At 45.3% G+C, this 143,033-nt stretch overlaps 4 protein-coding genes across 10 annotated transcripts; 3 read left to right on the forward strand and 1 right to left on the reverse strand.

The window, feature by feature from the left end:
- Positions 1 to 2,941: 2,941 nt before the first annotated feature.
- On the forward strand, positions 2,942 to 25,003 carry UROS (uroporphyrinogen III synthase). 5 transcript variants are annotated; one of them, XM_081823309.1, is made up of 9 exons: positions 2,984 to 3,211; positions 3,399 to 3,482; positions 5,308 to 5,404; positions 7,846 to 7,920; positions 15,525 to 15,599; positions 20,451 to 20,531; positions 20,878 to 20,963; positions 21,893 to 21,991; positions 24,702 to 25,003. In XM_081823309.1, exons 1-9 carry the CDS (start codon positions 3,149 to 3,151, stop codon positions 24,834 to 24,836), a joined length of 795 nt encoding a protein of 264 aa, XP_081679435.1. In that variant the 5' UTR covers positions 2,984 to 3,148; the 3' UTR covers positions 24,837 to 25,003. The 5 variants fall into 5 exon arrangements, with proteins under 5 accessions (XP_081679439.1, XP_081679438.1, XP_081679436.1 ...); XM_081823310.1 differs by lacking the exon at positions 7,846 to 7,920 and having other exon boundaries at positions 2,960 to 3,211; XM_081823311.1 differs by lacking the exon at positions 3,399 to 3,482 and having other exon boundaries at positions 2,979 to 3,211.
- A 7,522-nt stretch (positions 25,004 to 32,525) lies between these two features.
- MMP21 (matrix metallopeptidase 21) lies at positions 32,526 to 40,495 on the forward strand. Its single transcript, XM_081823036.1, has 7 exons — positions 32,526 to 32,687; positions 33,064 to 33,604; positions 34,464 to 34,603; positions 34,865 to 35,006; positions 35,893 to 36,150; positions 38,664 to 38,836; positions 39,090 to 40,495. The coding sequence occupies exons 1-7, from the start codon at positions 32,526 to 32,528 to the stop codon at positions 39,387 to 39,389; spliced, it is 1,716 nt and encodes a 571-aa protein (XP_081679162.1). The 3' UTR covers positions 39,390 to 40,495.
- A 662-nt stretch (positions 40,496 to 41,157) lies between these two features.
- Positions 41,158 to 82,016, reverse strand: EDRF1 (erythroid differentiation regulatory factor 1). Of its 3 annotated transcripts, XM_031030601.2 has the most exons (26): positions 81,785 to 82,016; positions 80,522 to 80,730; positions 78,838 to 78,904; positions 78,050 to 78,175; positions 76,989 to 77,113; positions 76,593 to 76,749; positions 75,832 to 75,876; positions 73,154 to 73,255; positions 72,764 to 72,885; positions 71,950 to 72,061; positions 69,047 to 69,194; positions 68,862 to 68,970; positions 68,458 to 68,569; positions 66,548 to 66,808; positions 64,098 to 64,169; positions 63,671 to 63,821; positions 61,454 to 61,642; positions 60,912 to 61,112; positions 59,339 to 59,557; positions 57,139 to 57,362; positions 54,877 to 55,035; positions 54,570 to 54,719; positions 53,210 to 53,363; positions 51,455 to 51,570; positions 50,411 to 50,562; positions 41,158 to 41,998 (listed from the first exon to the last, which is right to left on the reverse strand). In XM_031030601.2, the coding sequence occupies exons 1-26, from the start codon at positions 81,890 to 81,892 to the stop codon at positions 41,842 to 41,844; spliced, it is 3,747 nt and encodes a 1,248-aa protein (XP_030886461.1). In that variant the 5' UTR covers positions 81,893 to 82,016; the 3' UTR covers positions 41,158 to 41,841. The 3 variants fall into 3 exon arrangements, with proteins under 3 accessions (XP_030886461.1, XP_006735780.1, XP_006735781.1); XM_006735717.3 differs by lacking the exon at positions 75,832 to 75,876; XM_006735718.3 differs by lacking the exons at positions 73,154 to 73,255; positions 75,832 to 75,876.
- Positions 82,017 to 114,161: 32,145 nt separating this feature from the next.
- TEX36 (testis expressed 36) lies at positions 114,162 to 124,893 on the forward strand. Its single transcript, XM_006735722.1, has 4 exons — positions 114,162 to 114,212; positions 119,252 to 119,383; positions 120,142 to 120,222; positions 124,597 to 124,893. Exons 1-4 carry the CDS (start codon positions 114,162 to 114,164, stop codon positions 124,891 to 124,893), a joined length of 561 nt encoding a protein of 186 aa, XP_006735785.1.
- Positions 124,894 to 143,033: the final 18,140 nt, after the last annotated feature.

Genomic DNA, 143,033 nt, shown 5'->3' on the forward strand with positions numbered 1-143,033 from the left:
GGGATAGGGTCAGAGGGAGAAGCAGACTCCCTGCCGAGCAGGGAGCCCGATGCGGGACTCGATCCCGGGACTCCAGGATCATGACCTGAGCCGAAGGCAGTCGCTTAACCAACTGAGCCACCCAGGCGCCCTAGAAATACTTGTTAACTCACTGATAGGATTACACCGAATAAACCCCAAGTTTAGGTGGGATTCGAAGAAGAAAGACATTTTCACCTAGTCCCAAGCGTCAGGCCATGGACACAGATGGTTTCATCCTGAATTACACCGTGTCCTGTTAACCTTGTCGGTGTGACTCCCTGATCCAGCCCCTTCCTAACGGCTCCCCTGCCTGTTCATCCTCACCACAGCAGCCAGAGACCGTTCTCAAGCATGTACACCTTCGCTGCCAGTCCTGCTTACACCTGTCCGTGGATTCCCATTTCTCATGGTGTCCAAGTCCACCTGCCCTTCCCACTGGAGCCATGCGTACCCCTCTCTCCTGGGAACGTGCTCAGCCCTTTCCTGACATTTGAACATTTCTCCTCGCTGCTGTTGTCATTCAGATCTCAACTAAGATGCCACCTTCTCAGAGAGGTGGCCCTGGACTGGCAACCAGCTATCAGCACCCAGTTATCTCTCCCACATCACCTCCTAGCACTTGGTAGGACTTGAACTTGTGCCCCGCCCCCAGTACATAATGCAGACCTAATCTCCCCCAGGCAGATTCCAGGTGTCACTGCCTGAGAACAGCATAGAAACACTTGGGAGACACTGGCTTCTGGGATTTGAAAGCAGTACTAACCTATCCTTTGAAATCTTGGGGATACGCATCCCAGAGCCTTGAACCATGGCTGGGCCAAGGTGGGGCTGAGGTCTGAGGCCCGGGACCAACTGCTTCCAACATGCTCCCACCTTTTAATCCCCACAATCCTGGCTTGTTTTGTAGGCCTGGAAACATTTATGTGTTAACAGAAAATGCTAAGTTTTACCTGCCACTCATCTCAGCCCCTTCTGGGGCTCTCGGGATCAGTCAGGGTTCAACCAAAGAAACAGAGCTGGTGGGGGATATGGATTAGGACCTGCTGCAAGGCACTGCCTGGTGCAACTATGGGGGCTCCTGGGCAAGTCTGAGACCCCGAGTGCAAGCTGAGTGCAAGCCGCTGAGAAGGCGGGGCGGCCCGGGCAGCAGAGGAGGCTGTGGCCACAGCTGGAATTTCTTCCTCGGGGAAGCCTGGGTCCTGCTCTTAAAGCCACTCACTGGAGGAGGCCCACCCAGATTATCTAGGATAATCTCCCTGGCAAAAACCACCCAATGATAGACTTTATCCTCTCTCCAAAATACCTTCACAGCACCATTTGTGAAGAAATGGGGACTGGAGCCTTGCCGGGTTGACTGACAGCTGTGCGTGCCCAGCTCAGAAAGGCTTGTTCCTAATTTCCGTGTGAGACACATTCCAAGTAATTTCAGGAAATGATAGGAACAATACTGCCCATTTCCCCAAAGCCCCAGTCTCTCTGGCTCACAGCTCGACAGCAGCAGTAATTAGAACTTGATTTCATGATTATTATTTGTTCACCCAGGGCTGGTTGCTTAGATACAAAGCAGTTCATTTTGAGCCAAATTTTCCTAAGACGTCCCGTAGATATTATAATGTTCCAGAAACCTATTCAGTAATAACTCACAAGTAATGGCTCCCAGAGTTAACACATTTCTGCTCCAAACAATACACGCTGTTTGACTATTACCAACCACTGTATAATATTTAGTAAGTAACTAGGTGGTGGGCCTAATGCTATTTACAGGATAGTAATACACATTTCAGGCAGAGTTTATTCTGCAGGTCTCTAGCAACATTTATTTTGAGGCCTTTGGGGTGGTCATATTAAATTCCTCCCCCCCAGTACAAAATAATTTAATGTTTATTGTAAAAAAAATGTGGATAATACACAAAGAGGTAAACAAGAAAATAATCACCCTAACCTGCCACCCAGAAATAATTATTAGTAGTATTCTGGTGCATATTCTTTCATACATATGCATATATAAAATTTATAAAACCATACCATACATGCATCTTACTTTTTTAACTTAACATTTTGTGATTAAATAATCCATGTAATTAAGTTATTAATGAATATTTTAATGATTTCATATAACTGTACCATTCTCTCACTGTTGGACATTTACTTTGTTTCCCACTATAAATACCAGGATACAATCTTGCAACTAGAAGAGGAGTAAGTCTTGGAAATCTAATACACAACATAGTGATTATAGTCAACAATACTCTTTTACAAACTTCCAAGTTCCTAGGAAAGTTGATCTTAATTGTTCTCACCACAAAAAAGAAATAATTATGAGGCGGTGTGGTAGAGGTGTTAACTGAGCTACTACTGTAGTAATCATACTGCAGTATATAAATGTATGAGATGAACAGCTTAATAGCTGAAACCTACACAGTGCTGTATGTCAAATATACCTCGGTTAAGAAAAAAGAATACCAGGATCCAGGATGAACATCTTTATGTTAGTCTTTGCACACTTTTATGAGTATTGCCTTAGTATTTATTCTTAGAAGTGAAATTATAGGATGAAAGAGTATGAAGTAGGCAAGGCTTTGGAAACATCAACAAATTCTTTTCCAGGTTGTTAGACTAAGTTTTGAAAGAGATCTCATGTTTGACACCATTTATAAAACATCATTTGAGAGGTAGAAGGGTCAATATGATTATTTCCTAAAGAGCTTATGAACTACTTAGTACATTTATCTTGAGACAGAAGTAATTCTTTATTTCCTTAAAATAATTTTGTCTATTTGTTAATGATACAACCCCAAATTTGTATCACTCCTCTTTAGGAGCCTTAAATGTGTGCCCAGGACACGGGCTTTCCCTAATGGCTTTCATCTGCCTTTCCAAGTGATATCAAGTGCCCGCATGCTGTCCCTTGGCCTTATCAGTGACAGGGGCTTCAGAAGGAACAAGCCCATTAACGCTAAGTCATTGTGGGCGAGGGATAGGTCGGTCACCTCAGCGAGCAGTTGATAACTTTCTTCCCGTGCTTCCGTCCCATCCGACATTGCTTAGGAAGAGTCTTTGAGATCTAATTAAGATCCATCCGTCTCCCTGCTCTGTCCCAGCGCCCTGTAAGGACTGCCAGGTGATAATGAAGGTTCTCTTACTGAAAGACGCTAAGGAGGACGACTGTGGCCAAGATCCATACATCAGGGTAAGTTGCCCGAGGCTCCAGGTCCCGCACAGCATGACACTGTCTTACTAGGGAAGCTAAGGGGGTGAGGCGTAGGGGGGTCTGTGAACCCTCCGAGCCACTGACACAGAGTAAGTTGGTACTGTGACGCTTTCCTTATTTTCCAAACAACCCTGGCCAATCCAGAACTATATTCTTGTATTTGCAGGAATTAGGATTATATGGACTTGAAGCCACTCTGATCCCTGTTTTATCATTTGAGTTTTTGTCTCTTCCCAGTTTTTCTGAGAAGGTAAGGTCTGTCAGTGTCTGAGTACCGTAATTGCTGAGTCTCTGTAGAACCCTTGCCAACCCAAGCCGGAAGGATTTCTTCGCTGCTTCCTCATTTTACTACCAATCTTGAAGACAAGGGCAGAGCCGCCTCACCTGGCTCCAGTGGGCGTGGCTATTAGACTGTCCCTGAGCCTCCAGCAGGTCCTCCAGAAAGCCACCCTGAACTGAAGGCGGGGGTGGGGGGGGGTGTCGGGAGAGCGGGTTGCAGGGAGGGCTCTCAGCCGTGCAGGCCCTTCCAGTTCGTCCTCCCATCTACCCACCTGCCCTGACCACGCACTGCACAGGTGTTACTTTGCCATTTTAGGGAGAGGCCCCAGGTTGGGCCACTTGCTCGGCTGAGATCTCCAGCAAGAGGGTTGCTCCCCCACAGCGTCAGGTCTGCCGCCAGGTGTAACTGGGATCAATCTTGCCAGACACGATCTCAGTAAAGCCTTCCAGATGCTTCAGATCAAAGCTTCAGTGCTCAAGCAGCTCTCACCAGCGTGCACCCAGTCCCAGGAGGGGAGCGCCTTCAGGGCATCTCCCCGGAGCTCCTTTCTAGACACATTAGGGAAGAGCCAGGCTGGTTTCATGAACTAGGGTGCCCAGCCCTGCTCCCAGGCTCCAAGCCTCTGTTAGCGCCAGGTTCACCCCTCCTGCTCTTTATGGAAAGCCGGTGTTTTCCTTTTGATTTGGGCCGAATGTTGAATGAGTCATTCAGTAATGTACTTGACAGACACTGATCTGGCATCTGTTACGCCCCTATGCACTGGGCTGTGTGCTGAGGGAATGAGGTAAGAAGGACCCAGACCAGCATGCCCTCCCATAAGCAGCCTGGAAAGGCACTTGAGATCACTTCTTGGACCTCGTGGCCACACAGACTAGAGTTTCCACAGGAGCCTCTCCTGTCACCGCCAGCCAGCGTGTCCCCTGAAGGCATTTCTGGACTCTGTCTAGCTCACTGTGCTGCAGTGAGTTGGGGCACAAGGCACGTGCTGGAGTCCTGGCCCTGCCACTCGCCGTGGGCAGTTCCTCAGCCTCTCCACGCCTGAGTCTTCATCTTTGAGATAAGAGGAACCCCACCCATCTCCCAGGGAACTTTCAGAGAGTGAGGGACACAATATGTAAAAACAGTAATGTTTGGTAGATGTTATCACTATTATTGTCTTTGAAAATCAAGGCTTCAACATGGATATCGTCCCTTGAAGATTCCAGTGTTTTTTTAAAAGATGTATTTATTTACCATAGAGAGAGAGAGAGAGAGAGAGAAAACTCGAAGGGCGGGGGCAGAGGGAGAGAGGGAATGTCCAAGCAGACTCCCTTCTGAGCATGGAGCCCGATGCCAGGCTCCATCCCAGGACCCTGGGATCATGACCTGAGCCAAAATCAAGAGAAGGCCGACTGAACCACCAGGCGTCCCTTGGAGATTCCAGTTTTATTACAGATGCAGGTCCAGTCTGCCCTCCCACCTGCACCCCACCCAAGCCCAGGCTGGGTCAGATGGCCCCTCTCTACTCCTGTTACAACTCCCACCCTACAGTGCTCTTTCCTGGCTCTCCCCTTGACTGGGAGCTGCTTGAGGGGAATACCATGAATAGTGACTTCACCTGCATATCCTAAAAGGCCTAGAATAGTTCTAGGCATATAGTAAGCTCCCAGTAGGTGTCGAGTGGAAGAGTGGATGGATGGATGGATAAGTAGATGCATGGATGGATGGAAGGAATTAGTTTTGTGAAGCATTTGGAAATCTGGGAAATGCTGAACTTGGCCATCATGTAAAATGTCTGTTGCTGTTTGGTGCACAGCTGTGTCATCCTGAAGGCTATGGCGGACTCATCTTTACCAGCCCCAGAGCAGTGGAAGCAGTGGACCTGTGTCTGGAGAAAGACAATAAAACGGAAGGTGAGGGGGACTCTGTTGTGAATTCTACTGGACTTTCTTTCCTCTGTTCTGACCAGGGATACCGGATTCCAGAAATGGATTTTTCAGGTTTGAAACATCTCAATGGCTTTTAGCTCAAGAAGGTATTTACGTACCCAGTTACTTCATGTTTGTGTAACCTTTGGAGGAAGCAGAAAATGACCTTTCTCCTTATAAGCTGACTCTTAATGTCCCACACAGAATGACAGGTTAGCCTCATAGCTCTCTGACGGGAGCAGACGCCTAGAGGCGTCATTTCACAGATACTGTCTTGGGAAACAGGAGACAGGGCGGCCCCCAAAGTCCTCAGACCCTGAGGCGTTCATCTGCCAGGTGGTCATCTCTCTCCTCAGTATATATTGGTGGCAGTCTCTTTCCTCAAAGGGATGATGAGAAAATCCAACCACATTGAAAAAATGGCCCATGGCGTGCCAGGCACTTAATGACATGATCATCTCTTAGTCCCTTCTTCCTACCTCCTTCCCTCTCCTTCAAAAACACAGGAACAGAGCCCAGGCTTCAGACTGAACAACCACCTTAGTCTTTCAATCAAATAGCTTTGTAGCTAACATTTATGGAGAGCCTAGTGCATACCAGGCTCTGTTAAATACTTCACATTTGTCATCTCATTTATTCCTGGACACTGACCAGAGGCACATGTACTGTGGTCCTCATTATGTTGGGTGTAGAGATTACTTAAAAAAAATTAAATCTTGAAAAATAAATAAATTAATTAAATAAATAAAAGGAAATCTCCCATGGGAGTGTAAAGGGTAGCATAACACTTAAATGTAAGGGAAAGTTATGCTCCTAATCAGATTTTAGGAAGGGAGAACTCATGTTTCCTTGTCTTCTCAAAAAGTATTGAACACCCAGTGGCCTTAGCATATATCTATGCAACCCATTTTCTCTTTGTATTTCTTTCATCCATAGTTAAAGGTGTCTGTTTTTGCCCTAAGATGGTAATGTTCTCTATTAAATTGTGTTTGCTCATGAACCTGAAAGTTACGATCTTTACTTTGACTTAATGTATACATCCGAGATTATAGTTTCTTGACTGCTTTCAGATTTATGTCCCAAATAAAACCAGGTGTATTGCTTTTTTAGACACTAAGTTGCCCTTTTTAATGACCAGTGACTTTTTCTTTAAAAGTCTAGATTTTTAGGGTCACCTGGCAGGCCCAGTTGGAAGAGCATGTGGCTTTTTTTTTTTTTAAGATCTTATCTATTTATTTTAGAGGGGGGCAGAGGAAGGGGCAGAGGGAGAGGGAGAGAATTTCAAGCAGACAACCCCATGACCCCCAGATCATGACCCGAGCCAAAACCAAGAGTCGGACGCTTAACCAACTGAGCTACTCAGGTGGCCCAAGTGTGCAACTCTTTTTTTTTACTTTTTTAAGATTTTATTTATTTATTTGACAGAGAGAGACATAGCGAGAGAGGGAACACAAGCAGGGGGAGTGAGAGAGGGAGAAGCAGGCTTCCCGTGGAGCAGGGAGCCCAATGTGGGGCTTGATCCCAGGACCCTGGGATCATGACCTGAGCCACCCAGGTGCCCCCCCCACCCCCCCGAGTGTGCAACTCTCGATCTTGGGGTTGTGAATTTGAGCCCCATGTTGGGTGTAGAGATTACTAAAAAAAAATTTTTTTAAATAAATAAAAGTCTAGATTTTTTTTTTTTAAAGATTTTTATTTATTTATTTGAGAGAGAGAATGAGACAGAGAGAGAGAGAGCATGAGAGGGGGGAGGATCAGAGGGAGAAGCAGACTCCCTGCTGAGCAGGGAGTCCGATGTGGGACTCGATCCCGGGACTCCAGGATCATGACCTGAGCCGAAGGCAGTCGCTTAACCAACTCAGCCACCCAGGCGCCCAAAAGTCTAGATTTTTAAACTCTAATGTCACCCTGCAAATTCATTCTTCAAGTTATGTTTGTTTTCTGGTACACACTAAAAATGCTTCTAGTACCAACCATGGAAAAGAGTTAATATTCTAAGCAAGGCATACTGAAACATTTATGAAGTGACTTTTAAAAATTTGCCTGCCGGGGGTGCCTGGGTGGCTCAGTCGTTAAGCGTCTGCCTTCGGCTCAGGTCATGATCCCGGGGTCCTGGGATCGAGCTCCGCATCGGGCTCCCTGTTCCGCGGGAAGCCTGTTTCTCCCTCTCCCCCTGCTTGTGATCCTGCTCTCACTGTGTCTCTCTCTGTCAAATAAATAAATAAAATCTTAAAAAAAAAAAAAATTTGCCTGCCGAATATGAACAGATTAAAAATGGAATTTTAGTTTGAGATGCTGTTCTTTATACATGGTTATTAATAGTTTGCCTTGTTCACAAGTGTCTTAGGATGAGCAAGGAGCTTTGGGCAACAGTCCAGATGGCCACTGTGGTGTTTGCAGCTCACATTTCATTCCATGTTTTACAGTCTGGAAACATTCTCTGAGGGAAAAATGGAATGCTAAGTCAGTGTATGTGGTCGGAAATGCTACTGCTTCTCTAGGTAAGCAATCAAGGTAAAGATAAAACACCAAAAAAGGACAGTGATGTTGTGATTTGTAGTAAGAAATATGTATTTGTCTTTGTCCCTGTTTCCTGGGACAGAGCTCTTAAAATCCTTGGTATTTGCTAAGTGATAAGAAAGATAAAGTTGCCTATTTTTTTTAAAGATTTATTTATTTATTTTAGAGAGAGAGAGAGCTTTCACTATACCTTAACAGCAGCATTATACATTTAACTATTTGTAAATTTCATAAGCAAAAAAATCATTTTTTAAACTAGTGTTTTTTTAAAAAAACAAACATGGTGAAGTCATTGGGGAATGAAAACCTGGTTTTCTTCTCTCCTGTAGTCTCTGCTACTACTCAGTATATATTCAAAAGTTCTGTTACATTGGTGCCTGGCTGGCTCAGTCAGTAGAGCATGCAACTCTTGGTCTCAGGGTTGTGAGTTCAAAGCCCACGTTGGGCATAGAGATTACTTAAAAATAAAGAAATCTTTAAAAAATAAAAAATAAAATCTTTAAAAAATAAAAAATAAAACTCTATTGCAAGCTTTGTACCCTTTGGCCCACTAATCCCTTTCCTGATAATCTAGCCAAAGGTAATAATCCAATAGAGGAGAAAAGAAGTGGTTTTTGTTTGTTTTTTTTTAAGATTTTACTTATTTATTTGACAGAGACACAGCGAGAGCAGGAACACAAGCAGGGGGAGTGGGAGAGGGAGAAGCAGGCTCCCCGTGGAGCAGAGAGCCCGATGCGGGGCTCGATCCCAGGACCCTGGGATCATGACCTGAGCCGAAGGCAGACGCTTAATGACTGAGCCACCCAGGTGCCCTGAGAAGTGGTTTTTATATGAGAATGTATATCATAGCATCATTTATAATCATGGAAAAAGGAAAGCCCCCAATAGGGGAATAGTTAAATAAATTAGGATACATCTATGTGATAATTATGTAGCTTCTTCTTTTACATACTTTTTATTTTGAAGGAAATTTACAGAAAACCTATAGTTGTAACACAGAACTCAATCTTTCCTGGACCCTGGAGAGTAAGTTGCCAACGTGATGTCCCATCAACTCCAAATAGATGAGTGTAGGTTCCCTACAAACAAGCACATTTTTCTGTTTAGCTGCAACTATCACACTCAAGAAATTAACATGCATGTATTAGTACCTCTCGTTCTCAATAATGTCCGTTGTAGCAGAAGGGTTGAGCTCAGAATCCTGCCTTGCGTCTAGTTGTCATGTCTCGTTAGTTTCCTGCTGGAAAGGGGCCTCCATGTGTCTCTTTGGCTTTGTGACCTCAACACTTTCGGGGTACAGGCCGGTTGTTTTGTAGATGGTCCCCCAATTTAGGTGTGTCTGATTTTTTCCCTGATTACATTGATTCAGGTTATATATGTCTGGCAGGAATACCACAAGCTTTTCCCCTTGCCTCTTACCCAGCAGTGCATCATTTTGATTTGCCCCATTACTGATAATGTTCCTTGTAATCCCTTGATTAAGGTGATATGAGGCTTCTCCCTGTGAAGCTACCGTTTTTCCCCTTGAAATTAATAATTACTTTGTGCGGAGGTACTTTAAAATTATATGATAACATATTTTTTTTTTTAGATTTTATTTTTTTAAGTAATCTCTACACCCAACGTGGGGCTTGAACTTACAACCCCAAGATCAAGAATCACATGTTCTACCTGCTGAGCCAGCCAGGCGCCCCTGATAATGTATTCTTCATCAGTAGCTGCTGATTTACATCAGTATGGACTCATGGTTTCCTCTTTAATAGGGTACAATCCATTACTAAGTCTATTTATTTTATTGCCCAAATTATCCCTGCTGTGGCCAGGGGCAACCCCTTGAAGGCGACTTCTGTGTCCTTTTGACATGTCTCCATCATTCTTTGAGTACTTCCTTCTTTTCTAATGCAAAAAGATGTTCCAGGTTTGTCCTATACTTTCCCTGTCCCAGCCCTAAAATCAACCATTTTCCTTAAGAAGCCCTGGTTCCTTTTAGTGGAAAGGGCTATTTAGAAGCCATGATGAGGATGCTTAGCGTATTCATTGCCCTTGCACTTCACTGCTCACTGCTCATGGCCCTTTTCAGTACACAGACACAGGGAATACACACACACACACACACACACACATCTTTATTTATATCTACTTGTTTATGTTGAAAACCATGAGTTCATTCCACCACCTCCAGTTATAGTCCAACACAACAGAGTTTCTCTAGGTCTTTCATTTCTGTATTTGTGACTCCCATCTCTGGCAAGGAGAAACCTGGCTCCCAGGTCATACATTTACTCATTTGATCAGTGCTCCTATAAGGAACCAGTCTCCCCTGGCTCTGCCCCCACAGGGATGCCCTCTTCAGCCCATGTGGATTCTGACACCCAACACTGGCCACTCCCCCATGACATTCATGTTACTCTGCCCCACCTAAGGGCCTTTGTGCTGAAATGTTCAAAAGGAGAAGGGGGACAGGAGAGGCTAGGTGGTCTGTTTAAATGATTTTGAAGCATCTTTATAGCGTCGGAAAGATACAATGTAACATTAAGAAAAAAAGCAGGATGAGGCGCCTGGGTCGCTTAGTCGGTTGGGTGTCCAACTCTTGATTTCGGCTCGGGTCGTGATCTCAGGGTTGTGGTATTGAGCCCCTCGTAGAACTCCACAGTCAGCAGGGAGTCTGCTTCTCTCCTTCTCCCTCTCCCCCTCCCCACCCCACTGCTCCCATGTGTGCATGCTTGCTTTCTCTCAAATAAATAAATCTTAAAAAAAAAAAAAGCAGGATGCAATATAGATATATGATACAATTTCAGTTTATTTTAAAAATATAGACACTGTACTAGAGAGCCCTCCCTACCCCCAAAGGAGTCTGAGAGGAGCAGGGACTCACAGAGATACTTGTTGGAGTATGTAATGTTCATAACAGCATCAGTCACAATAGGCAAAAGGTGGAAACAAGCAAAATATCCATGGACAGATAAATGGATAAAATGTGGTATATACGTGAAATAGAGAATCATGCAGACGTAAGAGGGAGGGAAATTCTGACAGAGGCTACAATGTGGAAGAACCTGGAAAACATTATGCTAAGTGAAATGAGCCAGATGCAAAAAAGGTGAACACTGTATAATTCCACTTACCTGCGGCTCCCAGACCAGCCACTCAGAGACTGAAGGTATGGGAGAGGTTTGCAGGGTCTGGGGTCGGGGGGGAAATGGGAAGTTCTTGTTTAGTCTGGTGTAGAGTTTCCATTTGGGATGATGAAAAAGTCTTGGAAGTGGATACTGGTGATGGTCATGATGGTACCAAATGTCACTGAGTTATACACTTAAAAATAGTTAAAATGGTAAATTTTTATGGTATGTGTTTTTACTACAAGAACAAAACCTGAAAGGAAATAACCCTATGAAAGGTACTCCAGATGGTGGTATTATAGTTGTTTTTACAATTTTCTTAGTATTTTCTACATTTTCCAAACAGTCTTGAATTTGTATGTTATTTTTAAAGCACAAAGGTAAACAGTGAATCATTAAAAATCAACCTTACAAACGAACATAAAAATTAAGCATGAAACAATACTTAACAATTGTGAGTCAATTGTGAGGCCATCAATGGGCAGTTTGTTTCAAAATGATTGTCCAAATGAATTTTAAGATATCAGGGGAAGATGCAGTATGAATGAAAGTGTTCTTTTTTTTAAAGATTGTATTTATTTATTTGAGAGAGAGCGAGCACAAGCAGAGGAGGGGCAGAGGAAGAGGAAGCAGGCTCTGCACTGAGCGGGGGGCTCTATGTGGGGTTCAGTCTCAGGACTGGGTTCATGACCTGAGCCGAAGGCAGACGCTTAACGACTGAGCCACCAGGCACCCCAGGATGAGTGAGAGTAGTTTAAGAATGAAAAGCGCTCTTTCCAGAGAACAAAATGACGTCAAGGAGTTCCCCAGCTGCGGGTTGCTGACTAATTAAGAGCTGGTGCATCGTTTTCCAGCGCAGAGCAACTTGCACCTGGGAGCTCTGCAGATGAGCAAAGAGGGAATCAGGCCTTGGTTGCCAAGGAAACTGCCCCCACTCCCCCCTCCCCCCCAAATCAGTTAAGAATTTGCTCGCACCTTCTTGCACCATTTCTTTTTTTCTGAAGTAGAAGAGGAAAGAAAAGTCTAGAGAGCAACACTTCAGCTATCAAACATGGCATGTTTGTAAATTATCCCATTTTGATTCTCATGCTACCTTCGGTCTGATCTCAGCGGCACCACTACGCATTTTGCATCTCATTGTTCCGTCAAGTGAGAAGAAAACCCGAGAGCAAAAGTGGTGATACGGGATGAGAAACCCGAGACAGAGCGGGCTAGCGTGGGCCAGCATTCCCTGTGGCACAGAGCCTGGTCCCACGGGACCTGTTTGTACCGCTGTGAAGGAAAAGGACATGTTCTAAATGCTGGGAGCACATGATCAAAGGAGAGATGAAATTAGGGATTTTGCTCCTTTAAAAAGTCTCTTGGGAGAGGAGCACCTGGCTGGCTCAGCTGGGCCCCACACTGGGTGTAGAGATTACTTAAAAAAAAAGAGAAGAAAAGAAATCTCTTAGGAGAAACCACATTCTATCTTAACATGAAAGTCAGTCACCCAACTTTGGAACCTTCTATCTTAGTTCACCTTCCCAGACATGATGTCCCAGAGGAGCTCTCTCTAGTGAACTGCTGGACGCTTCTGTTCATCCCGAGGCTCAGCAAGAGCCTGGAGAGTTAGAGGAAGTTGAACACGGACAGCCGGGGGAGACCAGGCCCGTGTGTTAGTCATCTTTTGCTGTGTAACGAATTGCCCCAAAACTTAGTGGCTGGAAACAATAAGCGTTTAATTTCTCACGGTTTCTGTGAGTCCGACATCTGGGAATGGCTGAGTTGGGTCCGTCTGGCTCGGGGTCTCTCACCAGGCTGCAGGTATCTCAAGGCCTGACTTGGGGGTCCTGCTTCCAGATCACGCACATGCCTCCACTTCCCAGCCCTCACGTGGCCCTCTCTAAGGGCTATGTTATGACACGACAGCAGGATTTCCCTCTTGCGTGCGAGACAATCCAAGAGCCAGCGAAAGAGAGCATCCAGGCCAGAAGCCAGTCTTTTCATAATCTAATCTTGGGAGTGACATCCCATCACTTCTGCCATCTTCTTTTTGTTTGAATGGAGTCAGTCCAGGCCACACTCAAGAGGAGGGATGTCAAGGTGGTGTGAGCACCGAGATCACTGGGAGCCATTTTACAGGAGCCCTCTGGTCAAATTGAGCACGAGAACTGCCTCTGCTTCCCCCAGAAGCTGCAGGTCAGGTCAGGAGAATGGAACATTTTAAGCAAAGAGAAGATAGAAATGTTTCGCATAGTGGAAATGGAAACCGGGCCCAAGCAAGTGGTCTTGATGTCAAAGTCCATCAGGACTTATTTATCTTAGAGAGACAGAGAGAGCGAGTGCACAAGAGAGAGCGAGTGGACGGTGGGGCAGAGGAAGAGAATCCTGAAGCAGACTCCTCGCTGAGCGTGGAGTCCGACCCAGGGTTTGATCCCAGGACCCATGAGCCAAAGACAAGAGTTGGATGCTCGACTGACTGAGCCACCCAGGCACCCCATAAACCATATCTGGCTTTTTAGTGTTTTTCATTGCTTCGTTTTCCCATTAATTTTGGGACAATACTGAAATCATCTATATCTATAACCTTAATATGTCTTCACATCCCATTTGTTGATTCTTACTGATTTGCTTATGCACTAAGCATTTTTTTTAAGATTTTTATTTATTTGTCAGAGAGAGAGAGAGAGCACAAGCAGGGAGAGCAGGAGAGGGAGAAGCAGACTCCCCACTGAGCAGGGAGCCCGATGTGGGACTCAATCCCAGGACCCTGGGATCATGACCTGAGCTGAAGGCAGACGCTTCACTGACTGAGCCACCCAGGCATCCTGCACTAAGAATTTTATCTCACCTTCAGATAACCACAGGGTACCTTTGCACATAGGCATCCACCAGCAGGGGAGCTCACCCCCAGGTTTACACAAGCCCTCCGACTGGATCCACCATGGCAGTCCTAGCCTTAACTTCTTAAATGTAAAGAACACGATGGCAGGTTTGTCTGGGGTCAGGCTGGTTCGTTTCACACAGCTGTGAGTCACTTGAAGGTCCCCTGTCATCATGGCCTGGGGAGGCCCCAAAGGCGGGCTTGCCTGGGCCCGAGGGCTGGCTGAAATGCTTGCACCCACTTAGAGCAGAGCCAGCCTTGCCGCCACAGGGGTTGAGACCTTCCGGCAAACATCCATTGCCCTGATCTCTACAGAGAGCCTCTGCGGGCTGCCGGCGGGCCCCACAGCCCAGTCCCTGCCCTCTCAGGCAGAGCTGACAGGCACTGGACGGCTCAGGGCCTCCGATTCCTGCTCTCAGGAGCCCTCGTCCCAGGGTCGTGCGAGGACGAAGTAATGCGCCAGTGCTCACTCGGAACAGCGAGGCCGCACGTGAGAGTCTGCATGGGCTTCCTCCCGTCTAGTTAACACAGGAGCAATGCGGATGAGCGCCAACGTTAGATACCAACATCACTGCGGTACTCACGTCCCAGTTCCGTTACTGGGAAGTCATCAGGGTCTTGGTGCACCGAGACCTTCCCAGTTCAGTCAGAGGATGGGCGGCCCGGCCTGGGCTGGCCATGCAGCGGAACAAGGGCTTTGTTCTGGAACAAAGTTGACAGCTGCATGTGACTTTTGTCTCTTGGGCTCAGGACCCTTGAAATGACCTGTCAGTGAAGAGCTGATGGTGTGGATGTGAAAGCTGCAGTTTGTTCTTAGCCAGCGCTCTCACGTGAATCCGAAATGGAAGGGCCACAGCTCCTCCTCCGTCAGGGAGGTGCCACACCCCGGGCGCAGGTGCTGAGCGCTGATGGCGCGGGGCCCGTGGCCCTTCCTCCCCAGCGTCCTCTGCACAGTGGCCAGTGTTTCCCGTGTGGAAGAGTGCAGGGGGGCCCGGGGAGGGGGCGCCTGCTCCTGCCTCACTTCTTGAGGAGTCTCTCAAAGCTGCTGGTCTGCCCCTCGCCCCAGATGACCTGTAGTTGCAGTACTGGGGGTCGCTGTTGGCAGGTTGCCGGGGAACCACTCCTGCCCTCCCTGCCATTTCAGTCTGGCCACGTCAGCCCACAACCCCCTTCTGGATGGGCGCTGGCCTTGGCCTCCCGGCAGGACGAGGACTCTCTCATGCCCTGTGAGAAGTAGTAAATCCTAAATGCTCACCACCTCCGTACTGGCTGGTAAGAAACCGCCTTTCTTCAGCTCCCCTAGGGGGCCCGCGGTTTGCTCTCATCATCTCGTATAATCCTTAAAGCAGTCCCCGGTGGTGGCGTCTTCCCCTAGTGCAGCCGAGCTCAGTGGGGCTCAGAGAAACTGGCACGTGACCCAAAGCCACACGTCTAGGAAGGGTGGGCCCGGGGCCCAGCACCCTCACGTCCGACACAGTGCCGGCCGCCCCCTGCACCTGCCTTCAGGAGGAGACGTTCCTTTGTATTTGCACATTAGCAAACAACCCAAGAACAGAGGTCTTTAATAGCCACGTGAAAACATATTTCTTTTGTTGTTTTCCAGTGAATAAAATTGGCCTGGATACAGAAGGAGCACACTGCGGAAATGCAGAAAAGCTTGCAGAATATATTTGTTCCCGTAAGTAGAAAAAGGTCACTCCACCTGAAGCCCATTTACTTTTTGTTTGTTGGCCTCACCCCTGACCCCCCGGGACAGGAACATTTCCTGGGCGCGTTCTCCGTGGTGACGCTGGTTGGCGCGCAGCGTGCAGGCCGCTCGTGGGACCGCGGGCTCCTTTCCCGGTGTGTGTCTGTGCTTGTTTGAGATTCAGCCCGCCTCTCTCCGCCCCCTCCACCAGAGGACTTGAGACAACTCCAACATGACACAAAACAAAGCATTCGGAGACAAATCCAGGGAGACCGTCCGCAGTGATGCTACCCGGAGTGGAGGCGGGCTACTGCAGCTGGGCACCTCCCCTGAGTCTGTGTCCCCCCTCTCGGGGGGCCGCCTCCTCTGAGTGCCCTCTCAGGGCTGGCCCACCCCCTGGGAGTGCATCCCTGGGCAGCGTGTGGACCGGGACCTGAGAGGACGCTGGTTGTAGAGGTGTTTGCCTTTCAGTGCGGGTGCGGCCCTGATGGAAACAAAGCTTTGGGGGAGCTCTCGGAGCGAGAGGGGCGGGAAGGCCATCAACACTCAACAGACATGGGTTCCCACTGCTGCTTCTGCCCCCCACAGAGTCTCCAGGGCCAGGCTGGAGGCTGCCTGTGGGCGGTGGAGCAGGGCAGCTGGAGGGAAGGCACTCCCTGCCTTCTGGTCACATCTGCCACTGTATCCCAGCCCGGCTCTTTGCTTTAGTTTGCTCATGTCTCTAAGTTTTGAAAAATGCTCTTCTTCCTAAGGGGGTGTGTTTCAGAGACCCTCCAAAAGCCCCAGGGACAAAGGAGGTGAGCCCTAATCCAGTGACCCTCCGGGCCCCATCCTGGCCAAAGCAGGTGCTGGCCTGGGCTGGAGCAGAGTACCCAGCACTGTGTTCCTATCCCAGGGCAGCACCGCTGGGCCTCCCACCCCGGCTCTTGTGTCCACCACTCCACCTGAACTGCAGGCCTCGGGGGCTGTTCAACAGGACAGTCGCCCGGCCCACGACTCTAGTGGCCGGGTCCATGGCTCCCCAGCTGGCCATCCGGTGCTCCCAGCACATCCTCACCTCCCGCCTCCTGCACAGCTGTCTCTGCTCCTCCCTCCCGTTGGTGCTGCCTACAGAGGCCCTGTCCTTCACGTAGGCTCCTCTGTGACAGGGACGCCATAGGCTGTGGTCCTTCCATGTCCACTGTCCTGGAGACCTTGGCCCTCCTTTGGCCACCCCCACCACACACATGCTGTTTATGCCTCGTCTTGTCGCTGAACCCACTCCTGCCTTGTGGCCCGGCACACAGGTGTTCTCATGCGGTGTTTGCTGAGCGCTGAACTGTTCTGGCGTGACAGGAGGGCATTCGGGGGGCAAGGCGAGAGAGGGCTTGGTCCATGCCAACAGGCCCGGCCAAGCTGAGCGGCCATCTTCTTGAGGATCAGCTCAGACCTGCCAGTCGCTTGATACTGTACGGCCAGGCGTTGAAAGCTGCTGAGAAGCCAAGGGCAATTATGCCGGTGGTCCAGGGGTGAACACAGCCCTGGGCACCTCAGGGTCCTCAGGCCCATGGGACTGTTCTGAGGGTCACTGAGCCTCACCTTTTCTGGGACGAGAGGAACGTCATGTGATTGGGTTTTTCCCCAGCAGTCTGTGGCATGGGATGCATATGTTCCAGAATGATCCAACGCCAGGCTCTTTATTTCTAATATTTGTAGAGGACAGTGGTCACCATTAAACAGTAACAAAGCCCTTCTGTTTTAATGTGGAAATCAATGTAAATGGTAGAACTTGGCATTCCCCGGGGGATTAAGTGCTTTGGTTTAGGAAGACGAATGACTGGTTCCGTGGGTGGTACCACATTTAGCTCCTTAATGAACAGGTGGCCGCAGCCTGTCTCCAGGGTAGATGACCTGGCTGTACTCACCGCTGACACACTAGTTCTGGAAAGAGATGGAAGGAAATTGAGTCGTTCCTCACTTTCAGGTCCAGAGTCGTCAGGCTGGTGTTCCTTGCTCCGCGTACGTATACAAGGCAGGAAGGATCCATGTCACTTCTGAGATACCACCCTGGTGTTTCAATTAACTGACTCGAGGCATAGAGGGGAGATGGGAACGGACTCTGCCTTATCTCGGCGAGACGGGGCGGCATTCTTTGCAAAGCCTTTGTTACTTCTCATTTGTTACCAGCACGCCTGTGTGTCCTAATAAATCTTTAATTCGCAATTAGAATATCCACACAGGAATCCTTCTTGACTGCTAATAAGGACTTTCACCTTGGTTTTACCAAGGCATTAATGATTTTCTGCCCCAGCAAGCTCTGAAACTGGATTTTAAAAGCTCAGAATCTACTTCCAGTGTTTGGAGTCAACAGGCCAATTCATAGTTATTGCTTATTTCTTTTACTTAACACTTTTTACTACGTGACAGATACCATCGAGGGCACTTAAAACTATTAACTCATTTAATCTGATAGCCCATTGTTCTGATAGAAAATTCTCCCCTTCCAGGAGATCTGCTCTAATGGAAAAGAAAGCAGCAAATAAATGGTAAAAGGGGGCATTACAGCATTCTGCAAGAGAGGGGTCCGCCTGAGTCAGACAGAGGGGGGTGCAGTTATTTGAAATGTCCCTGGATTGGGGGCTGCCGATGGCCACTCCTGCAGCCTCTTGGACTAGCTCGGCCCTTCCTTCCCTCGCATCCCTGTTGTCCGGATTCTCCACCACGAGAATCTCTGCACGGCCGCATCTCCCAGCTTCGCCTGGGAGGCCGAAATCAGTGCAGACCTGGCAGTTGTCGGAGCTTTCCAGCCACACACGTGTCCTCCAGTGAAAAGGCATTTTTTAAAAAATCAGCCTTGTTACCTTAATTACTACAGTGAGTACTTATGGAGTCCCCAGCCCCTCAGCACAACCCTCTCCTGGGATTTTCAGCACCCTTGCTGGCCTCAGCCCCCACAGCCCAGCAGTCCAGGCCTCCTTCCTGTTAAAGAAATGGGCAACCTCTGAGCCCCGTGAGTCCCCATTCTGTGTCTTCTCTGTCGGGTGAGACCCCTGCAGGCCCCTGTCTCCCTATTGTTCCGGGAACCTCTCACACCTCTGCAGAATCAGCCAGCTTTAGCATTGACCTACTTAGCAGTGGCCTATTTGGGTTAAAAATCCGCAGGCAGTAAACTTATCCCCCAAAAAGAATGGGTTCTTTGCCTCTGACTTCTTGAAGGGGGTGGGTCCCAGGAAGGATAGTTGTGGTACATCTCCACCCAGCAGAAGAGGATTCTAACCAGGACATTTTCAGGTTTTCCTCCCTTTCCTGAGAGTGTCACGGGTTTCCATGACGTCCGCTGGGCTGACTGGGCCTGCATGCAGGGCCTGGCTCTCCAGGCACTGGTGATGCCGTCAGAAAAGACAGGCATCTGTCCTGGACCAGGACACACATACTAAGCTCCCATCCCCCGAGTTAGCGGCCAGCAATCCGAGAATAAGCATGAGCAGCTCAATACTAGGCTAGACCTTCCGAAGAGATGCTTTGAAGGGCAGATTCCGGAATCTTCCGAAGGCCCCTTGCACACCTCTAGGGCTGGGCTTGCTGGAAAGGCAGGCCCTTGGCTTGCCTGCTGCATTCCCGAAGCTGCCCCAGAGCAGATGGCTGGGAGGGTCTGTGGGAGCAGCTTTGGTCTCTAGAATCCTGCACACCCCAGCACCTAACACACATGGACAGACACACAGACCTGGAGGGACGCCTGGGCTCTGGTTAAGAAAGTTGCACCTGAACATGGCTTTGAAAATATGTTTCCAAGGATGGCATCTACAGTGCATGAAACCTTTGCTCCCACTGGAAAAGAGAAATCAGTGGGCATCTATTGTCTACATTTGAATTTTTCCCAGTTCCTTGTGTTCTTTTACGTCCGTGCTGATAGTTACAGAGCAGCTTAAATCAAGAACACGTTCACCAGGACGTAGTTCTCGAATAACCTGGAAAAAGGAAGTTATTCCTGTGGTTGGTCTGGGCCTTCCGGGAGATGGTGCTAGACGGGAAGTGCTTGCTTTGTTCTTCCTCCGACTGCAATCCCCAAAGAGGTGTTCGGGGAGATCTGACGGGTACAGAAAAATGCGTTTGTGTGTGACCAACAGCCATTAAGACTTCTTCCAACTGATGGATGGACATGGGGGGGGGGTGGTTCTATCAGAATGTTCACATTTGGGGAGGATTCGCCCATCGGTTTTGTTAGATGGTAGTGTCTCAGGTTGGTGTTCAGACTGCATGCCATCTTCGTTCTGCAGAGAGCTTGGAGCCGAACGCACCCCAAGGTCTTCCTAGAGTGGGGACGGGGAGCAGGGTGGGAGGCAGGCCATTCTCAGCAGGCCCCTACACGGCCACCCATCCGCCCCGTGGGCACTTGGCCGGGTGGCCGCCGTCCTGAGGGGACAGAAGGCACGCAGCTCGTCTCTGTTGGGGGCGGCCGCAGGGCCACTTGTGGCTGCCATTTCCCTGCCACCTCCTGAGTGTGGGCCCTGGCTCCGGCCACCGCCTGTGGCCTCCAGGGCTCCTCCCGAGGCGCAGCGTGGCTGCAGCAGTGCCTTGTGACTCCAGCCAAGTGCAGAGCCGCCTGCTAGCTCGTGCCCGCAGCCCAGGCGCCGCGTCAGGACCAGAGGGGCTGGAGGGGTCTGGGGGACAGCGGCCCCGGCTTGCGGGGATGCCCGTTTTCTGAGCGCCGTGGCCGAATCCCCTGTGATCTTCCTACAGCAGGGTCAGCTTCTTCCCTCCCACGCACAGCCGCTGGGCGGCCCGGAACTGCTGCTCCCCGTGCCCTGGGCACGTGCACCCCCTTCTTGAAAGCGTTGACAAAGTCTGGTTATTTATCTGCAGGGGAGTCACCAGCATTGCCTCTTCTGTTTCCCTGTGGAACCGTCAAAGGAGAAATCCTGCCGAAAATGCTCAAGGACAGAGGTGACGGCAATGCATTGGCTCGTGGACACAGCCTCCCTGGTCCGCCTCCTCGGGTCTGCCGGGAACCTTCGTGGTCCGCCGTGCAGAGCCCCCGGGGGAGGGCAGGCCGAGGGAGGGCGGGCGGCCCTCGTGGGGTGCAGTCTACTGTCCTGACCGTAGCCCTGCGCTCGTCTGCCCGCTCGGCTCCGGCTAGGAGCCCGCAGAGTGTCACAGCCTTCGCCAAGGGTGCGGGTGGCGCTGGTGTGGACGGACCCCGGGGCAGGTCCCGGGGCAGAGGAGAGCCTCAGGATGGAGCCCGGTGTTCCCGGTGGAATAAAGCCTATTCCCTGCTTTTGATTGTGTCCAGGGATTCCCATGGAAAGCATAACTGTCTATCAGAAGATCCCACACCCGGGAATCCAAGTGAACCTCAACAGCTACTATTCGAAGCAGGTGGGTGGTGCTTGCAGGAGACTTGGCGGCGGGGAGGCCCAAACCCCTGTGCGTGGTTTCACCATCCCAGCCGCATGACTGCCCAAGGCTCCATCTCTGTATCTGTGAAATGGGAATAGACCTCTCTCGGAAGGTTTTTAGAAGGGTGAAAGGAGAGAAAATGCACAAAGCCCTGTGGATATCACCCCAGACACAGTGAGCCTGGGCAGCAAGGGGCCATGCTGTGACTGTTCGGCATGTGTGGGGCACTGGGGGAGCCCCGGGGCAGAGGCTGGGACGGGAGGCTCGGCCCATACTGGGAAGGCCCACAATACCCACCGAGGAAGCCACAGGGACCTCTGAAGGCTTCGGGCAGGGGGGTGGGTGGCGCCTGTGTGAGTTAAGGTTTTCCACATCTGTATTCAGTGCGACGCCTCCCCCCTCTCCTGGGACAGGCTTCTGAATGCCTTGCTGGTTCTGGACGTCCCCTTAGTGCAAACGAAAACAGAGAGCCACGCAGCCAGTCTGCCTTCTGTCTCCTGAGAAAGGACGCAGAGTTGACAGCCTGGACTGCTGCCTCGCTGATCAGGGCCACTTTGGCCACGTGAGCTAGGGGCAGCGTCTGCTTCGGCTGGGCATGCGGGTCCACAGTGCCCCTGTCCTCTGGCCAGGCAGACACACACCTGTGGGCCGCAGAGCGATGAGGAGCAGCGCCCAGCCTCCCCAGTGGCACCCTGTCCTCTGAACGGTGCCTCGCCTGAACTCGGCCCTGGCCTCAAGGGAGAAGAGAAGGCCACGTCCACCAGGAGCCCTCCTGCTGTGAATCCGTGGGGCTGCCTGGGGGCTGCCTCCTGGGGCTCCAGGGCTGATGGTGCCTGGCTGGGGGAACCAGGGGAACATTCTCTCTCCTTGGCCTGTGGCGACAGACTGATCTTATGCTCTCCCTGCAGGGCGTTCCGGCCAGCATCACATTTTTCAGTCCCTCTGGCCTTACCTACAGCCTCAAGCATATTCAAGAGTTATCTGGCGACAACATTGATCAAATTAAGGTGAGATATTCCGTGGGCTTTTGGTCTTTTAAGGTTTTTAAAAATTCTTACTAATTACCTAGAGTTCCCATGTAAAGTCAAAGCACTCCTGACCAAGCAGACACCCTGATGTCACCTCGTAGCCCTGGAGAGACCAGGCTCGAGAATTCTCCAGCATCACTTCCTGGCTGGTGCTCTCGGACACCTTACTTAACCTCTCTGAGCCTATTTCCTCATTTGTATCATGAGGATGATTATCCCTCTGTGGCTTTTATAGACACGTAGTCACCCATTATTTGCAGGGGATAAGTTCCCAGACCCTCAAGTGGATGTGTGAAAGCACGGCTACTACCCAATCCTGATATAGTGTGTTTTTCCCTACACATACATCCCTGTGATGAAGTTTAATTTCTAAATTAGGCACAGTAAGAGATTAACAACAATAGCTAATAATAAAGCCGTTACAACAATATCCTGTGGTAGCAGTGACGTGAACTCTCTCAAGATATCTTATTGTACTGCACTCACCCTTCTTCCCGTGAGGCTGTGGGATGATAATGTGCCTCCATGACAAGGGGAGGGCAGTGACGTAGGCACGGGACGGCATTCCCACTTGTGAGGGACCACATTTGCTAGGAGTCTATAAGTAACGACGAGGCTTTTGGGGCCTGTAACGGGAAGGCTCTTGAACTGGCTCCAGTGGGACCGAGGAAAGGGTGGAGGCCACCTGGGGCCCCAGGACAGAGGCCACCAGCACCGTGTGCACTCACACAGAGTGCGTGCTCTTAGCTTTTACTACAGGTGCGACTCACGGCACACCTTCGCAGTCCGCACCGGTTCCCAGTTCTGCAGGTGGAGAACTGGGCTCAGAGAAGTAGTGCGTCTTGCCCTAGGCCTCACAGGAGGAAGGGATTTGAACCCAGGAGGACGGATTCTATGTTGTTAGCCGCGGTGATACCTGAGCCGTGGCCAGGTGACGGAGCACTTCCAGGCAGTATCTGGTAGAATTCGCCCACCGGTCCAGGGGTAGGAATCAAGTAAAATCGGGACTACCAGCTACGCAGGAGGGTTCTGCTTCCTGCCCCCCCCTTACCAATACTTGTAAGTTTGGTCTTCACGATCACAGCCGCCCCAGCGGCTGTGGGGGAGTTTTGACTTGGATTGCTCCCGTGACCGATGACGCTGAGCGTCTTTCCCTGTGCGTGTCGGCTGCTTCTGTATCTTCTTCTGAGAGGTGTCTGTTCACGTCCTGGCCGTGTGTCTTGTTGCGGCTGTTGCTGGGCTGTACGGGTTCCTGGATGCAAGTTCCCCATCCGATACATTTTCCCCATCCCATGAGCTGTCTTTGCACTTCTGAGACGGTGCCCTTTTAGAGGCACGACGGTTTTTCCGTTTTGGTGAAGACCCACTCATCTATCTTTTCCTTTGCGACTTGTGTCTCAGACACCACTGCCCAATCCCAGGGCATGAAGGGCCCCCCCACGTTTCTTCTGTGTCTACAGTCTCAGCTCTTACATTTAGGTCCGTGATCCACTTTGAGTTCACGTTTGTGCCTGCTCTGAGGTAGGGGTCCGGCACCATCTTTTCCTCAGGGAGTTTCTTGAGGAATGGCTGCGTCTCAGGGTGGAGTGGCGGGGGTGGGGGAGGGCTACAGGAGCTCGGGCTTCCGGGGGGGCAGCAGCCTCTGTCCTGTGGCTCTGACATGCCCCAGAAAGAGGGGCTTCAAGTCTTGAGATAGTTCCCTGCACCACACCCGGCCCAGGGTAAGGGCTGCCATCCTCACAGACCTACTCCCAGGCAGGGGTGCGTGCACCCCAGTGTTGGGGTGGGAGTGACGTGAGTGCTCTCCCTGCCAGAGCAACAGATCTTATTTACCCCCCCACTAGCCCTGCCAAGCAAGGGTAATTGTACCCCTTTTACAGATGAGGAAACAGGACCAGAGGGGCTAAGTGACTTGTGAGGACACCTAGCAAGGGCCGGGGTCACCACAACAAAAAACCACATTCAGCCCCAAGCGAGGCTCTGCATATGACCATCAAACGTGCGATGTTTGGAGAGAGGCATCCGGCTGACGAGCCTCAGGCCGCTGGAGTTTCTCATCTGGAGTAACCGTGTTCCCATCAGCGGCAGCCACTGGTGACCGCCGACCATTTCTCTGTGCCGGGGCCCCTGGCCACGTGGTTGCTCACACTGCCCCCACGTGACCCTCAGAGCAGCCCAACGGGGAAGGCTGTTCCCCTCTGTTTTACAGATGAAGGGACGGAGGCCCAGAGAGGGAGGGTCACTTGCTAGGGCCACTATCCTGTGGAGCTAGGATGGGAACCTGGCCTCCGGCTCCAGGTCCCGGTCTCGGCTGCTGCGTTTTCCTGGGGAGCGCAGCCGGGGCCCCTGCCACCCCCAGAGCACCTTTCAGACTTTGCTGTCTGCTCCACTTGGCCCCCCACCCAGGGCAGAACTGTGGGCGGCTGAGGCTTATGGAGAGGCAGCCAAGACGGCGGGCACCGGAGCAGGGGCCTGGCGCCCCTGCCCTGCACCCGAGCCGCAGGCCGGCGGGGAGGCTGTAATGAGGTCATGCAGGCAAAGGCATTTTGCGGGTGTAGGGCTGGGTTCACATCGGGAGGGGTGATCACACGTGCTGGGAGCTGCGATGACCTGACGGGCCCAGGCCTTGCCCCCGTCCGCCCAGCCGGCCCCGCAGGTGCGCTGAAGCTCCCTCTCTCTCCCCCTGCAGTTTGCCGCCATCGGCCCCAGCACGGCCCGCGCGCTGACTGCCCAGGGCCTGCCTGTGAGCTGCCTGGCCGAGAGCCCCACACCGCCAGCCCTGGCCAAGGGCCTCCGGTTGGCCCTTCAGGCCCCCCGCTGCTGAGTCGGTGGCCCGTCCCGCTGCTGCTGGTGCAGGGAGGCGAGGCATCGGCGGGGCTCCCCACACCTTTGCCTCATGCCTCCGCGGAACCCCCGGGACACATGGGCCCGGCGAGAGCTCCTCTGGCAGAGGGAAGAAAACCAAATAAACCACCTGGCTCTTCGCGCTGAGTTGTCACTCGCTGTGTATCGTTTTCCACGCAGAGCTGTGTTTGTGGAGGAAAAAGACGTGCCCATGTTCTGAGAACTGCCCAACCCCGTAGGAATGATAAGACCTGCTGTGTAGGAAGTAGCTTTATGCATCCTATAAAAAGGATGTTCAAGTCCCGGCTTTGTGAGCTGTGGACACCTGCCATTCAAATACGGAGAGACTTTCTTTCCTTCAGAAATGAAAGGCAGCTTAGACCAGGCAGGGCGTCTGAGAGGCGGGGAGGCTGGTTTACACAGAAGGGCTTTGCCCGCAGGACGCAGTGCCCTGCAGACAGGCTTGGGGAGGCTGCCCCCAAACTTTCTTTCCGCTTTTAAAATCTTGGCCTGGAGCCTGAGCTGGGTGGAATGAAACCGTGTCCGTCGTTCGGCAGGAAGGAGGACTGTCTGCCCAGCACGAGTGCATTCCCCGGAAGGTGTGTCACGTTGGCAGTCCCCGCGCGCAGTGCTCTGCCTCTCTCCTCCCCGGTCCCCTTAACGCCCTGAGGAGTGGATGCCACTAGGATTCCCGTTTCTCTGGGGAAGACCCTGAGACTCGGGGCATTAAATGCTTTGCTCGGGGTCACCCAGCGAGTGAGTGACCAGCCAGGACGCTCTGAAGGGGACTTGTGAACATAAGCACGGAGGCCCAGACTGATGGCGCTCCTGAGCCACCTCCCCTCCACGTGACCTCAGTACAAAAGTAAGGACCTGGTAATCGTTAGTGACCTGAATGGAAATTCCGCAGGTTCCATGATGGCCCCGTATTTTCTGTCTGTAGTCATGTTTCTGAATATGGGTCAGAATCCATCCCACCGCTTCCTTCTGATCTGAACATCAGGTCTGGATTGATGAGGTGCGTTTAGAATCCCTGCCACTCCCAAGGAGCCTTTTTCTGCCGGCGTTACCTTTCCTGAGCTTGGGGAAGAGCCCGGCCCCAAGCAGCCCCGCAGCCGAGGAGCGCAGAGGCCGCGCCGTGCAGGCCCCCACAAAGCAGGGCCCGCCACGCCGGGGCTGCGTCTCGAGGCCAGCCTCGGGACAGAATGTCGCCACCGGGACCCGGGATGGCTACAGGACCTGCGCTGGCCGAGGCGGTCCCCCAACTGTGTGCCTGCAGGTCAGAGCCCTGCCGGATTGCTCCGGATTATATCCCCCAAACTACCGCTCTCCCTCTGACCCACCTGCTGCCCACTGTCCCCTGTGTGCACACGGCCCCCGGCTGCCATCACCCCCACACTCCTGCCAAGTGGCCACACACGAGCCCCCACGGAGGCATCACCTGGGTGAGGACAGGAACCAGCCCTCCCACAACGGACAGTGCCAGGGTTGTTTGCAGGGAGAGGGAGCGAGTGAACAGCCCCGAGGGTTCGGGAAGCTTGGGGTCGGGGAGCATGGGCCCAGGCGGAGGGGTTGTTGGCATCAAACTCTCAGAGCCCCAGTCTCCCCGACACTAGGGGAGTGACTCCTGCCTTCTGAGTTCCAGTTTGCCCGTCCGTCAGGAGGGGAGGAGCTTCTGCCTCCTGAATGTGTGCACTGCAGCTCAGAAAACTACGTCTGAAGCTACCTCGAGATCTGGATGGAGAGCTTAGGTTGGCGGGTAATAAGCAGTGTGTCACGTATTCTCATAAACAAACAGTACTGCTCAGCATTTCCTGCTCCATCTGAGTTGAGCGGTTTATCTGGTGGAAAGTGTTGCCGGAATGGCAAAGGTGATACTGGGGTCATGGCCCCGACACCTAAAGCGTTCTGGGTACCTGGGGATCAGAGACAGCACGGCACCTGCCCCAAAGGGGCCTGCAAACACCTTGAAAGAACAAAGTCAGGAGGCAACTGAGCTCAGCATAGAGAGTCTGTATTTCACACAACAGGACTGTGGCCAGGAGACGGGGTGGGCAGGGAGGCCACCTGTCTTTGGACGACTGCTGCCAGAGATCCCCTCTCTGAGGTTCTGTCGCGGGGAGCCTGACAGCAGGGAGCTGGAGACAGCAGAGTCTCAGGACAGCCTTCTTCCAAACCAATCACCTGCCTTTTGTGTCGATGCCATTGATTGTCATATGTCCCTTCGGAGATTTTATAATAAGCATTAGATTCGATTTCTTTTCCTTTTTTTTTTTTTTAAGTAGGCTCCACGCCCAGCATGGAGCCCAACATGGGGCTCAAACCCATGACCCTGAGATCAAGACCTGAGCTGAGATCAAGAGTCGGACACTCCACCGAATGAGCCACCCGGGTGCCCCCAGATTTCTTTTTTTTTTTTTTTAAGCCCATTTCTTACAACTGCCTGGAGGTTCTCAGCTGGGCAAGCCACACTACTGATTATACAAACCTCTCTGCCCTCCTCCCTTCCCCACTCACTTGAGTGTTCTGGACACCTTGCAGCAAAGACAGAGGACACAGCAAATCAGCAACCATGCAACAAGCAGTAAGCAACAGCCAACAGCAATCATAATTTCCATGTCAATGGCCATTATAATCTTGAAGCGTCTCACACACACCTGGGCAGAGAAGTGCAGGCAAGCAGTGAGCGTGGCCTCCCTCCCCACCCAGCCGCCTCGCCGCCTCAGCGCGCTTCGGTCAGCGGGGGATCCAGGAGCCCCAAGCCACAGAGCCTTCCACGTGTAAGCGTGTGTGAACGCTCCCGGGCAGGCCTAGGAGCCGAGGCTGGCCGTCGGGGAGAAGGGGTTTCTTTGTGGGTGGAAAGCGACTGAAAGGCACAGTCTAGAGAGAAGGAAATCAGAAGGGCAGGCGTGGGAAGAATCTTTTCTCCTCCCTTTCACGGGCAGCAGTGTGCGGCTGTGAGTCACACCCAGGCCTGCATTTGCACAGGTGGTTTCCCAGACACCTGGGCTTCCTGAGATCGATCCCCGTTCGGAGTCAGGACTGACCCCTCCCTGTGCATCAGGCTCAAAAATCTCCCGTGGGAACAATTAAGGGAAAGTCTTTTTCAAAATGTCATGCTGTGTGGTACTGAGAATATGTAAACCCATGTTGCAAATGACATGTACTTCAGGGAAAAAAAAGTTTTCAGGCCTCCCACTGACAAGTGGATCGTGCCATCTCAGCATTTAAGGAGAATCTGGAAGCTTCCAGCCAAACCCTTCCCCCAAGCACACAGATGAGGAGTGCCCTGTACAGACCAGGAACCAGCTTCTCTGGGAGCCCCTGTCGTTCCTGTCTGTATTGTAGATCACCCGCTTTTCTCTGCCATTTTTCCTCCTAAATCTAACTGATTTCCTTAAAATCCAATTTACCTGGAATGAGCAATTTAATCAGACAGTGGGAACCTTGTGTCGCCAGTCAGGCTACTCAGAGGCTTTGAAATAATCGGGGAGAAGAACGCTCTGAGAGAAGGGTGGACAATCCCCGAGCCGCGAGAGGCCAACTGCACAACACAGGAGAAAACAATGGTAGGGAATAAGACCCTGCTGTCATAAAGCCCTAGTGGGGCCCCCTGCCATCTTTACAGAGACCTGCCGTGCACGTTTGAAGACCTTTCAGAAGCGCTGTCTTCAGCCAGAGCTCAGGGGATGGACAGGCACCGACTGGCTTTCAGACCCGGCAGAACTCAGGCTGTGTGACATCAGCCCTCGGGACACCAGCGCTCAACCACAGAGTTCTCAATTCTGTTCCACGTTCGGAACGTTAGCCTCCCAGGAAATACAGTGTCTAGATGGTATCTCGAATAATTTTGTTCTAAATCTTGTACCTGTGCAGGTTTTTGTTTCCCCAAGAGAGAATGTTTAGGATTATCTTCTAATCAAAACAGAGTTTGAGGGGCACCTGGGTGGTTCAGTCGGTGAAGCGTCCGCCTTTGGCTCAGGTCATGATCCCAGGGTCCTCGGATCGAGCCCCGGGTCTGGCTCCCCGCTCCATGGGAAGTCTGCCCCTCCCTCTCCTTCTGCCCCTCTCCCCTGCTCCTGCACGCTCTCTCCTTCTCTCAAATAAATAAAATCTTTAAAAAAAAAACCACACACACAGTTTGAGATTTCGATTTAAACCCAATCATGTGGGAAGGTGAACACTGCCCTTACACCTGACAGTTGCACTTGGCTTTGCCCACAAGGTGCGATAATTCTTTGTAGCCATGTATTGGGGTGTACGTGTTCACTGACGTGGATACGTGAAGTACGTTGATAAATACAGCTGACACACACACACACACACACTGATGCATGACTGACGTGTCATAGTCATATATGTGCTTATACGTATTATACATGTAAATGACACACATACACAACAGGACACAGGGCACAGTGGGAAGAAACCAGAGTAGGGCACTGGTGGTGGCCAGGCGTTTCTGGCCACCCGGTGCAGACAGCCTGCCAGGCCAGCTCTGTGGCATGAGGGGATGAGCTTCCTGGGCCCCTCACGGGAGTCCAGGGACAAGGGCAGAGCAGAGCAGGCCCGGCGGGCACGGGCGGGGGACCAGCAGCCCCCCGGCGCTGGGGCAGCCCCCCTCTGGCTCTATGTAAATGTCGTGTGCCCCAGTCACGCGGGAAGCACGAGGTACCTGCGTGCCACTGGGAGTCACTTTGTTGCGCTTTTCATCTTCTTTGTTCCGTTTTACAGAAAGTATTCAGGATGTACCTAACAATCGAAAGCTAATTTAAAATGTAATGAAAGAGGCTGGAATTGAAAACGTGAACTCTGCCTGGGTCCACGTTACACTATCAGAGGGCTATTGCTCAGTTTTAAGGCGTGATAATGGTGGTGTGCTTTGCTTTTTTTCCCCCCAAGAGTCTATCTTGCACAGACCCATACGAACATATTTATGCACAGGATTACATAGGATGCCTGGGGCTTGCTTCTGAATATAGAAAGCGCACAGGGGGTGTGAGGGTAACGATGGGAAATTCCATGCCCTGAGCCACACCTATCTCCTGAGGCTGGCCCGGGTGCCCTCCCCGGCCGCAGGACTGACCTCGGACTGCTCGAAGCCACTGCTGCTGGTTCGGGGGGCTAGGAGAGCACGTCCATAGGAGACAGGGGAGCAGCGGGGGTCTGTGGACACAGCTGAGGGTGAGCGGCCCTTCGTAATCAGAAGGGCCCTGCCGGGGAAGGTCATCTAAAAGACGTGACTGCCGACTGACCCGTGAGCTGGACCTGGGCACGCGGATGCTCCTCACCCCCTCCCAGTCCTTGGAATGTGGGTTCTGTTCTGCTTGCCTTTCCTGCTCCCAGAAGCTGTTCCAAGGACACAGCCTTGAAAGGTGATGTGGTGTTGAAAACACCTGCAGAATTTATGGGACTGAGCCCAGGTAGGGCCTCTTGATAAACTTTCAAGATCTGGCAGGTGGGTGCAGGCACCCATTACACCTGGACAGCCCTTGGGAGGTTTTCGAACCAACAGGCCCCCACTCCATAGTCATGCCCCCCACCCCCCGCTCGCTCTTGCGTCCCCACCTGGTACGTGGCCGGCCCCAAATACCTCTGAGCTGACAGGAACTGAGTGGGGCTGTGCAGGTAGCTTGACAGGTATCCAAGCTCCCTGTGAGCACAATACCCTGATGCCACTGGGGCTGGCCCTGTCACTGCAGCATGCGTGTGAGGCCAAACACCTGCTCCAGGGACCTCACTAGGAACAGATCCCCCTGGGTCACAGTCTAGTACTGTGCCCTGTCCAGAAACCCCAATATCCTGGAGCCCCATGAGGGGTCTCAGGCTACAGGGCCATCAGACCAACCCGGCACAGAAGGGCTGCTAGGGCACCCCGGAGGGACTGCCAGGCCAGAGGATGCAGTCTACACCCGTCTCTGGGATGCCCCCCTTTTTATCTATCTTCCATAGAGCAGCTGGGAGGATTCTTTTTAAGTTTATGTATTTAGTTAAGTAATCTCTACACCCAACGTGGGATTTGAACTTACAACCCCAAGATCAAGGATCACCTGCTCCTCTGAGCCAGCCAGGCGCCCCAGGTTGATTCTTTAAATAATGAATCAATAAAGTCACTCTCCTGCTCAAAATATCACCACTAAACTTAGGGTGGAGTCCAAATTATCTGACCTCCAGGTCCTTCATCATCTTCCCATCCACGCTCTTTTCCATCCTCACCTCCCTCCTCCCGCCCCCTCACTGACATCTACCACACTGCCCTCTGTTATTCTGCAGGTGCTGGGTCCTGCCCCAGGGCCTTTGCACTTGTCCTTTCCTTTGCCCACACCACCCATGAATCCCCAATCACATGTGACACTGTCCCTCTTACTTTTCTTTCATTGCTTACTTTTCATCTTTGCCAGAGGTCTTTCCTGGCCACCTTAATATTGACTCCCCACCTCCAAGGCACTCACTTTCCTGATCTACATTCTTAGTCCCTGTCGCTATTTGAATTTTTCATTGTCTTGTTTATTGTCCGTCTCCTCCATTTAGAATGTAAGTTCCATGAGGGCAAAGAATGAGTCCATCATGTTCATTTCCATATTCCCTGTCCCTAGAACAGTAAGGAGTATTTGATGGATGAATGAGTAGCTAAAGGACACCCCCACACCGGCACCCCTGCTGTGATCAGACCTGTGACGTTGGCACTCCAGGCGCTGACCTGCAGCCCTAGTGCCTGAAGGGCCTTACTCCCTTCCCTCAGGCTCCCTGGACGTGACCAGTTACAAATTCCAGGCAGCTGAGCTTATTTTTTCTCCCCCTGTCCCTCCTCCAGTAGACTCCTTCATGAGGGGGAACGGAGAGGGGCAGTTCTAGAACTTCAGGTGATTCTACTTTATCCTCATGTACAAATCCCTGGCCCACAGACTCGAACACCACACAGCCAGCCATTAACTAGGATGGTAAATACCTACATTCACGAACACAAAAAGGCATCCATGACCTTCCACTGGGTTTGTGGCAATAGCATAGAGAATATAACTTATATAAAATCATCCACACACAAATCCTTCCCTGTGCACGTACACAATACATGGATCCGCAAGAATGTTCACCAAAATGTTACCATCTGAATCACTGGATTTTCTCCAAAATTTACATCGTCCTATACTGATTATTGCCTTTATTTAAAACAACAACAACAACAACAAGATCAGAGACACAAATCATCCCCAACCCTAGCCGACCAAGAAAGAAAACGGACGCAAACTGAGCAAACGGAGGCTCAGGCGGTGAGGCCGCAGGTGCGGCGGGCCCCAGCAGGCTGTGAGGGCGAGGCTCTGCGCCTCCGCCACCAGGCCCAGCCGCAGCTCACTCGGCGGCAGCCTGCCCACGAGCCCGCCACCACAGAAATGGAATGAGCAGGTGGCTGCCAGGTCGGGATGTAATTACCCGCGGGTGCCGCAAACATTCTCGCCCCAGCAAGAAGCGTGCTCCTGGGGTCTTCAAAGGGCTGCGCGTCCAGGCCCGGCCGGGCCTCCCGGCGGGCACACTTCAGGCCTGGGTGAGAAGGCCTTGGAAACGCGCGCCGCCCCGGCGCTGCGTATATAAAAGCGTCTGGGGGCCTGCGCCTCGGGAGGGAGACGGGACGGACGGTGGCGAGGCGGGGGCGCGGGGCTCAGCCGGGGCCATGCTGGCCGCCTCCGTCGTCCGTCGGGCCCTGCTGCTCTGCTGGCTCGCTGCCCCGCGGCCCGCCGGGCCCGAGCCCCTTTTCCACAGCCGGGACCGCTCGGACGCGGAGCCCGCCCCGCTGCGCCGGGCGCAGCCCATCGCGGACCCCGTCGCTGCGCAGGTAGGAGCCCCCGCGGCACCGGCCACTCACGAGCACACGCGGGCGCGTGCACACGAGACACGTGCGCGCGCAGGCACGGACATGCGCGGGCACGCGGGCCCGTGCACACCATCGGGGGGCACCTACACTCGCGGACACGCGCACACGCAGGCACGTGCAAGGCGGCCACACCGCCTGAGGTGAGGGGCCTCCCCCAGACAACGATAACCACCCACTAGAACTGTGCGCACGGCGAGCGCAGGCCCGCGTGAGGGCCTACGGGCCTGGCGCGTCCTGTCTCCTGCAGAAACCTTGTACGTGACACAAACACACGCCGCGTCCTAGCCGCTCAGTGCGCGACCCCCGCCCCGCGGGTCGGGACCTCTCTCTTCCGCAGCGATTCCTGTCCAAGTACGGCTGGGCCGACGCGCCCCCCGGGCCAGGGCCCCGGGGTCCCAGCCCCGACGCGCGGCGCGCGGGCCCCCGGGCCACCGCCCTGGCCGAGGCCGTGCGCAGGTTCCAGAAGGTCAACGCGCTGCCGGCGAGCGGGCGGCTGGACGCGGCCACGCTGGCGGCCATGAACAGGCCGCGCTGCGGCGTCCCCGACACGCGGCCCCTGCCGCCCCCGGCCCCCGGGCCCCCGCCGCGCCCGCCGCCCCGCGCCCGGCCCAAGCGCTTCCTGCGGGCGCCGCCGCCGCCGCGCGGGGACCCGCAGCCCGAGGTCGCCGCGCCCCGCGGGGGGACCCGGGCCTTCGCCAAGAGGACGCTGACCTGGCGGCTGCTGGGGGAGGGCGCCAGCGGGCAGCTGGCCGTGGACGAGCAGAGGCACATCCTCAGGCTGGCCTTCCGGATGTGGAGCGAGGTGATGCCGCTGGACTTCCGGGAGGACCTCGCCGCCCCCGGAGCCGCCGTGGACATAAAGCTGGGTTTCGGACGAGGTGAGAAGGGCGAAGACTGCAGGCGGGCTGAGCCCCACTGCCTTCCCGCACGGCCGGGCGTGGGGCCCGGTTCACTGGGAGCTCCGGGGCCAACAGGCCGACTGGGGGAATCCCGCTCCGGTCACCTGCAAAGCCTCCTGGGGTGTCCGAGGTGGCACCTGCCAGGGGTATGGGCGGATGGCAAACCCTCTGTAGGTGCTGCTTTATTACCACTCACTGGGAAGGGCACGGCATGTCTCCGTGCGCCCACCGGGGAGCGGTCACATGGGGACATCAGTGCGGGCCCTCCGCTTGTCTCTGAGCAGATCAGCCCCGTGAGCCCTGCTGCAGAGACCTCATCGAGCCCAGCAGGGCGCGAGCCAGGCCTGGCTGACCCTTCCCGCCACTCCTGGGGAGAACTAGCGCGTGGTGGTTTGCTGGCCCCCACCAGCAGGCCCCACCACCTCCTAGCTGGGTGGGTTTGGAGAAAGTAACTTCTCTGCACCCCATCTGGGAGCTAGGGATGCTCACACCTGCCCTGCTGGTCTGACTGGATTGACTGTCCTGCTGTGAGCCCTACACAGGAGGCTTGTTGAAAACCGTACACAGGGCAGGGACCATCGCGCAGCACCTCCTTCATGTCCTGACCACTCAGCTGTTAGGATCCAGCTCAGATCTTGTCTCCTCCCTCAGCCTTTGGATGGCACCCCCCCCCCCCATTCCTCTGGGCTCCCACAGGTTTGCTAGGCAGCTATCTCCAAGTGTTTAGACTCGACACCACACTGTTGCACAAGCCAGGAGTGGTTGCTTCTGCTCCTGGACTGTGAGCCCCCGGAGGCTGCGAACCCTCAGGTGTCCGTGTTCCCTCTCCCCTTGCCAGGCCGGCACCTGGGCTGTCCTCGGGTTTTCGATGGCAGCGGGCAGGAGTTTGCACATGCCTGGCGCCTGGGCGACATCCACTTTGACGATGATGAACACTTCACACCTCCCACCAGTGACGCGGGCATCAGCCTTCTCAAAGTAAGTGGTCTGCAGCTGTGCGGAGGGACCAGGCAAAGGGCACGCAGCATGGGCTGGAGCGCAGAACGCCAGGGCTTCTCGGGGGAAGTGTCCACAGCCTTCTGAGAAAGCTCCCCGAGTCTCCCCATCGCTCCCCTTCTCCTTAACAAGTGCCGTTCCTCCTAAAGCACAGGCCTGCCCCTGGAGTGGGGGGCGGGGGGTCCACGTGACTCCCAGACACCCAGGGTTGGCACCGCACCCGTGGTTTGTGTTCCCTTCTAGGTGGCTGTCCATGAAATTGGCCACGTACTCGGCCTGCCTCACACCTACAGGACAGGATCCATAATGCAACCGAATTACATCCCCCAGGAGCCTGTGTTTGAGTTGGACTGGTCAGACAGAAAAGCAGTTCAAAAGCTGTATGGTAAGACTGTTCTGGAAGATCGTGAGCTCTTCCTTCAAGGTGGCCGTGCCCCAAGGGTAGCCACCGGTGCAGAGCAAAGCACTCCCGTGGATGTTCCCTCTTCCCTGCGCTACGTTATGTCCCTGGGAGGACGGAGGGTAACAGGGTGGTTTCCTAGAGCGCAGTGGGCCACCCAGGCGGTGGCCTCCCGTGGGTGCCACAGGCACTTGGAAACCCCTGGGAGAAGTTCCCTGCAGTCCCAAGGCAAAGAACAGCGGGAGCCTTGCCAGGATCAACTTTAATCTCTCTTCAGTTGTTCAGGCCAAAGTGTTAATGGTTCATTATTTAATGGAAGTGATTAATGACCTAGCGTTGAGGCTGAGGGGAAAGAAAGCTACTCTCCCCTTTTCCATTTAAAACGGAGAGCACCACCATTTCTGTTCCACTCCAGCCATTCTATGCGAAGATGCTCTCAGCACGTTTGGAGAGTGACAAATGCCAGGATGGATTTCTTTCCTGCAGAGGAAATCTTACTCTTGTGTGTGCCCAGAACCAAACTGCTTGCCTCTCATGAAGTCAGACGAGCCATCAAGAGGCATTAGTTATATTTAGGGTGATCACATACCCAGCATCCAAAATCGAGACATCTCAAGAGAGTAATCTTCTGCACAAAGATTAGCCAGAACGGCCCACATGAGCCGGCACTGCTGCAGGCCCCCGGGGCCCCTCCAACTCCTCCTGCTCGGCTGGGTAGGCCTACTTCAGTCTTGGGGGGCATCTTGCTTTGAGACAGCTTAACAGAACACTCCAGCTTCGCAGTTGTCTCTGTTCGAGTCACACGTGAAAATAGCAACTGCTGGTTTTTGCACCAGGTGACCAGGGGCTGGACTTTTTTTTTCTTTCTCAGGTTCATGTGAAGGATCATTTGATACTGCATTTGACTGGATTCGCAAAGAGCGAAACCAACATGGAGCCGTGATGATGCGATTTAGCACCTACTTTTTCCGCAAGAGCTGGTACTGGCTTTACGAAAATCGAAATAACCGGACGCGCTACGGGGATCCTATCCAAATCCTCCGTGGCTGGCACGGAATCCCAACACAAAACATCGACGCTTTTGTCCACCTCTGGACATGGAGAAGAGACGAACGTTATTTTTTTAAAGGTAGAGCTTCTTCTGGACGGTTCTATTTCTTTTATTACAGAGATGCATTCAGAACAAATGTTTTGAGCTCCATACCGAAGAATCTTAGTATAATGCTCTTGCAATTACTCACCTCATTTCTGTCTGTTCTGTCAGACTGTGAGCTCTGTGAGCACAGGGACTGTGTTGTATTCCCTGATCTCTGTAAGAAGGCACTGAATTCATCAAAGGAACAAATGAATGAGTGAATGAATGAGTAGACCAACTATGCCAGGCCCTGAGGTGGTTGCGTAAGAAAGGGCCCTCCTTAGAGAAGTTTTAACTAGTTCTGAGAGAAAAGACCTTAGAAGCTGACCACTAGAATTATGTGGTGAAGGGAAGGATGAGCGGACAAGGTGATCACTACCCCTGGAACCAGATGCTGGAGCCACCCAGAACTCAGGGCTTGCCCCAGCCTCAGAGGATGCGTAGGACCCCGGGTGCCCCGAAAGGGACACCGGGAATAGCGTGATGGGGGAGGTGCGGATGGGGGTGAGGGGGCGGTGAGACACAGGAGGCAGAAGCAAAGCTTTAGGGTGAGTGAGGGTGAAAACGCAGATGGGAGAGACAGCTGAGCCCATGGAGGTGTGACAGGGCACTCACACGGGGTGAGATTAGGTTAGAAAGACAGGGTCACCCTGAGCACCAAGAGCCTCTGTGCTCAGAGGCTGGAGGTCATCCAGCAGGCAGGGAGGAATCGGTGGTTTCCAAGCAGGGAGGATCAGTGTTTTGCTGGAAGGCAGAAACTGAGGTGGGGGGCCCCGGTGGTGGGAGGGACACACAGAGCAGGCAGGCCAAGACTCTCTTGCTGCTGCTTTACTCACAGACCACCTTGCCCAGAACCTCTGTGCCCGTCACGGAGGCTGGCTGCCTTGGCAAACCAAATGCGTGGAGCCTAACCACAAACAAGGTTCTGTGGTTGCTGCTTTTTCTTTCCCTTCCCCAGACTTTCGCCCTAGAGGTAAGGGGTGCGCCCTGTCTCTGCCCAACTCCCTAGTAATACGACCCTATTGTCTGAAACCGCTCAGGACTCAGTGAGGCAAGAGCCCAACCAAAAAGATGCTGCATGCAGATTTGGCTGTAGGAAACCTGCGTATGAATTTGGTCTTAATTTTCCTTACATCACACAAAGAATTATTTTGGTTCAGTTACATAAAGAAATTGCCCAGGGTGGACCTGTCTGGTTTAGGTCTTTCAGAGTTGGAAGCACAACATTCAGTGCTTTAGAAGTCCTGGACTAGAATTTATACTGGCAACAAAGACTCTTAATTATAGAATTAGGTCATCGTGGGGGATTGCTATCATATGGCTGTATTTTATTCTTGGAGCTTTAAAAACATCTTAAAGTTAACTTGCTGTGTGAATACTTTGAATTCAAAAAGTATTCCAGTTAGAGTGAATTGCACCCCCCGGCTGGACACACGTCATTCACTGTTCTTTCTCGATGGCAAACCTTTGGGGGGGGGGCGGCGAGGGGCGGGGAGGGAATGAGGGAGAGGGAGCTCACATGGTTGGTGGCTAAGGAGTGTAACTGGTTGTGGCGTGGTGTAAGTTGTGAACACAAAAATATCTAACCCCGTGGATTTGTTCTATTTTCTGCTGACAATATGCCAATAGTCAGGATTAGGAACTATTAAGGAGAATTTAGAATAATCTTGTGGTGTTTCAGAGCATGAAATTAGCAAGAGGGCAGTGGGTGGAATCACGTGAGTGGAACATGGGAAGAGGGGCCTGCACCGGGTCCACCTGGGCTGTGATCTGGACGGACCACTTCAGCTCTTTTCTAAAACGATGTAATTCTAAAATCCTGAAAAAAAGTAAAACCCCATCATAAGCCTCAGGATTGTTTTCTGTAAAAAGAGGGCTTAGGTTGATTATGGTAGGAAAATGACTCAGGACAACCCATGGGTCTCTAACATGTAAAAGGCAGATCATGAGACTATATAGGAAGAAACAGAAGAAGAATCTTCTGTGAAGAAGACCACATGATTTTTGTCCTTTCGTTTTTGCTTTTGATGAGTGCCAGTGGGCTGGAGTGCCCGACAGAAGACAACTAACATTTTCTTTTTTTTTTTTTTTTAAAGATTTTATTTATTTGAGAGAGAGAGCACGAGAGAGGGGAGGGTCCGAGGGAGAAGCAGACTCCCTGCTGAGCAGAGAGTCCAACTCGGGGCTCAACCCCAGGGTCCCGGGACTCCGGGATCACGACCTGAGCTGAAGGCAGATGATTAGCCAACTGAGCCACCCAGGCGCCCCTGACAACCAACATTTCAATAGCAGCAGCGAGTTCCAGGATCTATCTAGAAGTAATTCGAGACCTGGGGAATCATTCATCTGAATGGAGGCTTTGCTTAGAGGCTGAGGTCCTGCCTTGTCCTGGGATCACAGGAGAACATCATGGCTGGCTGAGACCTATGTTGAAAGCAGTCCCTCTTCATGGTTTGCTATAATTAAATGGTAATAAACCATATTAGCATTTTTTGTTTGGCCCTCAGGAAATCAGTACTGGAGATATGACAGTGACAAGGATCAGGCCTACACAGAAGATGAACAAGGAAGAAGCTACCCCAAATTGATTTCAGAAGGATTTCCTGGCATCCCAAGTCCCCTGGACACTGCCTTTTATGACCGAAGAAAGCAGTTAATTTACTTCTTCAAAGAGTCCCTCGTAAGTAGGATGCTTTCCAGCCTGGTGTTGCTTCTTCACCCCTACGTGAAATTCAAGGTCTTAGTTAAAAGTTGTTCTCAGTTGCCTCAGACCTCTGTGGCCATGGCAGATCCCATCATATGGAAAATGAAGAACTTCAAGCCCAGAGAATTTGGTGCAAAGCCACAGATTTACTTACCTCATTCCTATAAATTAACCTAAAAATCAATGATTTTCAGAAAAGCCAGCCTTAACTCTCTTCCTTGCTTTGCAGGTGTTTGCATTTGATGTCAACAGAAATCGAGTACTTGATTCTTATCCGATGAAGATCACTGAAGTGTTTCCGGAAATAGAGCCAGGGAACCATCCCTTCAGGAATATAGACTCAGCCTATTACTCCTATGCACACAACGCCATTTTCTTTTTCAAAGGCAATGCATATTGGAAAGTAGTTAGCGACAGGGACAGACAACAGCATTTTTGGCTTCCTTCAAATGGCTTATTTCCGAAGCAGTCGATTTCAGAGCGGTGGTTTGACATTTGTGACGTCCATACCTCCACCCTGAACATGTAATGAGAAAAACGGGCAAACGGGAGTCAAAGGATTTCTAAGAGAAAGTCTGATTTCTTTTACAAAGAAAACAAACCAGATTTTTAGTAACCAAATAAGGCTAAAACCCGGTGGGAAAAGCATTACTTGAACTTTTAAAATACTTGATTTAAAAGTGAATTTCTCAGGCAAAAAAAAAAAATCCACTGAATAATTTTGCCAATCTTTTAGAAAAGGTTAAAAAAAAGAATCCTGAGGAATCCGTCTTTCCACCCCCCGCCCCCTAATTTCATGGATGGACGGAAACGTAGCTATAGCCATAGGATCCAGTCATGGAAGGAAACGCAGCTCCCTGGGGGCATTCAGTGGAAAAGGTCACAGATTTCAAATTGACTACAGTCCACAATTCCTGTCATAATTTATATTTTTCTAATACATGACTGTGTACAGAAGGTTTTCCCATGTATTTCTCGATCTTCACAAGTCTGGCAGAGTGCCAGGGGACCTACTCCTGTGCACATTTCTAGTCGAGGAAGCTGAAGTTCACACTTGCATCCTTCCCGGAGTCAGATGCCGTGGTTGCTGGCGACCCTCGCCTCCTCGCTCCAGCCCAGTGCCCAGGCAACCTGCTCTCCATCCCTGCCCTGAAGTTAACTGCAAAACAAGTCATCTCGGTGATCAGGCCACGGATGGCACAATTCTTCTCAAGTAAAAGCTAAGACATGAGCACTTTAAGCAGCACGAACTTAAAAGTCAGATTACAAAAACATTGAAAAAGACCTCTCTCCCCCTGTAGGGATGTTCATATTCTTGCTCGGACAAGGGAAGACAGCTAGAATTGGTATCTTCTTGCTTAAAAACAAATACTCCTCTGGACGAAAAGGCTGTTCAGCCAAGGAGAGGCCAGAGAACAAGACCGGGGCTGCAACATCCCTGACGCCAGCTTACTTCAGCGTCAGATCTTCTCCACGGAAGCGTGCAGGTTTAACTAGCGGAGACAGCGCTTGCCGATGGGGGAGCAGAGTGAACGCTGTCCTGACAGGAGACTGAGTCTGTGCACTGGCTTCATGACTTAGTCAAAACTTTAAATGCTTCAGTGATTTTTGAAAATGGATGCAAATCTGTCCCAACGAAGTTGCAAACTAAGTAACAAGGAAGTGGACAAACGGCCAGCGGCCAGGAGGAGCTCCGCCGAGCTAGGACAGGTGTCCACACACCGCCAAGGAAAACACCCCAAAGTCTTGGTGCATGAGAAAGCACTCCGTAAAAACTCCGCTTAAAACAAGCTTATTCCAGACAACTTTCCCTATAGTTCAGATTCCTCCAGAGAGGTGTGGCTGCTGAGCGGAGGGGTTCTGCAGGATCTGCAGGGAAAGGGGTCTGCCGATGGCATGAAGGAGGTCGGAGTGGCGCTCGGGGCCAGGCCAGCGGACTTGGAGGCAGGGCAGGCTGTCTACAAAGGCCTCATGCACCTAAGTCCCATCCACCCACCCGACAGGAAAGAGTATGCTTGATTTCTGTTCCATTTCCTCGAAACGGATTTTAGTAGGACAGGACAAGCACAGCGTTGCACGATGTATGTAGGCACGGAGAACAACAGAGGCCATGTGTACGCAACTGGACAGGAGCCGCGCAGGAAAAGGGGCGAGAAATGAGTGTGACGTTCTGGTGAGAACTTAGTGAGTGGCACAATTTTATTTTTAACATTTTAATCTTTCCTTTGTAAAATTCATTCATTAAACCAGTTCAAATCAAAACTCAAAGTCAAGAACGTGAAATGGAAAAATACGAAGACATTTTAAATAAATAATTTATTTATTCAAAATAGTTTTCTTACCTTATTCACAGTTTCAAGTTTAAAATGGAAAAAAAGGGGGGGATAGTACCTATTCTTGATCAACTGTCATACAAAGTCAAAGAAAAGCGGATCCTTTCAGAACATGCACTAAATACAGAAACTCGCACAATGGCCAGTCTCCATCAAATCGTGCACCGAAGCTGAAGGAGGACGGGCTTCCTTCTGTGCAACTGAGGAGACGCTGCAGATGCACAGGACATTTCTCTAACCCATGTGAACCACTAAAATCATGTGGAGAAAAGTTCCCTTGACCAAAGTAACATCATCCAAAATAATTATTATCTTAAACCCATGTAGCTTAACATACCTCAAAAATGTCTACAAGTGTACCAGCCACCACAGCAAGTCTGTTAACACTGAGGTACCGTGTACTTCTCAAAGAAACAAATGCTGGGAGCCCCAAGTCTGATTCTGATTTTAGCACTTCCAATGAAAAAGTCAAAGAACTCAGCCATGACTTGTCTGTCATGGGAAAAGAGAACTCTGGTTCCACTGCCGGGCCTGTTGTAGGTGGAGATTTCCCTCATATTTAATGAAACGAAGCACCGAATGGACAAACGAGCCCCCGGGAGCAGAAGGCACTGACAGGATCTCCTCGGCCGGAGCCTCGGGCACGAGTCACTGCACGCCGCTGCCGCGAGCAAGCTGATCCAGCAAATGGATGAGAATGTCAATTCTTTCCAGAAGAGTTGCATTTTTGTTAGCAATAGCTCTCAAAAGCTGCGAGTAAATCTGCTTGTTGGTCTTGAGGACTACATCTTCCTCAGTATTACTGCTGCATTAAAACAAAAACAAAGACGTGAAGTACACAGCAATGCCCACCAATTCAAGAAGAAATCCAAAAAAGTAAATAGGAATAGCCCGTCACTTTTCACTGGGAAGCAGGTGTTCTATTCATGTTTATTCCATACTTAACCTTCTTGCATCTATTGCTTAGAGGCCTGTTTGTGGACATTTACTTCACTGCATCAATTAGAACCAATGCTCCTTCTCTTTATGAGTCTCCGAGTGCGTCCCGTGTACTGGAAACGGCTCCTGGCAGTGGACAAACCAGACCAAGAGCCCCCGCCCTCTCGGCACCTGTGTTCCACTGAGGGAGGAGTAGAGGAGAAGCCGTGCATTGAACAAGAAGGAAACAGCGTGTCAGAGCAGACACGCTGTGAAGAAAATCCAGCGGAGACAGGCTAAGTACGGCACAGAGCTGTCCAGTATTTCCTCCGTTCTCTGTGCTGAGCCTGACAACCCTCAGATCAACCAGCCTGAATATGGGGATGCTCTCCGTGGGGCTAGAACTGCACCGGACTGAAGCCCAGACCCCAGACTTGGGAGCCACTCTACCTTGACGTATCCACTGTCCATGCAACATCGTGTGAAGAATGCCCTTTGAGTGCAGGGTCCTAGACATACTCCACTTAAAAACTGTTTTAACAAAGACTTCAGTTGTCCTGAAAATAGGTCCCCCACAGGAAAGATCAATAGATTATATTTATGTTACTAGTAGAAAAGATTAGTAATTACATGGCAGTTCATCTCTAGCCTCTAGCATCCTTCCCCCCCGTCCCCTTTTAAACGAGTCCAGATGCAATACAGACCCTCTGGCCACACGGGACCGGCTACTGTGGACAGTGGATCGTCTCCTCCGAGTGTGCGTGTCTGCATCTGAGCCATGTGACAACCATCGCCTCAGAAGGGCAAGGACTCAGAATATTCCTACCTTACAGATGGAAAAACCAAGGCCCAGAAGGGCTAAATAATTTGTACTGAGGTCAAAACATTATATTCTGACTTCAAATGCTGTGTTCTTTCCATTCACCAATGTACAAATGTTCTGCTTTTGCCTGAGTGCCCATCAGGCCGGCCAGAGAGCCAACCAGCAGCCTAGAAACTCCCGTTGGTGCACATCAAGACTCAGGATAGGAGGACTCAACAGGACCCACCTGTCCATGCTGGGGCCGACCACGGGCCCAAGCTGGAAAGAGTGGGGACCCCACACACCCCTCTCTAGAAACCCATTTCTCTTCTCCCTCTTAGTCCTACTTCTTTTATCAGGCAAATCTCTCTTCCTTTCAAACCACCTGTGGCAGAGTAAAAGTGATCATTCAAAATGCATTCACTGTCTACAGTTTGGGCCTAAGAGCACTGTGTTTTAATTTCTGGGTGGGGCTGACATTTATAAAACCTCTGATAATCTTATAAGAAATTTAAACTCCTGACAAATCAAGGCAGTAGTACTTAATCAGTGCTCCAAAAATGAGTTTTTCTTCATGGACAATGATACCATATTTTAGCTGGGGGCCTAAAGATAACTGATGGCTGCTGGGATCATAAATTTAAAACCCTCTGAGATTTGTTCTGATCCTATTTCTGAATCTTAAATATTCCATCTTCCAATTTTTCTTTTTTTAAAAAGATTTATTTATTTGAGAGAAAGAGAGCATAAGCAGGGAAGGGGCAGGCAGAGGGAGAGAAGCAGACTTCCCACTGAGCAGGGAGCCTGATGTGGGACTCGATCCCAGAACCCTGAGATCATGACCTGAGCCAAAGGCAGACGCTTAACCAACTGAGCCACCCAGGTGCCCCATCTTCCAATTTCTACAAATGATTCCCATCCTTCATCAACTCTCATCAACAGTTTCATTGAACCATGAACTCTAACAAGAAAGGTCTCAACATTTCATTGGCTTATCTTTTTTCCAAAGGCAACTAACATTCCTCTATTTTCCTTTTAATAATCTTAACCAAATATTAAACATACATATTAAATGGCCAGGAACAGCCCATAAAGCTAAAAGATCTGCTCTCTGCACTATGGTCAAGGGCTTTCCAAACCCTCAGAGATTACTTCTATTTTTCATAGTTTTTCATTCTATGAAACCCCAAAGCCATCAAGAAAGGTCAAGAGGCTCCAATCTGCTAAAGCAGTGAGTATTAACATATAGTACAAGAGTAAATAAATTCTTCATCCAAAAAGAGAACACAACCCAACAGATAAAACAAGCATTTCTAGCAGGACAACACCGGTTGTCATAAGAGGAAGTTGTCATAAGAGGATTCTAAGAAAATTAAGATTTTTAATTACTAAGTTGTTTTCTTTTTAAAGCAGGGTTGTGGTAGGTAGAGAATAATCAAAACAAAACACAAACATACTATTTCCTCTCTTTTAAAGTCTAGTTCTGGGGCGCCTGGGTGGCTCGGTCATTTAAACGTCTGCTTTGGCTCAGGTCATGATCCCAGGGTCCCGGGATGGAGCCCTGCATCTGCTTCTCCCCCTCTTGCTGCCCCTTCCCCCAACTCATGCTCTCTCTCACATAAATAAATTAAAAAAAAAAAAAAAAAAAAGTCTAGTTCTGATCTCCCTTTACTCCAAACAGGAATGCTCACAGCTCATGGTGAGACAGCGCAGGAGGCCTCTCTCCTCACGATAAAATCCCATGTTTTCATGTGCGATCAGTGACACAGGAGACACAGTCACTCAGTAACCAGTTTCTCTGTTTTGAAACCTATCAACATATAAACTGTATAAACATAAATATCACATTTAACAGTCTTTTTACTTAATAAACCTTGAAAAATGAACACAAATTAGCTAAACAGGACTTTACGCATCATGCATGAAAACTTCAGATTGCATTTTTTTCGAGAGGATATTAATAACCTGAAAAAACAGGTTAGAAGACCCTCCACTAAAATAAAAATTCCTTAAGTCATATATATGACAGTTTTTTTTTTTTTTTTTAAGATTTAATTTCTTAGAGAGTGTGTGTGCGAGTGTGTGGGGATCGGGGAGAGAGAATCTTAAGCAGGCTCCAGGCCCAGTGCAGAGCCGGACTGGGGGTTTGATCTCACGACCCCAAGATCACAATCAGAGCTGAAACCAAGAGCTGGATGCTTACCCGACTGAGCCACCCAAGGTGCCCCGACAGTTATGTTTATAAAAGACACCGTAAGACCAAACCATCACCTGTTAGCTAAGTATTCAAACCATCCATTTGTGACAAATCAGTGAATCACTCTTTCTCACGTATCCTATGTTTATGTTGCCACCTTGTGGAAACCAAGAAAAAAATTTGAAATTTACCCGCTGTTGTTAAACAGGACAAGCCGCCCGTTTTTCAACTGCGTGTCACGACCCACACGGTCTCCTGAGCCTTTTAGTTCTCTGGTTCTTCAGAACACAGCGCACATGCCAATACGCCCTGGTCGTACGGGGACGGCATGCAGAGCCGCGCCGAGGATGGACGGCGGCTGAGATGGCAGCGCACCCAAGACTGAGTGCTCCACCCCAAACAAAAGCTCTCCGCAGGCCACAGAGAATTATCTGAAAGCGTTACTGGAGAGGGTTTCTTCTCAGATGTAGACAGCAGGAAAAAGTATCATTCCCACCGTTTTGACAAACACAGCAATACAAAGCAGGACAAACTACAAGGACATGACTCTGCATGAATCTGTCAAAGAGCTGGGGTCGCTGGGTAAGCACTGAGTCTGCAAACTAAGGACAGGCAGGGAGACAGCGAAGTACTTCCTCGTCTGCAGCAGATGCAGCCAGATACCCAGATACTGCTAAGAATTTAATGAGCTGGTAGAGGCTGAGTGAGGGCTGGTGAGGGAGTGAAGGGGGCTGCAGATATAGGATGAGTTTACCTTGTCTGGTAGGCTTTTCTTCAAAGACCCTACCAGATGCTCACATAAAAAACTGGCGAGAGCCCAAAGAAAGCAACCTTCACGCAGGCTAGGCAAAGGGACTAGCTAGAGCTACAGAAGGGCAGGCAACCCCACCAGACCCTTTTCTCCAAGGAATGAAAGCCTTAATCTGTAGGGTGTAGTCGAGGGACAGGAAGGCAACAAGCTATGGCAGTCTTAGGGCACTGGTGAAAGTCAACACAGATAAAGCAGTGAACAGAAGAAACCACTCCACCCTGGGGCTGGGGCAGGAGCAGTGTGAGGCCACACACCTGGCCCTCAGGGACCCAGTGTCTGCCTAAGACTGAGGCTTACCCAAAACAACTGAGAAGGCCTGGCCCACCCTCTTCCCCTCCCTAGCAGGCTAGAAGCACTGAAGGACAAGCAGGAGTGGAATTATAGCTGAGAGAACTCTAAGAGTGTGAAGACAGACCCTCTCTGAGGTACCACACACCTTCCTTAGGAAAATCCTAAAACTAAAGGCGGAGGAGACATTCAGAAAAACCCTCTGCAGACCTGCTCCAGACTAAGCACAGGCACTGCTTGAGGAACTTGAAGGCTGCTGGACATGAAAAGTAACCACAGCAACAAAAAAAAAATCTCAACCACAGCTCAGCTCCAGGCTAGAAAAATGAACTCAACCCCCCATACTAAAGGTCTAGCATGGGACAGGTGTAAGAACTTTCCAGGCACAAAAATTATTTCCCTCAGGCTGAGATGTCCAGTTTCCCATAACTACGAGATGTAGAAAGGTAAGGAAACAACACACACCAAGAGAAAGAATCAACAGAACCAGAGTCAGATATGACACAGATGGTGGAGCTATCCGATTGGCAATTTAAAATGACAACGATTAATACATTAAAAGGCTCAAGTGGAAAATGTGGACAATGTGCAAGATCAGAATGGTCACTTCAGCAGAGAGATGGAACCTACAGAAAAAACCCAATGGGAATACCAGAAATGAGGAACACAGTAAACAGAGATAGAGAATGCCTTTGACAAGTTCAAGTGTAAGTGACAAAAATCAAGAATCAGTGAACTTAAAGATAGATTAGCATAGGTACAAGTGGAACCACAGAGAAAGAAGAGAGAATGGAACAGAAGAAGTAAAAATACCAAGGAAGGAAGGAGAAATCACAACACACCCAAGAATATCATGTTCAAACTGCTGGGGGGTGGGGGGAGAAAACCCTGAAAGCAGCTGGTGGAAAAAAGGCACATTATATACCTAAGAACAAAGGTAAGAATCAGAACAGGTTTCCTGTCAGAGAACACGCAAGCCAGAAGGCAAGGGAGGGACATCCCGTAAGTGTGGGACAAAAATGTCTGTCAACCTAGAACTCTATACCCAGCTAAAACATCTCCCAAAGCTGAAGGAGGAATAAAGACTTTCTCAGACAATCAAAATGGAAGAATTCTTTGCTGGTAGATGTTAAAGGAAGTTCTTCATGCAGAAAGAATAGGACACCAGACAGAAAATGGTATCTGTACCAAGAAGAGCACTAGAAATGGAATAAATGAAGGTAAAATAAATTCACATAAAAATAAATTGTTCTATTTTTAATTGCTCTAAAAGGTAACTATCTAACACAGAAACAGTAGTAGTGTATTGTGTTTGTAACATATGTAAAAGTGAAATGAATGGTAACAACTGAAGAGAGGGAAGAACTGGGAGGGACTATCTGAAGGTCTTCATACAACATGCGGTGCCACAGAATATCACGTGAAAGTGGTCTCTGATTAAAGATGTAAACCTAAACCCTAGGTCAACCACCAAAACATTTAAAAAATAGTATAAATAATAAATCAATAGTGAAATCAAATGCAATCATAGAAAATGTTCAATTAACTCGAGAAGGCAAAAAAGACAAAACAGCTAAAAAGAGGACAGATTTTATCTAACTATATCACCTTAAATGTAAATGGTCTGAAGACACCAATTGTAAGTTTGGATTAAAAAAAGCAAGACCCAGGTATATGTCATTTATAAGAATCTCACTTTTACTAAAATGGCATAGTTAGGTTAAAAGAAAGAAAGAAAAAGACTATCAACCAAAAGAAAGTTGAGTAGTTATATTAAGATAAAAAGCAGATATCACATGGTAAGGGGGTCAATTCTCCAAGACAGACCAATCCTTAATGTGTATGCATCTAAATGTGTCCACATCAAAACAGAGGAAACAAAACTGACAGAACCGAAGAGAAAAATAGACGAATCCACACCTGTAGTTGGAAAATTCCACTCCTCCTTAGTAATTGATAAAACAAGTAGAAAATCAGTAAGAATACAGAAGACCTGAATAATACTATAAACCAACTTAATTGACATTTCCAGGATGCTCTATCCAAGAGAGCAGGATACCCATATATTTCAAGTGCACATGGAAAGACAAACCATATTCTAGGCCATAATACAAACGTACACAAAAAAGAGAAATCATACGAAGTTATGGTCTCAGCACATAATGGAATTACTAGTAATCCATAATAAAGATTACCTGGAAAGTCCCACTATTTAGGAACCAAAGCAGCATGCTTCTAAATAACACGGGTCAAAGAAGTTGTTTCAGGGGATATCAAAAATTAAAATTAAACTGAAAGAAAAAGAAAATACATTTGTGAGATGTAGCAAAAGCAGAGTGAAATTTGTAGTAAATGCTTATATTAGGAAAGAGAAAGGGTCTCGAGTCAATAATCTAAGCTTCCACTTAAAGAAACCAGTAAAAGAGCTAATTAAACCCATAATAAGCAGAAAGAAAGGCATATAGATAAATGTATAAATCAATGACACTGAAAACAGAAAAATGGGAAAAAAAATTGAATAAACCAGTTCTTTGAAAAGATCAATAAAATTGATGAACTTCTAATCAAACTAATCAAGAAAAAAAAAAGACAAAAGTTGGCAATATCAGGAATGAAAAGAGGGCTACCACAACAAACACCTTAAGACATTAACAGGATAATATGGAACACTGTGAACCTATACATCTGACAACAGCTAAAATACACTTTCATTCCTCAAGAAGAAAAAGTCAACTTTATCTATGAAAAGAAATTAAACTCATTGTGAAAAACTTTCAATAAAGCCAACTCTAGGTTAAGATAATTTCACTAGTAAATTCTAACAAACCTTTAGGGAAGAAACAATAACTCTACACGCCTAAAAACCAGAAGAGGAAACACTTGCAAAGGGATTTAATAAGGCCAGCAGGGCTCTAGTACTGACAGCAGACAAAACCACTACAAGACCAGAACCGTGATCACACTACAGGATAGAACCATCCTCACAAACAGACACAAAAATCCTCAACACCGTATTAGCACACGGAATCCCAGGGATACCCAAGAATGACACATGCCAACAAAGTGGGGTTTATCTCAGGAATGCAAAGCTGGTTTAACATTCAAAAAACCTGAACGAGCTCTAGCACATCAAGAGATTAAAGAAGGAAAACCATGTGGTCATTTCAATGTGTATACCAATAAACTGACAAAAATTCCACATCCATTCATGGTAAAAACTAGGAATAGAAGGGAACATTCTTAACTTGATAAAGGGCATCTACAAAAACCCACAGCTGATGCTATACTTCCTAGTAAAAGACAGCAAGCTTTCTCCCTGAGATCTAAGGATTTGGGGCAGGGCAGGGGCTGACCACCAAGAGGTAGCAAGACGGAATTTTTGGAGTGATGGAACTGTTCTGCGTCATGATTTTGGCAGGAGACACATATCTGTATGTTTCTCAAAGCTTGAAGGACTATACACCACCAAAAGTAAATTTTACTATATGTAAACTAAAACAAATATAGAGACAAAGCACCTGAAGATTATAAATTGATAAAATACACACACAGAATAACTGATAACAATGTATGTGTAGGGTGATGGCTAGACTGTACTTATATTTTAAAAAAAGGAAGACATATTATTTATATTACCTTCCTGATCTAGTACCTACTACTAGAATTTTAAGTTAAATTAATAATGCCAACATAATAACTCTGGCAAAAACAAAAGAACTATGGGTGTATGAGAACATTTTTTGCTGAGATGCTCACACTTTTCTCTTCACTAAGTTCTTGGGCTTTACAGAGATTTCGATGCTCTGTCATCTCCTTCCTATTAGTGTATTCGGTGCTGAATATCAAAACTGTACTCCTGCCTTCCCATTAAAGACAATGGAGAGTTACTAGAAACAGTCGAGGTCTTCATTCCAGGGTCAGTCACATCTCACTCAGGGAAAACATTATAACCAGTAGGGTATTTACTCTTAGGAAGCAAGACCTGTTTCTATAGTTTCAATATGTAGTAGGCCACACGGAGAGGAGTCTCATCTGATTTACCAAGTCAGGAAAGAGCACCACTTAAAATCCCTGATTACCCACATAAAAGACAAGAATGAATACAACCTATCTATCTTTTCATACGGTCAGTAGAGATTATTACCTTTCTACAGGTTAAGCTGCTGGAAAAGAAATTTCCACAAAGAACCATTGGATTTACCTTGTTTTCTTCTTAGTTGAAGACAGCAGCTTGATGGACTGAAGGAGAAGGAATGACAACCGAGATTCAAATATACTGAGGAGCTTGATCACTTCTTCTCGATTAAGACTAGGAGAGGAATCCGCAGCTGGAGTGGACTCATCACTCTTAGGCTGAAAACAACAAGAAATTAGTTTACCCAAGCTGCCCGAGAGTGACAGCTTCATAGTGAAGTGAAGGGACCACAGTTGCACTCACCCCATAAACTTATTAGCCAAAAGCAAAACCAACAAAAGGAAACCCCAGGTCATTTGTTTTCCTCCAGGCACAGCCTGTTGAAATGTGATGAGCCTCCCACCCCGGAGATCACTCTGATAGACTAAAACCTGTGAAAAATGCCTCACACCTAACAGGCACTTACATAGAAGAAATTAATCCCGAATGGAAATCTCCCACTTTGCAACACTGCAGTAAAGGAGCAAGATGGAAACGGGCACGCTACAGGGTTGGACAAACCGGGGCTGGAAGAGGTAACAGGCTGGTGGACCACGGGGGATTCAGGGAAGCTTTCAGCAACAGCAGAAGGCAGCATGAACGCTGGAATGCCAGGCAAACTAGAACTGCTTTCCAAGGAGCTTAAGCCTATTCATTGTTCAACTGCTCCCCAGCAGCAGTTCAGTAGAAATTATAAAAGAGCTATGCACCTCTTTCTTTCTTAAAAACAAACAGAACAACAACAAAAAAGAATAAAAAAAAAGCAAAAGGAAAATACAACAGAGATGTTATGCTACTGGGGTCTTACTAAGCTCTACGTGGTTAAAGAAAAAAAAATTTTAATATAAAAGATATAGTTCCAACTTAAAGAGTTTAATAATCCCACCAAGAAAATATACTAGATCACTGTTAATGTGTTTTATGCAAAGCACATATATGTATATATGTCCATATATACACATACACACATCATACACCTCACACACACATATACCCCACATGCTCACTATATATGTTCACCATTTAGCTTAAGACACACAAAAAACAAAGATAAATATTTTCTCCATTTACCTGGTCAAATTCCTCTACAAGCTCCTTTCTGATGAGCTGGAATGCATGCTTAGTTCTCACCATTATATCAAGAGCCCCAGATAGTGTTTTTAATTTTCCAACATTGCTATTCTGACCTAGAGTGTTAAAAACACAAAAATGATCATTCCTTTAAATATAAATCTAGAAACCCATCCAATGTCAATGTATTAATGAAAACTGATTTTCAAATGCTATAATAGTAGCTCACGAGAATCTCAACAAATTTTCTAAAATTCAACTTTTAATAATTATCCCTAAATAAAAATATTAAGTCTACAAAACAACAAGTAACAATTGTCTCCCTGCCTTACCATTTGGTTCTGTCAGGGTGAGAACACAGCCTATCTGAAATAAGACCGGAATGTAAGGTCAAAGAAACCAGCTGGGACAAGTCTGGTCCAAAAGCCCCCAAATCTTTACATTACTTTTTTCAGGTACTCAATTTTTAAACATTTTTTAGAAGGAAAATTAACCATACTTATCATCTTAGCAAATTTGTTCCCAGTATCTGTTTCTATGAAAATGATGCCTGCTCTCTTGAAGGAATTCAAACATGGCAGAAAATTCAAAGATGCAAATGAAAATAGGTCACCCAAAACCCACCCCCCAGAAAGAGCTACTGTTAATCCTGCCATCTAGTATACACTGGCAAAAAGTTAAAAATACTTTCAGTAAAAAGTTTTTGTGTGTGTTTTTTTTTAAAGATTTATTTTTCTTGGGTGGGGGTGGGGGGAGGGAAGGGAGAGAGAGTCCCAAGCAAACTTCACACTGAGTGGAGCCTGACATGGGGCTCGATCTCATGACCTTGAGTCACAACCTCTGCCAAAATCAAGAGCCAGATGCTTAACTGACTGTGCCACCCAGGTGTCCCAGTAAAAAGTATTTTTAAAAACTGTTTTGAATAGGTAATACATTCTCAAAATGTATAAAATCTGAATCAGAAAACAGTGAAAGCCTTCCTCCTGGCTCCCAGAGACAGCAATGTTATCACTTTCTTGTGCATCCTTCAGGGATACTCTACTGAAAGAGTCTCATCTACCTGGTTAAGTATTACATTTATTTTAATTTTATACAAGAAAACAACTGAAATAAAATCAAATGAACAGCTGCACTTCAAAGAAACGTTTGTTTCTTTACCACATGAGAGCTAGTTCTCCAAAGACCCCTGCTGCAGAAGGGGAGCAGGTGGGCAAGAGCGGGAGAACTCAGGCAAACACATTCAGTGTGGGGCAGCGACTCCCTCCCTGCTGTGGCCTGCCCTAACCAAGCCAGCTCCTCCACCTGCCTCCTTCCCTTCCCTTCCCTTCCCGTATAGCTCTAACCTTGCTCAGGATCTACAGTTCTAGTTCCGTAATCCACAGCTGCCAGTACCCACTGTAGGTTTAAAGAAATTCAATGGGACCACTGCTTCTCTCTGTTGTTCATGTGATTTATATCTCTAATGGCCTCAAGTGACCGGTCATATTTTTTTTTCCAAGTAAGAGAGCATGGGCTATATTTCAGTATTTCTACGAACATAAATAGGTCACAGAACACAATCAAATCCATTTTCTAAACTTCAAGAAGTATAGAGACTTCTCCTGGCCCCTACCCAAAGCCGTTAACTATGGGCAAATTAAAAAGAAAACAACATTATTTACATTCAAGAGAGATCCCCACGTCTGTCTCACTCTAAGACAATCCAACACGAAGTCAGTGCACACAGATCTGTAAAATGATAAAGTTAAGACTTACTGGTCATTTGGAATTCTGCAAATGCCACTCTTTCTAACTGTACTCTAAGTAGTTCACAGGGAGCATCTTTGAGAAGCTGAAAAAGCTTAACAGCTTTGCTATAATGAAGATCTGCCAGCACCCGGTGCTGCTTCCTAAGATGTTCATCACCAACCTAGAATCAAAAATAAAATAAAAAGACAAATCTTAAAGCCTGGGTTTCACTATAACTACTTAACCAAGTCTCTGGATCACTAAATGTTATTTAGTGTCATTATTTTTCTAGAAGTCTTATAGTTTTAGTTCTTACAGTTAGGTGTTTAATCCACTTTTGGTTAATTTTTGTATATGAGGCGCTGGAGTCCAACTCCAGCATGTGGACATCCAGCTGTCCTGGCACTATCAGCTGAAAAAACAATTCTTTCCCCATTGGGTTGTCTTGGAATGCTAAAGCTTGCTTTTGCCTTGAGGATACTAGGCCATCTGGGCAAGCCTGAATTTTGGTTAGGATGTCCTGGGGCAAGGGGAAGAGTGTCCAGGGGCCAGCTTAAAGTGAAAAGAAATCCTCTCTGATTAAGCTGGACCTCAAAGGACAGTATTCTCAGGATAAGGGCACCCAGAAGAAGGCCCATACCCAAGGGACTGCAAGGTAAGTTGTCTTGGTCCTGAGCTAAGTAAAGGGAAAGAGCAACACGAACAAAAAAACATTCCTGAGAAACTTCAAACACAAGATTCCTTGGCAGAAGCCAAGCAACCATTCTGAAGGAAGGTACCTTCAACCTGGGCCTCTATTTATTCTTAGACACACATGCATCTGAGTACCAGGATTCATGTACAAGGTTGTTCACAGCAGATTACTTCTAATAGCCTCACACTAAAACGATCCAAAAGTTCAGAAATCACAAAATGGATAAACTGTGATATATTCATTAAATGAATACTAGTGAACTAAGAAAATGCACCAACCAGGAGGAATCTCAAAAACACCATGTCTAGTGAAAGGCAATAAACCACAGAATACGTACAGTATGATTTCTCCTATAAAGTTCACCACCAGGTAAAATGTTTAAGTGGTAAAACAGAAAAGGTGCAGACATACTGGAAAATCCAGGACAGTAGTTACTCCGGGTGGGTCTGGAGGGAGACTTGGTGGGGAGGGGGTGGCGCACAGAAGATAAGTAATTTCACAAAATAATACCCAATCAATTATTGTAGAGAAAAATATGCAGCAGAGGCGAGAGCGGAAAATCACCTACACTGCAAGTTTTTCTAAAGCAGCTAACAGAATAGATGGCATTTAAATAGATAGTGAAATATAAGAAAAACAACCAGACACTTTTAAATGGACTTGGCATTGAACTTAAGTTTGGAATGGCAATACCTGATTTCTCAGACAACTGTGGTACATGGACGCCAGCCTGTGATGGATGGTTGCGGCTCGGTACTGACAAAGAGGCTGTCGAGCAGAGACTGAGTCCACATCACAGTATTTCAAGGACTTCATCATAGCCTCACTGACTTCTTTTTCAATCTGTTTTTTTTTTTTTTTTTAAGGGGGAGGAGAAAAAAATGACAAGCCTATAATCTTAAATAAAAATATTTAAATCCTGCTTGTTACGGAAAATATGCTCAATATGTTAAAGGCATAAAGTTGAAGACTTCTTTTATAGCCCCGCAAATATTATTACCTGCTCCTGAGCTTTCCTAGATAATGGAGCATAATCTTGCTGTAGAGTTGCCATCGTGAAATAAGTCGTGGACAATTCCCAATTCACTGAATCCCAAACAGCCGGGTGTATGTCTCGTGTCCCCAGTGACCTCAGAGCTTTCAAATAGTAATCAACAGCCTGCGAGGGAGGGAAAGATCCAGTTCTGATACGCCAACAACATATGAAAATAAAACATACTTTAAAATCACCCAGATGTTAATTTGGTGTGGGAACAATTTACAGAAGGGCAATATTGTGAGGAAAGGAAAAAACCGTATCAATGAAACTGTTGCAATAAGGCAAGCCAGTTCAAGTGGACTGCAAGCCCTCCCCATTTCCAGGGCGAGTCCAGCATAAGCCTTAGTGCCTTCTGACTCATGCTCATGCACGAAGATGCATTTCCTTTGTTTTTTTTTCCTTTCTAAATGAAAATTTGTTTATATAACTAGTAAGCTAGAAAAAACTAACTTGATGAGCCCAAGGATAAAAAATTGCTGGATCTGACTGTAAAAAGCAACCCCTTCCACCCTTTCCCACCTCCAGCCTAAAGGGCATGGTCATTATATTTAAGCAAATAAAATCACATTTAATTCCATCACCTAGCAATAATTTCTACATTTCTTGTGTGTATCATCTACATTTTTCTGTGTATCTGTAAACTTAAAAAAACTATAAAAAGGATTTTAAAATCTCCCATGCCATGGGGCACCTGGGTGGTGCATCTGACTCTTGGTTTCAGCTCGGGTCGTGAGATCGAGCCCCGCCTGCATCTGGCTCTGTGCTCAGCAGGTAGTCAGTCTGCTTGTTCTCTCTCCCCCTCTCCCTCCTCCTCCCATACTCGCACTCTAATAAATAAATAAATCTTAAAAAAAAAAAAATATCCTATGCCACAAACATTCTTCACTAGTATTCACATAGCTGTGAAGTACTTGTTAAAGGAGTGCTCTTGGGTTGCCTGGGTGGCTCAGTCGGTTAAGCATCTGACTCTTGGTTTCAGTTCAGGTCATGATCTGAGATGGAGCCCCACCGCTGGCTCTGCATGGAGTCGGCTTGTCCTTCTCCCTCCCCCCCGCCCCTCCCTGCCCCCCCTCAAAATAAATAAAATCTTGAAAAAAAAAAAAAAGGTGAGCTCTTGTTCCAACACCGGATGTTACCACTTGCCAAAATACTTGGCAATTCGATAAACAAAAGAAACTCAATTTTTAAATTTCATAAAAATTTAAAATTTCTTACATATTAACCACTTTTTTTTAATGTGTATGAATTTTTTGTTCAAGATTATTTGCCGCTGGGGCGCCTGGGTGGCTCAGTCGTTAAGCGTCTGCCTTCGGCTCAGGTCATGATCCCAGGGTCCTGGGATTGAGCCTCGCACTGGGCTCCCTGCTCGTCTGGAGGCCTGCTTCTCCCTCTCCCACTCCCCCTGCTTGTGTTCCCTCTCTCGCTGTGTCTCTCTCTGTCAAATAAATAAATAAAATCTTTAAAAAAAAAAAAAGGATTTGCCCCTTAATGAGCACTGGGTATTGAATCACAGACCTGTACCTCTGAAACCAATAATACATTACATGTTAATTAAAAAAAAAAAAGATTATTTGCCCTTTTGTCTATTGGGGCAGTTTATTTCCAATGATTATTTATTTTTAAAGTAAGCATTATGTGCAAACGTGGGGCTCGAACTCCCAACCCGGAGACCAAGAGTCGTGTGCTCTACCAACTGAGCCAGCCACGCACCCCTGTCTTCAATGGTTCTTAACTCTTCTTCATATATGAAGGGTTTATCCACCTCTGATCTGTTCTGTGTTATCAATATTTTCACTAGACTGGGGTCTGCTTTTCAATTTTGCTTTCTTTTGTGCATTTGGGAATTGTTATTTTTACACATTTAAATGTATCCATCGTCTACTCCGTGACCCCAGCTATTGTGTTGTGCTGGTCTCATCACACAAAGCTTCTCCTCCACTTTCTCCTGGCACTTTCTCAGTTACCCTTCTCCACGTCAGCCTTTAATCCACCTGATGTCTCCTCTGCTTACGCCAACATGACTCACTGAATAATCATCTTTTCAACATGCCACCCTCAACACTACATTCTCGCATTCTCGGGCCGGTCTCTGAGTGTTCTGTCTCCTCCTGTGCCGTCACCACAGTTCTAGTTAGCTTTACAATATTTTCAGGGAGCGATGGCAAAGGTAAATGGCAATTAGGTGTAAATGGATGAGGTCCGACACGCAAGCAGGTGTGTTACCTTATTGTAATACAAGCCTTCTTCTGGTGAGAATTCCCGCTTAAATTCATCGCTGGCACCACAGTGCGCCTGCGCACAAATCCGCATGAGTCTCCCCGTGTTACACAACAGAAGGGCAGCATTCGTGGCATCATCAATCGACTCAAAGTTGTGAATTCCTTTTTCAAAACAAGAAAAGCTTTTTTTCCACAACTGCTGCTCCGCGGTAGACACGCTTTTGCTCACTGCACCAAAAAAAGAGAAAAAAACACATGTAAGCAGACATCAGTGTCAACCCTCTGCACGTCCCAGGAAAGGACAAGGGCAGGAGGACAGGGACAGGACAGCTAAGGAACCAGCTGTGTGCAGCCATCGCAGTGACCTGCTTGCATCATACCCCCCTCAAATTCATGGCGAGGCCCTAACCCCAATGTGACTGTATTTGGAGACAGGGCCTGTAAAGAGGTAATTAAAGTTAGACCAGGTCATAAGATGGGGCCCGGATCCCACATGACGGGTGTTCTTCTAAGAGAAACAGACACAAGGGGCACACGCATGGAGAAGACCAGGTAAGGACACAGCAAGAAGGTGGCCATCCGCAAGCCACGGAGAGAGGCTTCAGAAAAACCCAACCTTGCTGGCACCTTGATCTTGGACTTCCAGCTTCCAACTTGTGAGAAGTAGGATTTCTGTCTTAACCCACCCGATCTGTGGTATTGTTATGGCAGCCTGAGCAGATTCATACAATACTCAAACATGGCCCTCTTTCACTATAAACTGATATGAAAACAAGCAAATAAAAACATCTGAGCAAAGCCCTATTTTATAAAGATTCAAAACACATGGTCCCACGGAGTTGTAAGAGGTATGATCTGGGTTGTATCTAATTCTCCTACGTTTCTACCACTTTGCGTGCTCCTTCAAGGACTGCCCTCTCCAGATACACCTCAAAAGCACAGGTTCTTACATAACAAAACACTTTAAAAAGCATGACCTCTTTGTATCCCCAGTGCCAAGCACAGTTCACAAACAACCAGGCACACACACACTTCCTCAACTTACCCGCTGTCCTCCATACTACTGCGCCCTATTCCTTCCTTACGCTGGGTCGTCTTGACATTTCCAGCATTCTCATGGATCTAACTATCCCCTCCCTATATCATCTGAGTGATCCCCAACCTATGTCTTGCTAACCCCAAAAGCTCTAAGTACAGGTTTCTAACCAACAACTGAGCCAGACCTTCCACTCACATGTCTACCCGTATCTCAAACTTGACACAGGCCCAGCTGAATCCGTCATCCTCTGCCCGAATCACAAAAGACCACTTGCTGCTACCCTCACAATCCACTGGACGCTGCATCTCTAGTCCTTCTCAATGTTGCCTATTCAGTCTGGACAGCACACCCTTGCCCGTATCTGCCTGTTGATATCCTACGTCATGCACCAATCTGCTCAAACCACACCTTCTTTCCAAAAGCACTCAAAAAGCCTTACAACTTCAATAAACATCTCCTTTCCCCACTCTTCTACTGTACTGCATCTGTGCTTATGGCATTTTTCAAAAATTTGTATTTCTTTATATTTTTAAAAAATATTTTATTTATTTGACAGAGAGAGATACAGCGAGAGAGGGAACACAAGCAGGGGGAGTGGAAGAAGGAGAAGCAGGCTTCCCGCTGAGCAGGGAGCCCGATGTGGGGCTCGATCCCAGGACCCTGGGATCATGACCTGAGCTGAAGGCAGACGCTTAATGACTGAGCCACCCAGGTGCCCCTCTTTTATTTTTTTTTAAGACTTTGTTTTTATGTAATCTCTACACCCAACATGGGGCTTTAACTCACAACCCCGAGATCGAGTCACATGCTCTACCAACAGAGCCAGGCTGGCACCCCAAAGATCTGTATTTCTCTGGCTTCCTGACATGAAAGAGGACTATGTTTTAGTCAATTACACATGCAGCACAGAGCCTAGCACAGGCTGGCTGTGCGCTTCACATCTGAACTGATCAGATGGAGAATGGAGGACAATGAAATGATGAATCTCAAAGGGAAATGTATTTTCCTATCTTTATTTCTCAAGAACTTAAAAATAAAAGACTCATCAACAGAGCACCCCTTTCTACATCAAGTCAAGTGCCACAATTCTTTGCTCAGACCATAAAATCAGCACGATTTTCTAAGAGAAGAGGCAATAAAGAGCGGACTCCAAAGAGATACTCACCTACTCGTTCACTCTGCAGTGCAGCAGCCTGATTCATGTAAAACACACCAATTTCATTTCTAATGTTACCCATTCTCTTCAATACTTGTACGTAGTGTTCTGGGTTCTGGCTTTTTAAGTCACTAAATTGCAAGATTTCATTAGCAGCTTCGTAACATTTACAACTGACTGAAAGCTGACTCTCTAAGTCTGTAGACAAATCAGTTGCCCATGCAAATCCTTGAAAGAAAAAGAAGGAAACATCACCATGAGTCCCGAGAACCCTTTTTCCTTAGTATCCATGTAATCTCCTATTTTTAAGACAGTAAAGAAATCCAAAATGGTATAACCCTACTAGGATTTAATCAATACATCTAAAATTTTACGTCTTAAAGTAAAGACCTTTTAATTTAGAAAACTATGTTTTCCTGGGATATTAATGTTTTAATAAAGAAATATTTTCCTGACCAAAAATACCAAACAACTTCCATGATCTGGATTTTACCAAGCACACTTGCTCATTGGTACAGACTTGAAGTTCACTGATACGAGGTAAAACATTTTTTTTCCTTTTTAATTAATGGAAATAGTTCTTGAAATAGAGCTGACTGCTACAAGAGGCTACTTACGTACCTTACAGTTTGCAATGTCCGTTTACCTCACTGAAGAAGCTGCTACATAAGCTCTCAAAGACTCCAACAGGCCATCTGGTGGGACTGGAGTAAACTCAGGTGCAGGGCCCAAAATTCAAGGGGAAAAAAGGGAACACCCCTGCTGCTAACACTGGCATCCACGAGAGATGTCACTCTCACACAGAAGTGTTTTAAATGAAATTAACTTGATGAAACTGATCATTTGAGAAACTCAAGAGAGAAGAGGAAGAAAGAGCGCCAAAGTGAGGAAATACTACGTTTCCCCCAATGTACTTCTCCAGATGTGTCAATGTCCAAAAATTTTGGTGAGGTGGATATCAAATAACATCAACACTTTAAGAGCAAAATACGACAATGCCATGATAGAAGGACGGATCTCCGAGCTCATTTACCACCCTGACCACAGTGAGCTTACAACTGTAACTAAGGATATAGTCGCTGTGGACTAATTCTATCTCCCAGTTTTAAAATCGAACAACTCTAAAACAAAGTAATATATTCAGTAAGACAGTCAGCCATGAACTAAGTTTAAAAAAGTGATCTCTGGATCTGGGCCCCCAGAAATCATTTAGAAGGTAATTCACTCCCTTTTACCAACTGTTATACCTTTCCAAAAGAAAACCATGGCTTGGTTCACTGACTACAAGGTTACCTAGGAAAACCTCACGAAAAGACAGAGTAAAAAAGTCAACACAATTGTCTTAGAGCTTATTTTATCTTTAGTCCTAGTTGTATAATTAGTAACTACGAAATACTTTGAAATCATTTTACACACAAATACACAAGGGATCATGTTCAATTTTAAAATGAAGCAATCAATGAAACAAAACTGCAATATCAAAACACTAATATTTTCGCCACTTTCCTGGACATATTCCGATAAGCATAAGCTGGACGGAATAATCCCCACATGAATCGAATGCTGGGTCTCACTGGCATACCTTGACAACTGGACTCCCTGTGGAGGCTGTGTAGTATCTCCTGATCTTCTTTTGTTTGATAATTAAACTCCTCAAGATGTGCTGCTCTGTTGTTCGCATTCTGGGCCAGCATCAGTTGGATGTCGCCACAGAGCGTCAAATACTGAGACAGAAATAGCAGCACTTCCGAAAGCATGTTGGTACAGAGGCAGCAGTAAGTATCTGGGCAGAAGGGGTGCAAAAGAGAAAAAGACACCAGTGTATTAGAAATTAATGAATACAGTGAATATTAATTTGTTACTAGCTGAAAGCTTTGTACCACTGTATCTATTCTAAATTTATATTATGTCAGATATCACATATGGCTTTATGTATCTCAAAAGGAAGAGATAATCAACCAGAGCAGAAAATAAAATACGAAGTAACACACTCAAGACTGGAAAAAGTTATTTCAAAGTTAAATTTTACAACAGAAATAGGAGTAAAACTTCACTGTGATTCAGATGCCTTTTCTGTTCTCCCCTCCCAATGTCTATGAAGTGTATTAATTTACAATGACTTACCGTGGCTCTGCAAAGCTAATTTAATGTATCGTAACGCTCTTCCATATTTCTGAAGACTCATGGCAGCATCAGACAAAACATAATAGGCCTTTGATGACTTGAGAATCAGCTGGAGTTTCATTTTATGTTGCCAAGAACCAGGGATCATTCCAGATTGACTGGAATAATTACCCTTCTGAAGGGAGCCCACTACGACAATGGAGGAGGAGAAAGGAAGCACATTTTATTTGAATGTAAGTCTCACTATAAATAACGTTTCTTGACAGACAGTCCAGGCTTAGGTACTATGGCTACAAGACTGGTAAATACTGTGCTTTACTACTTAACCACAGAGTAAAATGGCAGTGTTTCAATAGACCCTCACTGGGATTTCTGAAGGCTCTCTGCTCCCTGCTGCCGTCAACTCTGTCATGCTCTTTCAGGGTCACTGACATAACTCATGACTGGCATGTCCTTTCTCCAGTCTATGTATTAACCTGCCAGGGGGTTTACCTTCCTTAAACAAGCTTTAATTATAGTGGGACCCCTGTTCTAGAACACTGAAATGGCTCCGTACCACTTATTAAGTCCTGTCTAAGCATCTTAGCCCACTTCCTAGGTGACATTTTTGTCTTCCTCCCCAGTATTCCACCCTTACTACTCATCAGCCAAAGTCAAGTTACTGCTTGTTGCCCACATAGATGCCTATTTTTCCCACCTCCTCTCTTAGTGAACTGTTTCCTCCACCAGGAACAGGCTTTATTTAATAAAGCCCAGCCTACTACTACCTTCTTCATCTAACAAATGATCACTTTTGTGCAAAGCACTATGCTAGGCACCAGAAACCGTGACGTGAAATTCTTTGTTCTCCATCCTTAGAGATCTCGCACACTAGAGGTAGAGATAGGCTGCTAACACAAACCACAGCAAAATCTATTATTAAGTGCAATGACAGAGATAAGAACAAAATGCTGTGGGAATCCCCCTCCCCAGTCTGAGCCTCAAGATGTCTCATTTTTTGATCAGTGACAACATGCATCTTTCAAACCAATGAAAGGTACTTATAATCTCTCTTATGGTTTTAATTGTGCATGTATTTCTTTTTCCTCTGTTATTGTATGCATTCTCTGTGTGTGAGGCTTGGTGAGAACACCAGAATTGAATAAGACACAATTTTTGCTCACAATTGTATTGGTGTGTGCGCATAAAACCATTCAACACAGCTAACTATGACATAAGGCAGGCTTCAGTTAAGTGCTCAAGGACAAAGTGGTAGGAGAATCAATTCTGACTAGAGAGAGAGGTGAGCATAAATCTCTTGAACATCAGCAGGATTTTCAACAGCTGAGCTGGGGACGAAGAAAGAGAGAAAAGGCATTTCAAAAAAAAGAATACCATAAAAAAGGCAGAGATGTCTCAAGTCCTGGTGTTCTCCTCACGGTATAAAGGCTGAAGCCGGGCACACAGGAAGCAGTACTTAAATGCTACGGCAATAAATTTACTCCCCCCACATACAACTTATATTCATGAAGAGAAAAATCAGGAAAGCTCTTGGTATTTCAAACATACAGGCTTCCAAAACATTTTTTTTAATTTAAGCAACTGAAAGTGATTTTTTAAAAGTCCACATGTTCTTCATGAAGTGACTTTCCTGAGGAACAAATTAGACAATTTATAAGCGACCTTTCTAGCTTATTCAAGGCCCACTCAGTAACAAAAGCCAACAACCCCATGGCGCTTATTACGTGCAGTTCTAAGTACTTCACACATATTAATTCATTTAATCCATATAAAAACTTTAAAGTAGGCACTACTGTCTCCATTTTGAGAGTGGAAAAAAAAAATAAGGTTCAAAAATGTGGAACTTGCCTTAGCAAAGCCAAGACTGAGGCTAGGCAGTTTGGTTCCGAAGTCTGCTCTTAAACACACGACTGCTTTTACTGAAGCAGTAATTTCTTATGAGAACCCTACTGAGCTGAGGGCACTGAGCTGAGGGCATTAGCTCCTCGCTGCAGGGAACTGGAAGAAGCGGAACTTATTAGGAATATCTATAAAGGGTCAAAATTATCCTTTGTTTTATATTTTGAATGAAATGGTATTTTCCCCTACTTTCCATTCACACGATATCCTTCTGAATTCCTTTCAATGAATGCCTTAATTGACATAAGTCTGCTGTTGATAAAGGACTAGCATACTATTCTATAGAAAAGTCCTTATTTGCACATCAATTCAACTTACTTTTGTCCAAAAACAAGGCCATCTGCTTCTCCAGACCCTCAGGACCCCCCCTTGTGGAGTCATCTTCATATTTTAATGGGATTGGGGTGTTGGGGTCAGCTGCAGGAAGGTCGCTTTCTTTTTTAATGCTGCTATCCACAGATTTTAACCCCTTTAAAAAAGGAGAAACATTTACTATACGCGTAACTGAAGGTCAACTAGAAACTAAATATAAGGCTCTGAACACATTTAGGAGTATTTAAATTTTGAAAACAGACTTGAAAAGACTACATTTTACTTGAAACGGTTGGGAAAAACTAATTTTCACTTTATGCTTAAAGGGGAAAAAAAGAATCATTCAGAAAAATGTTTAGACACCAATAAACAAGCGCTATGTGCATACCAAATATAAGTTTACTGAAACAGTGAAGACAAAATTAAGACTTACCTCCAGAACATAGCTAAGCACGAGTCTACAGCGCTCCTCTGTGTCATGGCAAACTGGAAACGTGCAACTGGGCTTCAGAAACAAACATTTAAAACTATTAATATGCTGCCCACGTGACAAACTCCACAGCTCTCAGCTCCTGGGAATTATTAAAACTCTACACATCAATAATTTCAAAATCTGCTGTGTATTCAGCTTTGTGAGGTAACTGATACTAAGGTTAATGTACTGCTTTCACTGCAGATAAAAGTGACGTAAGCATCCACAAAAACCTTGCCTAATAAAAAGATATTCCAAAGTATATGTTACTTTAAATTCTTAAGGTTTTAAAAATAATTCTATTATGAGAAAAAAACAAGAACGTGAGTAATGTTTTAGATACATGTATACCTAATCTAATAGGTGAGTTTAATCCTTAATTAGCACTGATACTTGGTAACACACAGTTAACAATATCATCAATTTAGCAGTAAGTATCACCAATGGTCTCATTGCATAATTTGTACAATTTATATGCTTAATTATGAGCAGAACCAGTTAACAACCTGTATCTACTAAGTGATCTTATGTGTAAGGGTCTCTGCGAGGCAGTTCATTTTCGGTGAATCCTTCAAGGCTGGAATGACTGTTCTCATTGTGCATCAAGCACAGATGTTAAGTAACCTGTCCGTGGGCACAGTCACTGAGCTGGAAATGAGGTGCTGAAGCCACGCTGACTGTAGTTTCAAAAGTACACTAATAAGGCAAAGCTAACAAAAGACCTGTTTATATGAATAATAGGACCGCATTTTTTGAGTGCTTCAGATATTGATAAAAAGTGCCATCTTTGTAAAAAACTGTAAACTAACATACCACTACGTCTTTGTCATCTACTTGCCCCATAAATCTAGGGTCTTGTGTTACAATGCAGTTCCCCAAATACACAGAACTTCTGCCATCAGTAATCTTGTTTATAATCAGGAAAAACTTTTTTTTTTTAAATTCCACTGGGGGGTTCAAGCTGAAAGTGCGCTAAAACTCAGATGGACAGTTAAGAACTTGTCCTGTAGTCATTTAGTCAAGTATTTCCTTAGCACCCATTACGTGTCCTCAACATGGGAGATACAAGAATGTCTATACGTACAGGGAGCTTCTGTTTTCATGAAGGGAAACAAACACAAGCTTTAGATACAGATTATGATCTCCATGAAGGAGATAAAAATATAGCATGCTCTGGCTAGAGTGGTCAGGGGAAAATCTTCAGAAGGAGCAACATTTCCATCAAGACTTTAGGCTTAAAAAAGGCAGCCATGAAAACTTCTGGGACGTGCCGAGCACACGCAACAGCAGAGGCCTCACATGGGCATGATCTTTCTTGATGAGCTTGAGGCAGGAAAAAAGGCAATGTGGCTATGGTAAATGAGAAGGGAAAGTGAAGAGTCAAAAAGACAGGCAATGTTTTTGGGCGACAGAGGTGTCCTCTAAAAATCTATCTGGATATAAAGTTTCCATCTGAAAGTCAAACTCAGAGCTTACGTTAAGAGATTATCTGTATATATGTCTATATTCAGTTTCGGGAATAGCCAGTCTTTTAAGGCTGACTTGGATCTGATCACAGGGAGGTAGGACTGGAAAGTAATTAGGATTTAGCAAACTGAAACGTAATTCTACTGTCTGCAAATGACCAATTGGGAAAAGAATAGTCAGTGCAGTCCATGTCAACAGAACTTAAAGGGTAGGAAGTGGTTAGAGTCTATCTGACCTTGACCAGGCTAGAGATGTGTCCAATCTAGCTGATATGGCCCAGTCACTGAAAAGTGCTGTCCTGTAGCACCGGGATAAGGTACCAGCTTCCCACAAATGGATCAACAAGCCACCCCTTGTCTGCTCTTATTCTACATTTACCAAGCAATCTACACATTCAGTTTCCCAGTAACCCAGAAACTGAGAATGAATACCCCGGTGAGGAGACAGGACTATACACTGGTCACTGCAAAGGAAAATCTCCTACATAAAAATTAATATACTGATGTGTGGTTTACACATCGTCTACCATTGGTTTGCATGTGGATCAGTTGCCCTGGGGTAATTATAAAACAGGTTTTAGTATTCATAAAGCTAATGATTACTAGGCCCTGGACCATGAAGGATCTACTGAATTTTTTTTTTTTTTTTTTTAGAGATTTGAAAGAGAAAGAGCGAGTGAGCAAGCGATTGCGAAAGCGCACGTGCACACACAAGCAGGAGGGGTGGAGGAAGAGGGAGAGACTCTGAAGCAGACTCTGCACTGAGCACGGAGCCTGACACGGAGCTCCATCTCAAGACCCTGAGATCATGACCTGAGCTGAAACCAAGAGTCGGAGTACGCCACCCAGGCGTCCCAGTAATGCCATCTTTTGAGAGGCTAGCTGTATTCAGTTAATAATTGTTTTTCCATTGATAAAACTTTAATACAATTTTACCATGCTTACTCGGATTTGATGAATGGATTTGTATTTTTCTGGAACTGACAATTCTCCAACAGACTTAATAATAGCTACTGCTTTGTTATCATCTGAGGGATCAGAACTGGTGCTATAGGATCCATTTTCATCGCTGTCCGGCATCTCTTCCTCCTCTTCACTGTAACTTTCATCAGAATTCTCATTTAAAGGAGATTCTGAACTTTCTTCTTTTTTAGGTTCATCTAATTGAAAAAGTTCTGAAAGCATGTAATTGGCTGAAGCAATAATCTTATAAAAAAAAAAGAAATACATGTGATTGTCATCAAAACTGAGCATTCTAAAGCGGAATAAATTTTACTACTGTACTAACAAATTTTAGGAGGTCTGCAAACAGGCTGTTTCCACACTGTAATACACACAGAACTGTTCTCAAGTCAAGGTTATCAATACCATGAAGGTTCTCCATAAAATCTTCATGGGTTATGTTTATTTCCTGCCATTATTCCATCCCCAGCCCCCTGTTCTTAAAAAACGGTGGCAACTGGAAATAAAAGTTTTCACAGGGAGTGTCATAACTAAAATATTAGCAAGACAACACTCCATATTAACTGAGAAACCAGAATTTCTCTTTACAAGCTATTAATTAATAAGGGTTTGATAAGCAACTGATATCTATTACATGATCTTTGGTTCCGGGGGGGGAACCCCCACTAGCTTAATGAAGGAAAAGTCCATCCTGGCATCTCTTAAAATTAGCATTTATATATTATTTATTCTACTCTATTATCTGTTGTTACTTTTGATCACGGACATTCAATAGTTTCAACACCCTTTCCTAACTTTCACATAAACTATTCAATTTCCACTAAATACCACCACCTCAATCGGCAATTAGATATTGAAGTCAGAAATTATTTTGCCATTTTTCTTCAAAAAGTGTTTTCTCTTGGTTTGGTCTCTAGAATAAACTTTTATATCCAACTAGATGTGGCTACGATTACAATTAACTTGGATCTTTAAAAAAACATTGCATATGCTCCATGCCTTTCCTTTTTTTTTTTTTTTTTTAAAGATTTTATTTATTTATTTGACAGAGAGAGACACAGCGAGAGAGGGGACACAAGCAGGGGGAGTGGGAGAGGGAGAAGCAGGCTTCCCGTGGAGCAGGGAGCCGGATGCGGGGCTCGATCCCAGGACCCTGGGATCATGACCTGAGCCGAAGACAGACGCTTAAGGACTGAGCCACCCAGGCGTCCCGCTCCATGCCTTTCCTAATTTAAATGGAATACAACTAGCATTACATCAAAAAGGAGTTGTCAGATTCAGACAACTGAGGGTAAGGGTGGTATAAAATTGTGGGGCACATGACTAAAAGATTATTTTAAGAGATGCTTTATATACTGAAGAAGCACAGAGTGTGAACCTTATTTATACAACAAAGTGATAACAAGGCCTGTTTGTGTAAATGGATCTTTTAAAAAATACTGTAAAATAGTTTTCCACCTTCTAGAAGTGCTAAGACAAAGGAAAACAACAGCACCACTGTTAAAATGACGAGTTCTAGAATTATAGAACAGTGTTATCCAACAGAAATGTAATGTCAGCCAGCCACGTATGAAATTTTAAATTTCTTGTAGCTAAATTATGAAAGGTAAAATCTGGTGAAATTCATTTTAATATATTAGTTCAATAACACAAAATATCATTTCAACATGCAATATCTACACCCAACCTTCAAAATTCAATGTGTACTTTACACTTAAAGCACACCTCAATTCAAATTAAGCACACTGTAAGCACCCAACAGCCACAAGTGGTTACTGGCTACCATAATGGGAAGGGCGGTTCAGACTATGAATTAAGAGGCTTTAAAGTCTAGTTAACAATCTTTCAGAATGCTAGAATATTTTTAAAGAGCATATAAATGTTAATCTTACTTGAGGATGTCTGCTTTTGTCCAACAATTTAACACAATTAAGAAGCAATGTTCTAATAGTCCCGTAGTGTTTCTTATTTTGATTCTTCTTCATCATCATGTTGCAAGCAACCCTAAAAAAATGTTTGTATCAACTTTACACCCCATTCCTCTTTCTCTGCAAGACTCAAGTACAAGCATGCTCTTCTCACCTTCCAATAGAATGAGGGATGTAAGAAACAATACTGCATTTTAAAATATGGTATTTACTTCCCCCCCAAGTTGACTCTGGTACAGCCTGTAAACATATGTACATACTTTGTTTCTTAAGCTACAAAAACCTAAAAGGTATTTAAAAGCTTTGACCCAGACAGTGTGGCTGTGCACTTTAAAATTTTAAATAAGACTACTTCTTCAAGCACTCACTTATATAAGAGAATAGCCACCGGCATTGTGAATGGATTTTGGTACTTGTCTTCAGTTTCTTCACAAAGAGTAGTGAGATCGTAAAGCTTCACTATATCACTGCCACTTGCTGAAAAGAAAAACAAACCTTAGTTTACCAGGGTCACTCAAATCAATTATTATTGTTCATTCAGGAAAGAATTTACCTTTAAACAGCCAATAGGTATGTCCTTCTTTCGTACAGTTAGATTTTAGAAATGATAAAATATTCTGTGCTATGTCTTTTATGACTTTCGTAGAGAAGTTTGAGTTTTCCAGATTGGGAATCTCTTCAGTTTTTATCATTTCATATTTCTGTAAAACATAGAACGCAGTTTCAGAGAAAACCTAGGCAGCAACCCTTCTCCTATTAAAAAGGAACCAAGTATATAAATCCTGCCATCAGAGATCCGTGCAGCCCCGAAGAGCTGAACCCACTGGTTTTCGATCTTTTTATTGCTCCAACATTCCAAAGGAACCCAACCCACCTGTCAGCAATGCTGTCGGCTTACCACAGGAACAAGTCTCAAGACAGAATCACCACCAATTCAGAACCACAAATTTAGGCACGATCCTGCTTCTGTTCTCACATGGAACAGCTTGCAGCATACACTATCTTCTGTTCTACCTGGTGGTTTTCACCTGGGAGGATCGTAGATGAAGGCAGACTTCACCCAGCCTTTTTCCCCCAGACAGTAGACTCCCTCGGCAAGTCCCTCCAGTAGACACTACTCTTCCCTTGAGCTACGGACACGACTCCTTTACAGAAGCAGAGACGGGGACTGGAGGCAGCAGCAAGAGCAGAGGCCACATGGACACCACTGCCACGACTTCTAAAGTACCTCCAAATTTCTTTCTAGTTTGTCTTCTGTTCACACTTCCTTAAATGTCTCTGACCACATTTTCTGAAAACTCTAAGACCAGAAACTCCAAATCGATTAGAAAATAAGACCAAATAGTCTCCTAAGGTTGGTTTTCCTCCTTCTCGGTTCATCTAAAGCCCCACATCATAATTCCTTCCTTAAAATCCTGGATTTTATACTGCACTCTTCAGGCCCCCCTCCCCTTTCACCCACATGGGGAAAGGCTCCAATGTTTGAGTTGAATAGATTCCCGTGATGATGACATCCAACAGTACCCAGGGAGATGGACCTCAGGTTATTTCTTAGCCCCATCTTCTCCAAGGCCTGTAACTTCAAACTGCTCATGGACATTTCAATGCTTTCCCCAAATGGAACACATGATGAAGACTGATCACCTTCCCTGCCTAAACCAGTTCAATGTCCCCACATCTCTGGCAATGACTTCACCGCGACTCTAGAGCCTAGGCCCTGGAATTCCCTGTAACCACCCCCTCCGGCCACAGCCTCTCATTAAATGCTGCTGTTTAGGGTAATGGTACAACAGTGTTTCCCAACCAAGAGTGCGAATCAGAATCATCTACAAAGCTTTCTTTTTTTTCTTTCTTTGACAGATACATAGATCCCACCTATCCTGAGACACTAGGAAGCCAAGCAAACTGTCTTTTTAGAGACCACGAGTGATTCTGATAAACACTGAAGGTTTAGAATCACTGGGCTGGAGGGGCATCTGGGTGGCTCAGTCAGTTAAGCGTCTGCCTTCGGCTCGGGTCACGATCCCGGGGTCCTGGGATCAAGCCCTGCATCGGGCTCCCTGCTCGGCGGGAACCCTGCTTCTCCCTCTCCCGCTCCCCCTGCTTGTGTTCCTTCTCTTGCTGTGTCTCTCTCCGTCAAACAAACAAACAAACAAACAAATAAATAAAAGAATCACTGGGCTGGAATACAATGGTTAGAAGCATGGCCTCAGCGAGATACAGGTTCAAATACTGGCACCACCACTTACTAGCAATGGGGCCCTGGGCGACTCACTTGAGCTCCCTGATCCTCAAGTTTCCCTCTTCATCAAAAGGGAATACTGGTATTCCAGCAGCTAAGAAGATCAAGTAAGTAATGCATATAAAGCACTAAGCAAAGTATCTGGAACAAAACAAGCACTCAATAAACGCTAGCTCCTTCTTATCACTGTCAATTCTTAGTATTTTCTCTACAGTCTAAGTCCATCAAGTTACTTGCAAAAGTAACTCCCTCCCCAGGCTTCTTGTCTCCGAGCCCCCCGTGCCTATCCTACAAACCATCTCCAAACTAAGACTCCAACACAACGAATTTCACCTCCCAGATGCAAAGCCTTCGCAGATTCCAGATTACCAGTCGAACTAAGCCCACACTCAGTATCCTAGATTCTCCATTATTTGACTTCGGCTTTTCTAATCTATTTGCTATTTTGTTACATGAATCTTGTGTCCCTAGATGCATTTGTTATCAATCCCTTCATTTACTTAACACTAGTCTTCTAACATTCATCTCTTGTTTTTGGAGAGGCTATCATTCAAGATTCAGCGGAGAGACCACTTCTTCCAGAAGTCTCTTTCAGATCAAAACAGAAGTGATCTCACCTTCCCTGACCACCCAGACCTACATGGATGTCCTGCCCTTCTAACAGACGGTCTCCTATCTTTCTCTTTGCACCTGTTATTTCCCTTTAATATTTTACCTTCCTCGGTAGTGACCAAACTTTATTCTTTGTTTTCCCTCAATACTTATAATGAGGATAAAGTACCTCACAAAAAGAACAAGCTCAATAACAATATGCTATATAAACTATTGACTTCACACGTTATTGTTGTAACCTTCCCCTAAGACTCTGCATATACCCTGTAGATATTTGTATACTAAATGGATACCTCCACTGTATAGACACTTTTAGGTAATTAATTACCATGAATCTCTAGCATTAAAATCAGAGTTCTATGGCTACAAATGTAGGTTGCAGTATATTTACGAACTTCCCACAAATGACCTGTACTGTAACATCTAGAATTCTGATATTACCCAATCAAATGTGAAAACACTCAAACTTCAGTTTATTCATAACAATCTTCCTTGTTAAAAAGACAGCCTAGTATTTAAGGGCCTCAAAAACTTTGGTGAGGCACTCTGCACTGATTTACATTTGGGAGAAAATTAGAGAAGTCACACTGTACCTTACTTACCTGCACAATTCCATTTACGTGAAAACACATCACAAGTTCCGGCACGTTGCATATCAAGTTGTCCAACCAATAGTCAATTCCAGTTAGCACATTAATTGGTTTGTTGTTGTCCCTAAAAATGCACATTTCTAGTGTTATGGAGTTTAAGATGTTCCATAATAAACCATCTGATATTTATTTCCACCATTTAATCATTTTAATCTATTCTCCCCTAGGTGAAAAATGCCGTATGAACTTTATTTCCTGATGAAATATGCACATGTAGCTCACGTGGTGTGTTCTTACCATCTTTCCATAAGTTCTGCTTGCGTTCCTAACTGGAATCCATACAAGTTTCCAGTAAGAGTAGAAGGAAATAAGATAGCAGATTACTGTGAGCCTACTGCATGCTCCTCATACAACCTGAGGTGAAAGACTGACCACCACGTATAATAATGCCCACGCTGTAGCTCACACTGGCTGATAGGAACACATACAGCTGGAGCACTAACAGAAGTGCTCACAATTAGTTAACAAGAAGCTGGTAAACCATCTCCTTAACTAATTAAATTCTATTATATTCACACTCGTTGTGAATTCAGACATAAGATTAAGCCGGTACAACAGATCTCTGACTCCATTCGTTAAGGACCTGAATGCAAACCCAGCCCCAGGGCTTTCAGCATTTGCTGATAATAGCCCCGTCCTTACTGTGCTGTATCAATGGGGGGGGGGGAGGAGGAGGGAGGTGAAAAACCCAGATAAAGGTGATGATTAACAGATTAAGTGAAAGCAGATAAAACACTGACTCTAAAGAAATACCATTTTGGTTTACCTGAGACGTAGGCTGACTGCGGGATATCTGCCTCCTCCAAATATAGGCATGTTGGAGCCAACTAACATATGTATATCTTCAAATGTCCATAAGATATTCCGAACAAAATCATTTTTAAGACCCTTTGATTAAAAATAAAATAGGAGAGGTTATTATGTAATGCACAGGAGATACATAATTTCCCCCCATGATTCACAGAAATTCTAGAAAAAGGAAAGACAAAGAAGACAAAGTAAAGTCAAAGAGCTATAAGATCACAGAGATGTTTAGAAAGTGATTTTCAGTATCAAATGGACTTTTTTCCCTACAAATTCCAATTCAGACTAGCTTTTAAATGACAAAGTAGACTGGGGATCAGGTGTCCCAATCTGGACACCACGGAAAGCATACCTGACTGTTCTCCCCGTCATTGAATAAAGTAGTCAGGTTTTGTTCTTTGGGTGCTGAGGCCACATGCCCCACTATGTATGAGGGTTCAAGAGGCTCACTTCCCTGTGAAAAGTGCAAGGATAAGGAGTGACTCTGCTGCCGTAATTTCTCACAAATGGCCTACTTTTCAAGAGTATCCCCTAAACATTCAAAGTATAAACCTCAAATCTACTTTTGTGAATTTAGGACTAATGTGCAAATCATGAACTCTCATTAATGTGTGGCTTACTTCAGCTCTTAATTACCACAGTTATTCTAATAAGCTAATCACATTTAGATCATACTCAAAAAAGATTAAAGATTATTTTAAGCTTTCAAAGTTTTCATTTTTTTCCTTTTTGGATAAATCTGAATACCACTGCTATTTCAGCCCACCCCGTCTCTGCTGAATTAAAAAAATTTCTAAGAAACCTCAGCCGGATTCTTTTTATTTTTCCTTTATCTTTAAAAAGATTTTGAAGTAATCTCTACATGCAACATGGGGCTCAAACTTTCAAACCCAAGATCAAGAGTCCTACACTCTACTGAATGAGCCAGCCAGCACCCCTCAGCCATATTATTCTTGAGACATCGGTCATCAGAGCAGCACCGACGTTTGCCATTGTCTGACATGTGCTTCACAGAACACTAGGCCCTGAGGTACTCAGTGAAGAACGTCCAGGGTAAGCTTTGAAACCCACTGCTCACTACAGATTTGCTTTTGGACAGTAACAATGCTTATTACATTAAAAAAGCCTGTAAAAGGTTCTGTAGTAGAAAAATCAACTTCCCCTCTGTAAAATCCAATGTTCTCAAACTTATTTAATCTTGGAACACGTTTTATTCTTAATATATTCTGTGAAATATATTCTAGAAAACACTTGAGGAAGGGGAACATTTGATAATGGGTAAACTCAATCTACCACTCAAATTTCCAACCATTAGGGACAGTTGTCTTAAGAAACATTACTTTAAACCTTTAATCCCAAGATCGGTATGTGTATGTGCACAGCTTATTCCATAAATTTCTTACTTCTCAACCTATGTGCATGCTAATAAGCTCAGCCCCTGCCTGTGAAGTGAGTACACTCGACTGCAAATACGGTGGGGGTGGGGGAGAATCTCCAGTGCTTTTGCTCTGCCTTGTACTCTTCTTAAAGAGTCCCACTAGAACTTCAAGCTTTTTTATTTTATTTGTTTGTACGGACAAGTCACCAACCTGTGGACCAAATCCCCAAACCGTATTTGCGAGGTAGCAGCTTTAGTGGGAGTCTGGGCTCTGGATTATAATGTTATCAATAAAAGTCTGGCTCCAAGGCCAACCACAGACACCTATTTAAACTCTAACACTGCTTAACACAGGCCTCAAACCAGCAAGGTTAGTTTTGGGAATAAGAATTCATGAGGAAGGGGCGCCTGGGTGGCTCAGTTGTTAAGCATCTGCCTTCGGCTTGGGTCATGATCCCAGGGTCATAGGATTGAGCCCCACGTCGGGCTCCCTGCTCCACGGGAAACCTGCTTCTCCCTTTCCCACTCCCTCTGCTTGTGTTCCCTCTCTCGCTGTCTCTCTCTGTCAAAAAAATTAAATAAAATCCTCTAAAAAAAAAAAGAATTCATGAGGTAATAGAGTGCACAACAATCTCTAAATTTGAAATTTAGGCAGTATAATGTTACATAAAATATTCTGTCAAAGATGATTTTTTTTATGGCAGGCTAGCTCTGCTTAGGACCACGGCATTGCTATGACAATCCTACTGCTTACACGGCCCTTCTAAACTAACGTGTGGACCACCCGGATACAGCGGAGTACTGCTTGTCAGGACAGGTCTCTGAAGTCAGAAAGCTCAAGGTTTCAATCTTCAGATTTCACCAGCAGTGTGACCATGAGCAAACATCTACTCTTTATAAACTTTACTCACTTACAAAATGGTACCATCAACACTTAATACATGTACAGCTCCAAGGATGAAAAAAATGTATACGTACGCACATGCACATACACATACATGGCTTAAAGTACATAGCATAAGAGGCATTAAATAGGTGCCGGTTTACTTCCTCCAAATACAAGTCTACAGATTCCAGCCTCCCTGATTTTTCACAGCAAGCCCTAAATAAGGTAAGGACAAAATGATAAGGCTGGGAGACGAGCAGAGAGGTGGCAGGAGATTCTTATTTCTGTTATGTGGTCTTTTTGTAATGTGTGGGTTTTGAAGTCAAGGAATACTAAATGAATTTTTAAAAACTCCATTAATGTAATATAATCACATATAGGAAAATGCATAAAATAAATCATACAGTAAAATGACTAATTACAAAGCAAATTATCCATGTAATCATTACCCAGGTCATGACACTGGTCCGTGCTAGCACCCAGCACCCACGCCCCTTCTCATTCGCACAACACCCCCCCTCCTGGGGGTTAGCACTATGTGAACCTGCAAATTACTTCTTTTTCTTTGTAACTTTCCTAACTTTGGAAAAAATTTAAATTCATTACATAGCTTAATGAGCTTTCTCTATCTTAAAACGTATTAAAACTAAAATCAAGTTAAATGTATTTCCCTCCTGTAACCCTGTAGTTTGGGAGGATAGCAGCAATCTGGACAAATAATGTTCAATATGTGAGAACACATAGCAAGAGGAAAAACACAATTTACCAAAGATCTCATTTTTATCTTCTTCGACTTTGTCAATATGTTTTCCTAAAAACAGACATGCATAAATTTACATAGATGCAGTTACTTTACTCTTTGATAGACACAGTAAACTAAACAAAAAATAAGAAAAAAACCCAAGAATACAAGAGACAAAACAGACATACTACTTTCTCTTCCTTTCTAAAAGCTTTATAATATAAACTAAACAAGAAATAAGAAAAAAACCCAAGAATACAAGAGACAAAACAGACATACTACTTTCTCTTCCTTTCTAAAAGCTTTATAATATTAATGTGGGTTAAGTCTCAGGAACTTCACCCAGAAAATCTTAAGGGCAATTTTAGGCTTAACAATCTAAAAATTAAGGTAAGAAGGTCAGTATTAAATTACAAACAGGCCTGTGAGTCTCAATATTTGATAAGCATTTACTGCAAGTCTAAAGCTTAAAATATTCTATATCACTATATCATATAATATTCTTATGACTTCAAGGAGATAATCGGTATTGATAAACATACTGGTAAACTATTTTAAAAGCTAATAAAAATCTTTAAATATTTCGAATTAATTTTAAAAATCTAATCTAGCTATTCATAGTTTTTATAAATTCTATTTTGAAAAATTTTTTAAAGTAATTTTTCCAATTAATTATAAGACATAAATTAGAGTATTTTTGACTCCTGTTCTATTTTTATTAACAAGATCATTGGTTTTGTCTTCTTAAATGAGTTTACTGAATTAACATCTAAGTACTAACTAACCTGACTGGAAGCACTGGGATCTTCAGAAACTGAAGAAGGCATTTCAAAGGGGGCGGGCCACGAAGCCCCGTCTGAATCATTTGTCTGATCTGAACTGGAGGATTCCTGCTGTTCTGCAGCAGATGGGACGGGCTGAGCGGCTCCATCGCCATTGATACTGGCCAAATCAGAAATAAAAATATCACATTGTTACTAAAGTTAACTTTATGTGATAGTCTACCGGTTTTTAAAAGCTAAATTCCATAATCAACCATAAATCTTATTTAAAACAGAATAGGAGACACTGAAATGTCATCAATAGTTGCAAAACTTAAATTACTTTTACTAGCTTAAAATTAAATTTCAGAGCAGAATTTCATTTTCCTTAAGATAAAAAATAATCAAGTAGCCAAGTACCTGTAATATAAAAACTTGGAAAGAATAGCCTTCTGATACCAGTGCTCTTTGCTCTTTTTCTTCCTTTGCCACTTCTGATCAATGAGTCTTTGATAAAATTCTTTCAGCCATGTCCAATCACCAGTCTGAGTAACAAAAGAAAATTATAAATACAACAAACCTGTAATCAAAACAATTTGTTACCCACTCCTCTTTTACAGAAAATATAAATACTATTTAATAAACACATACTCAAACACTATCTTTCTAGACTCAGTCCTATCACCTCTTTTGGGAAATCTGTCTTCCTTTTCTCCCTGAGCCAGGCTAAGAGAAGTGGTTTTTCTTTCTACCACATTCCTTAGTACCTGGAGTAAGTCCCAATACGCCTACCATATTGAAGTTATCTGGGTATGTATGTACCAGATATATAATGCCAAAACTGTAAGCTGCCAGCAAAGAAGGACTGTGATTTACTGTCACATCCCAAGAGCTTGACCAGTGGCAAGCATAATATACACTGAACTGCCAACAGTCCCCAGTCCAAGTACAGAAATGGAGAGTAAGCCTTGAGAAACTGAAACGTTACTGTTACACTTTTCAAAAAGTATCCACCAACGTCACATGGGAGGGTGGGGAAGTCATTTACCAAAATAGTTTGAGAAGCTCTGCTTTAAGTGAACCAATTAATTCTAATAACTATGTATTCATAGGAATAATTTCTAACATTTTTCACATTTCCTGGCAGTTATGTTTCATGAGAATCTCTTTAATGGAGACATCAAAGGACTTTTCAAAAATTTTAACTATCCCCTTAGATTTCTGATTTTTCACAACTTTCTTCATTGGTTTCATCCTTTTCTTTGCAAGAATCCTGGCTGTTGGTTAGAAGTAAGTTTCTTCCCCGTTCACTCTGTTTTCTATTTTTTTGTTATTAAAACTTCTTTATATTCCACGAAACGTCTCATTTCTCAGTTGCCGAACTGCATTTCCCCCTCAGCCTTTCTTTGAAACAATATTGCTAGTGCCCTTAGGTTGTTAAAATAGTGCTTTAATGGTTGTTTTTCCACAAAAAGTATCACCTGAGATGATCTCATGAAGAGTTCCTGAATATCTAACTCATCGAGTAAGAGAGTCCTTCCTATGCGGTGTACAGCCATGCTTACATGGGACTTGCTGTAGGGAATCTTCAGGAGCTTTTTTATGTTCTTTAAAAAATTAAGAGGAAAAATAGTTAAAAAAGACCGTTTTAGTGTGACTTGAACTCTTTCAAATTTTAACTTCATTCAATTTTAAAGCATAATAAACTTTATTTTCCTAAGGTTATACAAACTGTACTGTACACAAATAGCTAAATACAAACACGTGAAGACAAAACTTTAAAACCAGGATCACCTACACTTTAGCTGTCATCCTATGTTAATGTAAATGGTGGACAAAGATTTATTTTTACACAATGGAATTTCCTAAAGTTAAGTGCGTACAGGTCACTTTTGCACTGACCTAGGCTTTTAGCATATCAGATAAAACTGACCAACTAAGGAGCAATAGATTTTGCCATAAGTATCATTTCTAATTCTCAACTGGTAACATTATATAAATCATCCCACACATTTTAATGACTTATAATAATTGCTATTATTAAAACACAGCCATCAATATTAATTATTTACCACTGCCAGTGTTTTGGGTGTCGCTCCTTCCTTTTTGAAAGGAGATGCGGCAGAGTGTTACTTTACTAACAGAAAGGGTATTCGATAATCAGACAGTTGTATCTTATTTCATCAGCAATTTTTCCAGACTACAGAATAGAGCATGTTATAAATCCCTGACAAACACCCCAATTACATTCACCAATAAGGACACTTACTTCAGAGTCAGAGACAACGTCCACATCATTTCCCACAGAATCAATAAAGTCGTACGCCATACCAAAGCTAATGAAGGGAACAAAGGCCACAAAGGTCATGCTCATAATGATACAAGTAGAGTTTATAAGAGAATACACTATCCCATCAGTTCCAGGATACCCATCTTCCATATTCTTACATCTCTGCAATCAATATGCCTATCACCATTAGAATTAAATAGTTTTTCCTTCTTTGTGGTACAAAGACTTAAATCAATCACATCTTAAATTTGATAAAATACAGTAATAATCATTAGAAGCAATTAATAGCAATTACTTTCTTTTTATAATTACAAATCCCCCAAAAAAATCTCCAAGAGAAAGCAGTTCAAGATAGTATACTTTTTAGGTGAAGAGATAAGTGTTTCTGCTTGTATTTTTCTTATCAGGATTTTAGTCTCTAGGACTGTGTTGCTAGTGATACACAATACTACTTTTTCGGGGGAAAAAAAAAAGAACATGACCCCAATTCAGCCCAAAGGAGAAAAGAAAAAAAATGTTGTGTCAGGTGCCACGTGAGGCAGTCTACAATCTCTAAGCCTGAAAAGCAGCTGATGTCACCATTTTTCAGTTAGTAAGTGGCAGAGGATCAGAACACTTACCTAGGACTGCCTCACTTCAAAGGATGCTCTGATGATTTACCATGCAGGCTAGGCAAGTTACTTACGCTTTCTAAGCCTCAGTCTTCCCATGTGAAAATTAGTTAACAGAACCTAACTCAAAGGGTTGTTGTGAGAATTCAATGAGCTAAACATATAAAGTACTTAGCACATGTTTGCACATAGTAAATATAACTAAAATTTAAATCACTTCATAATATTTGTGTTGACATATAATTAAGCCATTCTTCTAAAAGAGAATATCTGGACTATTTCCAACTTTTTGCTAGTATAAATAATGCTACAAACAATGTTTTGCAAATACAACTTTTACCTTCGGAGGCATTAGGATAATTTCTAAACTACTAAATCATTAGGTTTTAACGTATTTATGGCTCTCATTGGTTATGTGGACATATTTTAGGTTCAGTCACAGAGAGTGAAAGAAAGAGTATCCTACACATTAAGTAGTCTACAAGAATATGAATGTTAGCATGTTTCTCTGTAAGAACCCAGACCACTCTCTCACACTTAAATACCACCAGCAGAATTTCCAGCAACTGTCTCAGCAAGTATCAAAGTCAAGGGTGTAGGTCACCCAACATGGTGGGTTTCTACATCAGGCTTTTTCAGATGAAACCATCCACCACCATTTAATGAAAACCTCTACAGGGCAGATTAGGTAGTGTTAAGGGTTCTCCTCCTCATGTGCCACCCTGATTCTTTGTATTCACATACTCAAAAGGTATGTAGATTGGCTAAAAATAAAACAGCTGATTGAATTTAAGTGGTCAAAACTCAGCTTTGTTAATAACATGATGCAGACCTGAAAGAAGTATACGCAACTGATGTCTTCATATTAGAATCCTACTCGGGGGGAAAAAGGACTTTGAAAGTCAAATACAACCTTTCTCTAAAGAGAAATCTCACCAAGATGATAAGCATTACAAATTAAACCAAAAAAGCAAACATTAGAGTCTGGGGGCTTGCGGGGGGGGGGGGGGAGTGTTGAGAGACAAGTAAAAATGCCACTGATTAATATTTACCTTGAAAATGGCTTGCTTTTCTTACTGTTGCCAAGAATGGTAGTTCCTGCTGGCCCTAGTTTGGCACTCTCTCGTAACCAGTTGGCAGGTGGGAGTTTCAAGTCTGTTTTCTCTTCAAGGCGTGCAAATGCTGTTCTAGGAGGGGCGGAAGAGTATTTCACCACAGCTCGGCTCTTCACTTCATTGCCTCCAAGAAATAAAGCTGATCCCTAATTAACACATTGAACAAAACTTTTAATAACACTACTAGGAATTAAAAATCCCACCTTTATAAAAAGAAAAAAACCCCCACCACATCAGACTTCACAAGAATATATGCTACACTATTCTAATAGCAATAAATGCCACCATACACTGCCGCATTTACTTAGCTCTTTTTCACATAATTTCAAAGAAAAACATGAGTCAAGAAGTACAATGTTTATGATTATCAGCTAAGACAGTGGACAAGCAAAAGCCAAGGACAGTCAATAGAACCACAGTAACAAAATGCAAAATCTGATAAAACCTCTGCTTGTTATTAAAGATGTATTCTTTTAATTTCAGTAACGTATCATTTAGAAAGTCGTTCGTGGTAGGATATCTGGGACGTTTTTGTTTTTTTAAGTAAACTCTATGCCCAACGTGGGGCTTGAACTCACCACCAAGAGATCAAGAATCCTTCGTTCCACTAACTCAGCCAGCCAGGCGCCCCTGGGGCTTGTTTTCAAGCAAACGTTTAGTAATTGATTCGTCGGTTCATTACACACCCTGAACCTTCACCTTCACAGGAAGGCACTGGGGGTTCCCCACACTCTTCACTTGCACTCCCCCAAGGAAGCTCAGTGTCCGAGTTCACTATCCTAACCTTTCACGCAGTCCATTTTCGGCCCGGGAAACACTATGAACCCTTCAAGGATTACCTCGATCCCAACTCGGTGAGCTCCCCGCTGACACCCGCTCTTTTCCCTCCAGGTTTGCACGACTGTGCCACATTTTGGAACCACATATTCACACGTACGCTCCTCGAAGCCCAGATCGTGCCTAACTCGCCCGTCGGTTATAACCAAGGGGGAAGCCAGAACTGCTTTTGATAACGAGTGACTTGGATGCAAATATCCGAATGCCTGACCCACAGACACACAGGCTTCCACTCCGTTTGGGGGACTGTCCGGGAGACGCAGAGAAGGCATCAGCAGCCTCCGGGAACCGTAACATGCCTCCCCCGCGGAGCGGGCCCGCAGCCCCCGGAGCCCTGCAGGTCCCGCCCCAGGACGGACTCACCTGTGCAGAAGGTTCCTCGGATTCTCCCTGAGACAGGAGGCTAAGCCCTCCTCGAGCAGCGGCCCCGGCCGGCGGAGACTCCGCTCCAGCCTCCTTGGAGTCCCCCATCACCTCCGCCCAGGGTAGGCGAGGCGGAACGGGATCCGAGGAGCCGCGACAGAAACCGGGCCCACCGGCTCGGCAGCACAGCAAAGCAAGCTCCAGAGACGCCCCGTACACTGCGCTTCCGGTCTCTGACCGGAAGGAGTCGCGGCGACGCGCTCAAATCTCGCGATCTTTGTGCCAGAGGCCCGGCCCCGTCTTCCCCGGTGGAAGCCACCTTCGCGGCGGAGGCAGGCGGTGTAGTGCGCCTGCGCATGTCGGAGCCTCTTCAGGGGACCACGTCTCGCGGTAGCTGATTCCCAGGCTCCACCCTTTGCACGCCTCTGGCCTTTGTTGGCAAACAGTTCTGGCGACTAGGGCTCGGGGGTGTCAGTTTCGGTGAGGTCGTCGCAGCGCGGGCGGGGAGGTGCTGCAGTCCGTGTAACCAGCGGTTCCAGTGAGATAAAGTAGCGAGGTCCTAGTGCTCCTGCCTCCCCAGCCTTCAGTGCCCCCACCGGCTTACAGACGGGCTCACAGCCCCAGGAAGGCAGAGATCAGGTGCCCAGGTGAGGGGCAGTGCAGACTGGAGCGCGCCCGGGCTCGGCGTCCTGCCCCCGCATCACAATGCGAGGTTGGGCCCGCGGCCCGGAGTGTTGGAACGGCGGCTCTCCGCCTTTACTGAAGGACGCATTTCAACGGCGGTCTCACCTCCACAGGGTTTTGCAAGGTGCAGGGTTTGTTTAGTGACTCGGGAAGCATCTGCGGAAAGCCTGCTGCTTGTCAGGTCCTAGGGAGCTAGCAAAGGGCTTTCTGGGTGGTCCTGGGGCTTCTCCAGCGTTAGTGTGCAGAGGAAACACCTGGAGGTCTAGTTGACATGCAGATTCTGATTCAATAGGCCTGGGATTCTGCATTTCTAACAGACTTCCAGGAGCTGATGCCAGTGCTTTGAGTTGTAAGGAAGTAGAGAAACAGCCAGGGCTGTGTGAAGGCTTGGGAGATGCTAGGCTCGCTTCTGCTCAGACTCCGCATCTACTGTCTTACCAAGCATAGTTAAATGCAGCCACATCCTTCATAAAAATTTGCTTTGTTTTGTGGTAAAACATTGGAAAGTTTTTGAAAAATTAACTTTGCCTTACAGAATTTGGCTATCTCAACTTGTAACTTACATTTGGCTCTGATAACTCACTATGTGCATATTCACACGTCCTTGTGACATCCTTGTGACTGAGGAAGCTCAATTTACAAATTGCTTTCAAGTGTAACGAAACATTCTTATGAATAATATTTAACAATGAATTATACTTAATAGTACATTTTGTAGACACTTCAACGTATTGATTTTGCTTTTTATCGTTTTTTGTTTGTATTTTGTAGTCCTTTTTTTGCAAGGTAATACTGTAGTAAAAAAATTGAGCACAATTTAAATTAGCTTTAGGAAGATGTTTAAGTCTTTTTTGGTATGTAATACCATTAACTTGTGCAGCTATTAACTTCTTTTTCAGGAATGTTCAAGAACATTTCCATTGTACATATGTTAAGTGATAAAATTTTAAAAAACATATGCATTATTTTCCTTTTTTTTAGACTTATTTATTTTTTTTTAAAGATTTTTATTTATTTATTATTGAGAGAGAGAGAATGATAGAAAGCATGAGAGGGAGGACGGTCAGAGGGAGAAGCAGGCTCCCCGCCGAGCAGGGAGCCCGATGCGGGACTCGATCCCGGGACTCCAGGATCATGACCTGAGCCGAAGGCAGTTGCTTAACCAACTGAGCCACCCAGGCGCCCCATATTTTCCTAATTTTTAAAACGTATCTTTTTCTTGCGTCTATGTCCATAAAAACGTCTCTGAGTGGTGAGATGAAGTGATTTAAAATTCTTAAAGCTTTTATTTTCCAATTTTTTTCTGATTGTGCATTATTTTATCATAAAACATAATTTTTATTAAACTTTTAAACATACATAGTTTAGCTTCCAATAATCTTTAAATTCTTTTGTTTTATTGTATAATTCTTTGTAAGAAGGGATTTTCTGAGGTATCAGTAATTCTTTTTTTCAGGACCTAAATATATTGCAGGCTTCTTGAGAAGTAGGTTCCTGAACCCTTGGTGATGTTAGTGGGAAAATGTGCTGGAAATGCCCTGTGAAAAGGCAGAGAGGGGGTGCCTGGGTGGCTCAGTCGGTTAAGCGTCGGACTCTTGATTTCAGATCAGGTCGTGATCTCAGGGTTGTGAGATCAGGTCCCATGTAGGGCTCCTCATTCAGCATGGAGTCTGCTTGAGATTTTCTCTCTCCCTCTGCCCCTCCCCCCCACTCACATTCTCCCTCTCTCTCTCTAATAAATATATATTTAAAAAAGAAGAAGAGGGGCACCTGGGTGGCTCAGTTGGTTAAGTGTCGACTCTTGATTTCAGCTCAGGTCATGATCTCAAGGTCCTGGAATGGAGTCCCGCATCAGGCTCCCTGCTCAGTGGGGAGCCTGCTTCTCCCTCTCCCTCTGCCTGCCACTCCCCCTGCTTGTGCTCTCTCTGTCAAATAAATAAAATCTTGAAAAAGAAAGAAGATAGAGAGGAATGAAACAGTCAAATTCAGCATAGAAAGAGAGGGGCTTCAGGCTGGGGGTGGGAGGACCAGTGACTCCCGTCCCCTCAGGACCATTTGTGGCATGAAACCTGAAGGGAGACTGGGTTTCCTGAGGCCACTCCCAGGGCTAGAACCAGCAAGGTATAGGCAGTAATGGAGGGGGATTCCTGAGGGCAGGAGAAACTGGGCACATCTGAGTTACAAAAAGTTGATCCATTCTTCTAGCTAAGTGCTTGTTAATTACTTTCTTTTCTCTGTTCAAACACTTTTAAGTGCTGTGTGTATGTGTGTGTGTGAGTGTGTGAGAGAGAGAGAGAGAGAGAGAGAGAGAGGGAGTTACCATTTTTTCTAATGTAAGTGATTGAAATTTAATGTTGTGGGTAACATGGATGATTACTTCCAGAATTTCACATTTTAAGAAGCTTATTTATTTCTTTTTGTATTGTATCAATGCCTGCCTTCTGCCTCCTTCCCTGTCCCCCAGCCAATCAGCACTCTCAGGTGTTTACCTGGCTCCCCAGCACCTGATGTTTTCACCACTTAGGAAATGTTTGTTGAATGAATGAACTGCTTACAGTTTTCTGCTTCAACAGGTTCCAGAAGTCTGTATTTGCTGGTGTTTTTCCTCTGCTTAGAATACCTTTCCCTTCCTCACCTAGCTTATTCCTCAAGACTCATCTCAGGTATCATCCCTAAGTCTCTCCTGACACCTCTCCCTCCTTACCCATTGGGGTCCCTTTTCTTGTTCCCAAAGCTTATATGTAGCTTTATCCTACACTTGCCACTTTATAGAAAAATTACCTGTTTGTATTTGCCTCTCTTGCCACCTGTGAGCTCCTCAAGGGGTAGTGTCCCATCTGATCAACTGTTTTACCAACACCAGGCACAGCACCAGCCCATTGAACTGTTTCAGCCCTTAGGCAATGTAGGTAAAAGAACTAGTATGACAGGCTTTTAAAATGCTTATCAAATGTTTGAGACATAAAAACAATGTTGTTGGCTCCAATTTTTTTTAATCTGCAAAATCAAAGCTAAAAATGTATAATGAAGTATCTCCAAACTATTGCTCAGTCACTAATTATTAAAGTTAGTCTTCACACACAGCTTGTTCCATTCTGAAACAATTTGTAGGTTAGACTGTCTGTATTTACAAATCTCATCTCCCAGCACATGTTATGATTTCAGAGAGATCCCAGTCATAAATTTGCTTAATCACAGCACACAGTATTTTCCAAAGCAAAATTAGAAATCTTGTCATAAATGTTTACAGTTCTGGGGCCACCTGGGTGGCTCAGTCAGTTAAGCATCTGCCTTTGGCTCAGGTCATGATCCCAGGGTCCTGGGATTGAGTTCCCGCATGGGACTCCCTGCTCCTCAGGGAGTCTGCTTCTCCCTCTGCCCCTCTCCCCACTCATTTTCTCCTTCTCTCTCCCTCTCTCAAATAAAGAAATAAAATCTTAAAAAAAAAAAGTTACAGTTCTATGCAAGGGAGACGTGCCTAGGACCCTGGGAGTTCTGCCCGCAGAGCAGAAAACATGCAGGGACCACTTAGAATAGGGCTTGTGCCTTGCGAGGTGCCACGGTCCCCCGCACGACCTAGTGTCTTACACCTACCCACCCTCAATTGTTTACTTTGCCTGTGGGACCTTGGAAGGCCCTGGGTTTCTGACTCCTTGTCCTGGACTTTTCGAGCTAGAAGAGAGATTTGAGATGATCTGAGCCAATCCCATCCCTCTGTATAGATTGAACAGTGCAGTCCAGAAAGGAGGATAGAACTGACTTGTTGAATATCATACAAAACGAGTTTAACAGCAAAGGCAGGATGAGCCTCAGACTCCCACGCAGCGTTATAGAAAGTTGAAATGCGGACGCAGGCCACTGGACCTTTAATTTTTCTCAGAATCACCCGAGAAACCTGTTAAGCCAGCAGATCCTCCAGCCATCTCCAGATTCAAAATCAGTAGGGTAGTGCCGAGAATCTGCATTTTTAGCAAGATTCCAGTATCTGACCACTGCGGCCAGTGACCACAGTTTAGAACAGTGATCTCTACAGAACTCTGCCAGCTCTCAGGAAGAACTGGGACTTTCTTCTTCTTTTTAATCTGAAAAGTAAGGGCAAAATTAAGCCTTCCTGGTACTTAATATGCAGATTGACGCAGGCATCCTTCCTTGGGCCATGCTCAGGTGGTGTATCAGTCAGGGAAGATTGGGGTTTACAGCCAAAACAAATGATCCCCAAATGTAGTGACTTACGACTAGGGTCCCCAGGTGAAATTCAGGATGCTAAGTTACATTTGAATTTCAGGTAAACTGTGAACAAATTCTTAAGAGTAAGAACGTCCCAAATATTTAGTGGAAGTGTATCCCAGGCAGAATTTGGGATATCCTTGCACTAGTCCACGTGATCTTTACTCTGTGAGGCAGAGCATTGCCTGTTAGAGTGGTACAACCAAGACAGGTACAACCTGTAAACCAGTTCCCAAAGCTTCTGGTCAGGAGTGACAAACATTGCTGCCACTCACCTTTTTTTTTGGCTAAAATGAGACACATGACCAAGTGTAGCATCATTACCGCAGGGAAGATGAATGCCCCCAACGAGGGGCACTGGATGTCTGGTGACCATTCTGTAGTCTACCAGAGTATATGGTGGCTCAGACGGGCTAGTAGATGTCATCCATGTGGTTAAATCTGGTGACAAAACAAGGCCTTTAGGAGAATCTTTTCAGAATTCTGTGATGAGGGGTGACTTTGACAATCTCATGTACCACACACAGTTCACTGATCATCATGTGACAAAGCACTTAAAAGAATTGTCAAGCTTGGGCACCTGGGTGGCTCAAACAGTTAAGGGTCTGCTTTCAGCTCAGGTCAGGATCCTGGGGTCCTGGGATCTAGTCCCGCATCGGGCTCCCTGCTCAGCGGGAAGCCTGCTTCTCCTGCCTTTCTCTCTCTCTCTGTCTCTCACGAATAAATAAATAAAATCTTTAAAAAAAAAAAAAAAAAGAATTGTCAAGCTTTAAAATGAGTTACTATATTTTATAAAAATTGTCCCACATTTCCTCATCTTTTTTGTGATGACAAGTAGCCATCATTAGGATGCTTTAGGAGAATATTTCACAAAAATAAACAGACAATCTGTCCCTTCGAGGAAAGGTGATGGTTTAACAAGTGAGAAAGTCTTTGGTTTTTTTTTTTTTAAAAAAACCCTTATCTTATGAAGAGAGCATTTTTGAAAATAGATGTTTGCAAATCTTTCCAACATTATATGATTTTGTTGCTAAAAATGACCTACACTGCTTATTAAAAACTCATTTCTGCACAGTCAACTTAAGATCCAAAACTTCTCACCTCTTACAAATCTTCCAAATGGAGTTTGTTTTAAGTATATTGAGGAATTCTAAGGAGGCCAGGGGTGCAGATCTGGTTTACCTTGGCAGTGTCTAACCAAAGGGAGAGAGCAGAGCCCACATCCTACAGACCACAAGCCCGCCGCGCTCCTCAGCCACACTATTAAGGCTTTGGAAAAACCTATCGACATCTTAATTGTTTTCCTCAGTACCACTGGTTAGCTTACTCAGAATACCCAGACTGATCTCTTTGTCAGCCACCAACTCATTTGTTTACCCCAAAAATGTGCCTGCGAGATTCATTCTTCCCAGCTGCCCTCAGGGGCTTTCTTCTCTCTCATACAGCCTGTTTCTAATTTTGTTCCTTGACAACAGTCTGTTGACCTTTCTTCCTCACGAACGAGTAAACAAATTGCGTGTAAAACAATTTACTATCTCTGAAATATTCCTTGACACCATGTAACTGGTGTGTAAGAAAGAGGATGGACTCAAAGAAGATGGAAATGTAACCAGATTTCAACTACAATGTTTGCCTCATGTGTGGATACAATTGAAATGATAGTTTGACTTGGAAAGCTCTGAGACCATGTGATTTTTCCTAGTTAGTTTACTTATCTTTTGAGCTATTTTAAGTAGTGACAGCCATTCCAACCCAGTTTTAAAATAAACTGAACTTAGAGGGATACTTCAAATTGTTCTGCCACCAAGTTTTCAACCAAGAGCCACAAAAATAAACCTGTTTGGCCACTTTACTCTCTTCTAAAGAATATTAGTGGAACAGAACTACTAGTTTGCAGTCAATAAATTAAAATATATTAAATATCGATTTCTACTTTTGTGTTTTGATGTTCATGTATTAACTGCCATGATGTAATTTACCAATAAGTAAATATACATACATTGGGGCTGCATGTTCAGAACATTTTAAAACTAATGATAGTATGTGATAAGAAAGTTAACAGACCACTGTTTTTAGAAAGACTATTTTAGACACACCATGGTATCAAAAACCACACACGCCGGCCACTCTTTGAGTCAAGAACAGTTATCAAGTTAATGATCTGTATTTTCCTTTACACCTTAATTTGACAAGACTAGAAAGATTTTAAAGTATAAGACAATGAAAACTTTGAGGTGCAATTTACCAGTGTAATGGCAAGACCCTCTTGGTTAAAACTACACGATACCTTATTTAATTTAGGTGATAATTATTTAATTGTGTTCTGTAGACTAGTAACATTTAAGCAAATTATTTGAAACTCTTTGGAAGTCATTTGGATTGCACTTTCAGGAGTTCCTTTTCTAGATACTAGAAGAACTCAAATTCTTTTGTAAGTGATTAGCATTGACTTTCAGAATACAATGCAAGTGATTGTAGGGGCAGGTTGTCTCTGCTAGGTATTACTTTCACAGCAGACATGCTCTTAGTCTTTGTGAGTTTTAGTCTCCGAAGCTGATTATTACCGTAAATGAATCCTAGGAACAGTTTCAAAGTCACTAACGTCCGCTCTTCAGACCACTTGTTGGTGGCTGGAGCCTGAGTGGTTATTCATGCGGTGCACGCATCTTCGGCGAAAAGTGAGAAGGAAGGAATTCTCAAATGAACTTTCAAATCAATCCCACAGTCAGGCGCTGCCTGTGGGTCCCCCCTCTGCCTTTCCAGTTAAGGGCTTGGCCTTTGCAGACCCTAATGAATCATTTAGCTATTAAGCATTTACAAGGAGGCTTCCAGTGAAGAGAACAAAAGGAAGGTATCACTTAGTGCCAAGGCATCAGATGTCAAAGTCGCTGACTGGACAGACCTTTTAACTAAACATTTCTATATTTGTCTTCTCGTGGGCATGGAAAAGATATATTTTACTTTCTCAGTGTCCTGCAGTCATAAGGCACCCAGGAATAGAATCCATTGCATGCAGACGTTGGGCTGAGTGGTAACCGCTGGATGAACCATGGGTGTTATTCACATATGACAATTTTTTACATATTTATTTACATTCTTTCTCTCCAGGCAATGAAGCCAGAATCCACAGATGTCATTATCCTTCTGCATACTTTTGTTTACTACTCAGAAGGCAAGGATATTGCATTTTTAAAGTGTCTGGACTTTTGTTCTTATCACAAATGACTTGAGCAGCTCTGGCCATTCACGTTTACCCTGAGTGAATGTGCCTGTCAAAGCCTTGCTTCCTGCAGAGCTTTGAGATTCTGGTACAAAAGGCATTTTATAAGCACAAAATGGAAAAGCATCATTGATATTCATTCACTGCTGTGGCATTTCTCTCTGGAATCTTCCCCTTGTTTGTCAACATTGTGCAAAAAGACTGGCCTCATCTACATTACAAATATTCTTTTAATGGGCTGGAAGTAGGAAAGAGATAGCACAAGAGTGGGAGGAGAAACTTGAGCTCTCCTGTTGGAGGGTCTCAGGCTTGTTTATCCCCTAAAACTGGTTGGACATAATCAGTGTGGCTATCATGAATTGTTTAGGAAAGACCTGGGTATGAAAGTACTATGACGCTGCGTGCATCTTGGCTGCAATGAATGTTTATGATCTGATTGCAGTGACTCACGGGAGAATCACAGCCATAGGGAGGATCCTCAGAGGGGTCATTTAGAATAGAACCGGCCTTCTGGGCAGAGGGTGGTCTGCAATGGCCTCTACTGCTACAGGAAGGCTTCTAGACTGGAGAAATTTCCACTGAGATGTCTCCTGGGACCTGTGGCAAATCCTTCCATGTAGAAGACGCTACTTGGTGTCATTTAAGAAACATCAAGGACTTTATGTTCCAGAAGATCTCAGTGTGTGACTTACCACACACGTGGGTTAGGGTTTGCCAACCGGATTAGCTGAAGTAGAGCCCGGCTCTGAGGGGCTCCCATTCCTGTTTGGGAATGTCCTAGAACACGGGGCATTACCCAAGAGGCAGAGCCTGGGATGGCATTACTTGGGTCAAAGGTCTGAGCGTGGGGACCATATACATGAGTGGGGGCACATGTAGATTCAGGAGGAGAGGAGCTTGGACGACAGCAGTGTGGCCACAGGGAAGGATGGTACCCGGCGTGGGGGCAGGGGGTGCTGCCTCCCAGTCCTCTCATACCTGGACCTGGGGCCTCCTCTGAGTCCGCAAACCAGCTGCGGCTGCTTCTCTTTCTTTGCTTTCTTCTTCAGATCTTTTCATCACACAATTTTCAAATATATACCTAAGTAGAGAGAATAGGAAAATGAACCTCCATGTACCTGTCACCATCATCTCCCTTGAACAATTATCAACACACAGCCAGTGTGCCTCCTCCCCCAACCCTCCCCGTCCTCAAATTATTATTGAAATTAGTTCATTCTTCATCGCTTATAATTTAATCTTCCGTGTTGCATTTTTCTGGCCATTTTCTTCTGTCAGTCACTGTCTTAAGTCAGGCTGCTGAGTTGGCACTGAAAAGACACATTTCTCAAGAGAGCCCTGAGCAGTTCTGACAGAAGTGTTGGGATTGACCAAACAATGTATGCTTCATTCATTTCAGACACTTACTGAGTCCTAGGCACAGCGCTGGGTTAAAGACGGTATAGCAGAACAGGGCTCCTGACCTCAAGGGCTTATGATCTAGTTCTGGGAAGAGGACAAGGACAGTAGCAATACTCAGTAGTAACAGGTGAATGTGAATCCTGCTATGGTAAAGGAGAAGTCCCAGGTGTGGTAGAGCTTCCAAGGTGTGATAATTACACTCGGCTGGGAGGGGTGAGTGTGGAGGGTGATCAGGAAGGGCTGTGGAGCCTGGGGTGGTTGGGGATTTGGAAGGTTGGGCAGAGTGTGGGATGGTGAAGGAAAAACACTTGCCAAAATGTGGAGGTGGGAGCAGCCCAGGCAAGGGGGAGGGGACAAGAGCATCACCTGTTGACTGGTACACATGGTGTGAGGGACTTAGTGGGAGATGGGGCATAGGAAGGAGGGCAATTGGTTCTTTCTAGGTTAATAACTAGACCATTCTTATTTCTTTTTTTAAAAGAATTTATTTGAGGAGAGAGAGAGAAAGAGAGAGAGAGAATGAACAGGGGAGGGGCAGAGAGAGAAGCAGCCTCCCCGCTGAGCAGGGAGCCCAACTCGGGGGTCTATCTCAGGACCCTGGGATCATGATAATGACCTGAGCTGAAGGCAGACGCTTAACCGACTGAGCCACCCAGGCACCCCTAGACAAAACTGGATTTCTAGAAGCATGGCTATGAAAAAGAAACTCCAGACCATAATAAGGAAACCAAAAGAAATCAAGGTGGGCTTAATGAAAGTTAGCAGAAATCACGAACACTCAGGGAGCTGCCTAAAATAAAGTGGACTCTGGGTCCACTAGGCAGGCAACACATTTTCTAAACCTAGAAATGAGCTTGTTTGCGACTCCCCGCTACATACAATGTAAGATAAGCCATAGTCCTTTTCCACTGAGTTCTGAGAAGGTACAGTTTTTGCCTCTGAAATTAATACATGGGCAGAAAATTCCTACTGTTGCTTCCATGTGAAGGATAGCAAAGAAGATGGTGAGCTTGGTGAAATGTTCACATTTTGTAAATGAAACAGAACAGTAACTTGATTTTTCAGAAGAATAAGATTTTCATTACAAATGTAAGCACTGTTATGTTAGAAAATTCAAACAGTAGTAAAATGCAAAAAGGCAAGAAAGTGCGTTATCCTATTACCCAAAGAACATAATTTTTAATATTTTAATGTCATATAATGATTTTAAAACGTGTTTTCAAACTGAATCACTTCAACTGTTTATCCCTGCACCTCTTCCCCTGGCCCCATTCATTGTGCTTCTCAAGGAGTTTTGACATTAAATATTTATATCTCTATTGACTTTAAGAATCATTCTCCTTTGAACTCAGATTTCAGGTGGAATACAGGAAATCATCTTGATATTAAATGAGAGGTAAAGTTTATTTTCAGATATGCATGAAACCACTTCTGTGCCTATTTTTGGGGGAGGGGATTGGCAGGGTCTGGGGAAAACTATAAATGGAGTTCTGCATAGCATATAGCGAAATATCTCAAGTTATATATTAAGCTAACAAATTATTAAATAAAATACATTCTATCCTCCTCCCTTGACTATACACCTTTAACACAGCCACCCTTGGCAACTATTAAAATACTTTTTTTTCCCCAATTTTCGGGGGAAGGGGAAACGGGAGAGGGAGAGAGAGAACCTTAAGCAGGCTCCATGCCCAGCAGAGCCTGATGTGGAGCTCGATCTCACAACCCTGAGATCATGACCTGAGCCGAAATCAAGAGTTGGATGCTTAATCGACTCAGCCACCCAGGCGCCCCTAAAATACATTTTATCCTCTCATCTTTCTGACAGATGCCCCTTGGCCACCCCTTGGGCATGGGGGTGGATACACCAGGTCCTTTGGGGGACAGGCTTGGGAATCAGCCTCCATGGGCCCCAGAGCAGGCTTGGAGCCTTCAGAGCAGGCTCCCTGGAGCTCCAGGTGGGCCCACTCCCTCTGGGGAGGGGTGTAGCCAGAGGACGGCCAGAGCAGGTGCCTCTCTGGTCCTGATCTGAGTGAGTCATTCCATATTTCCTCTGTGCAGGTGGTGTGCTGGACTCTTGGGACTCACAGGTGAGTAAAAACAGTCTAGTGGGGGCATGCAGAAACTTGCAGGTAATACCCCCAAAACACAAACTTGCCACTATGAATTGACCCAGCCAGGAAAGTCAGGGAAGAAGTAACTAGGCCAAAGTGGGGAGAGGAGAGAATTCCAGGCAGAGGGAAAAGCATAGGCAAAGTCCTGGTAGCAGTGGGGAGCACAGCCAGGGCGAGGCACGGGAAGACGGTGGTGAGGTTGGGGCAGAAGCCCGGGGAGCTTGAGGTGGCAGGTGGGACTGGAGAGACAGGTGAGTCTTGACCAGGAAGGGCCTCCGTGGCCTCGTTAAGAATTTTCTGTGTATCGGGCGCCTGGGTGGCTCAGTTGGTTGAGCGGCTGCCTTCGGCTCAGGTCATGATCCTGGAGTCCCAGGATCGAGTCCCGCATCGGGCTCCCTGCTCGGCGGGGAGTCTGCTTCTCCCTCTGACCCTCCTCCCTCTCATGCTCTCTGTCTCTCATTCTCGCTCTCTCAAATAAATAAATAAAATCTTTAAAAAAAAAAAAAAAGAATTTTCTGTGTATCCTCAGTGAAAGGCTTTGAGCTCAGCTGACAGAAATTAAACCACCACGCTTTCCAATGCAGATGAGAACCTTAAGAATGAAATCACACCAGCGGTGAACTAAACTGAGAAAAAAACACCTTCCGGCAACCTTGCATATGACGTTTGTCACTGTAAACAGGCTTGTCATGCACAAATCACCTGCTACAACAAAGAGGATTATGGGTGAGTTGGTTGCCATCGCACGAGATCTTTTTGTGCTTAGGAGTTTAAATCAGGTGGTTACTTGCACACCATTTTCTAGGGTGTATTTGTAAATATATCTTGCTGTTATATTTTATGCTTCAGTTAATTCAGTTGAGATCTAATTTAGTTGACATCTAAAAATAAAATCAATTTTCAGACAAAATACCCATAAAATAAGTGAAATGCTATAATAGGTTTCAAGAAATTAAAATGTAATATATTTAGGCTTCTAAAGGAATTTCATGTAGAATAGTGGATACTGTAGATGTATTTTTTTTTTTCTGAATCTCTGTCAATTACATGATAATGAATGTTGCTACTATATATTCAGCAATTTATTGCTTGGAGGAGTTTGTCATGAAGAATGAAATTTTTGTTGGGGTTTCCTTTACAATGTCAAAGAGCTTAAATATGAATACTTTGTGTGTTGATGTTCAGCTGTAATTAAGCCATGACAATGATTATTACTTTGGGTATAAACACTATCAAATTTTCATTGGGCAAGTTCTTTGTTAGTTAATGTTGAGTTATGTTCTGTTTATTATCCTGTTTGCTTATGTTTCCTGTCATTTTCCAGTTGTCTGCTTGAATCTTCTTTTTTAATAGTGAGTTAGCAACTGATAATGTGTATTGATTTCAGTTTTGCTTCTAATTTACATTTTTATCTCTTTGGTTGATGTATTTGGCTTAATCATTTTATTTTTATAAGCAGTTGTACAATTTGTTAACTAGATGATTAAATTTGGCTTCTAAAGAGAGTTTGTTTTAGAAAATGGTCCCTGAAATAAATTAGCATTTGGCATTTCCAACATATCAAAGGGACTGGTCTCTCAAAGATAACTAAAAACATAACTCTAAATTCTTAAAAGTGGATTCCTAATTTTGAAACCTTGGACTATATAGAGCCATATATTCCAGTAGGTGGTGCAAATCGACTCCATTTCAAATGGAAATGTAATTTAAAATTGCGATGTAACTATTTTCACTATAAAAATAATATTTCAACATGTTTTCTCAACTGCAAAATTATTTTCCTCTATTTCTAAAGGAAGCTCGATTTACTCTCTCTGTGCTCATTTTTCTTATATTTTATTCCCCAGGTACCATTACAAGGATCATCGTCACAGGAGAGATGAGAGGGGAAATGGGGGCGGGAATACAAAAACTGGGGAGACCTGCTAAAAATTGGAATACAAAGGAAAGTCATTGGCTTCTGTGCTCAGTTCTACTAGAAGAGGAACATAACATCGGCATCAGCAACATTCCTAGTTTTTATGTCCACAGGATGAGCTGGACACCATGTTTTGCATTTTATAAAAATTAAGGATATTTTTTTTTTTTTTAAGATTTTATTTATTTGCGAGAGAGAGAATGAGAGACAGAGAGCATGAGAGGGAGGAGGGTCAGAGGGAGAAGCAGACTCCCTGCCGAGCAGGGAGCCCGATGCGGGACTCGATCCCGGGACTCCAGGATCATGACCTGAGCCGAAGGCAGTCGCTTAACCAACTGAGCCACCCAGGCACCCCAAAATTAAGGATATTTTATTCCTAGGAATCTGATATTCACATACTAGCACATAAAATATGTAGACAAGGAAATTCAGTGCAGCATCTTTTGAAAATTAGTTAGCACTTTGATCACCGTGATGCATGTGTCCGAGGGGCAGCGCAGTAGGCTGACTGAGAGCAGGACTCCAGAGGCACTTGCCTCTTGGTGATAGGAGGATTAAAGAACATATACACAAAATATCTAAAGCACTCTGGGCACACAATAAGCAGCACTATGTGAATGTTCGTGTGATCCTTTTAAAAGTAAAACGGCGCAACTAAGACTTTAATGACCAGCAGCTGTCTCTTGCCACATCCCTCCCCTCCCCACAGCATCACCTCCTCCTGGCAAGCACTCACCACTCAGCTGTTTCTTCTGCTAGTTACCACCATAACTTCGAATATTATTCTTATACTGCTATTTCTCTTCAACCTTTTTTTTTAGTGGCATTAAGCCACTAAAAGCAGCTGTTCCTTGATGTATCCATTTTTTACGCTATCTTTTGATTTCCAGACGTGGTAAATCAGACAGGTGAGGACATCATTAAAGCCAACTCTCTACCTTTCCATACACACACTCCCCATCACCTCTCCCACATAGTTTCTTGGTTTTGCTTTGTTTTGTTTTGTTTCAATTTTGTTTTAAGCAGGCTCGGTGCCCAGCGTGGAGCCCAACATGGGGCTTGAACTTGCAGCCCTGAGATCAAGACCTGAGTTGAGATCAAGAGTCGGACACTTAACTGACTGAGCCACCCAGATGCCCCCACCCAGCTTTGAATAATTAAAAAAAAAACCAAAACAGTGTTTCCTTTATCATAACGTTACAAATATTGTTAACTACTGAGGCAGACATGCTCTAGTCCCTCATCTCTTTTCTGGAATACTCGTCATTTTTTTTTTCTGGAATTAACAACAGCATTGATTTTATATTTGCCAGTTTGCTATGTGTCATCCTTACATTCCCTTAATGCTCTGATCCATGTTCACCAATGACAAGTCCCATTTGGGCAGGCCCGGGAGAGTTTTGTTGTGTTTGGTTTGGTCTTTTCTGTTTTTCTTCCTTTTCCAGAACGCGGTACCCTCCTGCTGCAGCCTGGACTGGATGTCTTCTTGTACCACTGTATCCTGTGGCTTCCCTTTCCCACCATCCTGAGCCTTCTTTTCTTTCCAGTGCTTTTTCCTGCATCCCATCTTTGTTGTTTGAAGCACGTCTTTCGTTAGCTTCCTGAGAAAAGGTACATGGGAGATAAAAATGTTGACTCCTCTCCTATGTTAAAAATATTTTCTCCTGCCCTCACTATTTTGGTAGATCGTTTGGCTGGGAATAGGAATGTGGATTGAAAATCACTTTTACTCAATATCCAATAAAGTATCTTTGTTATTGGTTTTCTCTTTAAGTGTTGCTATTGAGGGATCTTATTCTACTAGGATTCTTTTTGTTGTTCTATTTTGAAAATTTTCAAACCTACTATAAAAACCGAAGAATGGAACTGTGAATACTTGAATACTCCACACCTAGTCTCACTATGGTTAACATTTTGCCACACTGGCTCCGTCTGATTTCTTCTCCCCACCCCGACCCTGTCTGCCTATTTGTCTATGTGTATATGTATGTATCTATCCATCTATCTGTGCGTACATTCACACACATATATCTGTATGCGTATAATTCCTTTGTTGGCCCTTTAAAAGGCCCAGCTATTCTCGATGCCTCAGCATCCCCTTAGAGGGATGAGGATATTTGCCTATATTTTTACACAATACTATTATCACAGCAAGATATTTAACACTGATACAATAAAGCCCAATATAGAGTCCATATTTGAATTTCCCCAACATTCTCAACTTATCTTTTATAGCTGCCTTTTTTCTTTCTCTTGTCCAGGACAGAATCAAGGCTCCCACGTCGCATTTATTCATGGTAGTGGACACAGTCTGTCCCTGCCTGTGTCCTGAGACCAATCAGCATGCCATGGTTGACTTGCAACTGTGAAAAGTTGCATCTCTGTGCCTGAGGATTTTTCCGTGACGCTGCAGATTATTAGATGCTCACTGAACTGCCCATTTTTAGTCATGTGCTCCCCTTACCTCCATGCCTCATCTCCTCCCCTGTGGAGACCCTCAGGTTCATTTTGTCCAGAGGAGAATCCCCTGCTTTTCTACTGGTGGTGGTGTCAGAGTAGAGATGGGGAAAGTCGTTGCTAGACTACCTGGGGTGGGAGAGGGGCGAGGGTTTAGCCCTCTGGCTACAGATTTGCAACCAGCACTTTCAGCCCCTGACTTGCCGTGTCCCCATCTTGCACAGTAACTGTTCCCAGGTCTCAGGGGCCCGGGCTCTCCGTGTCACCTGGCTGACTTTCTGTCAGCACCTGGGTCATAGCTGCAGTTCTTTGCTGCAGCAGCTACTATTTTCTTCACCTGTTTTTTTGTTCTGTTTTGTATTTTTTTGTTTACATTCCAAAAATTTGCTGAGATCTTTCTTTTGTTATTGTCTCCTCTTTATGTCTCTTTGTTCTTGTTCTTCTGGGTCTACACCTTTGAAAAATTCCTGCATTGGAGGGTTTCCAGGAGAAGGGGAAATAGAAGCATGTGGTAAATTTGCCATGTGGATTCAAAAATTTCCTCTGTAGCATTTTTAATAGAAAAAAACCCCATCATTCATTCGAGACTCTTGGGCACCTGTCATGTAAGAGGAGCTAGGGATGTAGTGGTGGGAACAAAACCAGGGATAATTCCTGGGTTTATGGAGCGAATAGCCTAGAGGGGAGGCATGAACATGTGATATATTACAAACTGTGATAGGTGCTTTGAAGGAAAGTTCAGGTTTCTACAGTTAACTGTGGGGGACTAACTTGATCTAGAGGAAGTATGTTGAAGATCTGGAGGATGAACAGGAGTTGGGTAGACAAAGGGGCCAGGTGGGTGTTGGGCAGAGCAGTGTACCAAGGCCATGTGAGTGTGGTTTGTGGAGGGATGCAGAAAAGGAGGTGGAAGATGGTGAGATGCAGCCAGACACAAAAGCAGGGGCCAGAGCTGTCAGGAGTTTATGGGCTGTTTATGCTGCATGATGGTGGCCACCGAGAGGATATTAACAGTTGACATGGTCTGAGTCACATTTTCAAACCATGGGGTGCAGAATGGCTTGGGTGGAGAGGCCCGGATAGTTGCAGGGATTCCGGCAACGAGGCAGCCATCCACTTGAGAAACAGTGGTCGCTTAAACCAGGATGTTGGAAGCTGAGTTGGAGAGAAGTGGATGGATTTGAGAGATATGCCAGGTCTTGGGGGTGGCTTGGATTTGGGGAGTGGAGGAGAGAAATGTATGTGGATGACACCTAAGTCTTTGGTGTGTGGAACTGGATGGATAGTGGTACCACTCACAGGGGCAGGAAACTCTGAAAAATAACTAGATTTAAGAGCTATCGGAAACAACTGAATTGTCCATCAACAAACAATGATGAAATAGACTGTTACAGTGGCAAACTCACAGCAGCCATGGCTTTGACCAACAGAAAGCCAGAAAGCTGAACAGACTAAGGAGGAAGAATTTGGGTCATGATTCTAGAAAATAGGGTCTGGGTCAAGATCATGGAACCAGTGATTGACAAAAGGTCCTTCTTATCAAGTCCAAATCCCAGTTTTGAGAGGACAGGATTGGAGAAGGGCCTCAGGAGGAGGAAAAGTCAAGAATGTTGGGTGAGATGCTCCTTTTATAATTTGATATATCCATTTCCAAGAGAAGTCGATCATCTCTGGAGGACCCCATCATCCCAGATGAACACAAGGGAGAGACAAATTGGCCTCCAACACTGGATGGAGGTCCATATGTGTTGTACCTGACACCCCCTGTCTGAAATGGGGGGCAGGCCAAGCAGAGTCAAGTGGCCCCTAAATATAAAGGTGTGGTGGGCTTCCGTGAGATCTAGTGAGGCACTGTGCTCTGAGTGGGCATTTAGCTGCCTCTCTGATGAACTCTCCCAGGCCCCCAGCTCCTGCCCCAACTTCATCCCCTTCTGCTACCATCTTGTATCCATCAGGGTTCAGTGGGAAACAGCTCGCCCCAGATGGTTTAATGAAAATACTTTAATGAATTCACCACTCATGGAGGTACGGGTGGGTGAGTCCAATATGGGATGGTGAGACTCTGTACCACCTGGGGACTGAAAGGATGAGGAGGGAAAGGTGTTCCGGGAGCTCAGTGAGCACTGGAACCAAGGAGGAGGTGGAGGGACGTAGAATTACCGGAGAAACAGTGCCAGCACAGAAGGGATGCAGGAAGGGATGCCCGGGCTTCCTCTCCTTTCCTTGCTCCTATCTCCTGTCGCTCAAACCTGCCAGGAAGCCGAAGAGCAAGGAGCCCAAGGGATGCCGTCGGCAGGGTCAGCCTGGCAGGGCTGAGAAGCATGGATAACAGGCCGGGGGCACATGGAGAACCCCTGCACCCATCCCTTCTGAATGGGCCACACTGTCGTCCAAGCTCTGCAGTGACCACAGCTTGTGCGACTCTGGCTGGAGACACCTTCCCCTGTGTGCAGCCTGATCTCAGGATAAGTATGCCCAGACCCCACTGCATGCCCCAGAGCTGGCAGGGAGGATCGCATACACCCACACTCAGAAGGAGCATGGAAACTTCTCCCAAGGCCAAATGGAAATGGCTTTTGGATTACCCACCATTTGGCCAGATTATTTGCACCATTGCTTCTGTCCATTACTGGGGAGAGCCAGGAGGGGTCTAGACTGTCCTTGGTGTTCCAGGATGACCTTGTGGGGAGCTGATTATAGTCTGTGTGCAGACAAAGAAGATGTTTGACGTCATTCTTTCCCTTACTCTGGTTCAGCGAAGCCCGATCTTTGGCCTGTGGCTGGAACCACATTGAAGAGCCTGTCATTGCTGGTGATTTTTCTTGGAAGCAAGGGTTTCCATTAGCGAAGCTGTACAGAATCCGTATTTGCCTTTGAGCTTCCAGACTTCCCATTTGGTGCTTGGGGGTCCTCTCTTGCACAGGACTCCCCCTCACCCCCCACCCCACCTCCATGCCACCATCCACAAGCCAAAGAAAGGACAGATACCAACACAGCTGCGGGGGACCTGGTGTCAGAGCAGAGAGCAGAGGAAGAGGCAGAATCCCAGGCCAGGGGCTGTGAGAATCCTTGGGAATGAGGACATCGTTTTGGGGGGCACCCCAGATTGGCGTGGAAGCATCTGCTTCTGCCACAGCCTCCTTTACATCTGAATGCGCTGGCTCTGTGGACAGCCTTCCAGAGACTCAGAGCACGTGCCCAGCTCGGGCGCTGCCGGCTCGGGCTTCCTAGGCCACTTCCTGCTGCCAGCCCCAGCAGCCACTGTGTTCCCACGGGCTCCTTGACAGATCTGCACACTTTGAGGAATCAGTACTAGATAGTAAAAAGAGCATTTATTTACACCTAGTTCTGGGTCAGGAACTTTTCTGGGCTTTTCACCCGTTATCAGTGGCTTTAATCCTTCCAACAGCCCAAAGATATTGGTACTTTATTTATTTTAGAGAGAGTGAGCTCAGGGGAAGGGACAGAAGGGGAGGGAGAGGAACAAGAAGACTCGGGGCTCCATCCTAGGACCCTGAGATCAGGACCTGAGCCAAAACCAAAAGTCGGATGCTTGATCGACTGAGCCACCCAGCCTCCCCTTAAAACTGATCTCCATTTTGCAGATGAGAAAAGTGAGGCACAAAGGGGTGAAGGAAGTTGCCTGAGATCACATACCTAGGAAGTGGCAGTGCTGGGGCACAAGCCAGCCTCCCACTCCTAAGCTGCATTCTTACCACGGGCTGATACTGCTGTCCCAAGGCCGGTTTTCCCAGGGTTCTTGCTGCTGCCTACACATTTCTAAGTGTTGGAATTTTTTCTTGTGGTCCAGAGAAATACTGAGAATATTGAGAAACACAGAGAAATACTGGGGCATTAGCATTCAGGTGGCTTTTGCTTTCCAGGATGACTTGGAGAACAGACAACAGGTAATTCTGGATGTACTTTTTCAAGTTCTGTTTTATTCCCCTGGAATGGGTTAGAACAGAGGTTGGCCATTTTTTCAGACCCAAGAGTCCAACTGCACTAAAATCCAGAAAACGTGGTCAACAAAGATGCAGGATGAGAATGCCTTTTTTTTTTTTTAAGTTTATTTATTTAGGTAATCTCTACACCAAACCCGGGGCTTGAACTCACAACCCCAAGATCAAGAGTCACATGCTCTGCAGACTCAGACATCCAGGTACCCTGAGAATGCCTATTTTTAACACAAAAGTATATAACTTTACATTAATGATATTGATATGGTGGTTAATGGGGAAATAAATATGGAACTTAGCAACTCTGTTCAATGAAATTGAATTGGTGGGTCTTCTGCCATTTGCTCTTTTCAAATCTTCATGATAGCTTACTTACCCTGCCTGTCATAACCCCAAACATAAAGACTGTGGGTAACAAATGAGCAAGTCTTGTTAACAAGAAGGAAGCCACACTTAGAGCAAGAAGGGGTCACTCAATCCTTGGGGTTTGCATCTCGGGCCATCCGCGCCAGCTGCAGGGCGAGCAGAAATTACAGATTGAACAGTGGGGCTGTCATGGAGGTCCCGAGATTTGCCAAATCGGGGAGGGGCAGTAGGTGTTTTGGGGTGAGTTCAAGTCCAGAGTGTGTGGGGGGGCTGGGACTGGAGTCAAGTACATGGAGTGATCGTGGGGACCAGAGAGTGGGAATTCTTCCTTCCCTCCCCTCCCCTGTTGGGGCTCAGTCTCCCATACTGTCATTCCTGGGGAGCCATGCCAAGAGGTCTACCCTGCAGAAGATAAGGGTGACAGGTGTGTGAGGCATGCTCGGCAGTGGTGCACAGCAGGGGACTGGCCAGGAACGCGGATGACGAGGAGGCATATGAAATGACCCCCATCTGGGCAGGAGACTCCTGGGCTTTGAAGCCATTAGCCAGGCCCCAGGTAGGGCTCCCTGATCCTGGAGGAAGTGGATTCTGAGCTTTGTTTCCCACCACCTTCCTTTCCCATGGGACTTCCCCTGCCCCTCTGCCTGTGAGGCCAAGACTTCTCTCTGTGCTTCTCCTTCAGTCCTCCCTCCCTTTTCACAGACAGAAGGACATTTATTGGCCCCTACCCCGGCAGTTCAGGGGTACCGCTGGCTTCGGGTGCAGGTCAGCCTGTGTGGGGAGGGTCCACGTTCCCTCAGCCCCGCCAGGCAGGGCCTGTGAGTTGGCTTCCTTCTTGAGGTACCAAAGCAGGAAGGTGGTGACAGAGATGCCAGCCTGCTGGCATTCGAACTCGAATTTTTCGGGAAAGACTGAGACTCTTGCTGTGCTTTAGAACTGAACTTACTTTGTTTTGATGGGCCTGATTTTGTCATGTGCCCACCCAGAGCCAAACAGTAGCACCCGGGGGAACGTGATGCTCCAATCGGTTAGTGCTGAGTGAAAGGCAGAACCAACTCCACCCCAACCATGTGGGCTGATGGTCGTGATGAGCAGAAATCGGGGTTATTGCTGGAAGAAGGGTGATGATGGACGCTAGAGAGGCAAGCCCCCAAATGTCCGTTATCCCCCCAGTTCCTCCTGCCTCCAAGTCTCCCATAACTACCCCTTCAAATCAACCTCTGTTCCCTAGGACTGAACCCTGGCTTGACCACTTGGCCAATGCCCTTGGAGCCTTCCCTAACTCCTTTGAAGAAGAATCTGTCAGATGGTCTATTTACTGTAAAAATGCACACTGGATATTGAAGAATTCATGCCAAAAGCTTTTCCATAACAGAGAGGAAATATATCTTAAATTGACAGAAATCTATCTTTGGGGGTCTGATTCCCGAGAACGGAAGCTTTGAAAGTTTCACAGTTGTGTTCAGAGGAACCCACGAAGACATTTTAGCAGGTCCTAGCCTTCCTGCTTCAAGATCTCAGCAGGGACACTGCTGGAACTTGAAACTTCGTTATTCCTCATCGTTGGACTTCAAGGTCTCACTCTTAAAAGTCTGGGTTAAGGCCAAGTGTCATGCTTTGGCAGACTTTAAGCTTTATTTGATTTCACTTTCTATCATGCGAAGGCTTATTCAAGTAGATTCCACGGAGACTGATCGGGGAACTTCTCTGCCTGCCACGAGGGTGGAATGGGAGTGCTCCCGTGGACATGTGGACGCATTCCTCAGACAGGCGGTGAGCCCTTCAGAGTAGGGACCACGGATTATGTGCCGTGGTATCTTCAGCACCTAATGCAATGTGGAGCATTGCCCTTAAAACACTTTTTCTAGAACACGTGCAAATTCATGATTTGACCAGAGCCAGTCTGGCCTTCTTTGTTCTTCGTAGATCATCACATGCGTCATTGTGTTTTATAACTTAATTTTCATGCCCTCTCCTTGTCTGGGTCTTGAACTGTTATAAGACATTGATCCTATGTTACTTGCTTTCCTATGCCTTCTTTGAAAAAATCTTCTCATTTTGTTTCTAACCGCAATAGCAATACATGTCCATTTGGAAAAGCCCAGTGAAGAGAAAAAACTCAAGTAATTCTAAAACTTTTTGTGTAACCTTCCATTTTTCTATAAATATGTATATATATTTTTACAAAAGAGGATCATTCTATATGTGATTTGCCTTTCCTTTTTTTTTTTTTTTTTTAAAGAATTTATTTATTTATTTGAGAGAGAGAGAGTGAGAGCACAAGCTGGGGGGAGAGGCAGAGGAGGAGGGACAAGCAAACTCCCCACTGAGCAGGGAGCCCTACTGGGGCCCAATCCCAAGACCCTGAGATCATGACCTGAGCCGAAGGCAGATGCTTAACCGACAGAGCCACCCAGGTGCCCGTTTACCTTTCTTTTTTATTTTCTTTTTCAATGAACAATATAATGTAAACATTTCTGTGTCATTCTGTGGTTTTCATGACTGCATTGGGCTCAACTTTATGCTTCAATTTTTTTCCTCAAACAGATAGTATACTGAGCACGTTTAGGGATAAATCTTCGTGCAAATATATGGGTCGTTTCTTGGGGTAAATCCTCAGAAGTAAAATTGGTGGATCATAAAATATGGATATTTTTGAGGCTTTTTGGGAGCCATTGCTACCAAATTACTCTTTGCTGCCAAGAGTAATTTCTTAATTCTGGTCCTGATGCCAGTCCTGCAGCACCAATGAACAGTTTCTAAAGAGCTCCTGGCTGCCCAGTGGGGCATATGTTGCCAAGAGCTGACCTTTGTAGATGAGACTTCCTCCCACAGCGTTGCTTTGTTCCTTACAGATGAACTGGTCTTTAGGGTTCCATGTCTCCCATGGCTTCTTGTTGAAATGTGTCTTTTAAAATTGATGGCAAATGCAATATCCAAGTTGAGATGATGGTTATTCAAGAAGGCCGTGCTGTGCTGTCTATTGCTGGATTACTCAGCTTTCATTCTTGTAGATTTCCCACGGAACAAATCTAGTTGATTTCTCCGCCAAGGGGGGGGGGTGCTGTATGTAAGGGCCCCCTTACCTGAGACTAAGACCTTGTCTCTAGAGAGCAACTTTAGTGAGGGCTTTGCCCTGTGCAACTATTCCAACCACAAGGATTATTTTGCCTAGGTAATGCCCTGGTCTCCCCGGATGGCCATGGCGATTTTCCTAGGAAGTGAACTGAGGTGTTCAACAGGGCAGTTTTTAAAGACTGTGGACTGACTGTTATCTGTGGCCCTTTCAGATGCCAACAGCAATTGGCCAGAGTCGGGGATGCTCGCTAGAACGTCCCTGGGCTGTCCATGTGCAGGTCACAGATGTTCTGGCCAATGGGAAACGAGAGCTAATTTGCTCTCAGGGCCCTAATTGGCTGATGGGACAATCCCATGCCTGCTATTTTGAGGCTGCGTTTCTAGCCCCAGCTTGGCAGGCTTGCTTGAGACATCTGGCAACAATGATCAGAATGCCTTTTCTTTCCTTTCTTTTTTTTTTCAAAGAGGCTCACAATTCATCTGTGGACTCACAAGGAAAGGCTCATTTAGTAGAGCCAACATGTTTCAAAGAAAAGTATATTTTCATTAACTAGCCTCAAAGCAGTAATTATATGTTCAGAGAACACAGTAAAAATTTATTTCTAAATATTTGGCAGTGAAAAGTTGAAGGCGGTGTGTGCGTATGTGTGTGTGAGCGTGTGTGTCCAACATGTTGCATGTGTTTTAAATAAATCGGCATCTTCCCCTCAAAAAGGAAGCAGGAAATGCAATTGTAGACTTAATTTTTAGCAACAGGATGTGTTTCTAAATGCTGCTAATATATCAAAAGGAAGATGTGTAAAGGTTTTAAAATTGTTATCAAAGCAATTGTGAAACAAATGAGATATCTTAAATTTTTTTTTTTTTTTTTTTTTTAAGGGATGGTGGTGTCTGAACAGGGAAAACCAAATTTCAACCAAGGATCAAAAGCAACAGTGGTGTCTTTGCATGAGATGCCGCTGAACTCTGATGCTCCCCCCCCCATCGGATTCACAGTTTATAATCACAGTTATCACAGAGCCATTAAAAGCCTGTTAACTTGAATTCCCACAATTCCTTGAGGGCAAGGGCAAAGAAAGAGCAAAATAACTTTGAATGTAAATGTAACACAACGTTCGAAAGAGGAGAATCTCTTTTAATTATGCCAGTGAAGGAAGATGTCTTATGGATGCATCCACCCTAGCAGATGGCTGATGAAAGAATACACCATGAAGTCTTAGGACGCTCGGGATGTTATGAAAATGATTTCTCTGTGAAGAGACTGGGACAGCATCTGCCCGTTCCAGACCCCTCTCTGAGAGGAGGAAGAGTGGATGGCTTGTTAAAATGTGTTGACTGCTGGGTAGGCTGGCTGGACGAACGCTGTGCAGGGGCCGATCGAATCAGCCTGAAAAGAATCCACAGCCTCGTTTGGTGGAAGCAAAAACCCAACAAATATTCAAGCCATTGTCATATGAGAAATTTGATTTCGTGTTTTTCCGCCCTTCAATGCCTTTGCTGACATTTCCCCTAACAGTGTTATTATGCGCCGTACAGTAAGACGCGCCGTCAATAAGCTGTCTTGAGACCTCAGATAAAATGCAGAGTTCTTATCTCACCACAGAACAATTCCAGATGTCCTACGGCAGCGAGCCGTGTGCGTACCAATGACCGAGTCTGTCCCCAAATCTCTGGGGCCACCACGGCGAGGTGTGTGCTGGCTCTTCGGGGTTCACACTCGTGCACCCCTGGCAGGCTGGACTCAGACCTCACCTCGCCTTTGTGAAGGAGTGCTGGAATCGCCCGAGGAGGGAAGGCGCTTTCTCTCCGGCTCTGACTCTGAAACAACCAATTCCAATCAATCCACCCTCACCTAAAATGAGTTCTTCCTGCATGAATTACCCACATTCACTGCCCAGCTTGATCTCTCGTTCCCGCAATGGATAAAGCAAATGGCTCAGTCCAGAGGGAGTGGGTTATTGACTAGGTGCTTAATTAGGCGCACAACCCTGATGTGGTCATTCTCCTACAGGCAGGACGACTGGACCGTGGCACCGCAGAACCATGAATCTGGTTTATTCTCATTTGCCTGAGCCACAGTTGAATCAGTGGGGCAGCAATCTAAATTAAACATTAAGACAACCACACTGCAGTATGTTTATGTAACTGTGCAAAGAAACAGCATGTGTCTCAGGGTCCTCCGGGGGAAAACATTATTCACTTCCTTCCTTCCATATCAAGCACACTGAAGGTTTGTGTGGTACCGTCTAGAAAGGGTTTGGGCACCTGAGGGGAAAACCTTATAGGTAAATGTAAACTCTTTTAGCCTCCTGTTTGGCTTCTGAATCTTTCAAAGTCTAGCAGGACAGTGGTCATTGTCCAAGGATTAGGCTGCAGCGTTTATCTGCAGGTGCAAGATCAAATGTGCCCATGGGGCTTTCCAAATCCACGGCCCAGATGGGTCTTAGGCCCAGATGACTCCTGATTCTCCATGGTGACACTTATCAAATTTTTATGTGCACCTGAATCACCTGGGAGTCTTGTGAAAGTGCACATTCTGATTCAGTAGGTCTAGGCAGGGGCCTGAGAATCTGCATTTCTCATCAACTCCAACGTGATGCCTGGGGCTACTGGTCTAAGGACCACACTTGGAATGGGGAGACCCCGATGGGCGGGTTCCTTACCTCACAGTCAACTCACACACTGGAGAGGAGTAGGGGACAAAGAGATAGCTGATGTTTTGGTGACAAGATAAATTGGAAGCTAGAGGGGAAGCAGAAGGATCCGAGGAAAAAGCCAGTCCCCTCTCAGGTCAAGGGGTGTATCAACATGGGCTTCAGTGCCATGTCCTGTCTGGTTCCTCCATTAGGGGGTCATTTACTGAGCGAATGAATGGGTGACACGTGTGCCGAAGGCGACACGGCAAGGCTTCATGCTGTATAGATTTCCTACTGGCCTTTGCAAGGCACCCCCTGTGGGCGGAAATGTCCCAGAATGTGGAGAAAGAGCAGGAGTAAGAAAGGACAAATTGGTGGTCATCCACACCATTAACTGAGTTGATGAACCTCGGGTCCCCATCAAGCTGGGGAAAGGAGGGCCTAAGGCCAGAACCTAGCCCAAGTCTATCTTTTATGACTTTTCTCTTCTTATTATCTTTGTAACAAGGCTCTTTTATTAGCTTGCAATTTCCTGCCAAGTTGATGAAATCTCCATTATGTTTTATAGTACAAAATAAGAGGATAAAGGAGATTTTAAAAGGCCCACAGATCTCTTCTTCGTTTGGGGACCCTTCCTCTGCTGCTTCCCCCCCCCCCCCCAGCTGGGGTAGAGACGAACTTTCCGTCGCATTCCGAGACACGGCTCATTTTTTCTTTAGCTGAAAAATAGATATTTATTTTGCCGTTTCGCTCCACGATTCTGGAGGCTGGCATTTTCCGTTTTAGTGCTCTCCGTTTTGAACCACACTTGTAATCACTGCCGTCTTTTATTCTGTGTTTTCGGAGGGCTCGCCCATTCGGACTGTGCAAGAACAAGAGCAGCGGCCTTTCCAGGGGGTGCAAACAAAGCGCCCTGTCTTTACCGTCAACCTCTGTAAACACGCGCACACGCAAGTGGAAACAGTCATAAAATTCCCAACCAGTGGAGAAACGGGCACCGAACTCAATGTTTCTGCTTGTCTTTCTCAGCATTTGGAGAAAGAATAAGCTCAACACATCTGCTGCATCTCGGGCACGTCTTATTTCTAAGGTGCTTTTCTTTAAAAAGAGCCAAAGGGCTCAAGAGGCTTTTTTGGTTGTTGCCGCCTGGTCCGTGGGTCTCTGCCTCCTGCCGACATTGGCTGTCGGGTCAAGGTCACGGAGGGCAGGTGCTCATGGACTGCCTGGACGCCTGGATGCCCCGAGTGGCCTGCCTGCTTCTCCTCCCTTCAACCTCTGCTCCGACCTGCGCTGTCCCACGGGCATCGAGGCCACACTGGCTTCCCTGTGGTCTCCGGAGTGAGCCAAGCTGCGCCCACTGCCAGGGCGTCCATCTGCCCGGTGTGCGCTGCCCTCTTCCCTGGCCCGTGGCCCTTGTTTACCTCTTCACGTCTTCCTCACCACCCTGGTGGCCTTTCAGATTCGTTCAGGTCCCTCTGTCACATGGTCCCGGGGCAGTCCGTGCCTCTCTCGGTTATGACCAATTGTGTGGCAATGTCTCTGTCTAGAGGAGGATTGGCTGCATGAGGACAGCAGCGGGATTTACTGTGTCCTTCACCGTCTCCAGCACAATTTGCCAGATGGGAGCCCTTCTCTGAGTGACCAACTCTCCAAATTGGAAATTACCCAAAAGCTTCTCTGGAAACCATTTGAAAGGTTTATGGCAATTCACGTTTCAGCAAGCTTATCAAAAGTTCAGTCATTACAATGACAATGTCCCACGTAATTTGAATTTGGGGTATCAGGCCCGTTGGCAGAGACAAGGGTTTTTGTAAATGTTACAGTGAGTTCACGTCTGCCTTTCAATTCAAGGAACTTCCCAGTTGGTTCAGTTATCCTTCTTGTCTTTCGATGAGTCTTACTCGTCTGGATCCACTGAATTGTTTTCTTGAGCAGAAGGGAGAGAGATGCAGTTAATTTTCCAGATAGTTTGCAACATAGGGTGCAACAAAAAATGTGCTTCCATTACAGATGCAAGAGTGCTTTCCAGGATGTCATGCAAATGTGTTGTGCGTCCATTAACATTTCCATTAGTACCATACAAATCACGAATCATAATAAAAAAGTGCAGTCAAGTCACCTTGATTCGGTTGCTATTTGCAGAAAGGACCCAGATAGTTTACCTTGTGGGTGAAACAAAAATACGTTTTATAATTCAGATGTCTGAGAATTTCTCAGTACTCAACATTTTACATGCAGATGGAAGTAAAGTTGTCCAGGGTTTGTGGACGTCAACGTAAAGATGAAACATTCATTTGGCGGAATGACAACTGGAAGCACACGTGTGTGGCCAGGTCTGAGGTTTGTGGGGGCGTCACGGGTGGGCACGGACAGACATGTGTGAAAGCATGCCTGCAGAGCACCCATAATCCCACCACATTCTCTCCCGCAAAAGATAGCACGTCATTAAACAAGGAATGGCATACTACATGGGAAACGCATGGAAGAGAGAGGGACATCTACCTTTCACAAACTCCTTAACACTTCATATGTGCAAGATCTAAAAGTCAAAGTACACAACAACTGTTAAGTCAAAAAAAAAAACATTGGGCAAATAATTTGCTATAAATGTAGATAGTTCACTGAAAATAGTTTTTGGTTAATCAATAATTTGGGGGTACTCATCCTTGGATGAATTGGCAAATTTGTGATTTCCTATTTATAAAGACTGATTTTGGTGATTGCCTTGGTGCGATTTGAAAACAAGACCGGCATATAGGGGATGTCCGGTAAGCCTTTGTAGACCGGGTGATTAAACAGTGCCACATGCTTGGAATGCAGGGGCCCAGCACAGGCAGAGCACAGGTCAGGATGGAACGTGGACCTCCGCTGACCTCAGTCCCAGGGACCTGGGCACCCTGAGCGCTCCAGGATTTGTGTGCAAACTGGGGAGTGTTCCAAGTAATACTACTAATACCAACAAGGAGCAGCCCTCCCCCAAGCCCTGACTGAGAAATCCTAGCCGAAAAAAATGGAATTTTATTTTTCCTGGTGGGGTGTTCTTTATTCAGTTTTGATTTCCTTGGACAAACTTGTTAGAATTTGAAGCAATCATTCAAAGGGGAAAAAATTGAAATACTCCTTAACCAGAGATCACAGTCCTTGTTTAACAGAGCGGATGACTGAAGACAGAGGAAATGCAAAATATATTTAAAAATGGGATTTCAGTTTTAAAAAATTTTCTGCTCCATTGGTGGAGACAGTGAATGCACGTGAGACATTGTGTTGGAAATGGTCCTGGTTCTAGGCTTTTAAACTCGAAGTCTTTGGCTTCCTCCGTCCTTCTCGCTTTCCTTTCAGTTTCGGGGTGTGGGAGGAGCACATTCTGCACTAATGTCCCCTCTTTTCCGCCATCATGTGTGCAGTGCTGCCTGGCTTCGCTTCCGCTGCCCAGGGTCATGGGCAGCCCATGATGTCAATCGTTTGGTCTTGACCTCCAGAGGTCACCGGAGAGAGGGACTGTGGCCAAGAGGTAGGCATTTAGAAGGGCCTCGTTTTATGTAAATTAAAGAAAGGGAATTAAAGCAATCCTCCTCGAAGTCACTGCTCCGTAATTCAGTGGAGTCAGGGAAGAGCAGCAGAGTGACCACATGCTGGCATTGAACTTGGCCTCAGGACATTTGGGGTCTAGTTCGGGCTCTGCCACATAGTAGCTGTGTGACTGCAGAGAGTCCCTCCGCTTGTGTGAGACTCAGTCTCCTCTTCTGTAAGTGGAGGTCACTGCTAATGCCTGCGTGGGTCCCCGTCTGTGTCCCCGCAGGAACCAGATGGCCCACTCTGAGACAGAAGACAGTCCAATGAAGGATCTCCTTCTAGAGACGTGGGCAGGGTTCAGGGGCTGACAAGGACCCGTGAGAGCCAAAAGCCTTGCCCACCCCAAGGCCAAAGGGGTGGGGAGAGGTCACTGTTGACAGCAAGAGTGGCAGCTATGGGAGAGGGGCTGCCAGACTGACCAGAGTGGTGGATGTAGATGAACAACATAGCTCCTTCCAAAGTGTGGCCTGGAAGGAAGGGAGCCTGGGAGATCAATCCATCAACCCAGTGGGGGCCTAGAGCCTGTGTGTTCATCTTTCCCCAACTCCATGTTCGGTGGTGTTAGCTTAAAAACCACAGTAGAAGTATTTATACCGTGGAAATTGGCAAACACCCCTGCAAATCAGACTGTTCCTTAGAGAGCTGGTTGTTAACCATTTACCGGCACCCTGCGCCTTGCTCTTCTGGCCCTTCCAGTTCCCACTGCTTCTTCCTATTGGGTGAATCCAACCCGAGCCAAAGGGTAGGGACCGGTGACGCAGTCTTTGTAGGCCAGCGACCAGGGCATAGAATGGGGTGGAGATGGATAGAGAATGACTTGGCGTGTGGGAGGCATACAGAAGGAAAATAACCAGCACATCTCTTGGGGGTGTGGTGAAAGTCATATGCAACAATGAATAGTGAAAAGGAAAATACTTAGTCTACACTGACGTGCTTTTCACATGTGTCCTTCCTTATTTTTGCAAAGTACTTTACAGTTTACAAAGTGCTTTTATGGGGCCTACTTCCTTTGTCACTGCAATGCTGAGAAGTAGCACATCGCCTCCTGCTTAACTTGCTAGAAGTCAGGGCAATTCAAATTACAGATAAGAGAGCATTTCACACCCATCAGGGTGTCAGAGGCTTTTGGGTGTCCTTGATGTTTGTTCTGTCTCTTTCAGGGTGATGGAACGTCAGCTGGGAGAAGACCCCACCAGGACAAAGCCTACTTTGCAACCTCTCTTAAATCGAGGTGTGACTGCGTGACCAAGGATGAAGAGTTCCACAGCAGCAGGTGGAAATCTTCCTTAGACAGAAGCAGCTGAGCCAGCAAGGAGAGCGTGCCATGAATCCAGGGGCCAGGACCGGTCCAGTCCCACCCTCTGGGATGTGCCCTTTCTCCACCCTGCTGCCTGGAGCACAGATGTCACCTCCGAGCCACAGGAGGACAGCAGGCAGAGTGGTGAGAAGCAGAGGGAGCTGAGCTCATCTCAGGGATGGTCAGCTGGAAGCAGAAACCCAGGCAGCCTGCATTCTCCCCGCATAGCAGGCTGTCTGTCTGGAGCTGGTACAGCGGGTCCCCAGCACACGATGACGCTGTGTCCTGTCCCTCTGTCTTTTTCTCCTCCACCCCTACTGCAGGACTCAGCCTCATGGCCGCGAGAGAACTGTACCACCCCAGGCCTCACATCCAGGAGCCCACCGCTCCGAGCCACCAGTGCTGGCCAGGGGAGAGGTCCCTTGTCACCGACCCGGAAAGTCTTGTGCGAATGCCCAGTTTGGTGATTAGGGGATGAGACAGTGCTGGACAGATTCTCCTATAGATGTTTATTCTTATTAATTCATGGGATAGCCAAGAGAATCGTCAAGATAGAACATTTAAAAAGGAGAAAGAAAGCAAGAGAAGCAGAAATCACACTGCTGAGCAGATTTGGGTATCCGGGCTCGGAGCGAGAGGCCAGGTCTCAGGACCAGCCTGTGCACCCCAGGGAGGCCAGCTGGCCCTCGGGAAGGCTCGTGAGCTCTGGAGCCGTCCCCTGACCCAGCGCCAGCTCCATTGGCTGCCTGACCCTTGTTTTCTCATTTGTAAACGCCAAAGGTTGTCGTGGAGCAAAAATAAGATAAAAACACATCAACGTATTCAGTTCAGCACAGCACCTGGCGTTTCACGATTGCTCACGATTGTTGTTTCCTTGGCGCCTCAGTGGCGTGCAATAAGGTGAGTAAGCAGCGGGTGCCCTCGGGACAGAGAGTCTGAGCTGGGACAGGGAGGGAACCCTGGGGCCTGGGTGTCACAATCCCACCAAGAAGGAGGTCATCTCCTGCCTGGATTCACTTCTCTGAAAACTAAAAAGTTGGGACAGATGGTTACCATGGGGACGTTCAACTCTAATGTCACCAGTTCGAGGATTTAGAGGGGACAAAAGTTCGCTTTTACCTCCAGGCTGTCTGGTTCCCACTTGTCTGACCTGTTAAAGGGGTTCCTCAGCTGGGACCCGGTGACTCTCTGCCTTACACCTTAGGGAACAGCAGGTGCAAGGACCCCATGCAGGAACCCTCAGAGGGCTTAGAAGACCCGAAGTCCTCCCCCATTGTGACGGGGGGCTCTGATTCTATGGCAACGGTGGGTCCCCCTGGACCTCCCCTCCTGGTAGAGGCTTCAGGTCAGGAACAAGGAGGAGGAGTGTCTTCCAGATGCGCAGAGTTTCCAAGGCAGTGGGGAGGTAAGGGAGCCAACCTCAGCCACCTTCAGCTTCCTGCAGAAAATGGCCAAAGGGAGACGCTTCAACCCAGCTGTAGACAAGGATGGAAGATGGGTGAGAAAGATGGTGGCTTCTCTCTCCTTTCTCAGGCCACGTGGGTGTGGTCAAGGTCACAGAAATGAGTCTAGATCCCGCTGCGGCTACTTCACGTGGCATCGCTTTTGATGAATCACTTACCTGACCTCAGTTCCTTCACCTGTGAAATGGGACTCTCATAGCGTCCTTGGGAGGATTAAATGAAACAACTGGTGTGTGTAAAACGCTCAGCACTCTTGTGAGTGTCCACAAGGCTGCCGTTGCTGGGTGCTCTTTTTCTTTTTTTATAACATCTATCTTGCTGCATACTATGTGATCTACTGTATTATGTGTGCTGTTTCTTTCCCCTCCTAGAATATAAATTCCGTGGGGGCTGGGATCTTTGTCTTTTTATTTACCGACTGTATCAGAGCTGTAATACACGGAAAAGTTAACACTTTTTTGTTTAGAAAGAAAAGGAAAAATAGGGGCGCCTGGGTGGCTCAGATGGTTAAGCGTCTGCCTTCGGCTCAGGTCATGATCCCAGGGTCCTGGGATGGAGCTCCTGCATCAGGCTCCCTGCTCGGCGGGGAGCCCGCTTCTCCCTCTCCACTCCCCCTGCTTGTGTTCCCTCTCTCTCACTCTCTCTCTCTCTGTCAAATAAATAAAATCTTAAAAAAAAAAAAAAAGAAAGAAAAGGAAAGGAAAAATAGAAAACACCTTGAAGTATTTCAGTCTGAAGGCTTTAAAAAACTAACTTTATGGGGCGCCTGGGTGGCTCAGTCGGTTAAGTGTCCGACTCTTGGTTTCGGCTCAGGTCATGATCTCAGGATGGTGAGATGCAACCCGGAGTCAAGCTCCATGCTCAGTGCAGAGTCTGCTAGAGAGTCTCTCTCTCCCTCTGCCCTTCTCTCTGCTTGTGCCCTCTCTCTTTCTCTCTCTCTCAAAATAAATAAAATCTTAAAAAAAAACTAATTTTACCCACCTGGATGTGATCTTGGCTAAGCAACTTACTCCTAAACCACAGTTTCTTTGTCTGTTAAATGGGAGCATAGTGTACCGAGGTTATAGGGCTATTGTGCAGATCAATGAGACCATTCACACAGAGTGCTTAGTATGATGCATGCAAACAGAGTAACCATTAAATACTTGTTAACTATTCTGTATATTAATATTATACATATACATGTACATTTTTTTCCTTATATACCCTGCGTCATTCCTCAAGGATTTACAGTAATGTATGGAAAATATTCACAATAAAGCAGGAAAGCATAAAAAAATAAAAATTCAGAATCAGTTTGAATATATTTAAGAATAAAAGGCTGAGACTGGGAAGATATGTAACATACACCGGCCATATGGCTTACATGACTGCTATTTATATAATATCATCAGATTTGACTCTGAGATTCCTGGCAGCCAAAGTAAAATGGGAAATAGGTTGAATTACATAACATGAGTCAGTCTTGAAGATAAAAATACAAGTTTCTCAGACTAAGTAGCTTCCCCTCTATCACCTACAATATCAGCAATGACTGTGTTTGACCCGGTTTCATAAAAAGCTGACTATAGTGAACCAAATAAGGGTTTGTATTTCTCCAGTAACAATAAATCCAGAAGGAGGCAGTTCAGGGCTGAGACAGATGCTCTTGGAGGTCATCAGGTCCTTTTCAGTCCTCTGTTATGTCACTTTGGTGACACCATCCTTGGTGACACGACAACTCAGGTGGGTAAATGAGGGGGAAGTCAAAGGACAAAAAGACAGAAGGCACCTGTTGGCTGATTCTGTCCCTTTTCATGGGGGAAAACAAAGCTATCCCAGGACCCCCGCCCTGCAGACTTCTGCTTTGATCTCATTGGGTCACATAGCCAATTAAACTGCCGGGGAGTTTGGGGAGGTATTTTTTTAAGCAGCCACATTGCCACCTCAAACAAAGTCAGGGTTCTGTTACATGGGAGAAAGCAGGAAAGAACATTTCCTCTCCTATTGTGATCCCAGGACTGTGCCCGGGGCCCCTGCTCAGGTGGAGAGGCATTACTTCCCAAAGTCTGACTTGCAGGTTTGGGGTGGGTCCCTTCTGCGGCCAGCACCTCAGAGCATAAGAAGAATAGTGCTGATCATGAAGTTTCCCAAAGTAACTTGCAGGCCAGTTGGGAAAATTAAAGAAATCATTGGCTTTGAGTCAGCAGCAGCCCACTGGGGAGGACAGTAATTGCCACATTAAAGGTGACAGTCATTTTGCAGTTGACCTTGCTGCTTGTAATCTGGCTGTTGCCGGGTAGGAAAGGCTTTTCCCATACACTTTCACCTTCCTGTTTAATATTGCAGTCATTGTGTGATTGAATGCAGCAAAAATTTCACTGCCAACTAGTTAAAAAGCTATATTTCATGGTTACAATATCCAACAGAAGAGTTTATTTCACAGCTATCATGTTATCAACATTAAATATACGTTTTAAAAGAGTGAAATTAAAATACTAGAGACTTTATTTTTTTCCTAGTGATTTAGTCCTTAGACTTCCAGCATACAAATGAACTCAAGTCAGTTGTCATTTAGCTGGCGAGAGGGATCATTCCTGATGCTAGAATGACTCCCACCCCTGCCTGACTTTCTGTAGCTGCCCAGACAGGAATGTTGACACAGCCAGAGGGGAGGAAGGGAGCAAGGAAAGGTTATGGGTCTGGAGGCTCTTTGTATTTTTTATATTTACTTTGGAAAAAAAATTGTTTTAGAACATTACAAAATATAACAGAATGAGTTAGAAATATATAGGTTGGCTTGGGAAAATATCTAGGGTACCTTGTTAAGTGGGAAAGCAAAGAGCAGAACAGTATGCATCCTATGGTCCAATTTTTGTGAGGCATTCGAAGCCCCCTCTGCAGGTTAGGTGTTTGTGTACGTGAGCACTCAGCCATGAATATTGTCATCTGGGGCGACAAAAGGGGGGGAGAAAGTAATCAAAAGTTACTCTTAAATAAATAGGCATACATGATGTTTAGAAACCACATGTATAATATGACCCTATGTATGCAAAATTATCTATCTATATATATATACACACACATCCATACATACACATACATGGGTGTACATGTCTACAGGGATGTATGAAAAAGAGGGTCACTAATGAGTCCAGGGGAATTTGACTTCCTTTTGTTTTAGGTTTGATTTTTTTTAAGCCATGAGTATTATTACAACTGTAATCAGAAACAGATATTTTTATTGTGGAAGAAAAGAGGATGTAATGGATGCACTTAGTTAAAACATTTAAAGAGTGGAACATGATTGTGAAAAGGAAGTCTTCCTCCTTCCTGGTTCCCTCCTCCCTCCCTCCTTCTTCAGGTCCCCTGGAGAGCCTGGGTGCTGGTTAGGATGCTAGTTGGGGTGCAGGCTCCTGGCCAGTTGGGTGCGGCCGGGTGCTGGTTGGGACACTGGTTGGGGCGCTGGCTGGGTGCTGGCCGGGCACTGTTTGGGTGCTGGCTGGGCGGTGTTTGGGCGCTGTTTGGGGCGCTGGCTGGGGTTCCGGGTGGGTGCTGGCTGGGGCACTGGCGTGGGCCTGTTTCACTGCCCTGATCCCCATTCCTGCAGTCATTCGTAAGTGTTTACTGGGAGCTTTTTCATTCAGATGTGTTCTGTAAATCAGGTATTGTCTCGTGTGCATGGGTTCTTTATTTACAGAAACGGTGTTGGCTTATAGATCTCATTCTGGTTTTCTTTTTGCCACTCAGCACTGTGTTTAAGAGATGGCTCAGTGGCTGTGTGTCACCTAGCCCATTGCTTCTCACTGCTGCAGAGGACACCCCACCAAGTGTACCTTGTGTAGGATGTAACCTCCCCACCTTTTTACATAAACAGTAATATACTGAACCCACTCGGTGCAGGCAGTGGACAGAAGCCACGTGAGTACACAGTTACACGGCGATGTGAGAAGGAACAAGGGAGAATAGCTGTGTTGGCCAAATTCCTTGTAATCAGGCATAAAGGAAGGAGCAGGAGCCTGAGGTGTGGCAGTGGGTTTGGGGATCGGCAAGGGGACAGCTGTGAGCAAAACCAGAATCTGCTAGCAGGTATAGAGTATTCTCTGGTGCATGCATTTTCCCTTTTAATCACATCTACCCTGTCAAATAAGTATTATTATTCCCATTTTACAGATAAAGAGACTGAGGCTTGGAAAATTTCAATCTCTTGAATCAGGCTCACCTCATAGGAGAGAAAGCTGGGACTGGACTCAGGACCTCTGAATCTACACTCTGTGACCCAACCACCGAATTATGGTTCCTCCCCAGTTGGAAGAACTCCGTGCTCTGACCCTAGGGATGCCTTGGCTGAAGGCAGCTACACCTCCTCGAGGTCACCCCCTCTTCCTAGAACAACCCACACGCGGTGACTGATCCATGAGGGTGCACAAAGGCCCAGTCCCCTCGCCCTAGCTCAGGACGGTTCTGAGAGGCCATCCCATGCCCAGAGCTCTCTGTGGGGTGGGCGGAGGCCCTTCTTGGGACCTCCTCCCTCTGCCCAGACGTGTTTCCTTCCCCAATGTTCATGGGGAGATACCAACAGCCTCCCCAAATCATCTTTAGTATTATGCTTTGCATCCTATCCCCTCTTTGTTCCTCATGGACTTTCCCCACCCCGTACCTTCTCAGCGGCGACGCAACTGGGTTTGAGCACCATCACCCACCTGCAGGAGGCCGGTTGAACCCTCGGCCCCCACGTGGGGAGCTCCCTGACCGGAAGGAAGGTCTCGCACACTTGAGCCTTCCCAGAGCACGGCCGGCGCTCAAAGGCCACGCCCCCGCACCCGGGCGAAGCATTTCCAGGCGGGGGCGCAGCGGGGGGGCGCAGCGGGGGGTGGTCCCGTAACTGGCAACAGCTGGCCGGGATGGCCTGGGGCCATTACCATGTTTTTTTGTCTTGGAAAGAATACTTGAAAATTATAAAAATTATGCCATTTCCATCACACACCAGAAGCACCCAAATGGCATCTTAATCACATTACGGAGGAAGCCCCGATCCTTGGCTTTGAGATACAGTTGTGTCTGGTTTTAATCACGGCCTGTGCTGGTTTTTCAGTTCCCTCAGATTGGACTAACAGAAAAGACGCCAGAATCCAGCACAAGTGCTATGTTAAAAGAGCCCCACCGTCCACATTTGTCTAGGCAAGTGGAGGGGAAGTTACCACCGATCTACAAAGTCCGGGAGAAGGTGAGTCTGGAGTGTCGGCCCGGGGCCCCCGTCCCTGTGGCTCTCCACGGGGGCAGCCCCTGGCATTTCTGGCCAGCCCGTTCTTTGGAAGGAACTACTCTTTTGCCATCCCTGGCTCCCTAAATACGGGTAGCATCCCATCTCATATCCTGCTTACTGTGACACCCCAAATAATCTCTAGAAGGAACTGCCTCCTGGTCCAGACCATCAAGTTAGGCTCATCTAACTTGCACAAGGAACATCACCTTTGGTTACAGCTTTAACGTGCACATCCCCGGCCAATTTGTGAGCAGCTTCAGCGGCGTGCAGTGGGCTGAAGGAGAAGCAGGTGTGGACCTCACCCTTAGCTAACTCAGGCTGATTGTTTGGGTCAGGGCTCTGGTCTGCCAGGATCCTTATTGGTCAGATGAAGAAGTTTGGTCTTGACGGCCTCAAAAGTCCTTACCAGCTTTCCATTCCATGAACCTATACGCTTTTCCTTCTTTGCCTCCAAAGAAGGTGTTTTGAAAGAGAATTCTTGTGATTTTCTGCAAGGTCACCAGTCAGGTCGAGTTTTAAAGCCTTGAGTTGGTGGACACACCCACGACCTGGCTGTCCTGGGCCCTTTGCTCCTTTCCGGAGGTGGGGGGTGAGGTTTCATTCTTACTTAGAGGTCCCTTTGCCTCTCTGTCTTCCGTCCATGCTACTGTATGTCGGTTCTGAAAGCACGTTGGGGTCCTGATGTGTGTCTTTTCATCTCCTCCCTCGGTCTTTTCCAGCAAGCCGTAAGTGACAACTTCCCCTTCTCTGTCCACGACAATCGGCATAGCTTTCAGAGCTCTGGATGCTACCTGGACTCTGTGAGTATTGCTCCCCAAATCACTGGTCAAACTGGGAGCGCCCCTGGGAGGCACAGTGAAGGCAGAGGATTTTCCTCAAAATTGGAACCAGGTCAAAATTAATGCCTCATAACAGGTTAAAAAAAAAAAATGCATGAACCTCTCAGAGTTCCATGCCACTTTCTGCGCCAGACGGCACAGTCCTTCTGCCTACGTTAGTGTGTACTTCCTATTTCTCAAAGTGCCTTCTCGTAAACTGTCTCAGTCATGAGCTTTCTTGTGAAGATCTATCATGGGAAGGAGGGGTTGCCTGTGTGTCTCTGGTGGGCAGAACCACACCCCACAAGGAGAGGTAAGAGGAAGGGAAACTTACATAATACAAAGGACTTCCCAATCACTGGAGTTGGCCTTCCCCGGAGGGGAGGAGTCGCCCTCAGTGGAGTAAGTAGAGTCTGATAGCACTTAGTGGTGGTGAACACAGCTCTGTGCCCTGGAAATCTAGTGAGCTGCAGACATAATTTCAAATTCTCTAGTAGCCACATGAAGTAAAAAGAGGTGAATATTAATTTTAATAATATATTTTATTTAACTCAGTAACTCCCCAAATTATCGATTCAACATGTAATCAATATAAACGTTATTTATGAGATTTTTTACATTCCCTAAACTAAGTCTTTAAAATCCAGATTGGTACCTCTCCATTTGGAAGACCCACATTTGGAGCGTACATGTGGCTGGGGGTTGTCAAACTGGACAGGGCAGCGTTAATATATCTGAGGTAGAGGGGTGGATCAGGTGATCTCTGAGAATCCTTACCGAATCTGAACATCCATGATGATGATGATGTTGATGTACATAACACCCACCATTTATTAAGCATTTGCCATATGCTAGCATCTCATACTATCTCATTTAATCCTCAAGACAACACTGCTGGCTAATTACTCATCATCCCCTATTTAGAGATGGGGAACCTGATAACAGGGAAGCTAAACAACTTGCCCAAAGTTACTATTTCCTCTAGGCTACCATATCTAAGCTAAATTGAAGTGATTTAACCTAAAAATTCTGGTTTGCCCCTGGCAGAGTGTTGAATACAGATCCAGAATATCCACTCTGCCTGCCTCTCTAAATGGAATGCTTAAAATGGTTTTCTGAATTATCAAAGTAACATATGTCCTTTACAACTTTCAAACAATACAGAATTAAATAAAACTAAAAAAAAATTTGCACTCTTACTTTTCCTCCTCACAATGCTAGCTTGATGCCTCACAAATAATGGTTTGGTGGGTAAAATTGGAGAATTTTTGCAATTCACATGCAAACATATACATATAAGTGTGTATCTTGTTAATGCGATAAACAGGATTGTACCACAAATAGTTTGCCAGAGCTATGTTAGTCTCATAGAAAACACTGGAAGCTTCCCAACTTTCTCTATGTTTGGGAATAGTTTAGATCAGGTGTGAACTTTTGGTTTAATGAGTTTAGGTTTAGATAGAATTTGCCCGTAAAATTATTTGGATTTAATAATTTTTTTTAGAGAAAGTTTTTTTTTTGTTCTTGTTTTTTTTACTGCTTTACCCTTTCAATTTCTCCATTGTTTATTAATCTATTCGATTGATTTATTCTCATGTAGATTTTATTGATATGTGTTTACCTAAAATTTATCTATTTCTTTTCAAATTTATTGGTGTAACACCTCCTAAAATACTCTTATTTTGCTGTTCTTTTTAATCTTTTTTGGTTGCATGTTTAGTTCATATGCTTGCAACTGTTTTTGTTAATGAACTTATTAAAACTATGAATATTCCTCAGATTATTGCTTTGGCTACATCCCAACAGTTTTTCTAACTAAAGTTTCATTGTTATTTGCTCTCAAATAGTCTATGATTTAATTTTTAATTCTAAAAATAATTTAGAAGAATGTTTTGAATTTTCTACATGGTCAGAATTTTTTGAGATCATCTTTTGTTGCTAATATCTAGTTCAATGGGTTATATTTTTACAGAATATGGATTTTGAATTATAAAGATTATCTTTTTTATCTTATACATGATTAATTTTAACAAGTATTTCATGGGTGTTTAAAAAGAACATATATTCCCCATCTGTTGATTACAAAGTCCTTTATTTTATTTAAGACTTAATTATGTTATTCAAATCCTTCATATCCTTTTCTTAGTTTTTGTCTTTATCTGTCAATTTTCCCTTCTAAGATTATTCTTGAATTTCTAAATTCTTTTTGCCTTATGTAGTTTAATGCCGTATCTTTCTGCATAAAAATTCATGAATATTTTATTTTCTTGGTGGCTTTTATTATTTATCAAAATGAAGTGTCTCTCTTTACATACCTTAGTGTTTTTAGCCATGAATTCTAGATTGCAATATTAGCTTTGCCACTATTACTTTCTTTTTGATAACAGTCGTTACTTTTATTATGGTTTATTCCTTTGTCCTTATGCTTTTTAGTCATTTCATGTTGGTTTTCTTTTTTTTAAAATCATAAATAAAATAGAGAATGGTTTAAAAAAAATCCAAGAGTCATTGTTTCTTTGTATAAGAATTTCACCCATTCACATTGTTATAATTTGTGTTTGGGGTTTTATTTCTGCTATCTCATTTTATGTTTCCTGTTTACCATGTTCGCATGTTGTTTCTTTTTTTTTTTTCCTCGCTGTCCTGACTTTGTTAGATTGAATTTATTTGCTCACTCTGACTTCTCTTGTCTAATAGTGGTTACCCTTAAGTATAAATGTTTAAGAAATACATTGACACTCTATTACTCTATTAATATAAAATTTAATATCTATAGCTTTTCCCCCAAGAATAAGGCAAGTCCTTCAGTGTACTGACCTCCCTCACTTTCCTCTCTAGGGATTCTTGTGTTGGGGGCCAGGATGTGCTTTCCCAACTCAAGAAGGTGCCATTTTTATGGGATAATGTTAAGTAGCACCTCCTGGGGTTCAAAGCAGTCAAGTTGAAATCCTGGGATTTCAGTTCCAGATTTCTCTCTCTCTCTCCCCCCCTCTCTTTCTCTCTCTCCCCTTCTTTTCTTTTTGTAGATTCTTATGTGAAGTTTCAATATATTTCATAGCATTATCAGTAAGTAATTAGACTTAATTACAAACTTTACTTGTTCCTTTCCTTGTAGCTCTTTCCCTATTCATTTTGTCTCCTTTTATCTGTTTTTTTTTTTTTTTAAGATTTTATTTATTTATTTGACAGAGAGAATGAGAGAGAGAGCACATGAGAGTGGGGAGGGTCAGAGGGAGAAGCAGGCTCCCTGCCGAGCAGGGAGCCCGATGCGGGACTCGATCCAGGGACTCCAGGATCATGACCTGAGCCGAAGGCAGTCGCTTAACCAACTGAGCCACCCAGGCGCCCTCCTTTTATCTGTTTTTTATTTTTTTTCTGGAGTATCTGCAGGTACATTTTTAGAGAGGTGCTTGGGCAGCATCTTCCCTCCAGAGCCAGCCTCCCCCTTTCTCTCTGCCCTGGCACCAGGGGCCAATCTGTGGGGACTACATTCCTCCTCAAGTCCTTGGACCTGGAGCCTCTGCACTTTCCCCATAGGGTTCCCCCCAAATAGTCCCTTTACTAAACTCTCTTCAAATTACCTTCATTGGAATGTGCCACCTGCTGCCACTCTGAATGATACTGGTCCTTATGAAAAGACAAACTCACTTTGCTACAGACAGTCCCTAACTTACGATTTTTTTCAACTTACCATGGGATTATGGTATGTTGCTCCATTGTGAGTTCGTGACGATCTGTAATGTAAAGTCTGTGTAATCTAATGTCTCTTTTCTCCTAGTCTTTTGTCTAAGCATAATGTTGTCTTCTCATTATGATCAGATCAAAAGCACAATTCTGAATACATAGTCATTCTCAGGTTCATGTGTGAGGTTCCGAGTGTTAATAAGGAAGCCTGTGGGCAGATCCCCAAAGGTGTTGCTTCCTTCATGGGAAGAATCCAGCCTCTGTGGACTTCTTAGAGGGAGAACTGTCTATCCCATTGAATGCTGGGATGCAGTCAGCGGCGGATTCACTGAGATGCCACATGGGTGCAGAGAAACTGCCCAGGGTGCCAGGGAGTCCAGGCCGGCTAATAGACTGTTTCCAGCTGTGGTCTCTCTGGTTCCACCCTGTGTGTCTCTAGAAGACCAGCCCCATTGGTGTAAGTGGAAGACTGAAAGAATCCTAACAAAACAACACCAGCATACTTTGAGTGTTGATGTACAGCCTTTAGCAAGTCGGTAAAGGATACCTCTTGTAGTGGTTGCCATATTCTGCATTAAGACATAGGATGCCATGTAGCTGGTTTTACTAAAGACCTCAGAATTCTGTGACGGTGAATATTTTTCTCCTAATCTTCTTATAATTCTTCCCCAGGGCCTGGGGCGTAGGAAGATCTCCCCAGAGAGACGGCAACATGTTTCAAGAAATTTCAATCTCTGGGCGTGTGACTATGTTCCATCTTGTCTTGATGGCTTTTCAAATAACCAAATATCCTATGTCTATCAAGAAGTTGTGGTGGTCCCAATTTTCAGACGCTTCCCAAGACATTATAATGAGATATGGAAGTCTTTTAAATTTATTCCTCAGAGAAGCTATACAGAGTTTTTGAAAAAGACTCCAAAAGTAAGGTTTGCTATTGACAAGAAGGTTGGTTCTTCCCTGGAGCCCTAATCCTTCCAGAAGGTTATTGAGTTTTGTAATATTAGTATTGCACTGAACATTCTAAAAGTATGTGTTTTCTGGTTCAGCCATACTAGTTAACATAGGATTTGTTTAAATTAGAGATTAGAGACTGTACATGCCTTAATGCTGAGGTGAAATATTCTTGCTTTGTTAACACAGAGATTAAAGTCTTTATATTGAGAAACTAGAAAAGCTACACATAATGTTACCACTCCCCACTTTAAAATATTTCTGTTTTTTAATGAGGTTGAAAAACATTCAAGTCCTTATAAAATAAAGATATGTGAAGATATACACACTTTAAATGAAAGTGCTTTAAATGAAAATGTATTTAAATGAACTTTAAAATTGCCACATTACCTTTGGGGGGAGTTTAAAAAAATTATGTAATTGATATAGGATTACATTTTCATTCTGAAAGTTTAAACAGTACAGAGGTAGCAGGAGTTCCCCTTGATTTCATCACATCTCCAATCCTTGTCCTGTCCCCAGAAGTAAGTTAACCATTTGTTTTTATTCTGTGCACTTATAATCATATACATATGTATAACTCCATATAAATTTTGAACATAAACTGTTATACAGCACATGGTGCTCTATAACTTTCTTTTGATATCTAACAATATGTCTTGGGAGTTCTTACTATGTCAGTATGAATAGACTGGTTTGCTTTCTAAACTGCTGCACTGTATTCCCTAAAATGGATGCACCATGTTTTTAGAAATTACCTTATTAATGAGCATTTGAATTGCTTCTACTTTTTTGCTGTCAGACCTGGTGCTAAACGAACACTTTGATCAACCTCTTTGGGTGATGTTTATATGCACCTGTGGAGTAAAATCTGAAAAGTTACCCTGTTAGTGCTAGATTGGATGGTATTCACAGTTTAAGTTTTCATAAATACTCCCAAATTCCCTTAGAGACTGGACTAATTAAACTCCTACCAATGGTATCTGTGCATTTCAGTTTCTCCCCCCTCAAATCATTTTATTTATTTATTTATTTATTTATTTATTTATTTATTTATTTATTTATTTATTTATTTATTTAGAGAGTGAGAGGGTGAGGAGGGGCAGAGGGAGAGAGAGAATCTTAAGCAGGCTCCATGCCCAGCACGGAGCCCAATGCAGGGCTTGATCTCACAGCCCTGAGCTCATAACCTGAGCTGAAATCGAGAGTAGGATGTTTAACCAACTGAACCACCCAGGCGCCCCTCAAATTACCTTCTACATATTTAAGGATATGTAAGGACAAAAATTTTACTTGTTTTCTTATTTTGCATTTGTCTGATTATTGTCAAAGTTGAATGTCTTTTCCCACTCAATGGTCCTTTGTATCCCACTCCTATAAACTTACCAGTGTCACCAGCACTCAATACCAACACTTTCTTGTTTGTATTTGGATGTTTTCCCTAAAGATGAATTTTAGAATAAGCTAGTCAAGTACATCCACTGGTAATTTGATAGGAATTTCCCCAAATTTAGAAAATAATTTATAGGAGAACCAATATTCTTACGCCACAGTGAATCTCACCATTTATTCAAATCTTGTTTTATGTTCTTCAGTGAAGTTTTATAGTTTTCTTCACATAGTTCTGACATGTTTCTTTTCTATATTTATTCCTGCATATTTTGAACATCTGTGGCTATTTTGAATTCTTTTTTAAGTTACACTTTTAGGTTGATTTTGACTGATGTGTAAAAAAGCTATTGATTTCTGTATGTGAATCTAGTATTTGACACCTGGCTAAACTTGTCGTAATTATATATTCCAAAAAAACAAAAATAAAGTTCTAATAATTTTTCAGTGGATTTTTTTTGGATTTTCTATGCAGACGATTATATCATTTGCAAAAATGATCACTTGTATCATTTTTCACATTTATACTGTGACAACCCTCATTTTATTGCATCAGGTACAATTTGAATATTGGCACAGATGGTACATATCCTTATTTCTGAATGTAACAGGGCTGCTTCTAATGCGTTTCTCTGAAGTCTGACTATTGTTGTAGGTTTTAGATAGGTAATCTTGATCCAGGTTAAGAATGATCTCTAATTCTTTGTTTCTTGTTTTTCTCTGCCTAAGTTATTTTGTGAAGTCCATGTAATGTACGTACATGGGAAAAAAAGAAAAGAAAATTAAAGAGTGAAAAATGGTTTCCCTGATATCCCTAACTCCAGTCCCCATTTTTTTCTCCCAGCACCAGCTCTACTGACTGACACTTTTTTACGTGCATCTTTTTCCAGGCAGTCTGTATAGATTCATTCTCTCTCTCTCTATCATACACACGCAAACACACCGTTTAACAAACACCAATGGTAGACACCATTCCACTGTTGCTTTTCTGCTACTCCACTACCAACTATCCTTACGAATGCATCTTTGAAGTTTCAAAGTTGTTCCTTATCAGTACTTATAAATCTTTTTTGAAAACACGGTTGCCTGGTATTTCATTACATGGAGGTGTGCCATGGTCCTGGAATCTTCTGATGGCCATTTATGCAGGTTTCTGTCTTTTCCTCCTATAAACATCTGTGAGCATTTCTATATGGTAAAACTCATAAAAATAAACTAGTTCAACCAAAGAATATGTGGATTTTCAATTTTAGTTTATATTAAATTTAAAAAATTTTAAGATCAAATTTTCTGAAAGGGGCTGTCTCCAGCTTACAACTTTGCCAACAGGATATGAGATCTGAGCACTTCTATTTTCCCACACTCCTGCATTAACAAGTTCTTTTATGTTTACCAGTTTGTTAGCTAAAAAAAGGTATCAATTTATATCTCTTTCATTGTGTGTGTTGCTGTTGAAAAGCCATTTGTGTTTCTCTTGCTGTGAACTATTTATCTGTATCTTTCACTAATTCTTCCATTGGTTCATTTGTCTTACTCTTCAATTATTTGCATGATTTCTTGATATATTAAGATGTTAAGGCTTTTGTATCAAATGTTGGTTATTCCCTCTTTGTTACCATATATCTATTTTAAATTAATAGACTTTACTTCTTAGAGCTGTTTTAGGTTTACAGGAAAACTGAATGGGTAGTACCCAGTTTCCATATACCCTCTCTCTCCCACTCATCACCCCCCACGGTTTCCCCTATTGTTAACATCTTACATAGGTGTGGTATACACCATATTTTTAGTTCTGTGTGTATTTTCATGTAGTAAAATGTATAAATCTCCTATTTAATGGCTTCTGGATCTCATGCCTTGCTTAGGACCCCCTATGTTTGAGATTATGAAATAATTCTAAAATCTGTTGTAGTTATTATTAATATATGGTGATATTATAGGTGATGTTTTGGCACTTATTGAGATGATCATATAAATTTTCTGTATTAATCTGTGAATGTAGTAAGGTATATTAATGGATTTTCTAATGTTCACCCATACTAACATTCTTAGGGACAAACTTTAGTTGGTTATGATATGATGTATTATTCTTATTATTCTTTTGATATTATTCTTTTGATGTATTATTCTCTTGATATGCAAATTTTTAAAGGATTTTAAAATCTGTTTTTTTAAAAGATTCATTTATTTATTTTAGAGAGAGAGCACAGTGGGGAGGGGCAGAGGGAGGGGGAGTGAGAGTCTTAAGCAGACTCCATGCTGAGCGTGGAGCCAGATGCGGGGCTCGATCTCATGACCCTGAGATCACGACCTGAGCTGAAACCAAGATTTGGATGCTCAACTGACTGTGCCACACAGGGGTCCCTAAAATCTATTTAAAAAAATATTTTATTTATTTGTTTATTTAAGAGAGAGACAGTGCACACGCGTGCCCACAGGAGGAAGGGGAGGAGGAGAGGGGGAGGGAGAGGGACAAGCAGACTTCAAGCTGAGTGCAGAGCCTGATGCAGGGGTCTGATCTCATGACCGGGAGACCATGACCTGAGCCAAAACCAAGAGTCTGAGGCTCAACCGACTGAGCCACCCAGGTGCTCCTCTAAAATCTATTTTTACTATGCTCTGACACTGCATGTATAAATTGCAAATATCTGTAGAATTTGCCATGAAATCTCCTGGACCTGGTGCAGTTTTCAGGTACAGATCTTTGAACATCTTCTCAATGTATTTTATGAAAATTAGTCTGTATCTTCTATTTCTTTTTTTCTTTTTCTCAAATTTTGGTCACTTTTTTTTGGTTTATTTATTTATATATATTTTTTTAGTAATCTCTACACCACTATGGGACTCAAACTCACGACCCCGAGATCAAGAGTTGCACACTCATCCGACTGAGTCAGCCAGGTGCCCCATCTAACTTTGGTCACTATTATTTGTAGAGGAAATCATCTGTTTTATATTGATTTTTGAATCTGGGGTATTTCATTTAGTTATTCTCTTTAATCTTTAAAGTTATGTCCTGTCCTTTGACATGTTAAATGTTGTTCACATGTCTTTGCTCTCTTTACTAAATCTACATTTTTGTTGGTGTTGTTTGCTTTTGATCTTACTAATTTATGCTTTCATGTTTATGTATTCTGTTCTTGGGCTTATTTTTATTTCTTTATGGCTTCTCAAGGTGAAAGCATAACTCAATTATTTGCAGCCTTTCCTATTTTCTTGTGGTAAGGTAAAGTAAGGTAAGGCTGTTTCTTTCAAAGGCCACTCTGTAGATACATCATGCTTCTCTACATACTGTTCATTTTATTTTTATTAATTTTTTACCTTTTTTTTCTTTTTTAAAAGTTTTAATTTAAATTCCAGTTAGTTCGCATGTAGTGTAATAATAGTTTCAGGTGTACAATATAGTGATTCAACACTTCCATACATCACCTGGTGCTCATCACAAGAGTCCTCCTTCACACCCATCACCTATTTCCCCTGTCCCCCCACCGACCTCCCCCCTGGTAACCATCAGTATGTTCTTTGTAGTTAAGAGTCTGTTTCTTGGGGCACCTGGGTGGCTCAGTCAGTTAAGCATCTGTCTTCAGCTCAGGTCATGATCCCAGGGTCCTGGGCTTCCTGCTCAACGGGGAGTCTGTTTCTCCCTCTACCCCTCTTCACTGCTCATGATCTCTCTCTCACAAGCTCTGTCTCTCAAATAAATAAATAAATAAAATCTTAAAAAAAAAAAAAAAAGGAGTCTTTTTCTCGGTTTCCCTCTCAGACACATAGAACAATGGAACAGAATAGAAAACCCAGAAATAAACCCACAACTATATGGTCAATTAAGCTTTGACAAAGCACAAAAGAATATCCATTTTAAAGTCGCTTGTAATGTTCTTTTTTAATCCAAGAATTATTAAGAAGTACATTTTCTAATTTATTCTTTTGTTAGTTTTCATCATCTATATTTTATTAATTAATTCTTGCATTGTGGTCAGTAATTAAAATCTGTATAATTTCTGCTTACTGAAAATTTTAAAATGTGGCTTAACACATGGTCAATATTTGCAAATGTTCTAGGGGTATTCAAAAAGGATGTGTAATCACTCTTTTAAAAAAATTTATTTTGGGGGCGCCTGGGTGGCTCAGATGGTTAAGCATCTGCCTTCAGCTCAGGTCCTGGGATTGAGCCCCAAGTCTGGCTCCTTGCTCAGCAGGGAGCCTGCTTCTCCCTCTCCCTGCCGCTCCCCCTGCTTGTGCTCTCTCTGTCTCTCTCTCAAATGAATAAATAAAGGCTTAAAAAAACCATTCTTTTGAAAGAACTATATATTTGTGGAAAATTGTAAAACAGAAATAGTACAGAGGTTCTGTGTCCCTTTCACCCAATTTTCCCCAATGATAATATCTGGCGTAGTTATAGTACAACAGCGTATTTGTTTTCTGTTGCTTGTAGCAAATTGCCATAAACGTAGCGGCTTAAAACAGCACCCGTGGATTAGCTCATGGTTCTGGGCACACGGGGCTGGACTCTCTGCTCAGAGTCTCATGGGCTAAAATGCAGGGTGGTCTGTACTACACTCTCACCCTGAAGCCTGGGGTCTTCTTTCAAGCCCACGTGGTTGTGGCAGAGCTCAGTTCCTCGTACTTGCAGGACCTAGATGCCTGTTCCCGGGTTGGCTGTTAGCCACGGGCCATTCTTAGCTCCTGGAAGGTGCTGCTTAACTTGCTCTTATCACCTCATCCAGCTTCAAAGCCAGCAATGGAGTTTAAATCTCTCTTACATTTTGTGATCTGTCTCCCTAGGAAAATACTGTTACTGTTGTTTGTTTGTTGTTTTTAATGGGATCACACAATTAGATCAGACCCCCCAGTTTTTTTTTTTTTTTTTTTTTTAAGATTTTATTTAGGGGCGCCTGGGTGGCTCAGTTGGTTAAGCGACTGCCTTCGGCTCAGGTCATGATCCTGGAGTCCCGGGATCGAGTCCCGCATCGGGCTCCCTGCTCGGCAGGGAGTCTGCTTCTCCCTCTGACCCTCCCCTCTCTCATGTGCTCTCTCTCAAATAAATAAATAAGATCTTTAAAAAAAAAAAAGATCTTATTTATTTATTTGACAGAGCACAAGCAGGGGGAGCAGCAGAGGGAGAGGGAGAAGCAGACTGCTCACAGAGCAGGGAGTCCGAAACGAACCAGGGCTCGATCCCAGGACCCTGGGATCATGACCTGAGCCGAAGGCAGACGCTTAACCAACTGAGCCATCCAGGTGCCCTAGACCCACCCAGTTTAATATCCATATCTTTTGTTTGTTTGTTTTTTTGCTTGTTAACAACAAACCTTTATTACTCACAGTTCTGGAGGGCTGGGGAGTCCAAGATCATGGTGGGACAGATTTAGCGTTTGGTGAGGGCTCACATGGCAGAAGGACAATCTCCGTATCTTAAGGTCAATTGATTTCGGTCCTTAATTACATCTGGACAAGTTCCTTTTTCTGAATAACATAGCACAATAACGGGAGTGATATTGAATCACGTTCACAGGTTCTGTTCACACTAAAGGGCAGGAGATTATACAAGAGTGAGGGTCAAGGGTGTCATCCTAGACTTCTGTTCACCACAAATAGCACAAGCAGGAAACTGATGTTAAATCCATAGACTTTATTCAGATTTTACCAGTTTTACATGCACTTGTGTACATGCAAGCCTGTGTGTATGTATGTATTTCTATGTGCATAGACTCTTTTGCTAGCTACAAAATAAAAATAGATTACATCTACCTTGTTAACTGGCTCAGCAAGTCTAGCATTTACATGATATGTACCCTTGAGAACTGGGTGAGCTATTTCACTTTTAGAATCCTTGGGTTTTTTTAATTTTTAATTTTTAATTTTTTTAAAGGTCAGAAAATTTTCTTTAATTATTTCTTTGATTATTTTCTCTACTCCATTTTCTTCTTTTCTTCTACAATACTTCTTAGATGGGTACGAAAATATCTGGACCCGTCTTTCTCAACTTTGAAGTATTCCTTTATATTTTCTGTCTGCTTGTATATTTGCACTAGTTTGCTAGCTGACTCTTCAACGGGTCCATTCTGTTATTTAACCAAGCTACTGACGGTTTCCTATAACCAAACAACATTTTAACTTCCAGAGTCTCTTTTCGGGTCTCATTAGTGGATGGAATGTTTAATTCTGTCCGATAATAATTTTACTTATTCCAATATCTTGTTATTTTTGTCCATTCATTTTGTTTCTCAGGCATTGCTGTATGTGTTTGCCTTTTTTTTTTTTTAAAGATTTTATTTATTTATTCGTGAGAGACAGAGAGAGAGAGAAGCAGAGGGAGAAGCAGGCTCCCCGCTGAGCAGGGAGCCCGATGCGGGACTCGATCCCAGGTCCCTGGGATCATGACCTGAGCCGAAGGCAGACGCTTAACCGTCTGAGCCACCCAGATGCCCCTTTGTGTTTGCCTTTCTAGCATGGTGCAAACATTTGGTGGTTTTTAGTTTTATGCTCACGTTGTGAGGATCTGTGAGCAGTGTGTGTGTCCTCACACCGTCAGCCTGAAGATGGGTGAGTGGCAGGATGCACTGTCCAGGGTGTGGCAGCAGCTCTGCTTCTGGGGGAGGGTTTCCAGTTTGTCTGTTGCCATCTTCCTGGGGCACTGCCCTGACCCCTGGCCCAGGTAACTGCTCCCCATCCCCTTGCCTTGACCCAGACACAGATCCAGTTCACTGCCTGGCACAGAGAATGTGCTGGCGACCAACTCCAGCAGAGAATCTCTATAAAGAACCCTGTCAACTGTCCCGGGGCCTCGCCTCTTCCCAAACCCACTGCCTCCTTGGACTGGTTACCCCATTTGCAGCCCTGATGTGCACACTTTGATCTCGTCTTCCATCGTTTAGAAAATCGGGATCATTTGTCATAAGTACAAAGTAATCTATAGGTAATCACATTAGGGGAAAAAAGAAAACCCAATCTGATGTGATTAAATTCCAGCCAAAGATCGTTGCCCCCTCAAGACTTCGTGTCTGAGGTCTGCCCTCAGAGGCATTAGACATGTAGCTACCAAACAAGGCTTCCTCCCCAACCTAAACAGAAGGCTTAAAATAGAAAAAGAAATGACTTCTTAAGATGTAAGCCAATATTATTTAATGCTGCCTCTCTCAGCTCCCTAGAAGTGTCTTTCTTCCACACTTCAGGAAATAGGGACTAAGGGTTGGGAATGACTGTCCTCAAAGTTCTTTTCCGACCCTGGAAGAGTAGGTCTCTCTGCACATTCCAGTGGCGTCCCTCCCTCTCAACCCGTGAGTCTCTGCTCTCACATTTCACGGCGCGTGTGTCCTGTGTGTGCAAGTGATACCATGTAGAAGGCGGACTCAGTGCATGTCAATTGCAATTTGTGAGGAGTAATTCTTAAAACCTTAAATGTTGGCTTTTATTCTGTGATATATGATTTCATATCTGGGCAGTCACATGGATAACAATTTCTTACCCTGAAGAGCACATTGTGTTTGGCCAACCAAATATTCCCAACCCTTTGTGTCGGTCTTGAGGTTATAGTCATTACTCCCCATCTTGGGGGACTGGGTTCATCCTCAGCCCCACCTTAGGGAGAATTCTCTGTTGAGGACCTTCAGATCTTAGGAGAAGATTGCAAGGAGGCAGTGGAGTCCTATTAATCCCTATCACAGCATTTACAAATTCTTTTTATATTCACTAACATTAATTTTTTTAAAATGACACACTGAAATGGAGAGACTACTCAGTGACATTTTATACACGTTAAATCAGTCCTCAGGGAGGTTCTATTTACCTTTCCTTTTTTGAGGGATACTGTGTGAATGCTTCTTCCTGTCCCCAGTTTCAAAGAGATGCTTTGTTTTGGTTTTGGCTTGTTTCAATAGAGTGCCTTATAACAGATTTGATGACATCTGAGCTGCTTCTGGTGTCCAGTCCTGCTTCTTGGCACCTCTGCCTCATCCAGACATTCCAAGTACTTGAATTCTTGGAAATATTTTGGGGATTGCCCGGGGCACGGCTCTCAGGTACCCCCCTCCCCCCACCACAGGGCTTTGTGATGAGTTCTTTGCAAAGCAGTCTCTGACTCTCTGACTTACAGGTGTATTCCCTCCCATTTCGCTGTCTGCCCAAATCCTCGCTTGCCTCACCTCTGCCTCACCTCACCTATCTCTGCCCAAACACCAACAATCTCCAACAGGAGTGACCCAAAATTCAACATCCTAGGGGATGAAATTCACAAAATTACCAAAAAGGTATGCAGAACTAAATCTGCAATTATGTGAAGGAGGGATGAGGGGTTGGGGGAAGTCATCCTTTGCTCTTTGGGATTAAGGAGTGGGGGTTATGTTTATCATCTGCAGAAACACAGATTAGATAACTTGCCCTTAAACCCAGTCTTCTCTTTTTAATTGTTTTCTACATAAAAAGCAAACACCAATGTCCAACGACCTCCCACCTCACCGTTTGTTCTCAATCCAGTGAACCAAGAACAAAAGGACGCAGCACTTGAATGGAAGGGGAGCCCTCAGGGACTTAGGTTGACCCCCCAAATACAATAACCCACTTTACAAAAATAAAAGTCTCTAATAACTTGGCACAACGTCAATGACTTGCCATTGTTGGTTTTGTTTAGTGTGTTGTTTTGAACAGAGGAATAAACAGCCAGTTAAAGAAACCCCAACTTACTAATCAATTACATGCAGGTGTTTATAGATTTTTTCTGTTTTAATGAATGAGACTTGGACTTGTGCCATCCTAGAAATGACTTAGACACTAAAAGAACAGCTGATGGCTTAGTAATCCTCTTTTGGAGAGATGCTGCCTAGTATCCATTCTAGAAGTATACCAGGGAGATTCAGTTACTTACTGTGCATGTTGTAAGCATGTGCATAACTATTGGATTTCTCCTTTATAAAAGTCAGATCTAAGACCCTTAAATATGAGAGTTAAAAGAGCAGAGTGATGATTTCCTGTATGAAGCCAACTCTGAAACACTGTCTATTTTTAGGCAGAGGAGCATATTCTCATTTGGTCTGTTTTGACATTTATGACTATTTTTAAAGATTGCCTTGTGCCATCTCTTTGTTTTGCACATTCTGTAGCTGTCTTTGGCCAAAGCCGTCTCTGTTCTGGTGGCTGTGCCGGATTCAGTTGTCTTGCCTATGCTGCTCCCGCCGTGGCCGACAGGACAGCCATTCCAGGGACAATGTCCACTTGGCACTTTAGTGGTCAACTGCAACTCCAGTCAAAGTGCAGGACACATCGCTGCTTCCCATGGGTCAAGACCAAAGGACCCTTCACCCAGTTGAACATTTTTTTTTTAACCTACAGAATTGATACCATATTGAGGACTTCTGGGGGGGAGAGCTGGGTGTGGGGGAGGAAGGGCTTGAAATGACAAGCTAAGTATAGGTTTCCCATATGTTCCGCTGAGTTCAGGGAAGAATCCATGCTGTTATGGTAACACCCTAAGAACCATAAAACAAGCAAGAAGAATCAATTTCCTCCTCTGGGCTCTTTGCTGCCCACAGTCTTGGGTCTTAGCGTGATGGTGGGAGCCTGAGATTGGGGAAGAGCCCCTTCAGCTGGGCTCTGGGTCTGGGGGCTTGACAACACGGCTCAAGCCCCGCTTTGCTCTGGGCAAAGTGAGGCTGGCACTTCCCAAGCACGCGGGGTAGTCATTCTCGAGTCCTGGTGCCGTGTTGAGGACTCAGAAAGTGCTGTGTAAGTGTGAAATGCTGTACGTTGCCTTTATGTACCTATCAAAACAAATGAAAACATCTCATTTCACACGCGGTATTTAAGTAAACACGTTACGAATATACCAAAATAAACCCCCCCAAATATTAAACAACAAATCAACCCCCTGTCAGAGCCTGACTCACTGAATAAATGGAATGAATAAAATTGTAACCACACGCTTGACTACGGCTCTATGAAATTGTTGAATTTGTTAGGTGTAGCGTGTGATTTCTGCACAGGATAATCAAAATAACTTCAAAAGCTGTATTCTCTCTCCCGGCCGAAATCAAACAGATCTGCAAGTTTCCAAATTGGGCCATACAGGCACAAGAGCACACATGCTATTTTCTTCCCATCTTTCCCACCCCCTGCCCAGATAGGAGCCACATCAGAAGGTCAGATCCAAGAAGCATCATTTTGGCCCCACTGGGTGCTGGTCTGGCCACATCGTTTGTAACGGAAAACACGAGTCCCCTGCAGAAAGAACAATCACCCAGGGTCGTATCGTTGTTCACGGGATCATAAGCGACCACGGTAGCATCTGGCCTTCCCTGCCCAAGAACACACCGCTATTCCTTAGGCCCGAAGGAGAAGCACTGAAACTGTCTTAAATAATCTCCTGCTGTTTATCACCTTGGTCTAAGTTTCCGTGATTCTCAGCAGCCGCGACTGGCGTGTGCAGTCCTTCCTCAGCAGACACGGCCGCCGTCCCAGAAGAGGACCCGGCAAGTCTCAGCATCATCCCACGGGAGAAATCGGATCGTTCCTCCGAGAACAGACAGGCACCAAGGCCTGACATCTGTCACATTTGGCATCCTTTTTAAAAGGAGGGATTTGGCTCAGCACGAGCACAGTCGCTGAGGAGCTCAGTGTCTTCAGCCGATCGGGATGGTTCTGATTAAAGCAGATAATGTTGGCCAACTCAGTCTGGGCTGATTTCTAGCTCATTCCTAATACAGCCCTGTCCCCACCCCTGTCCCTTACCCCCCCAAGTGCCCCCTTCCCTTTGGGCTTCGTGTAGTCACATTTTCACGTGTACCAGTGTGAATACACGTAAAACATGCCCGACACCTCGTGTTTACTCATCATTCAATGACTGTTTCTCAAGCCCCTGCTCTGGGCCTTGGGGAACGAGGGGAGCAGGGGCCAACTCACCCTCCCGCCTAGTGCACAAAGACTCTCTCAGTATGGAATGCAGCAGCCCCCTTGCAAGACTCAAGGTTTCAAGCGGAGAATGCCGATTAAGTGTGGATCAGGCAATAATACTTTGAAAGGTCATAATTATAATTTTATTAAGCTGTGATCAGGGAGATAAGATAAATGTCATAGAAATGTGCTTAATATTGGATACATACGATATTAAAGAACAATTATGAATTTGTGTTTCTTGCGTACATTAAAATTTGGATTTGTGTAAGGGCAGAAGCTGAGTCTAATTTTTTACCTGCTGGATGAGAAATTGATTTTAATTCTTTCCCTGCTAATTAAAGGAAAATTGGAAAAACAAACTATTTGCTAAAGCACTAAATACATTTTGATTACTTATGGATATAAGCAGTTATTTTGGTTTTGTTTATTTACTTGCTGAAAGCCTAATGATAGGTAAAATCAAGAGTAGGGTAATGGTAAGGGATTAGGGGTTTATTCATCAGGTGGAATGAGGTCTGTTTTCCCACTTTATGGTTGGGACATGAAGTTGTGGTGCTTGCCCCATTCACCTAGAGCCGGCTGTGCGGGGAGAGGGCAGAGGCACTGCCGGGGGAAGAGATAATGACCGTGGAGGCAGCAGGGGTCCCATCGAGGTGTCTGGGGAGGCAGAGGAAACCTCCAGCAGATAGCTAGGCACTGGGGTTCAGCTCAGGAGGAGGACCGGATATGCAGGGAGGAGATGGGGTGCTAGCTTGATGGAGGAAGAGCGTCAACAGAAGGATTTTGGGGGGGATTAAAACAACTCATATTTATTACAATTTTGGAGGTCAGAGTCAAAATGGGTCTCAACGGAAATCCAGGTGTGGGCAGGGCTGCATTCCTTTCTGGAAGCTCTGGGGAGAAACCATCTCCTTTCCCGGGGGTGACGCCCCCTTCTCATCAAGACTCTTTGCCATTAATTCTTCATCAGATTGGGTCCCTAGTTACAATTCTCCTGTGACTGCAGTGGATTGCATTAGTTCCCGGAGAACCAAAATATATTGGGTTGGCGATGGGTCTGATGTGACCTTGACCCCTCGTCCTGCCTTGTGAAGGGACGACCTGGTCCCCCACCCTCACCCCGGAGGGGAAGTAACATTTCTTTTTTCTCCTCCCAGCTCCCTCACAGCCCTGAGACCACTGGTAAGTTAAGTATCCACTTCTCCTCCCAGGTGGCAAGCACCCTGGGGACAAGCTCACATCCATTCCTTTGACCTGGACCTTGGTGCAGCGCTTAGTTTACTAACTGACTCTCACTGACGACGTATGGCGCTAATCAACGAGGAAGTGTTTCCAAACAGCCAACCACTAAAACTAGTGTTTTTTTTTTTTAAACTTACGATTTTTAACAAAGCGGACTTTTTCCATGCTAGAAGCAACAAAGATCATTCTGCTTTACAAAGCTACGGCAGGTGAGTAAAGATGGCACTACAAAGATGACAGCGTCCTCCCGAGGCCACGTTTGTGGGAAAAAACTCGCCAACGTTCCCCTCTGAAGATGGATTCCCTTTAGTTATTTATTTAATAGCTGTGATCTCAGGTAAAGAAGATAAACAATTTTTGCTCTGAACTAAATATATAAGGAAATGCATTTCGCAAGTTAAAGTGCACGCAACATAAACCACGTTTCCCCCAGAACACTGGTCAAGACCCACAAGCCCGGTGGGCTGGCCAAGGAACATGGGATCAGAGCATAGCCTCTCAAGGATGTCGCAAACCTTGCAGAGGCAAGGGGGGCCACACCCCCTCCTCTGTTGGGTGGGAAAGCGGGGAGCCGGCTTCCCCGGGCTCTGCAGGGTGGACCGCGCCATCTACACCGTAAGTGCCCAAGCAACTCAGATTCAGAAAATGTTTTTTTTTAAAAAGCACGTATGTAACAAACACCCTTTATCCTTTCCCTTAAACGACTGTACAAAGGCTGGTTTATCGTTTTTAAACATTTGGACACCCCTCCCCCCACCCAAAGCCCAGTTTTTTGAAATCAAAGAAACTAATGGCAACTAATGTGCAAGGAGCAGACTCGAACCTTAAAGGCAGCTGAGTGAGTACTAATGGCCCCATAAAGCACCTCCCCGCCTCCACCTAATGCCTAATTACTCACTGGCGTGCCTTTGTTCAGCCAGTGTCTTGCTTTTACAATGCAGTCAAACAAGGTGGAACTGTGTCCATTTATGGGAAAGTCAAAGACCAATAAATAAAAAGTTTAATTTCCTGATTCCCTGAAGTCGATGGGGCTTAGAAAATGCTCACCAATCCTTCCAACAATGTTCTCTCAAAAAACCATGTGAGCAGCCACCTCGTATCAAATTTCATTGCTCATAAAAAAGAATCAGATAATGTTAAGTGAAAAAAAGCAGGATACAAAGTACACTGTGTTTACAACTAAAAAAACTATCTGCTTAGGGCTAAGGACGGAGCCCTACAATCGCGATCAGACCTCTGTGATGGGGGCAGGATTCGGGGAGATCGGTTTCCCTGTTTTCTAAATTTTCTGTTGCTATGTGAGTCTGACGACAAAAAATTTAAATGCATCAGCAAAACAATTAATTGTTTAACAGATGCTGTTACTCAGAACAAGATCATCGCGTGAGGCTTCCAAGTCAAGCAAACGTTTTTGTTCTTGTTTTTCATGTTTTGAACACGGCCATTTCTTTAGGGTTTTGTGAGCATCGTTATGACAAATTCTAATTTATATCAGTATATCATAGGCAAATGTATAACACAATAAATTGCATTTGTAGACACAAATACAAAATTCAATCAAGTGCCATAGGCCTCCATATCTTAACTTTCATCTGGAGGGCTGTTGGCTCCTAAACAGATGTCCCAAATTACTACCGTTAATAAAAAGTAATCCCTCATTAGGTCTTTCCACTTACTGAATTCTTCAAGGTAATTAATGATATTTAAGAAACTTTCCCTCCGTAAATATGATCTGGAAAGATGAGACAACGAAGCGGGTGTGTGATTCCATGTCTAGGAAGAAAGTGGCCGGGGGCGGGAGTGGGGGGGACACCAGCTGGCTGATTCCTGTGGTCTGCAGAGAGCAGATTCTGCATGGAAATGGACAGAACCGGTTCTCACTCATTCCAGTCCACACGGTCAGCACGAGCTGTTCATCCAGGGACCATGTCCGAGGGGCTCATTGCCAGGCCATTGCTGTGTCTGCTAACATGGGCAGAGCTGGGGACAGTGCGTTAGCTGGGCTGGGTCTCTTGCCCCTCCCTCCTGTTCTTTCCCACCACCTGCACTGGCTGTCTGCTTTTCAACTATTTCTCAGATGGCGGTCCTCAGGGTGCCTCCGGGCCCTTTCCCCTCCCGTGCTCTTCCCTTTCCTCTGGCTTGCATGCATTTTGTTGTCCCATCACTTACGAACGCAACCATGCATTCAGCAAAGCTTGCCGAATCTCCCCGAAGCCCCAGGCTAAGCACCAGAGATGCAATAGGAGGGAGAGTCCTGTCCCTCTTGGAGGCCTGTTGCGGCGGGGAGGAGGAAAGATTTAACGAGATGCGTGCCCCTAGGCAGAGCCAGAGTTGGGCCCTGGTGGTCTTAGAAGCACATACCCTTGGCAAGTCCGACTGCAAGCTCAAGGTCTCTCCCAGACTGACTCTTCCCTCCTCATGTTCCACGTTCAGTTACAGACACCACCATCTATCCCGTCACCAAGGCCAAAGCCTGGGGGTCCACCCCAATGCCTCCCTGCCTCTCACCCCTGCATCCTGCCATTCTGCTTTAGATAGGTCTCTCTAACAATTTCCTTCTTTCTCTTCCCACCTCCACTGCCCCTGACTCTCAGTTTCCTGCTGTCATCTTTTGGCAGGCCCTCTTGCTCCTCGATGGCTACCCTGCACAGAGTGATTCTTCCAAAATTTACCCAAATGCTGGTGCCCTTGCTGAAAAACACTGGAGACTAACATCAATGGATTGAGTTCAGCCTCCCTGTCATGGCCCTTAACTACTCTGGTGCCAACTTCCACATACCACCAACCAGGTCATTGGTACCTGTCATCTCCCAAGCATATGGCTCTGGCTGACACCACTGGCCCTTGGCTCATGCTGTTCCCTCTCCCACACACCCCATAGAGGACATCCTGGATCCTGTTCACCTGTTATTTGAGGCCCAGGCCCCACTCCATGTTTTCAGGATCCTCACACTCCCCAACCCTGCCCTTGGTCGTCTCCTTTCTGACCACAATGCAGAATGTTCCAGATCAAGGGTGAGTTCTCTGTCCTATATTCAACTGCCACACCTTGACAGCTTCTGGCTACATAGCTGTCCCCTGAGATAGCTTTGTGGGTAGTGATCTGATACCAGCATTTGGTATTCCTGACTACGAAGCTATTTTTTTCAGAACCAAAAATACTTATATTTTTAAAAATGGAAAACCTGAATTAAGACTTGAGTTATACTCAGATAATTATAGGCAGCAGTACATTTTCAGATTCAATGAGGTTCCACTCATTGAGAAAGCATTCTGACCCCACCCTTCCTACCTAAAAAAAAATCCCTTTAGGGTATCTGAATGTGGCTTCAATGTCTGTTTCCAGGGTTACTAGTGAAATTGAGGTGTTTTTTCTTTAACGTTTATTAGTCATTCGTATTTCTCCCAGACGTCCTTGATGGAATCTCTTAACATGCAGGTGGAGGTGGGGGTAGATGGGGGTCTGGCAAGGAGACTTCTCCGAAGAGAAGACAGAAGTCCCCCTTCCCCCCACCCGCCCAAGACTGACCACCTCCTACCCATCCGTGCTAGCGTCCCTCCTCTGCCCTCCTTTTTTCCCTCCAGAGCTAGATCCTGGAAGATCTCGCCTTTTCCCTGGGATGATTCACTCTGTTTGGGACATCTCCCTCGATCGTTCTCCCAGAGACACTCACGCAGAAAGGAGAGGGGGCTTCAGTCCTACATGCTGGCCTGCAGTCTGATGGAGAGCCTGCTACGGCCAAGTGCAGAAGGTGAAGGCAGTCATACCTTACTGAAAAATAGAACACAGTATAGTTTCATTATTAAAATGTATGCAGTCAGTCTTCAAGATGGACCCCAATGATCTATACTTCCTTGTATTCATGCCCTGATTTGGTTCCCTAATATATTGAATCAGGGCTGGCCCCTTGTGATCAATAGAATATGGTGGAGGTGACCATATCTGAATTCTAAGGCTGGGTCATAAACACAGAGCTTCTGCCTGTCATTCTCTCTCCTGGGAACACTCACCCTTGGAACACAGCCACCATACTCTGAAGAAGCCCACAGTGGCCTTCGTGAAGAGCCATGTGCAGAAGAAACTGAGGTCCCCAGCCTCCAGCCAGCCTCATCCCCTAGAGAGTGAATGAGCCTTCAAATGTTTAAATCTTCCACGTGAGGCCCCAGACAAACCATCCCCTTTCCGAGTTCCTGATTCCCAGAATGGTGGTTTTGCATCATTATGTTTTGGGGTCATTTGTGGTGCAGTCCTAGTAGCTGGAGCAAAATAAATCGTGCAATGGATTCTGCTCCGATATTGCTATCACCAAATGTGAGCGCACCTTGAGGGTTTCAATCCCTAACAGAGGAGGTTTCTAGTACATGCTTGTTGAAAAAGAATCGGAACTATTTAGGGACAGGGCTCTGTGGTGAGGCGTGCACACAGCCACTTAGGATAGTAGTTGGGATACCCTATTTCTAATAGTCTCAAGTGTGCGGTAGACGACCATACAGATGAACACCACAAGAGGGCAGGTGTACATACTGAAATAGGGCTCCTCGGACTTAACCTTCTTCACTCATATTGACTTTTTTTTTCTTTTGCATCTCACTGATGATTTTGTTTGATATTGATCACAGCCCACAGATCAGCTTCATTT

This window comes from Leptonychotes weddellii, chromosome 6 (assembly GCF_054177405.1).
Source record: "Leptonychotes weddellii isolate Sample4059 chromosome 6, ASM5417740v2, whole genome shotgun sequence".
Classification (NCBI taxonomy): Eukaryota; Metazoa; Chordata; class Mammalia; order Carnivora; family Phocidae; genus Leptonychotes; species Leptonychotes weddellii.

Excerpts from the sequence above, each read along its gene's own strand:
- UROS (XM_081823309.1), top strand. The coding sequence starts at position 3,149 with ATGAAGGTTCTCTTACTGAAAGACGCTAAGGAGGACGACTGTGGCCAA. Across the intron at positions 7,921-15,524 it reads AAATGCTACTGCTTCTCTAG|TGAATAAAATTGGCCTGGAT; the intron begins GTAAGCAATCAA and ends GTTGTTTTCCAG. Across the intron at positions 21,992-24,701 it reads ACAACATTGATCAAATTAAG|TTTGCCGCCATCGGCCCCAG; the intron begins GTGAGATATTCC and ends CTCCCCCTGCAG.
- MMP21 (XM_081823036.1), top strand. The coding sequence starts at position 32,526 with ATGCTGGCCGCCTCCGTCGTCCGTCGGGCCCTGCTGCTCTGCTGGCTC. Across the intron at positions 33,605-34,463 it reads AAAGCTGGGTTTCGGACGAG|GCCGGCACCTGGGCTGTCCT; the intron begins GTGAGAAGGGCG and ends TCCCCTTGCCAG. Across the intron at positions 36,151-38,663 it reads CGAACGTTATTTTTTTAAAG|GAAATCAGTACTGGAGATAT; the intron begins GTAGAGCTTCTT and ends TTTGGCCCTCAG.
- EDRF1 (XM_031030601.2), bottom strand. The coding sequence starts at position 81,892 with ATGGGGGACTCCAAGGAGGCTGGAGCGGAGTCTCCGCCGGCCGGGGCC. Across the intron at positions 77,114-78,049 it reads TCTTCATGAGATCATCTCAG|ACTGGTGATTGGACATGGCT; the intron begins GTGATACTTTTT and ends TTTGTTACTCAG. Across the intron at positions 68,570-68,861 it reads GTGGCTATTCTCTTATATAA|GGTTGCTTGCAACATGATGA; the intron begins GTGAGTGCTTGA and ends ACATTTTTTTAG.
- TEX36 (XM_006735722.1), top strand. The coding sequence starts at position 114,162 with ATGGCCAAAGGGAGACGCTTCAACCCAGCTGTAGACAAGGATGGAAGA. Across the intron at positions 119,384-120,141 it reads TCTACAAAGTCCGGGAGAAG|CAAGCCGTAAGTGACAACTT; the intron begins GTGAGTCTGGAG and ends GGTCTTTTCCAG. Across the intron at positions 120,223-124,596 it reads CTGGATGCTACCTGGACTCT|GGCCTGGGGCGTAGGAAGAT; the intron begins GTGAGTATTGCT and ends ATTCTTCCCCAG.